Source organism: Numenius arquata, chromosome 1 (genome assembly GCF_964106895.1).
Source record: "Numenius arquata chromosome 1, bNumArq3.hap1.1, whole genome shotgun sequence".
Taxonomy (NCBI): Eukaryota; Metazoa; Chordata; class Aves; order Charadriiformes; family Scolopacidae; genus Numenius; species Numenius arquata.
In genome coordinates, this window is record NC_133576.1 from 137,594,730 (window position 1) to 137,730,662 (window position 135,933).

Sequence of the window (135,933 nt, forward strand, 5' to 3'; positions counted from 1 at the left end):
CCTGTATTTGTGCCTGGGATTGCCACGTCCCAGGTGCAGGACCCTGCACTTGGCTTGGTTGAACTTCATGAGGTTTGCAAAGGCCCACCTCTCAAGCCTGTCCGGAAGACCAAGACTTAATTAGCTGTTTTGAGAAGTGGTTTGCAGAGCGGACCTAAAAGGAAAATCTCTGTGTTAGTCTTGGATTTATCTACCTGATTTATACACCAGTATCTGGATGTGCTTGAAAAAATTCCCTGGGAGGTAGGCAGAAAATTGGAATTCCTTGTTGAGACTGAGAGGGCTCTCTTCCAATATTTGGAGTGGGGGAAGAACAGGAGATGTATGGTGGGACAGTGAGAAGGGAAAGGGTCAGCGCGGAAAGAGGAGGAGGTTTTGGCAGCAAAACAACACAGTTTGTCAGGCAAAACAGCAGAGTTTTTCATTTGACAGTGCCTGGCCAGACAGGAGACTTGTTCTGTAGCTGGAATCTGCTAGAAACATTCCTCACGTCATACAAAGCAGTAATTTCAGCTGCATTTCTTGCTCGCCCTGAACACCTGCAAATAGCTGGTGTGCTGGTAAAAAAAAAAAAAAACAAACCCAAAAAACCCCAAACAAAACAAAACTGGAAGACTAAGGAGCGGAAACACTTTGGAAGTGGATGACTTCCTATACAGTTTTTGAGGATTTGAGTTGCTTGCTGAGCTGATTTATTTTTTAAAGTAATTTAAGTTTATGCGTTTAAATTTATTTTCCATTACTAAGTGGGCCTAATAACCAGCTGCTGGTTTTGTGGTCTTCTTAGCCATCACTTTTTCTTACAGGATTTGGGGAAGAAAACAAGTCAAAAATATAGCCTCTGGCAACCTGTGATCCGAATTTGTTTAATAAGAGCGTCCTGTTTACTTCTTTTTTATGTTTTGCCACAAATATTCCCTTCCACATTTACTTCTGCATGAGGACTGTCTGCTGAAGGAAGCTTAGCTCACAGAATCACAGAATCACAGAATGATATGGGGTTGGAAGGGACCTCTGGAGATCATCTAGTCCAACCCCCTGTCAAAGCAGGGCCACCCAGAGCAGGTTGCACAGGAACGTGTCCAGGCAGGTTTTGAATGTCTCCAGAGAAGGAGACTCCACCACCTCTCTGGGCAGCCTCTTCCAGGGCTCTGCCACTCTCAAAGTGAAGAAGTTCCTCCTCATCTTTAGATGGAACTTCTTATGTTTAAGTTTGTGCCCGTTTCCTCTTGTCCTGTCACTGGGCACCACTGAAAAAAGACTGGCCCCATCCTCCTGACACCCACCCTTTAAGTATTTATAGGTGTTGATCAGATCCCCCCTCAGCCTTTTCTTCTCCAGCCTAAAAAGACCCAAGTCCCTCAGCCTTTCCTTGTCAGAGAGATGCTCCAGGCCCCTCATCATCTTTGTAGCCCTCTGCTGCACCCTCTCCAGCAGTTCCCTGTCCTTCTTGAACTGGGGAGCCCAGAACTGGTTATGGTGGTGCGTACAAGCCATGGCCTTCCCATTGAGGGTTCGGATAAAAACGTCGGATGGACACCTTGATCTAGGTCTGCATGATACACGTGGCTCAGGTTTGATTTTCACGTATGTGCATTTAACAGAATTTGAATGACTGTATGGCCTGGGCATGTTTTGTCTGTTTGGTTTTTAAATCTGAAATGCATCAGCCAGAGGTTGTGGCCTCCCTTGTGACTATGCAGCGTATACACAGGGGAAGAGCAGAAAGGCTGATTCCTGTCTTTTTCTGTTCACGAAGAGAGACAACACAATGAAAAATGATGATGATTAGTACAATAAGCAGCATTTCCAGCGTGCCAACTGCTTCTGTGTGGCTAAGCGGTATGAAGGCATCATCCTTAGCCTAAATTTTATTATGGTGCGAAGGAGGCTGCGATGTTATTCTTATGGATATTCTTAAGTTCTTCCTGTCAAAGGACAGCATGGAAAAAACATCGTGGTGTTTGAGGGAGTTCCAGCCTGAGGACCAGTAAAGGGTGACACCTGGCAGACTGTCTTCCCCCGTTGCTCTAGATACACCATGATGCCCTGCTCGAGGGCATTCAGTGAAGATGGAGACACTGCAGTTCCTAGAAATCCGCTTCTCTGATCCATTTATACAAGAAAATGTGAGCATCGGCCCACAGAGATTCTCTTTCTCTGACTGTAACTTACGTAATTTTTTTGTTCCAGTGGTGTCCTCTGATAGGAATACCTAAGGATCAAAATATTACATTTTAAGAAATATCCTATTGGAGTTTAGCTCTGTAGGTTCATAAGCACGGTCCTCCATAAGCACCAGGCAAGTGATTTCTTTCTGGCTGGGAAAGTTTCTTGCACTCTGAATTTTCCTTCTGCACATCGGGCTGGATCCTGCCTTGGCAAGCAGTTCAGCTCCTGTGTTGCTCTTAATCCTACCTGGGATCCTCAGAATGGGCATTCCTTTGTCTGCATCCGCTGAGGGCTGTGGTCTGGAAGCTGTGCCTGAGGAAGAGAAGGCTCCGGGGAGACCTTAGAGCCCCTTCCAGTCCCTAAACGGGGCTACAGGAAAGCTGGGGAGGGACTCTTGATTAGGGAGCGGAGCGATAGGACGAGGGGGAAGGGTTTTAAACTGAAAGAGGGGAGATTTAGATGAGATCTCAGGAAGAAACTTTGCTGTAAGGGTGGTGAGACCCTGGCCCAGGTTGCCCAGAGAAGCTGTGGCTGCCCCATCCCTGGAAGGGTTCAAGGCCAGGTTGGATGCGGCTTTGAGTAACCTGGTCTAGTGGGAGATGTCCTTGCCCATGGCAGGGGGGTTGGAACTGGATGATCTTTGAGGTCCCTTCAAACCCAAACCATTCTATGATTCTAGAGCTCCCTTTCCCCTGGGGTGTGTTCTAACCCTTCGGCTCCTTCTTTTAGGCCCAGTAATTCCTAAATTGTTTCTTACAGTGTGACAGAAAACCAGTAGAAGTTTTCTTGTCCTTATTTCCTTGGACATTTTCATGCTTATTTGCAATTCTACTTTTCGTCTTAACTTCAGGCATCGATGGATACACTCCGGTGGGTATTGCTATGGCAGTTTAAGATGCGACTGCTTGTTCTGCCCCTCCGGTGTGGGTTACTGCTTCACAACAGAGCTGTCAGAACGAACCTGTGGTGGGGCTTCTACCTGATGACAAATCCAGGCTTGTAGATGGTTGGTAAAGACTCATCTGGGTTAAGATGCTGGATTTTGGAGAGGACAGGAGAGCCGGAGAGGGGCTCTTTGTCAGGAAACTTAGTGACAGCACAAGGGGTAATGGTTCTAAATTGGAAGAGGGGAGATTTAGATTAGATATTAGGAGGAAATTCTTTACTGTGAGGGTGGTGAAGCACTGGAACAGGTTGCCCAGGGAAGTTGTGGCTGCCCCATCCCTGGAGGGGTTCAAGGCCAGGCTGGATGGGGCTTTGAGCAACCTGGTGTAGTGAGAGGTGTCCCTGCCCATGGCAGGGGGGTTGGAACTTGATGATCTTTAAGGTCCCTTCCAGCTCTAACCATTCTATGGTTCTATGATTCCATGATAATGTAGGCACACATTCCTTCTGCTGCCTTTGCTAGAGGAATGGGAGCTCTAGCCCGAGGTGACAGCTAACAGCTGCAGAGTGGAAACATCTTCAACTGATGCAGCTGTTGCTAAGTGACCGAGCCAAATTTAGGATTTTAATTTAGCAAATTTAACAAATTAATTTAGCATACAGGTGTTAATTAATTACCTTCGCTATAAATATATTTATGTTGCTGTTTTCATCTTCACATCTGTGAGGCCACACCTCAAGTATTGTGTCCAGTTTTGGGCACCTCAATCCAAGAGGGAGATCGAGGTGCTGGAGCGAGTGCAGAGGAGGGCAACGAAGCTGGGGAAGGGCCTGGAAGACAAATCATATGAAGAGCGGTTGAAAGAGCTGGGACTGTTTAGTCTGAGGAAGAGGAGGCTGAGGGGAGACCTCATCACTCTCTACAACTACTTGAAAGGACACTGTAGAGAGGTTGGTGCTGGTCTCTTCGCACAGGTAATTAATGACAGAACGAGAGGGAATGGCTTCAAGCTCCAGCAGGGTAGGTTTAGACTGAACATTAGGAAAGAATTTTTCACAGAAAGAGTGGTCAGACACTGGAACAGGCTGCCCAGGGAGGTGGTTGAGTCACCATCCCTGGATGTGTTTAAGAGCCGTTTAGATGTGGTGTTGGGGGATATGATATAGGGAAGAACTTTGTAGTGTAGGGTAGATGGTTGGACTCGATGATCCCAAGGGTCTCTTCCAACCTGGATGATTCTATGATTCTATGATTCTATGATTTGAGACTACCTGGCAATTAAGGGAGAATATTAATCGGAATGCCTAATATTGTCTGGTTTCACCACTCTTTCCTAGCTGATGCTGTGAGATGATTTATATCTTGCCATCTGATTCCTTGATTGCAGTTTGCAACGAAGAAAACCATATACTACTTGGATTGCCAGCCAGTCCCTGTTAGAAGCAAATGAAATAATTATTTGGAGAACCAATCAGGAAGCATTCAGATCTTCCTTGGTGACGTGCCTGCTTTAGTTGTATGGCTTGCTTCCTTCTGGATCGCAAACGTCAGCATTAAGATTACCTGGGCGTTGTGAAAGCGCTTACTCGGCATTTCATCACCCCAATGAGCCCTGCTGGATTTTGTGATACTGCTCCTCGGCCAACGCCAAACGGATTGAGGCAGAGCAACCCTCACATCCTCGTGCTGAAACCTGGTCGGTCCTGAACCAAGCGTGTTAAAACAAGAGCTTACAGTTGGATGCACTTTGCTTTGGGCATCGGCTGAGAATTCCGAGACCGATACGGATACCTTGCAACTGGATACCCATGAGAATAAAAGAGCTGAACTGAAAGAGATTAAGCAGCTCTTTGTACATTCTCCCCTGTGAAGTGTAAAGAACTGAGAGCCTCATTGTTTTCTAACCACTTAAAAAATTAAAGGGGAAAAACAATTACTTCAGCCCGGTCCTCTTGAATATGGTTTTATTAAATGTGCTCTTCCCAGAAATCTAGGCATATGGGCAAAAAATCAGAAGTCCTCCATACAGGGATTTCACAACAGAGCATTGTCCATCATGTAACTTAAATGTTCCCAACCCCAGTTCCCCGTGAGCAAGCAGCTTTCCCACACTGTTTCAAACACAGTCCGCATACATCAGCAGTTGGCTCACTTTCTGCACTCTTATTTGAAAATTATTTCCCTTACCCCCCTAGGCCCTTTTTATCTTTACAGCCCTTTACATCTTCCAGCCACCATCAACAGAGAATAAGTTTCAGTATCATGTTTTTCTGCAAGGTCTTTGGAGAGAGGCTGCCAATCTGATGCAAATGGCAATATTAGAATCATAGGATGGTTTGGGCTGGAAGGGACCTTAAAGATTAAACAGTTCCAACCCCCTGCTGCGGGCAGGGACACCTCCCACCAGACCAGGTTGCTCAAAGCCCCGTCCAACCTGGCCTTGAACCCCTCCAGGGATGGGGCAGCCACAGCTTCTCTGGGCAACCTGGGCCAGTGTCTCACCACTCTCAAAGTAAAGAATTTCTTCCTAATATCTCATCTAAATCCTCCCTTTTTCAGTTTAAAACCATTACCCCTTGTCCTATGGCTCCACTCCCTCATAAAGAGTCCCTCCCCATCTCTCCCGAAGCCCTTTTAGGTATTGGAAGGCTGCTATAAGGTCTCCCCGGAGCCTTCTCCTCTCCAGGCTGAACACCTCCAACTCTCTCAGCCTGTCTGCACAGGACAGGGGCTCCAGCCCTCTGATGATTTTCATGGCCCTCCACTTTAAATTAATTAAATGTTTCTTCCCTATAGTTCACCTGCCTGCTGAAGATTCCCTATAGTCCACCTGCCTGATGCTCTGTGTGACTGCACTGAGCCAGGTCTGTTCCGCTTGGTTTCTACCTGCTGTAACTGGAAGCAGTTTGAAGGATTGATCTAGTCTGAGAAGGGAACTGGGAGACAGGAACGCCTGGATTCAGGAAGCATAATTGCAGCAGTTTCGCTGCGTGGCCTGAGGCCACTCGTTGAGCTCTTACCTCATTCTCCCCATCTGCAATACCTCTCATAGGATGGTTTGGTGATTAATTTATGCTGATGAAGTTAATTATTTAGTAAGAATTGAATAATTTGATAAGAATCTGTATATATCCCAGAAGATGTGGCCAAGAGAAAAACATAATAGCCAGCCCTAAAACTGTTAATTAACAAACCCAGACAAAATGGTGAGATTGAGGACAGAAACCTCATCAAAGAAATTATTGCCCGTTACATTGCTGCATTTCGTCTGAAGATCCTACATGAAGTCACTCTTCCACGAGTAGTGCAACTTGACGTTCCTCTGATTCCAGAGGCAGCTTGACGGGAACGTAACGTTAGAGGATGGCATGTTCCCGAAACCTCAGTTTAATCCTGGCAGTTTTGGAAGAGGTTCATAGTATGCTGAGGCCGCCAGTGAAAAAGTTCAGGGAGTTGTATGTTGTTACTTTGCAGTTCCTGCAGGTACATACTAGGAAGCAATCGGAAAGGATTATGCGATAAAATGAATTTATGAAGATTTCCTGTGTCCTGCAGAACAATCCCTGACTCATCAGGGCTTTGGAGAGCACGAAGATGTACATCATATCAAAGGAATTCTGCAGGGCCAGCTCTCTTGGCAGGCCTGAAGTGATCTCTATCTCCAGCGTAACTTTGGTTTTAGTGTGACCAACCAGGATAATTAAATCACCAGTGTCACTGTCGTTAGTCAAATTTCCCCTGACCTTTTATAGCTCCCTCTATTGGATTAACTATCAAAACTGCTCTTTACCTGCCAAAATGGGTGCTCCATCTCTCCGGCTTTTTGATGAGTTAATGTTGCTCCACAAATTGGAATTATCTTGCTGTTTTCATGACGCTTTGCGGGCGCTGGGTGAGTACAGGTTATGTTGCTGAAGAACCTTTACTTTGCCCTTTAATAGAATTTAACTTCACTGAGGTTCGTAGCTGCCATTAAATATCTCAAATTCAGTGTAGTTTTTCCAAAACACCTGAAGGCAGCTCTGTAATCTTTGTGTTCTGATCCACCTAGTCCATCTTGGACACAATGCAAATAGGTAGAAGTGAAGAATGATGGGTTTCATATTTTCCCAGCTTGTGAAGCATCTGAAACGCCCAGAGACTCCACGTCTGTCAGTGCTCCGGGCTTTTTTTTTTGGTTGCTGTTCATGTAACCCGGTGAGGCAGAATAGCAGAGAGAAGGGAAAGCAGCAGGGCGAGATTTCTCTCTGCAGTTTATTCTCCGGGGTTTGGTTCAGGCCAGTTTCAAATGGCTCGAGCTACTGAAGTGATTCGAGCGATGACATTTTGGCAGGGCGTGAAACAAAAGCTGGCAGAGGGGGCTGTGACTGAAGGGCTGGTTTTCTTCTCTCGGAAACGTGTAGCAAATCCCTCGCGGGCTTCAGTCAGCGCAGGATCGGGTCCTTCGGAGCCATTCAGTTCGAATAAGCTCAGCAAAACCAGCGAAAGAATCTTAATTTTGTTGTACCATTACACTGTTACAGTCTCTTTTGGGCTCACCCTCCTCTGTTTACAGTGTCCTCCGATGCAGCCAAGACTTTCTGTGTAGAAAAAACGAGCTGCTTTTGTTAGGTTTTGACTAATAAATACCCCTGGATTAGTAGTCCCTGGCTGATGTCTCATTCAGACTGTGTCTTGCATTACCTAGCTTTTTTTTAAACCCTGATACTGGAAGTGGAAGCTCTGCAGAGGCATACTTTTAAAAAAATCAATAAAGAGAGGAGAAGCTAATTGATTTTTAAATTATTTTTATTATTATTTTCTTTATAAGACAGCCCATTAAATTCAGGCAGTCCCTAATGAAAGGTAAGTTTATTGCAGTCTGTTTTACCAGACCTTCAGAGTTGTCTCCCTTTGCTTTGCTTTCTTTTTTATTTCTCCCCACTTATGGGTAAAAGGACATTTTAAAAAAAAAAAAAAAGACATAGTTTGGGATAATTTGGATTAATTTCACTTTCAGAAGTGTTTTTCTGGATTTCTTACTGGTCCAGCAGGAGTTGTTGAGCTCAAGTTACGTGTAAATCCATTTCTACTCTGTTCTTCCATGTGCTCCCAGATTCTCATCATAGGTCTACGGTAAAATAGATGGAATAAAATGTATAGAAAATTATAGGACGAAACAGTGATTCTGAGTGTGTGTTATAAAACCATTGCAACTCTGTCAGCTGAATCCTGGAAGGAAAACCTGTCACAGAGTTGTCTGCTGGAAACACAGTTCTGGGCAGCAAATTGACATTTTGGACCACGTGGTGCTATTCTTTTTTTAACCCTGATTTCTTTGTATCTAGGAGAGAAGAGTAGAGCCACGGTTCTGGGACAGCTCAGAGAACCTCTTCACACCTGAGGCCAGGAGAGTCCCCTAGACAGACCCGAGAAGGCTCTGGCACACAACCGTCACAGGACACGGCCACTGGCTTGTACCGGCAGCGAGAGGCAGGAACCGTAGCTCATCCTGTGATTTCTGCAGGTATTTTTGCCAGTCTGGAGAAAGGCTCTCGTGCGCTTGGGCTGTTTATCTGCCTTTAACCACGCTACTTTCCGCATTTCCTGCTCTGTCAGCAAGTTCTTTCATGCTCCAAAGGCCCAAGTGAATAAGCAGCGTTTATGACCTCCCCCTTTCCCCCCTTCCACCTCTCAACGGTGCCCCTCTCGCCCTCCCTGGGTGCCTGGTTCTTCCTCTGCTGCCGTAAAACACCGCCTGTATTTTACAAAGCAGAGTTGCTGTCACGATTTCCAGTTAAGATGGAGAGCTGATCGCTAAAGGAGTGTCTCAGATATCCTCACCTTTGATTAAATGGGTGGGATCAGGAAGGGAAGGGACTTTTGAAAATGAGGTGGAGGATTAAGTAAGGCTGGGAGGGGATAGAGGAAAGGGGAAATGGGGGGGAAGTAGAACTAGATGTTTGAAGAAAGAGCTGGGGAAGGGCTGGGGCAGGGATGGATAGGGGTTTTTGGGGGGGCTGCAGGCAGAGGGAAGTTCTGCTGCAGGGAAGTGGAGCTACGACTGTAGTTGGGAGATTAAAAGAGGAAAATCTGACTCTAGCTTCATGCCTGCTTTTGGAGCACATCAATGCTGGTTTTCGTATCTGAAAGCAGGCTTTTCTCATCTCCACAGATTCTTGCACAACGTGGGATTAAAATGCGAATGGTCAGATCCTGGTGCAAATTCGCATAGCTCCAGTGGCTGACCCAATGCGTTCAAAGTTTAAGCTCCACCCCCCAAAAAAAAGCTTATGGCATTTCAGAATGTTTTTTACTTAAGATTACCAGCAATTTTTTTTATTTTAATTTAATTTAAGATTACCAGTAATTACTAGTAATTCAGTAACAAAACTCTCCAGATCATTGAGAAAACATACAAAATCGAAGTCCAGCTCCACAGAAACTTACGCTTCAGGGTAAAACTCTCCCCACCTTTTTAAGCTTGAATTAGCAGCACGCCTCAAAACTGGGATATGTCCTTAGATTCCGCTGTCAGCTAATGAATCAAAGGCTGACCTCATCGTTAAGCCATTACCCATCTGTATTTTATGACTTCCAGAGACACAGGAGTCTTCCAGAATCAAATAGTCACTTGTGGCTTCTCTAGTATTCACCCTGACTTGCCGACTGCTCACCAAAGCACCGAGTGCTCGTTGCTGTCTCTCTGCAATTTCCTGGCTAAAGGAGATCTGGAATGTAAAAGTGTATTCATCACCAGAGGTTTTGCCGGATTCCAGGACTTCAGTGAAGCGCTAAGAGATGATTTAAAATTGGAATGGTGCAGTGATTCCTCCGAGTTTTCAATCAACTATAGGGTAACTTAACCAACAAGAAAGTAACCCTTAATGAGAACCTGAATGATTTGGGATTTAAGCATCAAAAAAAAAAAAAAAGTACCAGGTTGTAATTACTGTTATACCTGTACCAGACAGATCCTGACTCTCTATGTGAGCCTGTCGATACGGAAATGAAGGACCAGGTGGCAAGTGGGAACATGTCCATTATGATGCTCTAACCATTTATTCAGAGTGAAATGACTGGATGTAGCCAAATACTGAGAAATGCTAGTGCATAAACTGCATTTTCGATTTCAATTGACAAAACAGCAGAGAGTGCTAAGATCAAACAAGAGGACTCTGCCCTGGTGAGGCCCCATCTGGAGTTCTGTGACCAGTTCTGGGCTCTCCAGTTCAAGAAGAACAGGGAACTGCTGGAGAGGGTACAGGAAAGGGCTACAAAGATGATGAGGGGCCTGGAGCATCTCTCTTAGGAGAAAAGGCTGAGGGACTTGGGTCTTTTTAGTCTGGAGAAGAGAAGGCTGAGGGGGGATCTGATCAACACCTATAAATACTTAAAGGGTGGGTGTCAAGAGGATGGGGCCAGTCTTTTTTCAGTGGTGCCTAGTGACAGGACAAGAGGAAATGGGCACAACCTTGAACATAAGAAGTTCCATCTAAACATGAGGAGGAACTTCTTCACTTTGAGAGTGGCAGAGCCCTGGAAGAGGCTGCCCAGAGAGGTGGTGGAGTTTCCATCTCTGGAGACCTTCAAAGACTGCCTGGACAGGTTCCTGTGTAAGCTGCTCTAGGTGGACCTGCTTTGGCAGGGGGGTTGGACTAGATGATCTCCAGAGGTCCCTTCCAACGCCATATCATTCTGTGATTAGCAAACCTTTCTCCAGGATGGTAGGAAATGCTTGTCCGTGTCAAATACACACCAGGTTTAATATGCTACTTGCACACACTTTGGAACTGAGTCCAGCTTCCTTTGTGATGGATATTACACACCATTTAACATTGGGATATGTAAGATAGGAACCAGGTGCTGCTCTCCAGGTGTTCTGGCCCTTTTGTTATTTTGCTACTTCGCTTTTCTGGCACCAGAACACTCTAAAACGTATGGAGGAAATGGAAGATTGTTGCCGACGTGCTTTTGTGTGTTTGTTCAGAGGAAACATTTACTCTTGTGCATCATAGATTTTGTGATCAGAAACACACTCCTCCCTGCTTTAGTCCATTGTGTTATCTGGACAAAGAAGAATGAAAAGGAGATAGTTCTGATTTGGAAGTGTTTTATGCACATTTTGCAGAGCTGTACAAGCTTCTGTGGTATGTAGGGCAGCGATGAATCATAGTCTGTCTTCTTCATCGCTTCACACACACACTATAACAACATTATTTTGCTGGATTGACTTCTGATTTACTGGGTGAGAAACCTCCAGGCAGTAGTATGTGCTGACCAACTATCACCTTCAGTTTTGCTTGCTGCTGCTTGCTGTTCCTACACCTTCACAATGAGATCTTTGGCTAAGAAACTTTATAATTGTCTATTGTATGACTATAGGACTCCTTTTTTTTTTTTTTCTTTTTCCAACCATTGCCTGACTTGGAGACTTGTAATTAGTTTTCAAGTCATTCGTGAACTCTGGTTTCTTCCTCATAGGCTGAGGCCAATTTGTGTCTAATTGCTAAAGCAGATTAAAGGAGTGGACGGATGATTGCAGGTGACTAAGTTGGTGTGTCATAACAAGTTACTGTCCCTCAGCTGAGATTTAGCATCTGTGATTTCACATGCTTTTGTGTTCCCCCTGCATTCTGTCAGCCGAGATATTTGGGGATTGGATCTGGCTGAGAAGCACCCAGGAAAAATCTTAGGAGGACCAGTTCCTTGGTCCCTTCCGTGACATAGCCAAGGAAATCGCTGTGGCCAGGCCGTGCCCTACGGCTGCTGAGCTGCTGGTTCTGCTCTTCGTCTGAAGGGGAGGAAAATGTGGTTCTTGCCACAGTCACTGTAAAATCGATTGTTCAACAGAGGGTGGGTTTTTGAGGCTGGGGCCTGGTGCCAGGCTTCTTCCCACCAAACAAAAAAGACCCTTCTGAGGTGTAAGAAATCCTCTTTTCCCCCCTTTCCCCTGGAAAGGGACCATCTGACCTTATCCGGAGTACAAGGCAAGATGACTCCTTTCCCTGAAAACCCCCTGAGCACTTTCTCTGCTCTGAGTGCTGAGAATGCAAATAAAATGATCTGCATTTCACTCATTCCCTTCTCAAGTACCAAATTCTGGGTTTGCAGCGGTAGCTCCATATCCCATTCTGACATCGTTCAGGGACATCCCCAAATGCCTCTCCCTCCTTTTGTTTGGGAGCTCCCTCTGAAATACCCAGCAATAGTTTCAGAGAAGAGAGTCTTAAAATTTGGGTAAATTTAGAAAACTGTAAGCATCGTAATCCCAGGATATCCCTTCAGGATGTCACTTTAGGATTCTGTATTATTATCGAGTAGGATAATAACTAAACGTAAGAATACAGTTCTGAATTCCCCCAGTTCAAGGACAGGCAACTGCTGGAGAGGGTACGCAGAGGACCACAAAGATGATGAGGGGCCTGGAGCATCTCTCTTAGGAGAAGAGGCTGAGGGACTTGGGTCTTTTTAGTCTGGGGAAGAGAAGGCTGAGGGGGGATCTGATCAACACCTATAAATACTTAAAGGGTGGGTGTCAAGAGGATGGGGCCAGTCTTTTTTCAGTGGTGCCCAGTGACAGGACAAGAGGAAATGGGCACAACCTTGAACATAGGAAGTTCCATCTAAAGATGAGGAGGAACTTCTTCACTTTGAGGGTGGCAGAGCCCTGGAAGAGGCTGCCCAGAGAGGCGGTGGAGTCTCTGTCTCTGGAGATGTTCAAAACCCACCTGGACAGGTTCCTGTGTAAGCTGCTCTAGGAGGACCTCCTTTGGCAGGAGGGTTGGACTAGGCGATCTCCAGAGGTCCCTTCCAACCCCTTATCATTCTGTGATTCTGTGAATGTTTTGGTGACATCCCTTGGCAGTGAACATACAAAGATTTAATTGAAACAATGCCTGAACTGAGTTAATGTGAGTACAGATAAAGTCTTTTTTTCATCTTGAGATGGCTTCAAAAGCGCCTGTAATGAAAGTCCTGGTTATCTCATGCTGCTTTAAGTACCTTTATACAGATACAACCCCGGCTACAGCAGGGGCTGTTAGAGCAACGCACCGGCTGTACATGGACCAGGCCTGAGGTCAAGCACCGCTATGGCCTTAACGCAGCCATTCTCCCAGTGCTTGAATGAACGGATTTGGTAAAACATCTTGTCAAACAAGGCATGTTCACGAGCATTTTGGACCCCTCTCTTGCTTGGCTTCAAGGTTTATTTTTGAGATGATCCGGGTGCCATCCTGGTTTCTGAAAAGGCTTCTGTGATTTCCAGTGGGGTACGAAAGGAAGTTACTCTTCAGGACTCCGCTCAGGGCTGAAGGTTCAGGGGTTTTTGATGGTTCTGAATCTAATTTTAAATGTATCCAACAGAGGGAAGTAATTCTAAGCGTGCAATTCCACAACAGGTTAAGCTGTTGAAAATCAGCTCGGTTGTAGTGCCGCTCTCCCGACCAGCCCCAGCCTCGCGTTCTCGCTTCCTCCGCTTGTTTATTTTTGTGGGGTTAATTTTCTGCTGGTTTCAGGAACCGATAAACCTTGGTTACCAGGGGGAAGGGCAAGACCGTGGCAGCGCTGCCTTAATCTGCCCTATAGGGGCATGTATGCCCAGGTGGCCAAGGTGGCCAAGAGCATCCTGGCCTGTATCAGCAACAGCGTGGTGAGCAGGACTTGGGGAGGTGATCGTCCCCCTGTACTGGGCACTGGTGAGGCCCCACCTCGAGTGCTGTGTCCAGTTTTGGGCCCCTTACCACAAAAAAGACATTGAGGGGCTGGAGAGGGTCCAGAGAAGGGCAACGGAGCTGGTGAGGGGTCTGGAGAACAAGTCTTATGAGGAGCAGCTGAAGGAACTGGGGGTGTTCAGCCTGGAGAAAAGGAGGCTGAGGGGAGACCTCGCTCTCTACAACTCCCTGAAAGGAGGGTGTAGCCGGGGGGGGGGTCAGTCTCTTCTCCCAAGTCACAGGCGATGGGACAAGAGGAAACGACCTCAAGTTGTGCCAGGGGAGGTTCAGATTGGATATTAGGAAAAAATTTCACACTGCAAGGGTTATCAAGCCTTGGAATGGGCTGCCCAGGGAAGGGGTTGAGGCACCATCCCTGGAGGTGTTCAAAAGATGAGTTGCCATAGAGCTTAGAGACATGGTTTAGTGATGTGTTATTTTGGTTTTTTATCAGGGTTAGGTTGATGGTTGGACCAGATGATCTTAAAGGTCCCTTCCAACCTAGACGATTCTATGCTGTATATTGTATATACAGTATCTATACATTATAACAGTCAGGTCTGGGGTGCTGACCCGTATTATTTGCCTCCCTTTTGCCTTTTATTTACCTGCTTCACTTAACATTTTACTTTCGTGCCTCCAGACAGCACATTCCACGTCCGCAACCTCAACCGTTCCGGAGCGCGGTGCTGCCCTAACTTCCGTGCAAATCAAATCCCTCCTCTTTTAATTTCTCTCCCTCCCGGCGGAGCCCAAACCCCGCGCCGCGAAGCTCCTCTTAAAAGGGGGGTGAGGGGGGTGACAAGTTTCCAGCCAGCTTTGGGGGTGGCAGGGAGAAGCCAAGGGCGTCCCTGTGATACAAGGTGGAGACGCCTCGGCTTGTGCAAGGGCAGGAGCCCTGTTTTATTCTTCTTGCCTTTTTTGGGGCTCCGGCCCGCAGACAACGGTCCATTCTGGCCCGAGGGAGCCCCGCCACGGCACCCCGCGACACAAATAACAGCAGTAAAGTCGCGACAAGCCTTTCGCACGCCGAAGGTGGAACTGCCCGGTGACCCTGGTTGATGCCGGTGATGGCGTGATCACCGACGGCTTTTACGTCCCAGGTCAACGCCGCTCCTTCCCTCCCTCCCTCCTTCCCTCCTTCCCTCCCTCCCTCCCTCTGCCCTCCCGAAGGAGCCGGGTACGGCCCGCAGCTCCCGGCAACCGGGATACGAGCAGCAGCAGGCAACCGGCTGGAACACAACCCACCGATTTCCAGGAGAAACAAGCTCCGGAGCCGCCGCACCGGGAAGGTACCACCTCACCCCCCCCCCCACCCCCCCCCTTAAAACTTTTCACCTCGGCTGAGATGCTGCCCCCCCCCACACCCCCCCACCCCTTCCGCCCCATTCCCGAGGGAAGCTGGAGGGTCCTACCCCTCTCCCCCCGGCTCCTGCCCCGCTGTGCCCGCTTGCCCACCCTAGGCGAGGGGGTGGAGTGGGGGGGGGGGGGGGCGGCGGGGCGGTCTCCCCCCCCGGAGCCAATGGCAGCGACAAGGCGGGGAGGGTGAAGGGAGGCGGTGCCGGGCTGACAATAGGGGCGGCGGGAGGGCGGCCCGGGGAGCGGAGCGGGGCAGGGCGGCCGGAGAGCCGGGCAGCACCTTGCGGCTGGGCGGAAGGTGAGTCCCGCCGGGGAAGGGGAAAGGGAAAGGGATGGGGATTTCTTCCCTTCTTGTTTTGTAGCCGGGAAGTTTGCAAAGGGGTTGAGCGGCCGGGTTTTTTCTTCCCCCCCCCCCCCCCCCCCCCCCCGCCGCTTTTCTTCTAGGAGGGGGGTACCGAGCCTTCCTCCCTCCTCCTGCCTCCCCGGCTCGTTCATTTAACAAAGGGAGTTGTCTTCGTCTCCCCCCAACCCACCCCACCCCACCTCCCTCCCCGTTTTGGGGCCGCATGGTTGGGGTCCCGGGGCAGAGGGAGTCGGGGCTGAGCCCGGAGTTTCTGCCGAGCGCCCCGTCCTGGCTTGGGCTGGCGGGGCGGGTGTTTTGGGCAAACACAAAGAATTTGAGGAGCCTGGAGCCTCGGCTGGGCGATGGGGTGATGCAGCCCCCCGGGCTTTTGTGTGTGGCTGATAGGCAGGGATGGAGAGGTGGGAGCGTGTCTTCTACACCCCCCCCATCTCCCCCCTCCGTCCGGCCCCCTCATCCTCCGCCCTCTGGTGTGTGCATGAAACCGTGGCTTTTTGCTATCAAAAGTACTTAAAAGCAACGCTCAACTTGGGATCGTGGGATAATTCAGCTTGGAAGGGAGCTCAGGAGGTCTCTAGTCCAGCCTCCTCCTGCTCAAAGCGGGGGCTCTTACCTGGGGAGTGGGTAGCGGCGAAGGGACATCGTGAGATGGGTGCCACCTCCGGGTGCTCTTGAATGCTCCCGGGAGCTCGAAGGAGAGGCAGCACCAAGCAGGACGAGCCCGCAGGAGCAGCAGCCCTTCTCTCTTCCACTCAGCATGGAAATGCCCCAATCCACAGCTCTCCCACGCCTGCAATCCCTGTTCTTGCTGCTTTTGTTATCCAGGGGGCTTTAAAATTCATGATTGTTGGGAATAGCTGGCTCCATCCGTGTGTGTGTCGTGGTGCATCTGCTCCTGCTGAGCACTCCTTGATCCTTATTCCGACATTACCTCCAGGAGTTTTTCTTCGGGAGCAAGATTTATAAATAAATGTCAAAACCTGATTCTTTGCTGGGGACCTATTACGGGCTGTAAGGCATGTACTTTATGCAGTGATTAAGTGTGAGATATACATATATATGCATATGTTAGAACAACTGTAAAAGCTGTTCGGTTAGCCAAGCTTTTCAAAGTGAAAGTGGGCATTGTAGCTGGATGAAATGGCTGTGTCGGGCACGGAGGGAAGAGTGTTCTCTTTGCTCGCAATTAATCTTTGCACGGTGACTCATGGGTGCCTTTCACTGAACCACCTCCCCCTTCTCCATACCTGGAGTTTCCTGGTGTTGCACACATTACCTGGCAAAGCAGGGAGCATCTTCCCCCCGTCTCCTGTTCTTCCATCTCTTAGCGTGGGCGTGTTAATCTTGCTCGCAGCTTTTTAGGATAAGGCTGGAAAAACTCCTCCTTGCCGAACAGTGTGTGCGTGTGTGTGTGTGTGTCCCCTGGATGCTGAGAAATTGCTTTTCCCTGGTCGTTTTTAAGTCGGAGAAGTAAAGCTCACCTCTGCACAGAGAACACAAGGTACGGTGGTAATTTGAATAAATCTATTAAACTCTGGATTGCCCTTGTGCCACGGGATAGAATTTGTTCTTAGCTGTACTGTGTAACAAAGCTGGAGTTTAGGGCTGGAGGCTGATAAGCTGGGTGGGTATTGAGAGCCTTTCTGAGTCCGGTGGGGAGGGACCAGCTTCTTCAAATGGGATGATAGAACAACTGTTCTTTGACTTGGCAACGAAAGCCGAAAATAAAGTTAAAGAGGAAAATGCTCTTGTGGCATGACAGCGGGAATGCTTCGACTGGTTTTAGGGAATATTGTGTGCTCTGGATGTTGCTCAGAAAAAAAAAAAAAAAAAAAAAAAAAGAGTAGGGAAATGCACGGAAAATCACGAACCAAATGCCTTACATCTCAGGGATATTGGAAGAAATGTGTGACGAGTCCAGCATAACTTCCACAAGTGAAAATATATTGCTTGTTTATGGTGTTTCTGTCTGCTTTGGATGCACTGGGTGAAAAACTGATGCTACCTCTTTTTGCCCGAGAGGTCGAAGAACTGCTTGGTTACTGCTGATTCTTATGTATCCTTTTCCAGGTGTGTGCGGAGCTTTTCTCTCAGCTCTGATGACAAGTGCATGAATTTCACCTGGTTTGCTAACTATTGTTTTGTTGTTTTTTTTTAAAAAGAATATGAGTTAGCTGCAGTGTGGCTTCTTTCTTTCTTTCTCCCTTTTGTGCACCTGTCTCGCTTCCTCGATGTGGGAAGTTTTGTAATTTCAAAAGCTTGTTGTTTTGCTCTAGTTCCTTTATATTCTTAAGAGTGTACGGAACCACCTAGAGCTGAAATAGACTTTTCTCAGTAGCAAAATACAGAAATGATCCAGAGCTCCACCCTTAAAGTGATCTGGGTTTACAGTTCATCTTGTCAACAGCAGATAACAGAAGGAAATAGACTTTGTAAGTGACCTGAAAAACAACCACTCTTTTGTGAGGAGGTACAAGAAACAGACTGAAGCCAGACAACTAAAACCAAAAGTCATGTTTCCTTAAACCCTACTCAATTGTTAGCCCTTTTACAGGTACAAGAATAGCTCTTGTTGGCTTTTTACCTCTATGGAAAGCCAAAGAATACTGTGTGCCGGAGCTGTATTGTGTGAAAGAGCCTTTTTCTCTGCCTGGCAAGGAGCTCAACTCATTTTCTCCTCCGGATGTCTTGGCCTGTACAAGAATTGGGGAGAACGTAGGCATGTTCTGCTTGATACTGAGGGCTTGCTCTTATGGAGAAAATAATCTGTGTAGTGCGTGACTTTTCTTATGCGCTTGCACAGCTCTCACCTGGGGGAAAACTGCTTTGCGCCCCTGTTCCCAGAGATGGGGATGGCTGGATCCGTTCCCTTTGGTGGCAGCGGAACTGGGACCGTCAGCAGACGCTCGCTCATGCGCCACATAAGTCACTGTGATCAGTTCTTCCCTTCTGAGCGTGAGGCATGTGATGCTTTGTAGGAATGAACAGCTTAAAAATGTCTGACGGTGCTTATGCTAACCAGGTTTTTACTCAAACTTAAGTCCAAGCCTGAAATTTCTGAACTGGGGCACAGACCGTGTAGATGAGGACGTTATGGCTGTGAGGGGTACCACTCAGTGCTGCCACTGGTGGTGACCACTCCTGGCTTTGTGCAGGGGAGGAAGCTCACCTCTCTCCTCCTCCTCTTCCTCCTCAGGCACATCCTCAGAGCTACAGACGAGTCTTTGGGTCCTCCCACGCTCTGTCTCCTTTTCAGCACGTGGCTGTGGGGTCCGTGTCACAGTTTCAGGGCCCTTCATGGGTTTCGCTTGATGAAAACATAGATGCTCAGAGCCAAAAACAGATGCTCAGAGCCAAAAACACAGACGCTCGGAGCTGAACAAGTCTCCCCAGGCTGCCAGTAGGATCAGTAGGGAGGAAAAGGCCCTTTGAAGATGTGGTACATACCGTCCTAAGGTCGGTGTTGTTAAAATAGGTCAGAGAGTTGCACTCTAAAAACACCGATTTCTCTTTGTAGTCACCCTGGTCTCCTCTGTCTCCTGCTGTTGTACATGGCAGCAGGTGGCCGAGAGGAGTGTCACCTATTCCTCTCGCTGTGGGGCTGCGGGCAGGCAGCATCCCTAACAAATCCACTGGCAAAAGCACTCCGGTGGCACAGCTTTCACGAGTTCCCTTCGTTTTAGCACTTGTTTGATGGGGGAAGGGGAAACAAAACAGCCGTCTGATTCGGTGCATTTCCAGGGGAATTTGAAGAAAAAGTGGAAGCATTCAGTTCTGCTTTATGTACTTCTGTTAAAATGGTCTAGGTTTCTGGAATAGCTGTTCAAACTGGGAAACCGAGTGTTCCGGCTTCCAGCCGTGTAGCTAACGATGGCCTTTCTCTATCTCTTGTGTCTAGTCTGAGATGCGGGTTAAACAATAACTTTCCTTCCCATGATTTCTTTCCTTCTTGCACTCTGACCTTCTATATAGCTAGTTTATTTATTTCACTCTTAAGCTGATAAAACTAACTGAAAGTTACTCTGTTTCCTACTTCCTGTCTAGAATCAGTGAAGTGGTGGCAAGTCAGGCATCCTTTTATCATCTTAGATTTAAAAAAAGGAGGAAAAAAACCAATAAATTAATGGGCTAGAACAAAGATCCTAATTTGGGAAAATCAGGCCGGATCAGAAGACTGCAGAAGTAGTAACCAAATGAAATTTGATGAAATGAATTCCTGAAAAGAAAGAATTTCTCCTACGGTAGCCCTTTGTGATCCCAATTACCACGTGAGAGGCCATGCATGTATGTTGTGTATACCTTGTATATTGTGACTACCTTGAAGCAGATGACGCGTAGCTGCAAACATCTCCCTGATCTAGGTAGGCCTGTAGCTGTGGTTCTACGAGAAAGTCAAGCGGCAAGTACGTGCCGCACACAAGTAGGGTACAAAGCCTTGTTTCATGCCTTTTGTTCTCCTCTTTTTTTCCCATAAAAGTCAGTCCATGCCTGTAATCTGATTGTGGGAGGAAAATCATTACTATTCATATGATTCATAGATAATATTCTGTGATACCGTGTGTGGTTTTGGGGCGGGGGGAGTCATCCAGGTTTACCTTAAGGCATCGTCTCCTGCTCTTAGGAGCTTGATGCGTGTAGTTACGGCCCGTCTGTCCGTGGTGTGCAGCTGATGGCATTTGATGACTTCGGAGAAGGCAGCAGAGAGAAGGAAAATCAAATACAAAAGGTTAGGACACGGTTTGCCAGACTGGCTTTCCAAGGTGTCACAGCACCACTTTGGGACTTGGAGTTACGTCATTAGAGCTTTGAACTATCCATTCTCTTAATGACTGTAAGTGGCACAAAAGTATTTTAGATGGTCCCTCTTACAAGACAGAGCCCATTTCTCAGGGCTTATGTTCTATTCATGAAATAGGAGCCGGAGTAAGAAGTATTTTTAATTGAACTGGTGGCTTGCTTCATGTGGTTTTTCTCCTCATTTACATATAGCAAGCTTAGTGTAATGTGAAGTACCTTATCACTTCTTCAGCATAAAGAATTTCCAATATAGGTTATTTTCTGCACCTACGTATTCCCGAATGCACGTTCTCTGCTGATCTTAGAATATGTGAGTGGCTTGGCCACTTAACCCAAACTCCTCTGTAGAAAGAGTAGAGTAAAACTTGGATTTAATTTCCCCAGCTATCTGTAAGTGAACATGATGCAGTTTCAAGTTCAACCTATGGGCTTTGTGCCAGGATAAATCTATCATTTGCTTTTAGTAGGTATTTCAAGAATGCCTTATTTCAGTCTCCTGCTTCGGAGAAGGCTAGAAGTCACAGCTGAAGGTAGAATTCATGTATCTCCATAGTTCAGACTTGTTTGGGATGAAGGAAAAGCTGATTTCCTTCTGCAGCAGCAGGGAGGAATATTCCACACCCCACCCCACCTTTTCCCATCCTGTCTGTATTGCTGGGGCTGCTGGATTCGTTTTAGCTCAAGGTCCTGTCTTAACCTCCGTTTAAGGTGCAGCGTGTGTTTGAGACCATCATTGAGCTCTGTAACCCCAGCGTGTGTTGAGGTAAAGGGGGGGGCGGGGAAGAGGCCAGGCTCATAAGGTATCCTTTGCTTTTCTAGTTCATTAAACTGCTCACCTGAGTCTAGACTCTGGTGTCCTGTCGCAATAAAAGGTAGATTTAACAATCAGGTAACGGCTGCAAGGACCAGGGAGCACAAAGGACCATAGAACAAAAAAGGAATTAGCAGCAAACGGCCACGTCAGGATTTGAAATGCAATATTGATAAGTTCATTAAAATTTATAAGATACTCAATTATAAAACCCCCATTACATTTTGCAGTTCTTCTGGAAACGGAACAATCCATATGTCCTTATCCTTTCAGGGATACCTCACTCAAGACAAATTTTAATGTCGTTTCCTTTGCAAACTACAGAATGTGTTAATTCTTAGAGGAACTCAACTTTATCTGTGTTTTATTTAGTAAAATACTGATTTTAATAAACTGAAAGATTTAGCCCTAGTATTATGTACTAAGAAGTGTTTTGAGAGCGATCAAAATCAGAGTATAATTGGACTAATGTCACTATAGTTAGGGTCAAAAGCTAAAAGAAATATTCATATACTGGTGAATTTTTAGCAAACTGGACAAATCTGTATCAAAACAAAGCACATATAGAGGGGGGAAACCCTTTGATTCAAGCTCAGGAATTCAAGGAACAAGTTTGTGAAAGGGAATGTTGGTTCAGGAAAAGGAAAAATGTCACGTTTTTCCTAATTCTTCAGCAATGTACATATGGCCTCCGTAATACAGAAGTTTTCAGGCTACAGATCCAATTGCCTTGTGGAATCTTACATGACTTAAAGCTGGATTTCCCACGTGGATCTCTGTACTAAGTACTGTACTTTTAAAAATACTGTCTTTTAATTGAGGATTTGCTTGAGAGGGTTTGAGCCACTTGACTCACGGCGCTTCTTGCTGAAATGAGAAATTGCTTTAGGAATACTCAGTTTCCGTGCAAGAGGGAGGCTGGAGGAAGATAAAAACATAAAAAGAAGATCCTGGAATGACTGTGAAGCGGGTGGTGCTTCTCGTGGATGTGGTCACTGCTAATTCTTTTTTCCGCAGACCTTTGATTGCATTTTCATGGCATGCTTCCCAGGAGAGCCAACTCTCCTGTTTAACCCCAAAATGTTAACCACGAGCTTATGGTTCACATCCCTGTTTGCCCTGGCGTTGTGCTCCTCTTCGGTCCCACTGGGGAATAAAGATGCGAGTTAAATTCTGAGAATCGTCGCTTCTCTGGCATCGCGATCGAAGGTGATAACAGGAAAAGCTTTGGGAGCTGAACCCAAAGGGGTGGCCTAGAAATGAACGGTGCTGGTGCCGCAGAGCCCTTCACCTAAACCACCCGCTTTCTGATAATCAAAGTAATCGGTAAGGTTCTTTGGTAAAATATATGCATGTTGTGGGTGTGTGTTAAGGTGCTTGATGCTTTCTGTTAAGCTCCGAGATTCTGGAGATGCGAAAGCCGTGCAAAAATCTGTGTCATATAAAAGAGACTTCTCCCACTCCTATCTGCAGAGAGAAGTGACAGAATTTGATCCGAGTGTGCCTTGAAGACTTAAATCATGAGATCGAAGCACACAGAGGCTTTGGTCTGAGCCTCCGGTTCCTAATTTTGTGGGGTGAAGTGAAGGTATCTGCTGCATCTTCACAGTAAGTTATTAACATTATAACTTAATTCTCCAACATCACTGAAATCTTTGCTGGGTAGCATTCCAGAAAGCCAGAGGAGTTGTGAGAGGAGGAAGTGGGGAGAGGGAGGGAACTGCAGCACCAGCGACGACAAGTGTTGTATCACAGTTACGTTAATCTAATAAAAAAACCCCTCTCTTTTAATTTCTCGCTCATCGTATTTCTGGCTGTTGCATCAGGCTATGTGCCTTGGTAATAAGGTGTCTGGTAAAAAATTGCAGTCTCTTACATTTATGTGTCTTATAAATTCTTCTCCGACGCAATTTTGACTTCCGTGGGAGCAGAACGATTAAACAAGCTGTACCAAACTCAGAATAACCAGCAGGAGTCTCGTCCACTACCAGGCCAGTGCCAAGAGTCTGAAAGAGAGGGACTAGAACTGCTTTTCCAGGCCTGCTTTAACCCCTGCGGTATGTTCCTAAACCAGATCTTGAAGAGTATGAACAAAATTAAACTGACCCTTCATCTTGATGAAGCTGTAGCCTGCAATCAGGGTCTCTCTCTTGCCGTATCTGGGAGCCCTGATGATCGTAATAAACTTAACTTGCTGTGTGTGTGCGTGAACTAACTTTAATGTTCTTCCTCTTTCTTTGTCTCCGTCTCCATTCCTTACTTGTATCCCTTAAAGCCTTTTTTTTTTTTTTTGGATGGTTTTCCTTTTGCCTTTCTACAGTGACATCGTTCATCTCCTGCCCATCTTTACTTTCCCTGGCCACCCCTAGAATTGATGAGGAACAGAGTCCTCGTACATCCGTGATGCCGGAGATAATGGGAAAGCACAGATGAGCAGCAGGGAGGCAAAATATTTTGTCCTCCATCCCAGTAAGAAACAGCCTCTTCAGGGCTTGGGAGGAGGATGGAGGTTGGATAGGGGAGGAAGGCTTGGACTCTTTCATTGCCCATCTCTATCAAGCAGGCGTTTTTGCTGATGAGATATCTGGAAATATTTAAATGTGCAGATTTCCTTTAGAAAGGCTGAGGGAGGTGAGGGCAGGGCTGGGAATGGCAAAAGCAGGACTTCCTTCAAGAAAAAAAAGTCGAAAACCTCAAGATTTGGCAATCCCAGGCACAAATACAGGTTGGGAGGAGAATGGCTGGAGAGCAGCTCTGAGGAGAAGGACTTGGGAGAGCTCATGGATGAGAAGCTCAACATGAGCCGGCAGCACACGCTGGCAGCCCAGAAAGCCAACCGCGTCCTGGGCTGCATCAAGAGAAGCGTGGCCAGCAGGTCGCAGGGGGTGATTCTACCCCTCTACTCTGCTCTCATGAGACCCCACCTGGAATACTGTGTCCAGCTTTGGAGTCCTCAACACAGGAAGGACGTGGATCTGTTGGAACAGGTCCAGCGGACCAGCCTATGAAGGCTGAGAGAGCTGGGGTTGTTCAGCCTGGAGAAGAGAAGGCTCCGGGGACACCTTATAGCAGCCTTCCGATATCTGAAGGGAGCCTACAGGAGAGCTGGAGAAGGACTCTTTGACAGGGAGTGGAGAGATAGGACAAGGGGGAATGGTTTTAAACTGAAAGAGGGAAGATTTAGATAAGATCTCCGGAAGAAATTCCGGTGGTGAGACAGTGGCCCAGCTGCCCAGAGAAGCTGTGGCTGCCCCATCCCTGGAGGTGTTCAAGGCCAGGTTGGATGAAGCTTTGAGCAACCTGGTCTAGTGGGAGGTGTCCCTGCCCATGGCAGGGGGTTGGAACTCCATGATCTTTAAGGTCCCTTCCAACCCGAACCATTCTATGATTCTGTGATTTCTTCCGGGCTCTTTTAAAAGCCAGAAGGTAGAACACAACCAGTGTATCTTTCTGTGTAGGCTGTCTATAAACAGAGGCAGAAGGTCCCAGGCGGTGTTGGAATTCTAGGTTCAATAAAGGCCCAGCCTTCAGTTAGAAAAGGCGAAACAGTGTCATTTGTTAGAATTCAAAGCCGGTATCTAAATGCCTCAGTGACTTGTCAGCCAGTGACTCACTGCGCTGTCATAGTAGGACTCCGGGCTTTCACATGAGAGTTATACTCGCCAAAACAGCCTCCTGCCGGCTCGTGTTAACCCTCCCTCTCCCAAACTTGTCTTGAATTTACTCACAATGAAGAGGGGACTGGGGGGACAGGGCAGGAGAAGGCGGCGAGGGTAGGTTAAACAGTCAGAAATCTCGTTACCTCTTCCTTGTTGGCTTCCGAGTGCCAGCTTTTTCGTCTGTTCTGTGTCTCCCTGAAACGAGTCCTTGAGTTGCAAAAGGAAAAACATTCAGAAGTGATGAGCAGGCCATATTTGTAAGTATTTAGTCATTTGCTTGGTCCAACCGAAAATGTCTTTTCTTGTGTGCAATGTCTTTTTTTAAAGTTATTGGCTACTTTAAAAAAAATACCAACGTCGAAATGATCTCAGCCTGATTTCCTTTACCTCCTCCAGCTGAGTAGGGGAGCATCACAGAATGATACGGGGTTGGAAGGGACCTCCGGAGCCAAAGCAGGTCCTCCTAGAGCAGGTTGCACAGGGACTTGTCCAGGCGGGTTTTGAATGTCTCCAGAGAAGGAGACTCCACCACCTCTCTGGGCAGCCTGTTCCAGGGCTCTGCCACCCTCACAGTGAAGAAGCTCCTCCTCATGTTTAGATGGAACTTCTTATGTTCAAGTTTGTGCCCATTTCCTCTTGTCCTGTCCGTGGGCACCACTGAAAAAAGACTGGCCCCCTCCTCTTGAACCCACCAGGATCATGTTTTTTTTTTTTTTTTTTTCCTTTGTTTAATTCACATAATCAATTTTATTTTAAGTGCCCTTTTCTTTTTTTAAGAGCCAATCCTTTCTAATACTAGGTACCTCTTGCAAGAGCCCTTCCTGCCTTCTGATCCAAAACTTACTCATCCTGGGACCTAGTCCAGATGCCAGCAGCAGCGCTCGTGTGGGCTTTTTTTGGTTTGTTTCAGAACCGTTTGATGATGTGCTGACACGGGGCAGCATTAAATGTGCAAGTGTGCATTTCGGGAGGTGATTAATGGTCCCGGAGATGAAAAGCATCTCACCTGCCTGAGCAGCAAGTGGCTTTCTGCTCTTAAATTCATACCTACTTCTGTCATCAAGCTTTAAGTTTAGTATTACATCTGTTGTATCTGAAGATGTTCAGTTGCTCTTTTGAGTCCTACCACGTTGTTTTGGCTCAGTATCGAGGAGCGGTGACATCGACAAGGTGACCTCATCCGCCGTGTGGTGGAGTTGTGTTTGGTTTTGGAGACTTGGGGTTCTGTTTCATCTGCGCTCCCTGTAGCTGCGGGTAGATCCTCTGAAATCCAGTAGGATGAGCGTGTGTGTGTGGTCTGTCTTCCTCCTTCCCCGTGAATTCACGCGCTTCCCTCCTGCGGTGGGGCTCTTGTTGGCGTTGTTTTTCTTTTCACTGGGATGGGAATGGGATGAGCCGTAAAAGGCTTCTCTATAAGGCACAACCTACGCTCTTTTCAGCCTGAAGACTCTTTGACCTCTCCGTGAGGGCTCTGATCCTAAATTCCTAATGAACTAACTACAGATTTGGAAGGCAAGAGTCTGTGGTTGCCTTTGCATTCTTCTTGGCTAACAGATGAGAAGCCTGTGTTTGCTTTTTTCCCCCAAAAAACAGCCTTCCCCCCCCCCCCCCCACCTCCGCCTTCCCTCATCACAAAACTATAAAGCGAGGATGTGGCCGTTGGCAGCTGTTTTCCTTTTCATGTGGTCAACTCAAAATTAATATTAAAAGTGTAACTCTGAACTTGCATTTTTCATCACCGAATGCGTGATGAAAGGCGGGGAGGGCTCTCTCTCCACCTGCTGGAAGCCTGCTCCTCGCTAGCGTGGTTATTCCTTTTTGGAGGCTGTGATCCGGGCGGGGGGGTGGTGGTGGTGGTGAAGCTTGATGCGGCTGAGCTCATGGTGGCACGAAGCCATCTGAAGGCAAGGGTGCTTTTCCCGTTCAGCGCTTGGCTCTGAGCTGACCTGGCAGAAAAATTAACAGAGCTGTAAACGGAGCCGTAGGAGCGACTGTAGCTGCCGTGTAGTATTAAAGATCCCGGAGCTGCCTGGAGGTTTCAAACCTGGTTGTAAGGACTGTAAGGCAATATGGCTCGAGCTGGTGGCTTCTCAGGATTTGCTCACAAGTAAGTGCCTTTTTTACTCTTGATGGATCTGTCTGTCACTGTGGTACCCGCTATACACAGCTCTTTATTTTGGTTATTTTTGTTCTTACCTTCCTCCTTCCCCAAGCTCTCTGAACCTCTGGTATCTGCCCTGTCAGCTCCTGCTGGACCTGCTTATGCTCCGTATCTGAAAGTCCTTGGTACAAAATTGCTCTCTACAGATACCTGAAAGGAGGTTGTAGTGAGGGGAGATTTGTTGGTCTCTACTCCCAAGTAACAGGCGATAGGACAAGAGGAAACGACCTCAAGTTTTGCCAGGAGACGTTTAGGATGGATATTAGGAAAAATTTCTTCACTGGAAGGGTTGTCAAGCCTTGGAACAGGCTGCCCGGGGAAGTGGTGGAGTCACCATCCCTGGAGGTGTTTAAAAGCCGGGCAGACGTGGTGCTGAGGGACATGGGTTAGTGGTGATGGTTGGTTGGTTGATGGTTGGACTCAATGATCTGAAAGGTCCCTTCCAACCAAAACGATTCTATGATTCTATTGTATGAAAATGGGTTTTGACTCCTCTCTAACTGGGTCTCTGTCTTTAAATGTGTTTGGGAGAAAGAGCCTGGCAGCAAATCGCAGCTGGATCATGTATTTCTCCCGGCTCATGCGCTGTTCTGGATCCTCCTTTGATCCAATGTGAAAACACAAAGCTTGCAATCCCATGCTGTAGGGACTTCCATGCTTTGCCTGGTGTGTTCATTTGTTAGTGTAGCAGAGCAATTTTGGGATTTTTTTTTGAACGTGCGTAGTGTCTTGCATCTTGTAAGCATTATATATCTTCTGGTAGTCTTGAAAAGGTGATTTGGAGTTGAAAGGATGTTTTCCCCAACCGGTAAAAGCTCTCTTCTGAGGCCAAACTTCTTGCTGGTGTCCAGCTGGAGCTATAGTTTTAATCCAAGACAGAATTAAGTTGCTAATGCTGCTGTCGGTCACTCATTAACGTTATTAAATAATGCTACTCTTTGCTGTGCTCCTTCCACGTTGCAGCGCTTCAGTTCAAAGTGCTCTAGTGCAGGAGTCGTCTCTTGTACAAACGCTTGTGGCTTTTTCACGGAGGTGCTGAGAGTCGTTGTCACCTTCCATCTAAAGGGAAAGGCTCATAGTGAGCGTAAACCACAACTGTTCCGGACAATTAATAGGCTTTTTTCTCTCATGCAGGTGTAAAGGGCAAACACAGAAGCGGCAGGCCTGGGGAGGAACAGGAAAACACATTTCTGGTGTAGCATAATATCACTTTATCTCTGAACACCCTGAAATAGGTACAGAAAGACTCTAGAATTCATAGCTAAGATGAAAACAAGATGAGAAACTTTTACGTTGTCAGGAACTGTGCAGCAGGTATTCGCTTAGATCTGCTGGGCATGAAGGAACAAAAAAATTTGTGTGGGGGGGGTTTTCTTTCTTTTTTTTTTCTTTTTTTTTCCCTGTTTTTCTTTTTTTTTTTTTTTGTAACCTGGGGACATAACTGTCTCAGTAGCCTATGGGTTTCAGTGGGAATTTTCAGGGACTGCCTTAGCAGCCCTCAGAGAGCCTCACCTTGAGAACAAAAGTAGAGGCTTTCATGTGGTTACACGCTAGCAGATGTGGGCAGGCATCAAATCCAGAAATCCCAAATCTGGGAATCCAGAAAACGCGTGGGCGCTTGATTCCCTCGGAAGCTGTTGGGATCTGGCACCGAAGCTGGTCAAGTATTTTTAAAAACTCTTAAATATCTGCCTGAAAATTGGGTCTGATGTTGCTGATCAGTGTGAGGGAGGGGCGGGATTTTTTTATTTATTTTTCTTTTTTTCTGAAGTGATTGCCGCCTTTGATCCCTGTTACTTTCTAGCAAATAAACAGGAGGAAATGGAAGGAAAGCAACAGAAATGACTTTGGGGCAGGAGGGAGTGACGCAAAAGGAAGATAAAAGAGCTATACACTTGGGTAGGTTTATAAAATGAGGAGGAGGGCAGGACTGTTTATGGGCTTCTGAAGGATATAAATGCCAAGGAATGGAGGGTGTGGAAGAAGGAAACTGTTTTGGTCTCTGCTGTGCGAATGCCTGTGCAGGCAGGTACCTTCACACACGGCCTCCTCTGAAGGAGCATTTTCGTTAAACTGGTGAGTGTTTCAGGGACGTGCTGGTGAGGAGCAGAAACACTTTGTGTGGCAGCAAGGAAAGTGCCTGCTTTAGTCCTTCAGTCAGGGTAAAACAGTTAAATCTGCAGTTTTTCGCACCTGGGATTGCCTGGCTTCTATAGAATCATGGAATGGTTTGGGTTGGAAGGGACCTTAAAGATCATCCAGTTCCAACCCCCCTTGCCATGGGCAGGGACACCTCCCACCAGACCAGGTTGCTCCAAGCCCCATCCAGCCTGGCCTTGAACACCTCCAGGGATGGGGCAGCCACAGCTTCTCTGGGCAACCTGTTCCAGTGTCTCACCGCCCTCACAGGAAAAAACTGCTTCCTAATATCTAATCCAAATCTTCCCTCTTTCAGTTTAAAACCTTTCCCCCTCCTCCTATCACTCCATTCCCTGATATGAGTCCCTCCCTATCAATGTCATCACATTGCACAAAAGTTACCTTCCATTTGTCTGAGCAGAAACCCCACTTGGGGGGTTCCTGCCCCAAACTTGCTTTGGTAGCGCTTGGATCTCCACCCTGTGTTAACGCGGAGCTGGCTTCCGTGGCGAGACACAGTTTAATCTGACTCTGTGGCATCTGAAAAGCAGGGTGACGGCCGCACCAGGGCACAGGGAGAGGGGGGACAGCAGGTAGGCGAAACAGTCTGTCTTGGGCCTGCTCTTCTGAGATGTCAGGGCTTGGCTTTTTATATCCATTAGGACATGAATGTTATATACATTAGGATGTAATCCATTAGGATTAGGGTATCTTGGGGAGTGCTTGGTGACAAAGGTGTAAAAAGGTTACTTGGAGTTGATAAAGCCGTAGCAGAGAATATCAAGTCTTAACTGCTGAAGGTGTTGGGGACGTTCCCACACCAAGTGGACTTTTTGTAGCCAATAGATCAGAGAACTAATTTGAGATAATGACAAAACGAAAAATTAGACCAGATCATAGAATCCTAAAATCATAGAATGGTTAGACTTGGAAAGCACCTTAAAGACCATCAAGTTCCAACCCCCCTGCCATGGGCAGGGACACCTCCACTAGAGCAGGTTGCTCAAAGGCCCATCCAGCCTGGTCTTGAACACCTCCAGGGATGGGGCATCCACAACTTCTCTGGGATAGATAAGTTAGATGTTAATAAGAGAAGTTAGATGTTAGTAAGTCACCGGGGCTGGATGGCGTTCAACCAAGAGTCCTGAGGAACTCGAATGTGAAAGTGTAGAACTGCTGGCCAAGCTGTAGAATTTCTCACTCCAGATGGTGCCTGTGCCAGAGGCCTGGGGAGTTGCCAATGTCATTCCCATCTATAAAAAGGGCTCCGGAGGGGATCCTGGGAACAGCCCACCCGAGAGTCACGCTACCAGGAATGGAAAGGTCTGTAATAAGGGTCTCTGAATACACAGATCAATGTTAACTGTTGGGAAACTGTTGGAGCTCTGACATGCTCTGGGCAATCCTGCTTCAGCAGGGGAGTTGGAGTAGATGATCTTTATGGTCCCTTCCAACTCTAAAAATTCAAGTGAAATTCAGTGAAATTCAGTGAAAGAGTCAGTGTGGCTTCTGAAAATGAAAGTCCTGCTGCCCTACCCCATGAAGTTCTGTGGGGTTTCGGTAAGAAAGGGTTAAAGTGGGTGAAGTGTATTTGGATTTTCAGAAAACTTCTGTTGAGTTCTTAAGCTCCTACGAGTTTGGAGAAAAGGTTACTTTATAGTTTGAGAGCCGCGTGAATAAAATAGGAAGTGAAAAAAAACGGGGATGATTTCACTTTTCAGGATGGAGAGGGGAAACATCCCTGCTGTAGCAACCAAAAAAGCCACCATCCTCATCAGTAAAGGGATGAAGCTTATCATTTTGCTTTGGTATAAATGCTTAATGCACCTGCATGTTGTGTGTGATGTGCGTGGTGTGCATGTGTTCTGGTCTCCACATCTCCAGAAGGACACGGTGACATTGAATAAAGGCAGCTAAAAGGGTCAGAGAGATGGGCTGCCTTCCAAGGAGGAGCTAAAATGCCTGGGAGTTTTCCTTTTGGGAAGGAGGGGAGGAAGACGGGTAGGGTTTCAATGATAAAGTCAGCGGGTAAAGCTGAATGCAAAACATCTATGGGCTTCCCGCGCTATTACAACCAGGGAACTTTCGATAAAACAAGATGAGCTTTGATTTTTAAAATAGGTGAAGGAGCATAGTAGTGCCCTAGAGAAGAATTGGTGGCCTCAGAACAGGTGGACTTTGGTGACAGGGTTTGCAGCTCTCACCCGTGCAGGGAGAATCCCACCTCTGTTGCCTTTGGAAGAGAGTCTGTGTGACCCTTCCTTTCCCCAGGGCTCTCTCCTGCAGCTTTTCCTGGGAAGTGATTATCCAGGTGGCTGCCAAGCGTTCGACACTCCCTTGTCTATGTGCTGAGATAATTTTTTTTTTTTTTTAAATTATAAGTGACTTATCCCTCGCAGAACTGATTTTTTTTTTTTTTTTTTTTTTTTAAAATGCTGCCTTCAGCAGGGCGTGCATGTGAACTTTATTTTAATTAAGGGCGAGGAATCTGTTTTACATAACTATATCCCAGATTCTCATGAGAGAGCGAAAACAACCCTGAGGGACTGATGAAGAGGCCAGTGGAATTGGTTGTCTCACCGATGGGAGATTCTGATCTCTCTTAGGCTCTCTCTACCTGTGGGACTTGCTCTGGGCTGGCTGAGAGCCGATGCGAAGGGACTGCCTCCCCATAGCTTTATTTCGGGCCATTAATTTGTGATGCTGGGCTAGATAAAGGGGTGGCGATTGCAGCTCTGCCTGAGGTTGTTGTCCATGTAGTGGGAATAGCCAAATGGGATGTGAATCTGCTTCCAAGCCCTTTCAGCCATGGCTTGATGTCTTTCTTAGATCACTTCTGCCACTGTGCCCAGTGCCAGGGCATTATATTGCAACACTTGGTTCACCCATCTTGAGTACTGTGTCCACCTTTGGAGTCCCCAACATAAGAAGGACATGGACCTGTTGGAGCAGGTCCAGAGGAGGCCATGAAGGTGATCCTTTCCTGGAGCCCTTCTGCTGTGAGGACAGGCTGAGAGAGTTGGGGGTGTTCAGCCTGGAGAAGAGAAGGCTCCATGGAGACCTTAGAGCCCCTTCCAGTCCCTAAAGGGGCTCCAGGAAAGCTGGGGAGGGACTCTTGATCAGGGAGTGGAGGCATAGGACAAGGGGTAATGGTTTTAAATGGAAAGAGAGTAGATTTAGATTAGATATTAGGGAGAAATTCTTTGCTGTGAAGGTGGTGAGACACTGGAACAGATTGCCAGATGCCCCATCCCTGGAGGTGTTGAAGGCCAGGTTGGACGGGGCTTTGAGCAACCTGGTCTAGTGGGAGGTGTCCCTCTTCACTGACTGAATTTCACTGAATTTTTTAGAGTTGGAAGGGACCATAAAGATCATCTAGTCCAACTCCCCTGCCGAAGCAGGATTGCCCAGAGCATGTCAGAGCATGTTACTCAGGACTGCATCCAGGCGGGTCTTGAAAATCTCCAAAGAAGGGGACTCCACAACCTCCCTGGGCAGCCTGTTCCAGGGCTCTGGCACCCTCACTGTAAAGAAGTTTCTTTTCATATTTGAGTGGAACCTCCTATGTTCCAGCTTGTGCCCGTTGCCCCTCGTCCTGTCACTGGCAACCACTGAAAAGAGTCTGGCTCCATCCTCCTTCAACCTACCCTTCAGATACTTATGAGCATTGATAAGGTCTCCCCTCAGCCTTCTCTTCTCCAGACTAAAGAGTCCCAGCTCTCTCAGCCTTTCAGTTCATGGCAGGGGTGTTGGAATTCGATGATCTTTAAGGTCCTTTCCAATCCAAACCATTCTATGATTCTGTCTCCTTGGAACAGGAGCGCCTGTTGCGATCAAATTGTGGTCCCCAGCAGCCAGTTGAGTTGCTTCAGGTTTAATGCTGGCAGCACTGCATCAAGGTGGTTCTCTTGAGTCTTTGAGAACAAAACCAAATTGCTCTGGAAGTCACAAAGGAATCTTTTTGAGGTAGTTGTGTATTTCTTGGTTTTGTTTTTTAAATGCTGTCAACTAAAATTGGATTTCAGTTGTGAAGCCTGAAAGGTTTGGTGAGCAGATGAGTAAAATGTTTCTGTACCATTAAGGAGGGAAAATCCAGGGTGTGCGCGTGGTCATTTGTTTGTTTGTTTTTTCTCTTAAGAAGAAAGAAGTGATAAAAGTGTTAAAACTCGATTGTTGGTGTACTGGCGGCAGGGCATGTAAATAAAAGAGGATCTCTTTCACTGTGCACAAAGAGAAAGATGAAAAACAAACCACAAAACTCTGTAAAGATGCTAATGAATTTTATGAGTCAAACCTGGCGTGTCGTTAGCGTCTGCTGCTGGTTTACAGTGGCTGAAGTGAGCATCCCTTTCAGAAAGTCCCATGGACTGGAGGTAGTTTTATGACCCTGTCATGAAAAATCTCAGGGGTGGTGCTGGAGAAGCTGAAGTGTTGGTAGACTGCACAGTTGTGACCTCGTGGTGTCCTGCTGAACCTGGCAGCGGCTAGCAATTATTTTTACGTAATCCAAAACCCTGGAGAGGTTTGACATGTCAGTTTATTGCATCCAGAGATACAAAGGGCAGTGCCTTTCCAGGCTCAAACACTGGTTCCACTGAGAGAGGTCCATGTTGCTTTTGTTACACCCGTTCTCTGCCCTTAGAGCTGTCCCTAGAGAGTGTCTAGAAATTTGGGTTGTCCTGCCAAAATAAGTAGTCATCATGCGATAGGATGAGGGGTAACGGTTTTAAATTGAAAGAGGGGAGACTGAGATGAGATCTCAGGAGGAAATTCTTTGCTACGAGGGTGGAGAGACACTGGCCCAGGTTGCCAAGAGAAGCTGTGGCTGCCCCATCCCTGGAGGTGTTCAAGGCCAGGTTGGACGGGGCTTTGAGCAACCTGGTCTGGTGGGAGGTGTCCCTGCCCATGGCAGGGGGTTTGGAACTAGATGATCTTTAAGGTGCCTTCCAACCTGAACCATTCTATGATGCTATGATTCTTTAAGCACTTCAGAGCACAGAAACTGTAGAGAAATTCCTCATGATGAAATGGTTTTAGAGAGAGGCCTGAAATGAAGATCTCATCCCTGGTACAGGTGGTTAGAACAAGAACATGGTGAGCTGTGCCAAGAGCAGTGATCCAGAGTAGGGTGAAGTGTTGTGATCACTTGGTAGTTTGAACCAGGAACAAACCCGTGAGGTTCATTCAGGAGGAAAGCAAAAAGACAGTACACCAGTACAGGTTGGGGGCTGACCTGCTAGAGAGCAGCTCTGAGGAAAAAGACCTGGGAGTCCTGGTGGGCAACAGGATGACCGTGAGCCAGCAATGTGCCCTTGTGCCCAAGAAGGCCAAAGGCATCCTGGGGCGCACCAAGAAGAATGCGATCAGCAGGTCGAAGGAGGTCATCTTCCCCCTCTGCTCTGCCCTGGTGAGGCCCCATCTGGAGTTCTGTGACCAGTTCTGGGCTGCCCAGTTCAAGAAGGACAGGCAGCTGCTGGGGAGGGAGCAGCAGAGGGCTACAAAGATGATGAGGGGCCTAGAGCATCTCTCTTAGGAGAAGAGGCTGAGGGACTTGGGTCTTTTTAGTCTGGAGAAGAGAAGACTGAGGGGGGATCTGATCAACACCTATAACTAAGGTGGGTTAGAGGGTGGGTGTCAAGAGGATGGGGCCAGTCTTTTTTCAGTGGTGCCCAGTGACAGGACAAGAGGGAACGGGCACAGACTTGTACATAGGAAGTTCCGTCTAAACATGAGGAGGAACTTCTTTCCTGTGATGGTGGCAGAGCCCTGGAAGAGGCTGCCCAGAGAGGTGGTGGAGTCTCCTTCTCTGGAGACATTCAAACCCGCCTGGACATGTTCCTGTGCAACCTGCTCTAGGTGGACCTGCTTTGGCAGGGGCGGTTGGACTAGATGATCTCCAGAGGTCCCTTCCAACCCCATAGCATTATGTCATTCTGTGATTTGGTAGTTATAAATAAGGTAAAGGTTTGCACTGCCTCTTGAAACCATTGGTAAGGCTCTTCATGCCTGTACGCTTTTAGGCATGTGTCTTCACGGAGTCACAGACGAGTTGAGGTTGAAAGGGACCTCCAGAGGTCATCTGGTCCCAACCCTTGTGTTCCAGCAGGGCCACCCAGAGCTGGTTGCCCATGTCCAGACTGCTTTTGAGTATCTCCAAGGATGGAGACTCCACAACCTCCCTGGGTAACCTGTGCCTTTGGTTACCCTCACATTGAAAAAGTGTTTCCTGATGTTCAGAGGGACCTTCCCTGTGTTTCAGGTTGTGCCCATTGCTTCTGGTCCTGGTACTGGGTGCCACTGAAAAGAGGCTGACTCTGTCAACTCCCTCCCTGTGGGTATTTATATACATTAATGAGATCCCCTGAGTCTTCTCTAGGCTGAATAGTCCCAGCTCTTTCAGCCTTTCATCATAGAAGAGATGCTCCAGTCCCGTAAGCTTCTTTGTGGCCCTTTGCTAGACTCTCTCCAGTATGTCCATGTCTCTCTTGTACTGGGGAGCCCAACACTGGACCCAGCACTCCAGGTGTGGCCTCACCAGTGCTGAGTAGAGGGAAGGATCACCTCCCTTGATCTGTTGCCAATACTTTGTCTAATGCAGCCCAGGATACCATTTGCCTTCTTGGCTGCAAGGACCCATTGCTGGCTCATGTTCAAGTTGATGTCCACCAGAACCCTCAGGTCCTTTTCTGCCAAGCTGCTTTCCAGCTGGGTGGCCACCAGCATATATTGGTGCTTGGGGTTATTCCTGCCCAGGTGCAGGACTTTACACTCCTCCTTGTTGAGCTTCATGAAGTTCCCATAGGTTCCCCTGCAGTTCCCTGGGTCCTCTTTCTTGACAATTAGGAGTGACATTTGCTTTCCTCCAGTCTATGGGTGCTTCTCTCAGTCACTGTGATCAAAAATCATCAAGACTGGCCTCGCTATGGTATCTGCCAGCTCCCCAAGCACTCGTAAGTGCATCCCATCAGGGCCCATGGACTTCTTTTGAGTCCCCATAGGTAGATGTGAACAGAAACTTCTGGAGAAGGACTAAGGCCTTGAGAACTGGGCCTGTTCCTTAGTCCTCCTTTCTTCCCTTCCTCCCTCCATTGCCTCCTGACCTCAGAACTCAGTTACTGCAAGAGGCGCCACACTTGCGTGACAAGGCTGCTGTGGGTTTGGCTTTAAATGTAAAGCCTACATGTAATTTGGCTTTAAAGCCAGGAGACCTCTTTTGCAAAGGTTCTCCTGGTGTGTGGAGCTTCTCCTGGGGTGGTGGTGTCATGCCCATACGCGATGTGGTGGGTGTAGCCTGTGGAATGCATTTTCTGTGTTGCGGCTTAGGATGGGAGTGCCGCAAGGACCAACTGTGGCTTCAGCCCTAACTCACGCTGTTTGCTTTGGAAATTATAGTTTCAATTGCCGCTGATAACCCAGCTGATTGTTATGTTATACATTTAGCAGTCTCTTTTTTTTAGCTCTTTCCTTAATTACTTATGTAAATAATTTTAGAAGACTTAGCATTTATTTTGGAGAAGCTGGCGTATCAAAGGCTGTGAGGCCAGCAGCAGGTGCTGTAAGTAATAACTCTTCTAAATTAAGCAAGGCTTTCCAAGGCAGTAGGTTAAGGTCTGGGTAAGCAGCCTGCGTGCAGATTCTTAGAATCAGCTGGATCCTGACCCAGCAAGTGACTTAAGGCTGGGCGTAGCTTTAGTTGCATGAATTGTCTCACTGAAGCCTTTAATTTTTAGAAGAAAATAGGGTTGCTCTCGAGCTTCTGTTGAAACAGCGCTGTCACGTTGACATGGAGGAGTGGAGTTGGTGGAGTCTCCCATCTCTGGAGACATTTAAAACCTGCCTGGATGCGTTCCTGTACAACCTGCCCTGGGTGACCCTGCTTTGGCAGGTGGGTTGGACTTAGATGATCTCCAGAGGTCCCTTCCAGCCCCTACCATTCTGTGATTCTGTGAAATCTCTTGTCACCTTGCTCCGTGCTTGTCTTCATAGCTCAGCCTGCACTGCCATGGGAGGTGTGTTTGGGGCACGGGCAGGCACGCCAAGCCGCCTGGAGCTCAGGGTACGTACATGAGTGGCTGATGTTTCTACCGAAGTATGTGCTGCTGTGGATTTTCTGTAACTAGTAAAAGAGAAAGCACGGTAGTGCTTGAGAGGTTTCTGCCATTTCCACCTTTGTGTGCGCAAAAATATCTCCTCTAGTATCTCCTGTGGAGTTCTCTTGGGATCTTGTTGTCCTGTGGGATGGATTCTGCTCGAGTGATGCTATCGTTAACCCATCGCCTTTGCATTGGCACCGCTGTGTTCTTGCTGAAGGCCAGGAGTCCACCAGCAGTGGTTTTCCTGAAGGCCTGGAGGTCACCTGCAGAAGTGTGGCCTGTTTTTCAGAAACCGCTCTGAGCCTATGAGGATGATGGGGTCAGTGGTGCTCGTGACTTGATCACTACATGGTTTTCATAGACTCTGCAGAGCTCTGAGGAAATGGGTAAAATCTGTCCTTCTGTCACTGTACAGAGCATGACTTTGGAGCACTTCGTCTCACTGGTGGAGTAGGAAGGTGCAGTTCTTACAAACTCAAGCTCTCTTTAAAATAGATCTTTCTGCATGAGGATCTTGCCAAAAAGTTAGGGGAAAGGGGGAATTTCTACTTAGAGGGAATCCTACACAAAGTGGAAAAGAGCAGAAATAATGCCTTTCTTCCAAGGATTCAAGAAAAGAGAGACCTTCTGAGAACTGGAGTAATAAAATGGATTTTTGGTGCCTCCATGTGACTGTGGACTGGGACTCGTCCCTCCTCTGACTTATAGTTGGTGCCCCCCGCGTCTGTGGATGCTCAGCCCAGTTAGAATCATAGAGTCATAGAATGGTTAGAGTTGGAAGGGACCTTGAAGATCATCCAGTTCCAACCCCCCTGCCGTGGACAGGGACACCTCCCACTAGACCAGGTTGCTCGAAGCCCCATCCAGCCTGGCCTTGAACCCCTCCAGGGCTGGGGCATCCACAACTTCCCTGGGCAACCTGTTATCGAGCTGGTGATTGGAATCATACACCTGCTAAATAGATCTGAAGCCACTTTTCACACTCCTCAGCTTGATTTTTTTTTTGTTTTGTTTTGTTTTTGTTTGCGATGGTCAATCATCTCAGGACGAAAATGCTCTTAGGCTTGAAGCTCAACTTTGGGATACAGCCCTTTCATGTTTAAAATAAAGTAACAATCCAGATGAGAGCCTTCTGATGGCTGAGCTCAATTATTATGAACAGTGTTACAGAATGACATGGTTCCTGTAATTGGTTTAGGGGTCTGTAATCGCTTTAAATCTCTTTTATCTTCTCACTTTCTAGATTAAAACTTTACTGATTGGTCTGCTCTGAAATCCCAAAGAGGCGCAGTTCAGCTGGTGCAGAGCCTGACAAACTCAATATTCTACCAAAACAGATTCTTAAACTCTAAGCAAAAATATTCTTTCAGGTTTTTTGTGTCTTTTTTTTTTTTCCCTAGAGGTGGCTGCTTTGATTTAAACGAACACCTTGAACAAATCAAGCGTGGGGGTTGATGCCCTGGTCACGTCTGTCAATTAGTGGCAGGTTCTAACTAACGCTACGTTCAGGAAGTCTTGTCTGGTGGAGAAGATGCTTTCCTCCAGCTTGAAGAGCGTGATGGAGTTCCCTGTTCTATAATGGAAACAAGACGGATAAGCAACTTGTTTTTCTCGATAGCTCAGCTTTACTCTGAAACCTGAGCTCTCACGTGGCGCGGTGAGCAAAAAGTCCTCTTTAAATGATGTTCCAATTCCGTGGGAATTGGGACCAAAATATCTGTTAAAAGAAACGGTGAAGAGGAAATGGCACTCGCTGCTTAATGCTGGCTCCCTGCTCTCCAGGGATCTTCTGGCAGTGGATGCCTTGGGGGTTTAACAGATGGTCTGAATGCATATTGATGCACTTGGATGGTCCGAGCGCGATGCTGGGAGGTGCCTGCAAGGCTTGGAAACGGAGAGTTGCACTGGGTGAGAGCTGGGCTTTGGAGATGCTAGCAGCGTGCCCAGGTGGCCAAGAAAGCCAACGGCATCCTGGCTTGTATTAGAAATAGCGTGACCAGCAGAAGTAGGGAGGTGGTTGTCCCCCTGTACTCAGCACTGGTGAGACCACACCTGGAGTATTGTGTCCAGTTTTGGGCACCTCAATCCAAGAGAGATACCGAGGTGCTGGAGCGAGTGCAGAGGAGGGCAACGAAGCTGGTGAAGGGCCTGGAAAACAAATCATATGAAGAGCGGTTGAAGGAGCTGGGACTGTTTAGTATGAGGAAGAGGAGGCTGAGGGGAGACCTCATCACTCTCTACAACTGCTTGAAAGGACATTGTAGAGAGGTTGGTGCTGGTCTCTTCTCAGAGGTAATTAGCAATAGAACGAGAGGGAACGGCTTCAAGCTGCAACAGGGTAGGTTTAGACTGAACATTAGGAAAGAATTTTTCACAGAAAGAGTGGTCAGACACTGGAACAGGCTGCCCAGGGAGGTGGTTGAGTCACCATCCCTGGATGTGTTTAAGAGACGTTTAGATGTGGTGTTGGGGGATATGGTGTAGGGGAGAACTTTGTAGAGTAGGGTAGATGGTTGGACTCGATGATCCCAAGGGTCTTTTCCAACCTGAATGATTCTATGATTCTTTGGTGGGAGCATAGATACGTGATGATCTTGCACACGTTTTTTGGGCAGCCTTTTCAAAAAGGGGGCAGGATTTGACCTCTCTTAAATACTGTGGGGCCGGAGCCAGGGAAATCTTGTTTTCCAGATGATTTGGCTCCGCGTGGGCTGCAAGAATCGAAAGCACCAGGTAATGCGTCGGCCAGATACTCAACAAGTGTCTTGCAGGCTGGCTTTCTGAACGGACTCCTGGAAGAGAAAGCAGGGGGTTGAACATCCTCTGCTTCTCTGCATCTTTCTCGCTGAGAACTGCCTTAAATTCAGTCCATCCACACCTTTTTATTTTCCCAGGCTGCATGAAGAATTTGTAATGTTTTCTGTTATCAAAGAAGAAGGAATCCTGTCCCTTACCAAAGATACAAACGCTGCGTGAAGGGACTTGGACACATTAATAACAACAAAATATCACTCCACCGGTCTGTCCTCTGAAATAAAACGTGTCAAGCAAATTGCTGTAACGTTAGACTGAAACTTGGCAATTATGTTTGTGTGGCAATTTGATTCTCTTCTCCTAAAATACCCCTGGAGAATGTCCAACTGTAGCTCTGCTGTGATCCCGGGACTACCCTGAGAGTGCCTTGAACGCTCCCACGGCCGCGCTGAGCAGCAAGCTCTGGAGTTGTTAGAAAGCTTCGAAATCTGGTTTGCTCTCAGCGGGCTTCTCCTTTCGGAAAGAGGAACTGGTACCGTCTACAATTTTAACCCTGGAAGAGGAAGGGGAAATAGAAGGCTTCGGAGACCCAAGTTTTTGTCTGGGCTGTGGAGCCAGCTGGGTGTCTCGTTCAGGCTTGCCCGCCTGCCTTCTCCTCTGGGGCTCTTTCTGAGCTGCCGACAACTGCATTCCCGCTGTGAAAATAAACCCGCTTGCGGTCTGGCCTGTGAACCCTGGTCTCCCGTGACCATCCTCAGTCACAGTTGTCACCGCGAGTCCCTTACTGACCAATATAAATGCACTTTCTCCTCTCTTTGTCCTTTCACAGCCATCGCTTGAAAAGCTTTCCGCCGCTTTTGCCTTAAAACGAAACTTTTGAAGTTAAGGGTCCCTTTTGTTTTAATGACTATAAAGCGTGCATGATAGTTACAGGACAGTTGCTGTGTTAGCTCACATACTGCGGTCTTTCTGGAGGATAAAACCGTTCAGCTTCTCTCACTCAAGCTCCAGGGGCCAGGGATGAGGAATTTCCCAGGTTTTCCTCTAAGCGGTGACAGTGGTATCTGTGTGGCTGCTCTTTATTACGCTGTAAGTAATAGTTTAATGGACTTTCGTGCAATAAATTGCTATTTCGTGTTTAGTGTGTGGTTTTCAATAGTATGTCAGAGAATTACTTATGCCTTTTAATTTGCAGCATTCAAGAAGGCAATATTTTAAAAATGTGACTGTGATATCAAGGGTTTGTGAAGTGGAGGGCAGAGAGGTTTTTGCTTGCTCCAAAGATTTCCTGTCTAGAGAATGTAAGTCATAAATATGACAAGTATGGAATATATTTTTTTTTGTTGTTCTTGTTGCCTTTTTTTGTTTGTCTTTCTTTGATTCAGGCTTCTCTCCTTCTCCTGCATTTGGATCATCTTAAAAAATGCCTAGTTTGAGGGCAAAATGCAAGCACGCCAACTAATCTGTGCGAAGTCGTCATTTGCTAAGTGCTGCTTTTAAACTGGAACCTGTCTCGTCTCGTCAGGTCCGCGTGTGCTTAGTTTGACTCTTGCTCCAAAATGAGTCACGTTTCAATCCCTGAAAGACCCGCTGTCCCTTGGCTTTTAAACTTCTTTTTTGTTTTCTTTGGGCTTTTTTTCTCTTGGTTGTTGTCAGGGAGCTGCTATGACTAAATCCTTACACATTGTGTGGCGGGTTCTGCATTGATTATTTACAGGGATGTGGTCTGATTTGTGCCGTAGGCGTCGATCCTGTCACGTGCAAGGCCCTGTTGCCTCCAGGGATCCAAATAAAGGATCTGTTTAAGAAGGAGACGCCGCAGACCCCATGCTGTTGTCAGTGAAATTAGGTGATTAGATGCTGCGAGGGCTGGAGCCCCTCTGCTGTGAGGACAGGCTGAGAGAGTTGGAGATGTTCAGCCTGGAGAAGAGAAGGTTCCGGGGAGACCTTATAGTTGCCTTCCAATCCCTAAAGGGGCTCCAGGAGAGATGGGGAGAGACTCTTTATGAGGGAGTGTAGCCATAGGACAAGGGGTAATGGTTTTAAACTGGAAGAGGGTAGATTTGGATTAGATAATAGGAAGAAATTCTTTGCTGTGAAGGTGGTGAGACATTGGCCCAGGTTGCCCAGAGAAGCTGTGGCTGCCCCATCCCTGGAGGTGTTCAAGACCAGGTTGGATGGGGCTTTGAGCAACCTGGTCTCTTGGGAGGTGTGGGAGGTCTAGTGGGCAGGGGGATTGGAACTCAATGATCTTTAAGGTCCCTTCCAACCCAAACCATTCTATGGTTCGAGGATAAATCAGTGACTTCAGTTTGGGCAGGATCCAGGCCCCTGATTCAGAGCAGCGATACTGTACGAAGCCCTTGGCTCCTGGAATACGTGAACTGGCTGGTACTTGGCTCACTACAGGATAAAGGTCAGATTGGGTTGAACAGGGCTGAGAGCCATGTTTCCCTCAGGGGAACATTCAACGTGGGCATGTAGTTAACTAAGCAAATACTGACCAGATAAAAGTGTGGAACGGGGATGGGAAAGACCATCAACTAACAGCAAACTGGTTTCCTGAGCATCCACACTGTTAGATCTGGGCACAAAGGCACCGTGTGGGCAGCAATTGGCTCTCGGACCTCAATGATTCCTGACTGTAAACCCATCCACCTTGTCCCAGGTCACGCTGGGGGTGGCAGCAGCTATTCTAGGGCTGTTCTGGAGGTATCTGTGGGAGAAGGTGACAATTTGGGAGGTGGTGCTGGAAAGAGGTGCTAGAAAAGCATCTGCCTGTTGTTGGTGTTACTTATCTAATCACTAATACCAGCAGGGAACCAAACGTGGGGGATTATCGCCCAAGTTCAGCCATGTCCTGGATGCAACTGCTTTGTGTATTTTTTTTTTTTTTTACTTTTCAAAATCTGCTTTGTTTGGCATTGAGTAGCTTTTGGAGACGTGTTTTTAGCCACTGTGCTTTGAAAATCAGGATGCTGAAACCCCCTGTTAATGTGGAATTGCGAGAATATGTGCATACGCGGACACCTATTTGTTGAATTCCATTGTTAAAAAAAAAAATAACACCCTCGGAAACCTCATCTCGGATGTTGTCGCAGGCATGTCCTTCACATTTTGCCAATTTTCAGAAGCTGTCAGGTAGGACCGTGTGGGAAGTGTTACAGGGCATTATGGGATAAATCCTAATTCGGGCCAAACTCCCACTGTTTTCCGTGGGTGGCTTGCTGGCATTAAGGCCAAGTCCCCCTTAGCTATCACAGATGACCTTTCTGTCTTTTTAAAGTCAGGGAGACTGGGAATTCACGCCTGGATCTTGTATTCCAGATCAAAGAGCAGGATTGCGGCCCTTAAAATTTATAGGTGCGATTTGTGAACAAGAAGTTGGTTAAATAAAACCATTTCCAGTAGCTGTTCTTCAGATTCTCAGTGATGTTGGTGAAGTGCCAGAGATCTGGAAACAGAAATTAGCTGGTGATTTAGAGCAGTTCAGAAAGAAGACTCTCATTCTTTAGGGGAAGCGCCGATGTTCTGAAAACTCTACTTTTCATATATGGGGAAAATATAACCACTTTTATTTTACAATGAAAACTTAAAATTCTTTCAAAGTATCAGCACAAATTTATTGAAACATTTTTCAGATAATTGATTTTTATATTTTTTTAGGAAAATGTTTCTATGAAATGTCTGCAGCGTTTTCCAGAATATTGCTTTCCAGTAAGAGATACTGAAATGCATATATCTTAGACGTTAATAGTTTGGAAGTAGGCACCTGAAGGGTCCAAATAGTTGAGATTTTCTGTTGTTCTGGCCTCTTCTGTCAGTGCGAGAAAGAGGAAAATGTTGTGTTTGTGTTGGCAACGCTCAAAAAACCAAAACAATATCCCAACAGTAAAGAAAGAAGGTGGCCCCAAGCCCTTTAAAACACGTTGCTGTGCAAATCTTGTCTGGCAGGAAGCCTTCCTAGCCCAAGTAAGAACTTCTTTCCTTCATCTCGGTGGAGCATCTTCATTAAAGACCACCTGAACCCATCTTGGTGTCAGCCTTGAGTGTTGAGCAAGGGCAGCCTAAGAACAGAGCCTCAGCTGCAGCAGAGCACGAAGACCACGCTGTAGTTTCTTCCTTCCCCGCTTCCCTTTCCGTGGTCTCTTACCTATTCATGCTTTGAGCTAGGGGAGGGCTCTTCCATCCCATCATCTGGGCTCCAAAGGGGGAGGAAGGGTTTTCCCATCCCTCCATGCCCCCGCTTTACCCTCTGCCATTGAGTTTCCAATCAGAATTGCATACGGTTCTCTTCTTTCTTTTTTTTTTTTTCATCTTTTTTTAAACTGAGAATGTGTTTCTTGTGGAAACTGAAGTTGCAGAAGCACCTGGAAGGGATTTTTCTCATGCTGTTGTGCTTTGTAGCTTCCTGAATGGCCTTTCCTTTAGAGAGGTGATTGAGTGACTGGAGAAGGGCAGAGCAATCAAGATGTACTTGCACTTCCCTCTCCCTCCCGCCCCCCCTTCTTGTGCCTCTAAGATCACAAATGATCACTTCTACCACAAGAAGGACATTGAGGTGCTGGAGCAGGTCCAGAGAAGGGCAACGAAGCTGGTGAGGGGTCTGGAGCACAAGTCTTGTGAGGAGAGGCTGAGGGAGCTGGGGGTGTTCAGTCTGGGGAAGAGGAGACTGAGGGGAGACCTTATCGCTCTCTACAACTACCTGAAAGGAGGGTGTAGAGAGGCAGGGGTCGGTCTCTTCTCCCAAGTTACAGATGATAGGACAAGGGGCAATGGCTTCAAGTTACGCCAGGGGAGGTTCAGGTTAGATATTAGGAAATATTTCTTTACTGAAAGGGTTGTCAGACATTGGAATGGGCTGCCCAGGAAAGTGGTTGAGGCACCATCCCTGGAGGTATTCAAGAGAGGAGTTGACATGGTGCTCAGGGATATGGATTAGTGTTGGGTGGTGTTTTGTGTGTGTTTTTTTGTTTGTTTTTTTTGTTGGGTTTGGTGGTTGGTGGGGTTTTTTTTGGTTTTTTTTTTTTGTGTTTTTTTTGTTTTTTTTTTTTTTTTTTGTTTTGTTTTTTCTTTTGTTTTTTTTTTTTTTTTGTTTAATCGGTTGGACTAGATGATCTTAAAAGGTCCCTTCCAACCTAGGTGATTCTGAGGTCTGTGCGAGAACGGGGATGAGAACTTGCAGCTCCCAGGTACCAGGACTATACTCCACACGTTAAAACTCAAAATGAGGGTGTTGTACTACTGATCCCAACTCTTCCATTGATTTTTCTGCTAAAGGTTGTCACTTACCGCCTCTTTTAATTTGTCTCCATCACTAAACTGGGGCCTTGGGTGCCATCAGCTAAAAATCCACTTGATTCACGGAATCACGGAGTTTTTCAGAGTTGGAAGGGACCTCTAGAGATCATCTAGTCCAACTCCCCTGCCAAAGCAGGATTGCCCAGAGCACATTACTCAGGACTGCATCCAGGCAGGTCTTGAAAATCTCCAGAGAAGGGGACTCCACGACCTCCCTGGGCAGCCTGTTCCAGGGCTCTGGCACCCTCACCAGAAAGAAGTTTCTCCTCATATTTGAATGGAACTTCCTATGTTCCAGCTTGTGCCCGTTGCCCCTCATCCTATCGCTGGGAACCACTGAAAAGAGTCCAGCTCCATCCTCCTCCAACCTCCTTCAACCCTTTAGATACTTGTAAACATAGATAAGGTCTCCCCTCAGCCTTCTCTTCTCCAGGCTAAAGAGCCCCAGCTCTCTCAGCCTTTCCTCATAAGGGAGATGCTCCAATCCCTCAATCATCTTAGTTGCCCTACGCTGGACTCTCTCCAGCAGTTCCCTGTCTCTCTTGAACTGGGGAGCCCAGAACTGGACGCAGTATTCCAGTTGTGGCCTCACCAGTGCAGAGTAGAGGGGGAGAATGACCTCCCTCGGATTCAGATAAGTAATTAGAAGGATGTTGGGGATCTCTCTCCCTCAGAGACTCCCCATCACTCTTTGTGGCTTGTAATTGCAGGATTGGTGAGGTTGGCAGGAACCTCTGGGGACAGTCCAGTCCAACCCCCTTCTTAAAGTAGGAACGGTTTGCTCAGGGGCATGTCCAGGGGGCTTTTGAGCTCCCCCAAGGATGGAAGCTCCACGATTTTTTCTGGGCAACCTGTTCTGTTGCCCAGAAAAAAGCTTTTGGTTTTGGTTTCTTGTTTTGTTTTGGGGTTCCCCACACACACTTCTTTCTTACACTTAAATGGAATTTCCTGTATTTCAGTTTGTGCCCTTTGCCTCTTGTCCTGTCCTGGGTACGGAGTCACAGAATGATATGGGGTCGGAAGGGACCTCTGGAGATCATCTAGTCCAACCCCCCTGCCAAAGCAGGGCCACCCAGAGCAGGTTGCACAGGAACGTGTCCAGGCGGGTTTTGAATGTCTCCAGAGAAGGAGACTCCACCACCTCTCTGGGCAGCCTCTTCCAGGGCTCTGCCACCCTCAAAGTGAAGAAGTTCCTCCCCATGTTTAGGTGGAACTTCCTATGTTCAAGTTTGTGCCCGTTACCTCTTGTCCTGTCACTGGGCACCACTGAGAAGACTGGCCCCATCCTCTTGACACCCACCCTTTAAGTATTTATAAGCATTGATCAGATCCCCCCTCAGTCTTCTCTTCTCCAGACTAAAAAGACCCAAGTCCCTCAGCCTTTCCTTGTAAGAGAGATACCACCGAGAAGAGCCTGGTTCCGTCTTGTTTACACCCCCATCAGGTGTTTATGCACATTGATAAGATCCCCCTGAACTTTTTCCTTCTGCAGACTGAGAGTCCCAGCGCTCTTAGCCTCTCCTCATCTTGTCAGATGCTCAAATGTGGACCTTTGCTGGACTCACTCCAGTATGTCCATGCTTCTCATGTACTGGGGAGGCGAGCGCTTGACCCAACGCTCCAGATGTGTCCCACCAGGGCTGAGCAGAGGGGAAGGATCCCCTCCCTTGACCCGCTGGCAGTGTCCTTCCTAGTGCAGCCCAGATGCTGTTGACCTTCTTTGCAGCAAAGATGCTTTGGAGGCTCATGGTCAACTTGGATGTTTACCAGGCTGCCCAGGTCTTTCTCTGCTTTTATGTCTCCTTTATGAAGAATCCAGAGCCCTGGGTGAAGCGTTTAATGAGTCAAATCTCTCAACAATTCTTGAAAGGACATTGCTGTTCACTGGGGAAAATCAGACAGAGATGAGGTAACTCCCCTACCGCTAAAAGGACATTAAATACTGCGCCTTGTAGTGAAGGACTTCGGCATTGTTATTTTAAGACTTTAATTCCTTGAATCTCTGGTACTTCCTGCAAGACCAGCTCATGCCCGGTGCTAACACCATGGCAACCTGCTGTGTCACTCTATAATGGTGCTTGTTGCTCAAAAGCTGGACAAGGAGCGCTTTCTAGGGTAGGAAATCCATGGCGTCGATGGAAAAATGCAGTAGAATGAGAGAAAAAAATCCTATGGTAATTTAATAGTATGGAAAAGTGATTTTTATTCCCCCCCCCCCCCAAACTGTGCCCCAGAGGAAATAGGGGCATCAACTGACATTTTCTCAGTGCTTTATCTATATCCCCCTCCCCCAAAACCTCTACCCTAGGCACAGCCTGAACCTCTGGGTGAACAGATGGTGTTGAGAGGGGGAGGGAGGGGAACGATTTGCATCTAAATAACTGAGATAAAAAAAGGGTCGTGTCCCACAGACCAGCCCCACTCACCTGCTGTTTAAATCCCCCTGAGAAACAGGCACACGCGGGTAGTTTTTTAATGTCTGCGCCTGCTGTAGTTACTCTCTGAAACGTTCTGCCCTAGAAAAGCTGCAGACCTGCTCATCTGGCTACATGGATAGTGTTCCAGCCCCAAAATGATGAACCCTTAAGGATTTGGATCTTTGAATGCGGTTGACAGCGGTGTCGCTCTTGTTCAGCCCTCCCCTCGCGGTGACTGCTGCTGTTGGCTGTCGTAATTAGCGTTGTCCGAGCACTAATGGTGCAGAAAAAGTTCAAAGCAAATACTACCTCTTCTGTCAGCCTCGTACTTGGGTGGCTGCATGAGTGAATCTTCACAAGTGCTCCTGCCATACGCTCCTGTGGCTTCATCACAGAATCACAGAATGATACGGGGTTGGAAGGGACCTCTGGAGATCATCTAGTCCAACCCCACTGCCAAAGCAGATCCACCCAAAGCAGGTTGCACAGGAACATGTCCATCCTTCTCTGAATGTCTCCAGAGAAGGAGACTCCACCACCTCTCTGGGCAGCCTGTTCCTGCCACCCTCAAAGTGAAGAAGTTCCTCCTCTTGTTTAGATGGAACTTCTTATATTCAAGTTTGTGCCCATTTCCTCTTGTCCTGTCACTGGGCACCACTGAAAAAAGACTGGCCCCATCCTCTTGACACCCTTCCTTTAAGTATTTATAGGCATTGTCAAAATATTCCATGCTGGTTTTGCCCCAGTGACCCCCAAACTGCAGCGCAGGGGTGACCCTGATCCTGCAGGACAGTGACACAGTTCCATGTTGGATGGATGGTGATGGTTAATCCCCCCCCCATACGTGCAAAAGCGACATTGCTCTGGTTTTCTGACTGCCTACTGTAAAAAAAAAAATTGACAGGTGAAACGAAGACCTTGCCGCCTCTGCTTGCAAGAGCTGCTTTGTAAGGATTTTCCCCTTGAGCGTGAAGGTCTAAAAGTTGTTCTGATTGTTGTTCTTTTGGGGGTGGGGAGGGGAAAAGAAACACTCACCCACCACTTCTGCATATTCATGGAGACTGCTGTGGGTCTTCCCCCCTGTCCTAGCAGCAGGGAGTGATCTTCTGTCACTTCGGGCAGATATTCTGAGGATTTTAAGGCTTGGAGAGCCTCTAAAAAGGAAAATCTTCCCACTTCATCATCATGGCATTCACTGAAAACCATCCTGCCTGATTTCTCACTGGTATTTGAGGGCTGCAGGCAGTGGAGGAGGCAGGAGCTGAAGTTTAGTCTAACTACTAAATACCAGGATAAATCACAGAATGATACGGGGTTGCAAGGGACCTGTAGAGATCATCTAGTCCAACCCCGTGTCAGAGCAGGTCCACCCAGAGCAGGTTTCACGGGAACGTGTCCAGGTGGGGAACGAAACCTGTTTCCACCCGCCAGTTGCTTGGACTTCTACACTCAAATGCTAAAAATAAATACCATGAAGATAGTCCAAGTGGTTCAGAAACTTTATTAGTTTTGTCTGTTGGCATCTTTTCCACCTCCCAATGAGCTATTTGGAGTTTGGCAGACTTGAGGGCTCGGCAGGATGAGGAGCGGTGAAGGAGACAGCTGGGGACCCACCACTGTCTTCTGTGTGTCGACCTGGTAGAATAAAACTTCTGCAGAGGAGGATTTCTATTTCTGGAATTGGAAGACCTTGAATCTCCTTTTTTCAGCACAAGCCTGAAGGGAAATTGTGCGGTCACCGTTTCTGAGGTGCCTGGTCCTCCCTCCTTCCCTCCCACAAGTGTCTTGGAGGAGGAAATGGGCTCAAGAAGTGTCTTCATTTTCTTTTCTCCTTTAATTCCTAAGTGTATTTCCATACAGTGAGTGGCAGTGGCTGAAGGACCTGTGTGCATGAGATCAACGTGAATTCGGGCAACAACCCTGTTTATGTGCCTCTGGGGGGCTGGTTTATTTATTTTTTTAAATTAATACGGATTCCGGTTAGTAGAAACAAGATCTGTTATGTGTATACTTACAGAAGTAACTTGGCAATGCGTAATACCAAATTATATGAATTGTTATGTGAATATATTGTGTTTTATAGCTTTTTATAGTTTGGGGTTTGGTGAGGTTTTTTTTAGTGTTTTATATCACTTAATCATAGAATCGTAGAATGGTTAGAGTTGGAAGGGACCTTAAAGATCTTGCCTTACCTTAAACACCTTAAAGTGTGCCCAGGTGGCCAAGAAAGCCAACGGCATCCTGGCTTGTATTAGAAATAGCGTGACCAGCAGAAGTAGGGAGGTGGTTGTGCCCCTGTACTCGGCACTGGTGAGGCCACACCTGGAGTATTGTGTCCAGTTTTGGGCACCTCAATCCAAGAGAGATATGGAGGTGCTGGAGCGAGTGCAGAGGAGGGCAACGAAGCTGGTGAAGGGCCTGGAAAACAAATCATATGAAGAGCGGTTGAAGGAGCTGGGACTGTTTAGTGTGAGGAAGAGAAGGCTGAGGGGAGACCTCATCACTCTTTACAACTACTTGAAAGGACACTGTAGAGAGGTTGGTGCTGGTCTTTTCTCAGAGGTAATTAGCAATAGAACGAGAGGGAATGGCTTCAAGCTGCAACAGGGCAGGTTTAGACTGGACATTAGGAAAGAATTTTTCACAGAAAGAGTGGTCAGACACTGGAACAGGCTGCCCAGGGAGGTGGTTGAGTCACCATCCCTGGATGTGTTTAAGAGCCGTTTAGATGTGGTGATGGGGGATATGATATAGGGGAGAACTTTGTAGAGTAGGGTAGATGGTTGGACTCGATGATCCCAAGGGTCTCTTCCAACCTGGATGATTCTATGATTCTATGATCATCGAGTTCCAACCCCCCTGCCATGGGCAGGGACACCTCCCACTAGAGCAGGTTGCTCAAAGCCCCATCCAGCCTGGCCTTAAACACTTCCAGGGATGGGGCAGCCACAACTTCCCTGGGCAACCTGTTCCAGTGCTTCACCACTCTCACAGCAAAGAATTTCCTCCTAATATGTAATCTAAATCTCCCCTCTTCCAATTTAAAACCATTACCCCTTGTCCTGTCACTAAGTTTCCTGACAAAGAGTCCCTCTCCGGCTCTCCTGTAGGCTCCCTTCAGATATTGGAAGGATAATAATGTTTTATAAATAGTCATATGATGCACTCTCATTGGGAGTTAAAAAAACAGGGGAGTTACTTCGGGGGGTGCAAGATATACATAGGGGCGCAGATGTACACACGTGTGTACGTATATGTGTGTATATACGTGTTTATACATGCACGCGCTCCACCCTGCTACATGCTCTACCTCTCCCTGCTCCTGCCATTGTGTGTCGTCGTCCCCCCCCCCAGTTCGGTGACACGTGCAGGTAAGTGGCTCTGTGCTGGCTTGTGCTGCTTCCATCTCCTCTCCATGAAATTCATGCTATGCAGGAGGGCCCCGCGCAGCGTGTGAGAGCAAATCCAGAAATGAAAGATGACTTTTGAAATACTACTTTTCTCTTTTTTTTTGGTTTTTTTTTTTTTTAAATTAAAATAGAATCATGTGCGCCATGCAGCTGTAGAAGAGGCACATGTTACTTTTTGACAAAGGAGGCAAAGGGTGGAAAGACAAGGAAATAAAAAAGGTGCCTTTTGAAGCTATGTTTGCAGGTAGTGGGCTGAAAAATTCGAAACCTCTATTTATTGGCCTGAGATATATGCTCCTTTTATTTTATTGGCTTTCATTTCTTATTCTAAATGGCTTAGCAAGTGACTGACTGACACTGGAACGTTTATTTCTCGGTCTTCCTGGGCTCTCCAGTCGGGAAAAGAACTTGTACAGAACAGACCATTCCGGTAGTTTACAGTGGTTTTTTTTTCAATCATTTTCTGGGTATGGAATGAAAAGATTTTTTAAAAGTGTGCTGGATTGAAACCACGCTTCAAGCAATCCTGGGGATAATAGGATTATTTGTCTGATTTTTTTAATTAAAATAGAATTCTAACTAGATTGTTTTGAGCATACGTTCAGCTCTGGTTTGGTGTTACTGGTCTAATTGCCTCCTAAATTAGAGATACCAATATTCTAATTCACCCTGTCCCTCTGAGGACACTGGCATTAAGAGAGAGATGGAAATGATATGTAAATGATATACAGGCAGGCAAGAAAGACAGCAAATGGTATTTTAAAGATATTAGCCAAAACTTAGGTCTTTTATTTACCTGCGATATCTTGACAGAGAGAATGATGAATTGGTGTCTTTCTGTATTTATTTGTTTCTCTGTCCTGACAGGTCTTTCAGACACTTAGAAATGTAGCCTGAGAAAAACGCCGATAATCTCCAGCCTTTGAGGAAGGAGCAGTTAATGAATCTCCAAGGAAATATCCCCAGTACAGATGCTCCGAGGGGGGAGAGAAGGTTAGGAGCCAGCGGAGGAGAGGCTGGAAACACTAAATCATCTCAGATCCAAGATAGAACCCGTCTGCTGATAACATAAAATATTAAAAAGCCAGACTTGTGGGCTGATTTGCTCAGGGCTGTTTTTCGAGAGCCCGTTTCAAAAAGTCGTGATTTGGGATTTGACCGCTTCTATTCGAGATATCTCAGTTCAGCGTTGTCAGGATGAAAGCATTAGGGTTTTCCTTAATTTTATTAAGGATTGAAACCCTCAGGGAAAGTTTCACCTATGGGGATGTAAATTCAAGGATGTAAATTAGAATTTTAAAGAATATATATTAGGCTCAAATCCAGCTTCTATTTTTAAAGCTAGAAGGGACCTAGCACAATGGCAGGCCACAAATTTTGGTGTCTGTTTTATAATATTTTAATAGAGCAACAGAGACTGATAGAACTTTGAGGCTTTAGTTAAAGTAGAATATTTAAGCTCCACAGATAAAACTAGATATACACTGAAGGGTGTTCACAGAAAAACAACAGTTATTTCCAGCCTGAAGTGACTTTTCTTAAAAATAAAAGCAGCCAAATGTTAAAAATCTTGGGAGGCTGTGAATCGGCACCTGCAAATACCAGCGGTACGGGAATAAACAGGAAGGGAGGAAAACTCAGATCAAAGGAAACAACTGGAAACAGAGTGGAAGGAGCAACCTCAAACTTGCAAAGTTTGAGGTTTTTATTATGTGGTGTTTATTTAAGCCATCGGGTCTCCTGTGTATTTCATTTCACCACATCCCTCTGAATCATAGAATGGTTAGAGTTGGAAAGGACCTTAAAGATCATCTAGTTCCAACCCCCCTGCCATGGGTAGGGACACCTCTCACTAGAGCAGGTTGCTCAAAGCCCCATCCAGATCATTGAGTTCCAACCCCCGTGCCATGGGCAGGGACACCTCCCACCAGACCAGGTTGCTCCAAGCCCTGTCCAGCCTGGCCTTGAACCCCTCCAGGGATGGGGCAGCCACAGCTTCTCTGGGCAACCTGGGACAGTGTCTCACCCCCCTCACAGCATAAATCTCTCCTCTTTCAGTGTAAAACTATTCCCCCATGTCCTATGGCTCCACTCCCTGATCAAGAGTCCCTCCCCAGCTTTCTGGGAGCCTTTCAGATACTGGAAGGCTGCTATAAGGTCTCCCCAGAGCCTTCTCTTCTCCAGGCTGAACAACCCCAACTCTCTCAGCTTGTCCTCACAGCAGGGGGGCTCCAGGCATCGACTTACAGGGACAGGAGGGGATACTCTACTAAACAAACTGCCCTGACTCACATGGCTTCCCGGAACATTCGTCCTTGGTTGTTGTCTTCATTTTGGAAATCTGGTGAGGTTTGGCTAACTCTTAGAGAAGGGACAACACTGTCTATAGAGCTTCTTGGCTGCTTGCAAGTGACCATAAAATGATATTTAGCATTTTAAGTACAGAAGGGAGATGTGACCAACTTGACAAAGTGGTCTTGAAATGAATAAAACATGCATCTTGGTCGTCCATCCATCAGTGAAATCCAAATCCTGCTGACTTTGCAGTTCATATTATTGCTAATTCTATTATGTAGATGTTCATCCACGGGGAATTGGATTGGAAGGAACGAGTAGCTGCAGATGCTGACGGGGCTGTGTGGAGGAGCTCAACCAGCCTCTGCTGGGTTGGGTTTTGTGGGTGCAGCCGATGTTGCTGCTTCATCAGACAGGCTGAGAGTTGGGGTTGTTCAGCCTGGAGAAGAGAAGGCTCCGGGGAGACCTTAGAGCCCCTTCCAGTCCCTAAAGGGGCTCCAGGAGAGATGGGGAGAGACTCTTTATGAGGGAGTGGAGCAGTAGGACAAGGGGTAATGGTTTTAAACTGGAAGAGGGGAGATTTGGATTAGATATTAGGAAGAAATTGTTCACTGTGAGGGTGGTGAGGCACTGGAACAGGTTGCCCAGAGAAGCTGTGGCTGCCCCATCCCTGGAGGTGTTCAAGGCCAGGCTGGATGAGGCTTTGAGCAACCTGCTCTAGTGGGAGGTGTCCCTGCCCATGGCAGGGGGTTGGAACTCGATGATCTTTAAGGTCCCTTCCAACCCAAACCATTCCATGATTCATGAGAAAGAATGAGGTCTAAATAAGTAGCAGTGAAGATCCATGTGTTCTACGTAAAGCTGTGTGAGTAATTGTAGCAAGAAAGCAGGAAAAGAAGATCCACGCCCCAGAAAGACTTGCACAAAGATGTTGAGGAAAACCTTTCTTACTATTTCTGGTCCTGTTATTAACTCCTACTCCTAATTACACAGTGCCTGCTACTGTAATAAGTGATGTTCTTATATTTCCTTTTATTCAATGGAGTAAAAATAGTTCATTTGGCTGATGGGCTTTATTTAAATGAGCACTAATGCAGAGTTGTCTCGTAATATATTGCAGAAAGAGCAGATCCTTTGTACCAGCCCTTCAGAGCTTTCTTTTCTCTGCTGACATACAGTAAGTATGATGGGGATCCGAGTAAATGATGTGATGAAAGGCCTGATGGTACCTTCTAAAAACAAACTGCTTGCTCGTTAAATTAAATGATGATGGTTCTTAATGGACTCGTGAATGCTCCACAGTCCATTTGGTACAAGTAAGGAAGTCTGGGAAGGCGAGACCTTGCTGCAGTATCCTCACTGTGCTTACTTCTGTATGGACCCTTTTTATAAACTGGGTACAACTGGGCATTTTGCCTGATGGGCTGTGATTATAAACACAGAGCTGATGCTCTACCAACAAAGGAGACTCTACTGTGAAAGCTCGATTAGGTGGAAACCCAAAGCTACCTCAGGCTTTTTCATCCTGCCTTTGAAATGAACTGCTTTTAGAGCATTACATATATCAGAATTCATATGATGTTCTGTAGAATGTTGGGTTGGAAGGGACCTTAAAGATCATCGAGTTCCAACCCCCTGCCATGGGCAGGGACACCTCCCACCAGACCAGGTTGCTCAAAGCCCTGTCCAACCTGGCCTTGAACACCTCCAGGGATGGGGCAGCCACAGCTTTTCTGGGCAACCTGGGCCAGTGTCTCACCACCCTCACAGGGAAGAAATCATTCCTAATATCTCATCTAAATCTCCCCTCTTTGAGAAGGAATAATCATTGCAAACTTGAAGCAGACTTAGCTCTTTGAGTTCTGGGTGCTTGATCCTGCTCTCCTTACCTCTCAATTCAGCTGGTCTACAAAAAGCTTGTGTTTGATGCAGTGCTCATTTCATCTTGGGAGAGTTATTCATTCTTCCTCTTTCCCCAGCTTTGAAGAAGAAGAACTTTAACGGAGCAATGTGAAACTGGTGCAGTCTTTACAATTTCCTTTAATTGAAAACTGCTGCCAGTATGAAAATCCTGGCTGGCAATTAAGGGGATGTGACAGCTTTGCCAGTTGTTACATAAATACCAGGGAGCCACAGGGCTTCCTACTGTCATTAGCTGCTGGGAACACAATGGGGCTACACACAGAAGCCAGCGCTACTCTGATGATAAATGTTTGCATTTCCAATTAGCGCTCAACCGTTGTGGCGTTTCCCCCTCGGTCTTAATTGAGGCTCTTGGATGGCTTCATCCACTAACGATGCTCGCGTTGTCGTCTTGTTCTTTCGTTTCCCAGCCGGAGAGGAGTTGGATGAGTTTTGTTCCTGAGAACATCGGTTTCCTCTTTTCGGGTCTCTGTCTTGGTGTCTCCTCAGGAAAAAAAAAAAAAAAGAAATCACCTTTTACAGGTTAATGCAAACTTTCTGCTATTTACACGCTGTGGCTTTTCGCTGACCACTGCACAAGAGCGTCCTCTGTGCCTGTGGGACGTTATTGATTTGACATGACGATGTTAGAATTTTCTGACCTATTTATGACGCCCCCTCCCTCCCTGCCTTGCTAAATGGCAAATGCCAAATCTCTGCATTTAACAAGGCGCGTTTTTTGCAAGTACCCGTGTGGATTTCACACGTGAATAGGTTGTACTGGGAATTATTCCACGTCAGGGGTTAGCGGGGGCTTAATTCTTGAGCCCTGCGCTCCACGTTCAGTCTTCTGGATTGGAAACTTTTGAAGGGAAAAATGATTGATGATTCGGCTCCTTTCAGTTGCGGTTGCTGCTGATGTGCAGTTTGGATTTAAAGCCAAGAGTAGCGAGGACGTGTTTAAGTGTGTGCGTTTATATATTTTATTTATGCCGCATCTAGTCATTTCCTCTGGAACACAGATTTCCTCCAGGAAACCTGCTTATAGGAACTTCAGGTATGCTTTAACATGAGGCCTTTATTTTTCCCCCCCCTGCTTCTCAAGCTCCAGCTCCCATCACACTTTGACTCACGTGGTTGAATCCCCAACCTTCCTGCGAGCAAAGGTGGAACCGGGGCCCAGGCTGCTCCGTAGGCGCTGGAGCGGGGAGCCCATCCCCACATCTGCAGCTGCCAACTCGCTTGTTCAGGCATGTCACTGGGGGAGAGGAGACAGCCCGCCTGGGGATGAGGAAATAAGGAGGATGATTTGTGGGCTGAGAAGTTTTTTAAAAATTATACTCTTTGTTCCTTTCCTCTCCCCGTTCCTTTCCTCTCCCCGTTCCTTTCCTCTCCCCGTTCCTTTCCTCTCCCCGTTCCTTTCCTCTCCCCGTTCCTTTCCTCTCCCCGTTCCTTTCCTCTCCCCGTTCCTTTCCTCTCCCCTTCCCTTTCCTCTCCCCTTCCCTTTCCTCTCCCCTTCCCTTTCCTCTCCCCTTCCCTTTCCTCTCCCCTTCCCTTTCCTCTCCCCTTCCCTTTCCTCTCCCCTTCCCTTTCCTCTCCCCTTCCCTTTCCTCTCCCCTTCCCTTTCCTCTCCCCTTCCCTTTCCTCTCCCCTTCCCTTTCCTCTCCCCTTCCCTTTCCTCTCCCCTTCCCTTTCCTCTCCCCTTCCCTTTCCTCTCCCCTTCCCTTTCCTCTCCCCTTCCCTTTCCTCTCCCCTTCCCTTTCCTCTCCCCTTCCCTTTCCTCTCCCCTTCCCTTTCCTCTCCCCTTCCCTTTCCTCTCCCCTTCCCTTTCCTCTCCCCTTCCCTTTCCTCTCCCCTTCCCTTTCCTCTCCCCTTCCCTTTCCTCTCCCCTTCCCTTTCCTCTCCCCTTCCCTTTCCTCTCCCCTTCCCTTTCCTCTCCCCTTCCCTTTCCTCTCCCCTTCCCTTTCCTCTCCCCTTCCCTTTCCTCTCCCCTTCCCTTCCCGCAGTTTATTTCCCTTGGGCAGTTCAAAAGCGCTGTTAGAATGTGGTAAGTGCTCGGTCGGAACGAGCAGGCGGCTGCCCAGGGATGGGAACTGCTGGAGCTGGTCTCTGCAGCTCCCAAAGCCTGAGCTGCCCGACTGGAGCATGGGTTCATCGTGTGCCCCAGGTACTTGGGCATCGCTGGCATTGACTGCGGAATGATTATTGTTTGACACCGCTGGTTATTCGGGGAACAACCAAAGCTAAGTTGAAACATGGCAATTTCAGATAGTGTTACCTCTGCAGTGTAGGATTCAAGCCTAATCTGGTGGAACGGGCTTGACCTTGGGAGTTGGACTAGATGATCTCCAGAGGTTCCTTCCAACCCCATATCATTCTGTGATTCTGTGACCTGCCTCACCGTTGCCGAAACCCTCGGTGTGTCTGGGTTGCTGTCACAGGCTCACGCGTGGGACCGCACCGAGGCGAGAGCTGGCCCTTGATTATTTAAAACAAAACTGAAAGGAGCTTCCTTCACTTGAGTGAAAGGAGAACTCTGCTCTGTTGCTAGGGATCGAGCGGTTATAATTAGCCTGCTCTTCTTCAGAGGCGTTTCTGTGCGGTACCATGGGGTTAGCACGTATATATCTGCCCAGGAAGAGATTTTCATAGAATCATAGTATTGTCTAGGTTGGAAGGGACCTTTAAGATCATCTAGTCAAACCATCAACCTAACTCTGATAAAAAAAAAAAAAAAAAACCAAACCAAAAGCAGACCATGCAAAAGAACCCCCCACGTTACTAAACTATGTGTCTAAGCACTATGTCAACCCATCTTTTGAAAACCTCCAGGGATGGTGCCTCAACCAGCCCATTCCAATGCTTAATAACTCTTTCAGTGTAAAAATTTTTCCTGATTTTGCAAAATATTCCTAGAATTTTGCAGCTTTCCTGCCCAGAAGCAGTGCCCGCTGTGTTGGTGTCCATGCCCTCCTGCAACATACGGGCCAAGGAATCCCACTTCCAAGAAATCCCACTTCTTGCATTTGCCCAAACAGCTGGGGTTAAATTAAAAGCTTTTTTTAAAAAGGACCCTCCAGTCTTTTGGCTTTTAAAATTCCAAGCCGTGGAGTCCTCCAGCGTTCCTGTTGAGTTGTGACTGGTCACTCATCCTTTACGGCTAACGCTATGGAAGTAACGCTGGCAGGGAAGCAAGGCTGTGACCAGTAGTTGGCCATCTGCCACAAGAGTGGGTCTCCTTCCCCCTCCCCACGACCCCCCCCCCCGGCTCTGGCTGTAGCGGTGGATGCGCTGGCTTCTAAACGTGTTCTTATTTTTAGTGATTATTATCGTTTTCATTGAATTTAGCCACTTCATCTGTGTCTCTAGGTGTTGGCAGCACCTGCAGGGGCCTAACAGGTAAATTCTAAAGATAGATGAGCCAACGCCGCTGTTTTGGAATTCTTTATTTATTAGAACTTTATGAAAACTTTGTATTTTGTTTTTTTTTTTTTATTACTTGACGTGTGCCTAAGCCTCAAACACAGCCCCACGTTGAGGGAAAGACACCCCATGTTGAGGGAAAAGCACCCCACGCGTGTTCCACCTGAATAAGAGAGGAGAGGTGTCCTTTTCCTGGGGCTTTGTTTAATTCACGTATAAATGTTGGGTCGGGGCTGATGCACTGACGGCCCTTGACTGCTTGGTTTTTTTTTTGTTGAATTAGCACACTTGCACAGCACTCGGATGTGCAGTAACTGGCTGGGGAGATGGCAAGATGCTGCAGTTTCTGGGTTGGTTTTGGTTTTTGTTTTTTTTTTTTTTTTTTTAAATCACCTCTAAATGCGATGATCAGCCTGTCCTCCCTCAAGCTGTGTGTATTGCTGCTGCCCTTTTCTGTGACAGCACGTGTCCTAGATCCCATCCGGCGTCGGGTGGAGGAAAAGGACACCTCTTTTTATTGTATTATTTTATTTATTGTACAAAAATTATTTTATTTATTGTACAAAAAATACAAAAATGAACGAGTATCTTTTCATCCTGGGTCAAAACCCAGCTGGTAAACTCTGCCGTTAATTTTCTGCTGGGATTTGGATGAAAGCGTGGAATAGGGGGAGAAAATCTGCTGCTTGCGAGGGGACACCCCCTGTTCCTTCCCACCGGGGCAGCTCGAAGAAGAAGGAGGAGATTTTTAACTGTGGATGTGCACGAGCAATCTCTAGCCAGGGGGTGGAAGGGTGCAGGGCTAAAACGCTTGTTCTCATCAGGATCAACTCCATTAAAGGTCACGACTCCTTCTTTGTGGGCAAGACAGCCTTTCCTCACCCTGGCAACAGCAGAAAAATAGCATCTTGCAAAAAAAAAAAAAAAAAAAAAAAGTGAGATTTCCTTCTGGTTGTATGCGGAGAGGGGAAAAACAGTTGCTGAGCATCTGCCTCCCCCCTCTTTTGTTTAATATAGTTTATTCATCTGTAAGTTGTAGCGAGTAACTTACAGCTACTGTCTTGCCAGACTGCATGAATTATAGATGGCTCTTTTATGAGTTTTTGTGTCGACTCCAGCAATTAGTATGCGTTGGACACACTTATCTTTACGGCATCTACTGTAGCGTAGGTTTCAGCTCCTCTGACTTTTTAATTGCTTTCTGGTTTAGCAATCAGTCATCTGCCCATCTCGCTAAGGAATGCAAAGAAAACACAACCAGCTTGAGAGAGAAACTTACAGTTCAGGTTTGAAATTATGGGGCTTACCAGGAGGAAAAATGACATAAATAGAGGATTTTTGTTCTCTCTCTCTCTTTTTTTTTTTTTTTTTTTTTTTCTTTCATGTGTGTTACACAGAATAGTGCCAGAAGGCTCTGCATATGTCGGGGTCCCACTCTGTTAGATGAACGGCTTGTAAGCCTGTAGCTGCCTGTATTCGAGGGAGGTGATACTACCCCTCTGCTCTGCTCTCGTGAGACCCCACCTGGAGTGCTGTGTCCACCTCTGGAGTCCTCAGCGCAGGAAGGACATGGACCTGTTGGATCGGGTTCAGCAGAGAGCCATGAAGATGATCAGAGGGATGGAGCACCTCTGCTGTGAGGACAGGCTGAGAGAGTTGGGGGGGTTCAGCCTGGAGAAGAGAAGGCTCCGGGGAGACCTTATAATGGCCTTCCAATACTTGAAGTGGCTCCAGGAGAGATGGGGAGGAACTCTTTATGAGGGAGTGGAGCCATAGGACAAGGGGTAACGGTTTTAAACTGAAAGAGGGGAGATTTAGATTAGATATTAGGAAGAAATTCTTTGCTGTAAGGGTGGTGAGACAATGGTCCAGGTTGCCCAGAGAAGCTGTGGCTGCCCCATCCCTGGAGGTGTTCAAGGCCAGGTTGGATGGGGCTTTGAGCAACCTGGTCTGGTGGGAGGTGTCCCTGCCCATGGCAGGGGTTTGAAACTGGTTGATCTTTAGGGTCCCTTCCAGCTCTAACCAATCTATGATTACAGCGAAGCTACAGCCATAAACATCACAATTTTGAGCCGTATCTACTTAATGTGGCTCAGAGGAGGGTCTGGGTGCTCTCAACCCTTGGAGGCTGCTGTTGGCACCTGCGGGTGCCATCTCCTGTTCAGCACCTCCGCTCGCTCTCTCTTGAGCTGCCAAGTGGTTTCCTGAGCCTCTCGTCCCCTTGTGTGTGGTCGTCTGTCGCTCCTTCCTGTCTGCAGAAGTGTTCTGTGGGTGTGAAGGGAGTTTTGTCAGGTCTGTGGTTCAACTCTGTTGAGGTTGGGATAATCTAATTTAGCTAACGACTTTCAAAAGTTGATGGGGAGGTGCAGGGAGCACTCGAAGGTCTCTGTAACTTGACCTACAGCAGCCGTAGGTTGCAGTGTGTAATAAAACTTTTATTTTCAAAAGTACTGGGGGCTGAAACAACCCGAACTTTCAGTGCTCCCAAACGGCTGCAGAAACACTAGTCCTGCATTATGGCTGTGCCTTCCTAGTGGTGTCTGTGGGGTTTGGTTTGAGGGCTGGTATTTTAATATATATATATATATATATATAGTAGTTGAGAAGAATTGCGTCTGCAGCTTAAAATGTATTCCCTCCTCTGACTGCAGTTGAAAAGTTCACGTGCTGTTTCATTGCTTCCACTGCTCACTTAGTCATCCCCTGGAAACGCAAGACGAATTTCTCGAAGCGCGGTCCTGCTGGGACGAAGAAGGAAGCGGCTCCGTCCGGTGACGGCTCCGCGTTCCTCTTAGGATGGACCCGCCCTCATTGGTGCCGTAGCGCTGATGTTACGTTGGCTGGTGAAGGATTGCCGGGGGTGAGGGTGGGGGTGGTTTAAAGCCTTGCTCACGTGGGAATCGGCAGGAGATTATTTTAGGAAGAAGAGAATTTGCAGAGTCAGCTGGGCCGCGGCGAGGGAGACGGCCGCCTCTGTCACCACTCGATGGCTCCGTGCTCTGGGGGCTCAGCTGGGCTGTAAAGCCCTGGGGAGGTGGGTGTAATTCGGTCAGGAGGGGGTTTCAGCCACGTGCTTTGAAGCCAACACGAGTTTCAAGTGTAACGGGGTCGAGTTTGGGGATGGACTGTGTCTCTCTATCGCAGGGAGAGGACTCACGTAAGCAGGTTTTTGGTTTTCCCTTTAAATACGTAGTGGGAAAAGGCTTTTGGGAGCCCTCTGGGATAGAGCTGCTCTTACGGGGGATAACTTCTGTTCAACCGGTCTCTCGGTTTTGTGGGTTGAAAGGTTTCTCTCACCCCCCATCTCCAAACAGACTAAACAGCTCTTGTAACTCCAAATGGAAGACTTTGAGGAGGAGGGTCTGGGGGTTCGAGCGACGGAGAAGAAAGGAGGGGGTGTATTGTAGGCTTTGCCCACATGGAAGTTATTAAATAGGTGTAGAACAATATTGCTGGTTAAACTACGTAACTTCTCAGCAGTTATTTGCTCATTCAGGGAATAATATAAGATAAACAAGAGCTTGTACTGCCGGTGCTTCTAGCCCTGCGATAAAACAGCAGTTCGCTTGTGCTCCATCCTTTCCAACTGAGGGATTTTGAAAAACCCTCTTATATTGAAGGAAGAGTGAGCAGATGTCCTTGGGGCTTTGTATTGGGGGAACGGAGAGTGAGGATGCTTGACATCCAGAGGTTTTTCTTATGTTTTCATGATCTTTTTTGATGTTGGTTTTTGATTTTTTTTTTTTTTTCTTATGTTCTTTTTTCTTTTCCCAGCACTGGGCCAGCCTCTGCCTATAGTCTGGGAAGGGGTGGTGGTGGTGGTGGTGTTTCTTCCTCTTCTCACTTCTTTTTCTCCAGCCTGGAGCCATGTGCTGCTCTTTTCTCTTCCTTGTACCGCTCTTCGGTCTGATACTGCGTCCGGTCCCCAATACAGAGAACTTTACCCCGTCCTCTGCTCAGCCCCGTGCCTCTGACAGCTTCCTCATGGTTAAATAGGCAAAGAAATAAGAACATAAATGCAAATAATGCGGCTCTTACGTGGCACTTCGGCTTATGTCGTTTCAAATGCTTTAATTGTGCCAGTTCAGTCCCAACACCACTGACAACTCCCTGAAAGGAGGGTGTAGAGAGGCAGGGGTCGGTCTCTGCTCCCAAGTCACAGGCGATGGGACAAGAGGAAACGACCTCAAGTTGTGCCAGGGGAGGTTCAGGTTGGATATTAGGAAAAATTTTTACACTGCAAGGGTTATTAAGCCTTGGAATGGGCTGCCCAGGGAAGTGGTTGAGGCACCATCCCTGGAGGTGTTCAAAAGACGGGTTGACATAGTGCTCAGAGACACAGTTTAGTGATGGGTTTTTATCAGAGTTAGGTTGATGGTTGGACTAGATGATCTTAAAGGTCCCTTCCAACCTAGACCAATCCAACCTATGATTCCATGACGCTGCGATGGGCAAAGCCCATCAGTGCGGCCTCAGCATCTTCATGTTGCACAAGACTTGTGCACAGCAGCGGCTGCCAGATTTACCAGTTGGGTTTGAGTTTAGACTTTTTGCCACTGCTTAGACTGGGAGAGTCATGGTTTCCACTGCTTCGTGGCTGGCACTCCAGCTGTCACGTAGTTCTGCTTCGTTTTGTACTGGAGGATGGCAGAAGGCTGAAGGGTGAGTGATGGGGGATGCACAGGGCACGTGCCAGAACACGCTCAGACAAATGCACAGCTGATTTCCCCTGGCTTCTCCCAAACTGTCCCACCATTAAAATCAGTATAGAATCACAGACCTTTGGAGATCATCTAGTCCAACTCTGCTGCCAGAGCAGGGTTACCCAGAGCAGGCTGGACAGGAACATGTTCAGGTGGGTTTTGAACGTCTCCAGAGAAGGAGACTCCACCACCTCTCTGGGCAGCCCCTTCCAGGGCTCTTCCACCCTCAAAGTGAAGAAGTTCCTCCCCATGTTTAGGTGGAACTTCCTATGTTCAAGTGTGTGCCCGTTACCTCTTGTCCTGTCACTGGGCACCACTGAGAAGACTGGCCCCATCCTCTTTACACCCACCCTTTAGATATTGATAAGCATCGGTGAGGTCCCCTCTCAGTTGTCTCCAGGCTAAACAGACCAGGTCTCTCAGCCTTTCCTCATCAGAGAGGTGCTCCAGTCCCTTGATCTTCTTTGTAGCCTCCACTGGACTCTCCAGCAGTTCCCTGTCCTTCTTGAGCTGGGGTAATGCCAGACTGTCATTTAAAAGTCCATCTCAAAGTTGTGTTGGGGGGAAGCGGGGCTGGAGTGAAGCCTCTTACGAAGCTCCCTGTGTGTGAAGGCTTGTCCAAAGCCCTATGGGACAATACTGCCAGCTCTCCCGATTAAGAGCAAGTGTGAGGAAGCTGGGAACCAAATAAGGGGAGGAGAAGGTGGAGCTGAAGACCAGTGACAGGTAGGGAACCACTTCTTCCAGCAAAGTCTAATCTCTTGTAGCTGAGTGCCTTCTTCAGCCAGCATTTGCCTTACTTAACTCCCTGCAGCTGTGAGAGCAGCGTGTCCTGGGTCCAAATCTTTCCAGTTAACACTGAGCATCAGTAGCTTGGCCAAAGAAGACTTTGTGGTGGTGGTGTGTGGTGTGTGGTGGTAGGTGGTGTGTGGTGGTAGGACCGTCGTGTGGTTGTGGGATCTGTTTGGAGTGTGACCCGGTGTGGTTCCTCTGGAAAAGCAGCTCCCTGGAAGCCAGCAGCGATCTCGACTTCTCACTTGCGAAGAACAAACCGCTTTTGACTTTCGGCCACCCAATAATTCTCCCTGAGCCAGACATCTCCCCTTACTGCTTGTGAAATTCGTCAAGTTGTTGAACTGCTTTTTCCACCCAAACAGAAACCGTTCCTGCTTTGGCCTTTGTTCTGCAGTTAACTCCCAACTTTCTTTTAAGAACATAATGCAGACGGAATTCCAGTTTCCAGAAGGATCTGGCTGCAGCCAGGCTGTGTCTGGAGTAACGCTGATCTCATTTGGGTGGAACAAGCTGGTTGTTGCAGAATAATCTATTACCCTGTTCCAAAGCTTCCGTCTTTAAATCCGCACAGCGGGGATTATTTACTTAGGGATTTACGTGTGTGTTGGGGGATCTAGTTTTCTTTGAGCCTTCCAGCAGAACAAAATGCAGTCGAATTTTTCCGGCGGTTGGAATTGCTCCTGAAGTGTGCCGCTACCACAGAAAGGCCGGGGACAGCTTAGGACCAAGCGAGGACACTGCGTCTGAGGTGACGTGGGTCCAGCTCTGGGGCTTTCTGGCCACCTTGGCCTCTGAACCAGTTCAGCAGCTTTTTAGTGGTTGCATCCAAACTCTTTTGAGTGCCAACTTATAGAATCATAGAATGGTTAGAGTTGGAAGGGACCTTAAGGATCATCGAGTTCCAACCCCCCTGCCATGGGCAGGGACACCTCCCACTAGAGCAGGTTGCTCAAAGCCCCATCCAGCCTGGCCTTGAACACCTCCAGGGATGGGGCATCCACAACTTCCCTGGGCAACCTGTTTCAGTGCCTCACCACCCTCACAGTAAAGAATTTCTTCCTAATATCTCATCTAAATCTCCCCTCTTCCAATTTAAAACCATTACCCCTTGTCCTGTCACTACATCTCCTGACAAAGAGTCCCTCTCCGGCTCTCCTGGAGGCTCCCTTCAGATATTGGAAGGCTGCTATGAGGTCTTCCCAGAGCCTTCTCTTCTCCAGGCTGAACAACCCCAGCTCTCTCAGCCTGTCTTCATAGGGGAGGTGCTCCATCCCTCTGATCATCTTCGTGGCCCTCTGCTGGACCCGTTCCAACAGGTCCATGTCCTTCTTGTGTTGAGGACTCCAGAGCTGGACACAGTATTCCAGGAGGGGTCTCACGAGTGCAGAGTAGAGGGGTAACTTCAGCCTTTCTGCATCGTGCTGTGCTGGAGACTGATACCAACATTTAGAGGTAGTTTTTAGTGGAACTAGCATGGAACTGAGAGGTCTTTCAAGCTTAGCAGCTTGTTGGGTCCTCTCTGGTATCGGGTCCTCTCTGATATCTTTGCTATCTTGTATTTACTGTTCTTCCTCCCCACCCTACAATTCTGCTCCATGGTTTGCTTGAGAATTGGCTGTATCCTGAAACAGGCTTTTCTTGATGATCAATAACACAAACTCTTGCACGTAGTCTTGTTAACACAAAAAATGTGGAGCTTGAGTAGAATTTGTCACGCTGATGCTTGGGCTGTGTTGAGATGAGGTTACGGGCTAGTCTGCAAATAGCCACGTGTGGTTTATTGGACAGTGTGTGTGATTCTAGTTTATTAACATATAAATAAATAAGGCTGCTTCTTTCTTTTTTCCTGTTCCTAGTAACGGCCTCCCCAACTGAAGATGTCTAACAATGGGGTTGAAACAGAAGACAAACCGCCTGCTCCTCCCATGAGGAATACCAGCACCATGATTGGATCGGGCAACAAAGACGCTGGGACTTTAAACCATGGCTCAAAACCTTTGCCTCCCAACCCAGAAGAAAAGAAAAGAAAAGGATTTTACCGAGCTATTTTACCAGGAGATAAAAGTACAGTATTTTGTCTTTTCTTATAAACCTCCTGTCTGAATGTTGCTCTGAATGACCTCAGTTAAGCACCTGATGCTTAGTAATGACTTAGGTTTTAGAAAATGTTGTGTGTTTGTTTCCTGCACAACTGTCTTGGTCATTTTGAGGGAGCGGGGGGAGGTCTTCTTGCTATAAACAGCAAATAATTTGAATTAAGCGTGACTAACAGGCCGTCTCCTGCCAGGCCTGGCATATGTTTGCTGATGATACAAAACCGGGAGGGATGGCTGACACACCAGAGGGCTGTGCCACCATCCAGTGAGACCTGGACAGGCTGGAGAGTTGGGCAGAGAGGAACCTGATGAAATTCAACAAGGGCAAGTGTAGGGTGCTGCACCTGGGGAGGAATAACCCCCTGCACCAGGACAGGTTGGGGGCTGACCTGCTGGAGAGCAGCTCTGAGGAAAAAGACCTGGGAGTCCTGGTGGACAAGAGGATGACCATGAGCCAGCAATGTGCCCTTGTGGCCAAGAAGGCCAATGGCATCCTGGGGTGCATCAGGAAGAGTGTGACCAGCAGGTCGAGGGAGGTCATCCTCCCCCTCTACTCTGCCCTGGTGAGGCCCCATCTGGAGTACTGTGTCCAGTTCTGGGCTCCCCAGTTCAAGAAGAACAGGGAACTGCTAGAGAGGGTACAGAAAAGGGCTACAAAGATGATGAGGGGCCTGGAGCATCTCTCTGATGAGGAGAGGCTGAGGGACTTGGGTCTTTTTAGTCTGGAGAAGAGAAGACTGAGGGGGGATCTGATCAATGCTAATAAATACTTAAAGGGTGGGTGTCAAGAGGATGGGGCCAGTCTTTTTTCAGTGGTGCCCAGTGACAGGACAAGAGGGAACGGGCACAAATTTGAACACAGGAACTTCCACCTAAACATGAGGAGGAACTTCTTTCCTTTGAGGGTGGCAGAGCCCTGGAAGAGGCTGCCCAGAGAGGTGGTGGAGTCTCCTTCTCTGGAGACATTCAAAACCCAGCTGGATATATTCCTGTGCAACCTGCTCTGGGTGGCCCTGCTTTGGCAGGGGGGTTGGACTAGACGATCTCCAGAGGTCTCTTCCAACCCCATGTGATTCTGTGATATGTTGCTGCGTGGCCGCTCACTGTGTTCTAGTGTTTGGGTCAGGCATTGTCTACTTGCTGCTGAGAATAATCCGTTACTGCAAATTCTTGCACATTTCTTGTGAACTTGAAGGAATTTTCTCCTGTTATAGGGACTGTGACAGATGGAAATGGAGATAGGAACTGTGAACTGTACATGAAATTCTAATTTCTAAGATCAGGATATTTTAAAAAACCTCTCTCTCTCTCATATGAATCTTTTAAAGTGATGTAGGAAAAAAAATATTCCCATCCCCTAATATGTGCCGGTTTCTTTTTATATCTGACCTATTTTTTTGGAGTTCTTCTTTCTAATACATCAGCTTTTTGTAGAGTTTGCGTTCCAAAGGGTATCTGAACACTGGGTAGTTTAAGTAAATCCTAGGTTTCTTCAGCTTCCTGGGCTTCAGGAGGGAGGCTGTCTCCTTAATTGTTGTTAGCAAAAAGACTAATTTGAGTGATACTTCTACTAATTTAAATAGGTTCATTTTCTACCAAAATATTCCAGCATTCGTTATTATTATTATCTGGTACTATTTGGCAACTTTGGTTTGTTTTACAAACATGGATTTTTGATTACACAATCCGGAACCTCATGAACTCAGTGTTAAAAGTTTACCGGATCTCGGTTAGACCTTGCCATTGTGAGCGTTAATCCTAAAGAGCTGCAGGATTTTTGTGTCCGCTTAAAAGAACACACGAGGGAAAAGAAAGGAGGGAGTGGAGCTTTTACATGAGCTTTTACATCTCAAGGCTCAACAGCTGCAGAGAACAAAGAAATCACCTGGAATTTGTGAGAGAGTAAAAGAAATACAACCTGAAAGGCCAGTTTGAAGTAGGTTTTAAAGGAGAGCTGCAAAAGTGAGCGGTTTGGGTGAAATCAGCAGACGGGCTGCCACCCGTTTGGAGATGCCTGCGTTTGCTGAAGATTGGCCAACGTGGCAGATGCTTCAAGACATGAGAGATTTTTGTTTAGCCAAGCCCAGCAGAGCCTTCTGTTGCAATACACCTGCCCGAACGAGAACGGTTGCTTCTGTCCTTTAATTTCTGTTGAGCAAAAAATACCCTTAACACTGTCACCTTCACTTCAGATTGGTTGATTTTCATCTTATCAAAACTTCTAATCTCATGACAACAACTGAATTCCCAGTGTCTCCTGTTGCTTAAAGGTTCATGAAATTTCCCAGGTGTCAAGACACCTCTCTCTGGTTTGTGCCTGAAAGAATTTGGGTGTTATTTCTTGGTTTGGACTGAAAGGGGAGTTGGTTTCTGTCCAGTTAGAGGAATGTAATTCGGGGCAAATCCATGGCCTTTGGATCTTTACCCAGGGAAGCCAGCGACCTGTGTTCAACCTCTGCTGGGGTTGCAAACAGCCTGTGAGGATCTGAAATGCTCAGCGGTTAATTTTGCTAGTAAATATGGATGTGGGCTTTTATGCTGTAGCCTGAGAGCTGCTGAAGTTGGTGCTGTCAATCCCTTCGGAGCCGTGGTAGCTCTTTGCTCTGGGTAGGGAACAGTACCGGAGTAGGCGATTTACGAAGGATGGGTGGGAAAGATGCTGAAGAGGTTGTACTTTATGAAAAGGTGCAGCTGAAACACATGGAGTCCTGCTGTGGAGAAGGTGACAGACCTTTTGAGAACTTGTGGGGCCAGATCAGAAGGGAGGCCAACAAGGGGAGGACATCTTAGAATCATGGAATGGTTAGAGTTGGAAGGGACCTTTAAGATCATCAAGTTCCAACCCCCCTGCCATGGGCAGGGACACCTCCCACTAGACCAGGTTGTTCAAAGCCCCGTCCAGCCTGGCCTTGAAAGATCAGCCATGCCTGATCTTGATGGCATCTTTTGCAGGTTGCTGGGTGAAGAAGGGCAGTTTTAGCTGAAGGCACTTTGGAAAGTGTCTTTTCCATTGCATTACCTCTGTGCATGAAGAAAGCCATAACAGACACACGGGGCTTAAATCCTGGGCCTCGTACATGTTTGCACACTTCTGTTGAGCTGTGTCCCCTTGCCAGGCTGCTTTGGAGGTGTCATGCAAAATTTAGGATGCAATTTATACTCCTGATTTCTTCTGTCCCAGCCTAAACCCCAAAACTGGTTGGCTTACTACTGCCATCATACAGATGCAGATCATACAGATCATACAGATGCAGAGCTTGCGTGACTTGCTGCTTTCAACAGGAGTTGTGAACATCTGAAGTTTTTTGGCCTCGGGCTCCTCAATGTCTTAGTTGAGGGTATGAATTTGGCTTGAACGTGGCACATTTAGCGCCTCTGAGCTTTGCTGAGCTCAGCTGCAGCTTCGCAGAGACAGAGGTTTACCCACAGGGTGACATTTTGCAGTGCCTGGGAGCCCTTTGTGTGGCGACAGAGAGAGCATTTCACTTACCCTTACCAGTAGAGAAGACTTTCCTCATCTCATTGTGCTTCAGGATGGGCTCATGGCCTGATGTCATGGTGGGACCTCGTGTTCCTAATTGCAGCTCAAATTGCCAGAGCATCATAAGGAAACTTTATGGGTGGCTCTTGTGACGTTGTCAAACTCAGGAGTTTTTGAATGAGAAGGTGGTAAACTGTTTGTGGGAATAAATCCCTTGGTGGTAGGTAGGCCTTCTTAAACAGATACATGATTTATCTTTTATTTTTTTATTTAAGATTCCTTGAGGCTTTTTGACTCCATCGCAAGGATAATATAATCTCTGTAGAGGGGGATTAAGTGTTTAGCAAAGGGAGTGCCCATCTGTAATTCTTTTTGTCTTATGCTTCCTGCTATGACATAAATATCTGCTACAAAACCCAATTATGTTATTAATGGTTTAATATATTTAGCCTTTTAGATCTGTCAGATTTTTGGATCAAAAGCTTCTGAAGTTCATTGTCCTCAGACTGCCGGAAGAAAACCTCTAAATTCATGTGCCAGCTTCATGGGGTTGTTCAGCCTGGAGAAGAGAAGGCTCCGGGGAGACCTCATAGCAGCCTTCCAATATCTGAAGGGAGCCTCCAGGAGAGCCGGAGAGGGACTCTTTGTCAGGAGATGTAGTGACAGGACAAGGGGTAATGGTTTTAAATTGGAAGAGGGGAGATTTAGATTAGATATTAGGAGGAAATTCTTTCCTGTGGGGGTAGTGAGGCACTGGAACAGGCTGCCCAGGGAAGTTGTGGCTGCCCCATCCCTGGAAGTGTTTAAGGCCAGGCTGGACGGGGCTTTGAGCAACCTGGTCTAGTGGGAGGTGTCCCTGCCCATGGCAGGGGGTTGGAACTCGATGGTCTTTAAGGTTCCTTCCAACTCTAACCATTCTATGATTCATGTGCCTTCACATGATGATGAATCCAGTCTGGGTGCTATAAAACCCCGAGTGTGGCAGGAAGGCAGATTAAAAAAGAGTGTACAGAGCAATTATGGGTTCACCTGCTGTAATGTTATCACCAAGACAAAGTGATTTTAGCATGAGTTTGTGATGGTTGTCCCAAAGAGCTGTTGAGAGTCAGGGAAAGTGCAAAGGGTTGAGATGCTGTAGGATATGGTTGCAGGGAACTAAGATAATTGGGGGAATATTAATTGCTTTGGGTATAGGAGAACAAAATAACCCGTAAAGGCAGAAAAATCTCTTCCTGTTTCTATATTGCTGTGTAGCCCTACTGAAACTCTTTACCTGTGTCAAACATGAACAGAGATGGAGTGTTGATGTGACAGAGGCCATGATGTTATTTAATCAATCCTTCCAGAACTGTCTTTCCTGCTGTGTGTAGCTGAGGCTCGTTTGGGACATCATCTCCTGCTTGGATAAATCAGCAGTTAACTTGGTTTGCTGGTTGAATGGATACTGGAACAGCTGGTTGCAGAGAAGTTTGTTGGGATTTGGGTGTGTGGTAGGGGCTCTCTGAATTTAGAAACAAAAAAGCCCCACTTAAGTGTATTTAGTTCTGGATAGCAACTTAATCATAGAATCATGCAATGGTTAGAGTTGGAAGGGACCTTAAAGATTAACCAATTCCAACCCTCTGCCATGGGCAGGGACACCTCCCACCAGACCAGGTTGCTCAAAGCCCCATCCAACCTGGCCTTGAACACCTCCAGGGATGGGGCAGCCACAGCTTCTCTGGGCAAGCTGGGTCAGGGTCTCACCACCCTCCCAGTAAACAAACTTCTTCCTAATATCTAGACCAAATTTCCCTTCTTTCAGTTTAAAAGCATTACCCCTCGTCCTATCACCGCACTTCCTCATAAAGAGTCCCTGCCCATCTTTCCTGTAACCTCTTTAGGGACTGGAAAGCTGCTATAAGGTCTCCCTGGAGCCTTCTCTTCTCCAGGCTGAACAACCCAAACTCTCTCAGCCTGTCCTCGCAGCAGAGGGGCTCCAGCCCTCTGATCATCTCCATGGCCTCCTCTGGACCTGCTCCAACAGGTCCATGTCCTTCCTGTGCTGAGGACTCCAGAGGTGGATGCAGTACTCCAGGTGGGGTCTCCCCAGAGCAGAGTAGGGGGGTAAATATGGCCTTAGGCACATTCAAATAATGTCCTTAGGCTTTTTTTAAGGGTAGGTTCAAATCTACTGTGGCAGTCGTCCTGAACCATGTTGTGGGTTTGCATTCCTGGCCTAGTGGGGCTAATACAGGTTGCCCTCTTCTTCCTCACCTGAGTGACGGGCTTCTAGGCTGGTTTGGAGGAATGGCCTGATCTTGTAGACAGGATACGGTGCCTCTGATGCCTCTCTCTGCCTCTCTTTTCCTCTTGCCTTCCATCCACCCCTAACGCGTGCAGCTTTTTCTGCGGACCTGCTGGATGCAGCTGCTTGTTCATCCTTTGGCAAGGCCCCGGTGCTGCAGATGCTCACCATCTGCTCACCAGCAGCTGCTTCTGTCTCCTCCCAGCTCCCCCCTCCTGCCATGGCTCCTCCGGCATTGCTGCTTTCTCTCCTCCTTCCCCTTGGCAACTCTGTCGCTCTTCAGCGATTCAGCTTCCCCCGTCCCCTTTGTTCGAAAGAGGGATCGAAAACAATCTGTTCCAGCTTCGTGTCCCAAATGGAGCATCTGATGGTTTTTTTTTTTCCTCTAAAATTAATCTGTGCAACAATAACTCTGTAATGACACAGAGAAAGGTGCCAGAGCTGGCAATGAAGGAACCAGGATTCGGTCCTTTGGGACAAACCTTGACCATCTCAACACAACTAACCGCCAGCAGCGTCTTAAATAATTGCAGTGTCCAGCTTTAGCATCGCAGGTTTCTGAAATACCTGGGCTTTGGCATTCATAGAATCATAGAATGGTTAGAGTTGGAAGGGACCTTAAGGATCATCGAGTTCCAAACCCCCTGCCATGGGCAGGGACACCTCCCACCAGACCAGGTTGCTCAAAGCCCCATCCAGCCTGGCCTTGAACCCCTCCAGGGATGGGGCATCCACAGCTTCCCTGGGCAACCTGTTCCAGTGCTTCACCACCCTCACAGGAAAGAATTTCTTCCTAATATCTAATCTGAATCTCCCCTCTTCCAATTTAAGACCATTACGCCTTGTCCTGTCACTACATCTCCTGACAAAGAGTCCCTCGCCGGCTCTCCTGTAGGCTCCCTTCAGATATTGGGAGGCTGCTATGAGGTCTCCCCGGAGCCTTCATTCGTGCTGCCAAAAATGCGCTGGGGAATGTCAGCCACGAAACAAATCCTGTTCGGCTTTAGATAGAAAAGGTGGCAGCTGGGAAACACAAGTGGCTTCGTCACCTTCTCCTGGCTCTGTTTGTTTTATAACTGCAAGCAGCAGCAAAGACGAGTAGAACGTGATTAAACTGATCTCAATTTCTTGAATACAGTAAATATTAAAAAGAAGGCGGAGCCCTTAATTTGTCATGAATATGGGTGAACTTAATCCAAGGCATAATGATAATCCTGTTTGAAGACTTGACTTGAAAATTTGCGGAGTGCATCTGCTTGGATTTATTTCCTTTCCTGTTTCTTCACGACTTCTGCTCCTCACCTGCCAGACTCTGCCCTCTTGCTCCCTGTCTTCAAAGCTTGTTATTAAAACCACGTTTAGTTCATTTTGTGAGCAGAAGGATCTAAATGTTTTTGCTCATAGAAGGTTTTGTAGCAGAAGCACGTGTTATTTGGCTTTCTTCGTAAACTCTGCTTTGAGAATGTAGGGTGAAGGAAGCAGTTTATAAGCGGTATTTGCAGTTAATTTTGTCCCTGTCTTAATATGAGAGGCGAGGGTATGTTTAACAGCGCATAATACATTTTTTTTTTTTTTTTTTTAAGTTCCTTAAGACAACAAATAAAAAAAATGTGTTCAGAATTGCATGGCTCCCACTTAACTGCCACTGAAGTGCTTTTGACTCTGACCTCTGTAAGTTTGAGTGAATATTTCAGGTAAATAGCTCTTGTGCTATTGTGTCGAGCCCTACCAGTTGATACTTGACATACCCAAACTATCAGTTCCCTTGTCTTGCTCTTGTCCTGTGTTACAAGACTTTGATTTTTTTTTTTTTGTTGTTGTCCTCTCGCTGGGGTTGCTCTTAAGTGAGGGAACAAAGTTTTTAAATTTGCTGTTTGTCTGCCCCGGGTCGAAATCCTATAATGAGCAAAAGAGGGGCTGTGGTTGGGTAAGTAAATTGGAAGCTATTGGGGAGATTTGAATTCTTGATGGACTTACGGATTAATTTTTGTTGTTGTTTTCTCTTCCAGCCAATAAAAAGAAAGAGAAGGAGCGGCCGGAGATCTCCCTCCCTTCAGACTTCGAACACACGATTCATGTGGGGTTCGATGCAGTCACGGGAGAATTCACAGTAAGTGAATATGGAGGAAAAGAGAAGTGTGTGGTTTGGCTTATTGCTGGGAGGAGCCAGGACCCATTAATCTTTCATATAGTAATGCTGGAAAGGCTATTACCATCATCTAGTTTGATCTCTTCTGAAACACATCTGCAGAGGTTACCCACTAATTCCTGCTGAGAGACTCTTTGTCAAACTTGGCACGTCCCAGCGGCCCCAGCTGCCGGCAAATCTTTCCTGTTTTTTGGCTATTGTGGACAGCAAAACATGGTATATCTACCCTTCCTTCCCCTCCCCTCCTCTTCTAGAGCTGGGTGAGGTCTCCAGCATAGTCTGCGTCTGCCAAATGGGGCTCTGAGAGTTCCCCTTCAGGAGACGCACAACTGTGCATAACTATTTATGACAGAATGTGTATGTGCTGCCCTAAGGCGAGATGTCAGATGCTTTTATGGAGTTTTTTTTATTGACATGCAAAATACTGTGAAGACAGAGTTGTATTTCATCATGTTATTCTTCTTAATTTGATTATGAGTTACTATTTAATAGCAGCAGAAGGCGTTCGTGTTTTTACCTGTCTTTAATATGCTTCTCTTCAGGGACTTTGCTCTCCTAACCTGAATCATGTGTACAGTTGTGTTTTGCATGTCAGCCTCTAGACTTGCCCAGGTTAACCTAGACGTACCCGAGGGGCATTACCTACGTGGCATATCCAGCCATTCTTTTGAACAGGGAGGGTAACTTCATTGATAAAGGATCCCAGTCCCTTGCCACTTCATCTGTAAAAACTGTTCCTGGCGGTGAAGAGGCCAGGTGAGGCCTGGTGAGAGGCACAGGTCAGGTTGTACTTCAGGTGTCTTTATTTTCCGGCTGAAATGATGTCCCCGTAATTAATAAAAATGAAATTCGGAGCTTCATATGTGAGGGTAACATCTCTGCTTTCCCAGCTCCAGTTACAAGAGTCACCAAACCACTATTATCAAAGAACTCAGAGTGCTACAAGAAGACCCAAGTGAAAGTTGCGTGTTCATTGCACTAGGTGCTATATACAGTGTATGTTACTTCTATGGTCTTTCTTGGATATATGTAAATATCATAGAATCATAGAATGGTTTGGGTTGGAAGAGACCTTAAAGATCATCTAGTTCCAACCCTGCTGCCATGGGCAGGGACACCTCCCACCAGACCAGGTTGCTCAAAGCCCCATCCAGCCTGGCCTTGAACTCCTCCAGGGATGGGGCAGCCACAACTTCTCTGGGCAACCTGTTCCAGTGTCTCACCACCCTCACAGGAAATAATTTCTTCCTAATATCTAATCTAAATCTCCCCTCTTTCAGTTTAAAACCGTTACCCCCTGTCCTATGGCTCCCCTCCCTGATCAAGAGTCCCTCCCCATCTCTCCTGTAGCCCCCTTTAGGGCCTGGAAGGGGCTCTAAAGTCTCCCCAGAGCCTTCTCTTCTCCAGGCTGAACACCCCCAACTCTCTCAGCCTGTCTTCATAGAAGAGGGGCTCCAGCCCTCACATCATCTTCGTGGCCTCTTCTGGTCCTGTTCCAACAGCTCTATGTCCTTCCTGTGCTGAGGACTCCAGAGGTGGACACAGTACTCCTGGTGGGTTCTCCCCAGAGCAGAGTAGAGGGGCAGAATCACCTCCCTGGACCTGCTGGCCACAATTCTTTCGATGCAGCCCAGGATGTGGTTGGCTTTCTGGGCTGCCAGCACACATTGACGGCTCATGTTGAGCTTCTCGTCCACCAGCACCCCCAAGTCCTTCTCCTCAGGGCTCCTCTGTTCTCTGCTCAGCCTGTATTGGTGCTTGGGATTGCCACCACCCAGGTGCAGGACCCTGCACGTAGAAATATGTGTATACCTCTGCATAAAGATGTTGTTTTTTTTTTTTTTTCACTCAAGGCTCTTCTTGAACTGCAGAGTTTGGGTCTGCTCCTTTCTGTCTTATGAGTTTTGGTGTTCAGAGCGTGTGGAGGTCACCCATAGCCCTGTGAGTGGAGTGCTATTTGCATGGCCATGACTTGTAACACAGACAGTGGCTAGTGTCGATCCACCACCTCTTTTCCTTTCCTCTCTTCTTTCCTCCCAGTTTCCCCCAGAGCAACAAGTAACCCCAGAAACTGTGTGGCAGGACTGTGGCAGCGGTTGTGTGTGCTGTGACCCTCGTTAGGCTGACTGTGAGCTAACGAGGTACATCTCCCCACAGGGAATGCCGGAGCAATGGGCACGTTTACTGCAGACTTCCAACATCACCAAGTCGGAGCAGAAGAAGAACCCCCAGGCAGTGCTGGACGTGTTGGAGTTTTACAACTCCAAGAAGATCTCCAACAGCCAGAAGTACATGAGTTTCACAGGTACACGGTGATCATCTCATACAGCTGCTTTGTCCAACTTTCCATTAGTCATTAAATGTGGGATATCTTTCTTTTAATCAACAAATAGATCTATCTTTTCAAGGAAAACGTGAATGAGATTCTCTGGCTGCTCAAGCACCCCTCTTCCTTTAAAATGCTCTTCTGTTAATCCTGATGCCTAGCAGAGCTGCAAAAGAGGAGGTCAGGCAACTGGCTAAACCCCAAACCACATAGGATTTCTGAAGCTTACAGCATCTGAGAGGCAGATCCCAGAGTGTTGGTGTTGGATTCCCAGGGATGAAAATCCCTGGAGAAAACAGGCAGCTAAATTTGGCACCAGTTTCAGTGTCCATCGTGGGAGTGGATGTTGCTTTGTGCATGCTTGGGGTGAGGGTCTCTCTGCTCCTGTGTGCCGTGATTGAGGAATACAACTCAGCTGCCAGGTGCTTGGTAACTGCTGGCTGGATTCCTCTAAAAATCAAAGCTGCCAAGGTTTTGTGCCTCTTTGTATGGATTACCTGCCCACTGGAGGACTTCTGCAACCACCACTGCTTTTTCTCTTTCAACTCTAACTCCTTCTCTTTCTAAATATTAATCATAGAATCACGGAAGGGTTCGGGTTGGAAGGAACCTTTAAAGGTCATCTAGTTCCAACCTCCCCTGAAATGATCAGGGACATCTTCAGCTAGACCTGGTTGCTCAGGGCCCTGTCTAACCTGGCCTGGAATGTTTCCAGGGATGGGGTATCTACCACCTCTCTGGGCAACCTGGGCCGGTGTCTCACCACCCTCACTGTAAAAAAATTGCTTCTTTATATCTAATCTAAATCTTCCCTCTTCTACTTTAAAGCCATTGCCCCTTGTCTTATTGCAACAGGCCACGCTTAAAAAGTTTATCCCCAGCTTTCCTCTAGCTCCTTTAGGGACTGGAAGGGGCTCTAAGGTCTCCTCGGAGCCTTCTTTTTTCCAGGCTGAACTCCCCCAACTCTCTCAGCCTGTCCTTGCAGCAGAGGGGCTCCAGCCTTCCCAGCATCTCCGTGGCTTCCTCTGGCCCTTCTTCAACAGGTCCATGCCTCTCCTGTACTGAGGGCTCCTGCTTTGTTTTTTTTTTCTTTTTTAAGAGGATAGAACCATGTCACCAGAGCATTTATTAATTGGGAAGGCTTCAGGTAGGGATAAAAGTACAAATCTTCCCCATATGTGCCTGGATAGTCAAGCAAGAAGCCCACCATTTGACTTGTGGGATCCTCTGTTGCTGGAAGTTTAGGTGGCTGAGACTGAACATCTTGCAGGTCTTAGCCTGGCTGCAGTACCTGTGCTGGTGATTTAGCCCATTTAATATTGAAAATAGTTTGTGTATATGGGTGGAGGACAGTATTCCTTCAGGTGTTGCACTGGGAAATTCCACCCTCGTGCAGCAGGAATTTGGGGGCCCCCGCATTTATCTGCAGGATTCCCGTATCTGCTGGGTGTCAGCTTGTTCCGAGGAGCTGAAGGTAATGCCTAGGTTTGGAAGCAACCTTTTTTTCCTGCCCCTTCCGAAGGGGCCGTGTCCCTTTCTCCACTCCGCGCTGCTGCTGTGTTCACAACTCATTTATAACGGCGTTTAATATCTGTCTCTTTCAGATAAATCAACAGAGGATTATAACTCATCAAATACATTGGTAAGCCTTATATTCACATTCTGTCTTGAGTCTGGGGGTTTAAAAACTTGCATAAAGTCGTTAACAACATGTAAACTTTTAGTTTGTTTAGTGTTTATCTAAACTATATATATTTGTATAATGAGTACATGTTTATAAAAACAGGCATGCTCCTTTCACTTTTTTTTCAACCTGGGGAGAATCAAGTAGACAGAAGAAGCTTTTATTAGTGAATAGAAATCAGTGAATTAATGAGTAGAAACAGTTCTGGTTTTATAGAATTCAATCTGTTCCTATACCTAGAATTTGATAACGGCTCTGCTACAGGTTTTATATATCTCTGTAAACATCTGTAATATAACAAAGTTTAATTACTAACCTGCAAGGTCTGATTGACCAAAACTTATGTTGTTTGATTAGTGTTGATTAACCAAACTGATGTCCATCAGAAAAGGAAAGAAAAGGATTTCCTCCTCTCTGCTTGACCTTTACTCTGTCCTTACCAGGCCAGGCACCACTCCTGTTTGCTTTGTTAGGAGACGCGGTGTGTTTCTCTACGTACATGTGAGATAGAAGAAACAAAACTTTAAATTTAAGGTGATTCATAAAACCTCGCAATTCCCTCACCTCTTGTTTTCTCACTGCCGTGCCATTATCTAGATTTGGCTGCTTCGGCTCCCTTCTGAAGGCAGTGTGTTCAGATCTGACCATTTAGGACTCTGTGAAAGGAAAAGGAGAACGCTTTTGCCACTGTTCATTATTACAAGTCGTTGTAGGTCAGTCCTCAGGAGCTTAGAATATCTGAGCTGTTGGATTTTAAAGTTAATCCTGGAAAAAAAGCAGTAGTTACCAGTCTACTGAGATAGCCTGATGTTTTTGGAAGATGCTGAGTAACCTTGAATTTTGGGGATATTCAGGAAATTCCCAGTGGTTTTTTTTGATGCTTTCAACAGGCTAAGCTTTTGTGTTACGTCACGGGCACTTTAGCAATTATATATCAGGATGCTGGTGGCTTCAAATATTTTAGATTCAGTGAAATACTACATTATCTCACCCCCTCTTTCAGAGGGAACTTGACTTTAACGCTGTTTCCCCCACCACTCTTAGGCAATTGATGATAAATAACCTGGAAGCAGGAACACAAGCAGAACTGGTCTAGCGGGTTGAGGAGCTCGCCAAGTCTATTTTGAAATGTTTATAGTGTAGAGGAAGCCATGAACTTCAAATCCAGTTTTGAATTTAAAAGGTTAAAGGTGGCTTTGAGTTCTAATCACAGTATTGCAAAAAATCCCAGATAATTTTTTTAACCGCTTATAAAACTTTTTTAAAAAATAATCATTGCTCCTGTTTTTCATAAAATTTTCCTTTAGAAAGCAATTTTCAAATGAATTTGAAAAGATCTCACCACTTCTCACTACTTCTAAAATCTCTCATTACTTAGTTCTTAGTCACAATACCAAAGCTGGTGTTAATTTGACCTCCCAACTTTTAGAGAAAACATTAAGATTTTGATGCAAATTAAAACGTTTAAAGACTGAAACCTCCAATCTGCATGATCACGGTTTAAAGCAAAGAGCCAAAAAGAGAGGCAACGTAAATAAGGACAGAGATGTCCAAACCCAGACTTCGTCCCCAGGGTTGCTGGGTCCACCATGCGGATCTTGGGAAGGCAGTGGGAGAGCCCAGGTGGATCTCAAGTCCTTGGGAAGAGGATTGTCATCACACAGAGAGGTGACAAGCTCTATCTGGACAGCTGCATCAAGGGGTGCTGGGTTGTCCTTCTCATTTCTCATGAAAGCTCAGGATCTTTAGGGTTTGAATTTGTCAGATACTGTAACTTCCTGTGCTGATTATTATTTTTCATAGAATCATAGAACAGTTTGGGTTGGAAGGGACCTTAAAGATCATCTGTCCCATGGGCAGGGACACCTCCCACTGTCTAGGTGGTTGCTCCAAGCCCCATCCAGCCTGGCCTTGAACACCTCCAGGGATGGGGCAGCCACAGCTTCTCTGGGCAACCTGGGCCAGCGTCTCAGCTCCCTCACAAGAAGGAATTTCTTCCCGAGATCTCATCTAAATCTCCCTCTTTCAGTTTAAAACCCTTCCCCTTGTCTTATCGCTGAAGTCCCTGATAAAGAGTCGCTCCCCATCTCTCCTGTAGCCCCTTTAGGGACTGGAAGGGGCTCTGAGGTCTCCCTGGAGCCTTGTCTTCTCCAGGCTGAACACCCCCAACTCTCTCAGCCTGTCCTCACAGCAGAGGGGCTCCAGCCCTCAGGGCATCTCTGTGGCCTCCTCTAGTCCTGTTCCAACAGCTCCATGTCTCTCCTGTGATGAGGACTCCAGAGCTGGAGGCAGCACTTGGAGGGGGGTCTCCCCAGAATGGAGCAGAGGGGCAGAATCCCCCCCCTCGCCCTGCTGGCCACGTTGCTGGGGATGCAGCCCAGGATGTGGGGGGCTTCCTGGGCTGCGCTTGCTTCAATGCAGTCTCCGTTAGGACCTTAATCCAATGTTTGATATTTTGTTTGTAAGAAGCAATTGGGTTTTTATTTTTGCCATTTATGAAACCACACGCAGAATGTGAAGGCCGTCTCTGAGACTCCTGCAGTGCCCTCGGTGTCTGAAGATGAAGATGATGAAGATGATGCAGCTCCACCCCCTGTGATAGCTCCGCGCCCTGAACACACAAAATCCGTGAGCAGAAATACTTCCTTCAATCCCTGCCGCTGCCGGCACAGTCGGGTCTTGGGTGGCTCCTCATCCGTGGTGCTGAGCCCTTCTTGGGAGCAGGAGGGAGGAGGTGGGAGCCATTCCTGCTGGCAGAGCACCTTCCCATTGTCACCTGGGGGGATGACAAGAGAGTCCTTGCTTAGTGATGTTGGCTTGTTAACAAAGGAAATACATCCCTGACAACAGCAAGAACAATAACAAGATGAATAGAAGTGTTTAAGGCTTCATCAGATTTGTGTTATTAATATGTGTTTTTTTTTTTTCTCAACAAAATTAGATATACACCCGCTCTGTGATAGATCCCCTTCCTCCTCCTACCAGAGACGTGGCGACCTCTCCTATTTCTTCTCCCTCGGAAAACAGCACAGCGGTGCCTGACATGCTGGTCAGGAATGCGGAGAAACAAAAGAAAAAGCCAAAAATGTCAGATGAAGAGATCTTGGAAAAATTAAGTATGTCCTTTTCTTTTTTTATTTTTTTTTTTAATTTAAATTCCAGATCCTGCTGTGTTGATTTCTCAAAATCTTAATAAGCTGAAATGTTTTGACATTCCCATTTTGAGATCCCTTACTGAAGGCATTGCATTATGACTGTGTGCCAAAATTGGGGGCAGATGGAAGGCGGGGAGCATAAATGTAAGCTGAGCACCTGTGATGCCAACTGAAGACCCTGGGGAGCTACAGAACCTCAGGCTCTGCAAAATAAGCCCTGAATAAGTAACATCTACTTAACTGTGAGGTCTGAGATTGTTCCACATCTTGATAGTCTGTAGCTCCGGAGCACGGGTGGTGATATTGAGATGTTAGATATAAGGTGAGCAGAGCTTCCTACTGTGAAAATTAACGTATTCCCCACTTCACCTTCTACAATGCCATGATGTAAAGTGACTTGGTTAAGTGCCCGACATTGTGGGGGCACCCAAATTAGTAGTTATTTCTGAGAAACTTGTCTCTCTCTTGTGTCCTTGTGTCTTTAACTCTCCCTGCCTTCAGTTCATGGGTCTTCTAAAGTGCTACTCTGTTGCTTGGTATTTTTGGGTTAAGCTGTGGCAAATCCAACAGCTGAACCAGCTCCTCTGTGCAACTCATTGCTATCATAGAATGGTTTGGGTTGGAAGGCACCTTAAAGACCATCAAGTTCCACCCCCCCTGCCATGGGCAGGGACACCTCCCACTAGACCAGGTTGCTCAAAGCCCCATCCAGCCTGGCCTTGAACACCGCCAGGGATGGGGCAGCCACAGCTTCTCTGGGCAACCCGTTCCAGTGTCTCACCGCCTTCACAGGAAAGAATTTCTTCCTGAGGTCTCACCTAAATCTCCCCTCTTTCAGTTTTAAAACCGTTCCCCCTTGTCCTATGGCTCCCCTCCCTGATCAAGAGTCCCTCCCCAGCTTTCCTGCAGCCCGTTTAGGGACTGGAAGGGGATCGAAGGTCTTCCCGGAGCCTTCTGTTCTCTGGGCTGAAACCCCCCAACTCTCTCAGCCTGTCCTCACAGCAGAGGGGCTCCAGCCCTCGGGGCATCTCTGTGGCCTCCTCTGGCCCCGCTCCAACAGGTCCATGTCCTTCCTGTGCTCACAACTCCAGAGGTGGACGCAGTGCTCCAGGTGGGATCTCCCCAGAGCAGAGCAGAGGGGTAGGATCCCGAGATCCAAGAGGTGATCGTCCCCCTGTACTGGGCACTGGTGAGACCCCACCTCGAGTACTGTGTCCAGTTTTGGGCCCCCTACCACAGGAAAGACATTGAGGTGCTGGAGCAGGTCCAGAGAAGGGCAACGAAGCTGGTGAGGGGTCTGGAGCACAAGTCTTACGAGGAGAGGCTGAGGGAGCTGGGGTTGTTCAGTCTGGGGAAGAGGAGACTGAGGGGAGACCTTATCGCTCTCTACAAGTACCTGAAAGGAGGCTGTAGAGAGGCGGGGGTCGGTCTCTTCTCCCAAGTTATAGATGATAGGACAAGGGGTAATGGCCTCAAGTTACGCCAGGGGAAGTTCAGGTTAGATATTAGGAAATATTTCTTTACTGAAAGGGTTATCACGCATTGGAATGGGCTGCCCAGGGAGGTGGTTGAGGCACCATCCCTGGAGGTATTCAAGAGAGGAGTTGACATGGTGCTTGGGGATATGGATTAGTGTTGGGTGGTGTGGTGGTGTGTGTGTGGGGGTTGTGTGTGGTGTGTTGTGTGTGTGTGGCTTTTTTTTTTTTTTTCTTTTTTTTTTTTTTTTTTCATTGGTTGGACTAGATGATCTTAAAGGGTCCCTTCCAATCTAGGTGATTCTGTGATTCTGTGATCACCTCCCTCACCCTGCTGGCCACGCTTCTTCTGAAGCTTCTTTTGTCCTGTCACTGCCTTGGGGAAACCTTTGCCTGTCTTGCTGTCTGAACTTCTAGCCCATGTTAGTCTTTGAGGAAAAGTTTATGAACATTTGTTTGGAAATGCTTGTCCTCAGGGCAGGCAAAGCTGCTTCCCTAATTGTACAGTGGGATTTATATCGTCGGATTTCTCTTCCCGCCCTCCTCTCCAAACATGGACCCTATTCCCTTCCTTTACCTCTGTCTGCCCTAAACCCTGTAGGTTTGGCCGCTCTCCAGAGCCATCTGAAAATAGCCTGCTCTTACTCTGCTGGCCACTGGATTCCTTGGCCTAACGACCATGAAGAGTTTCTTTGCCAATATACATCTGTTTAGGCTCAGCCCTAGACGCCTGTGAAAGCAGCACCGTATGTTGGCAGCTCGAGTGACTTGCAAACGCCAGCTCAGATGCAGCTCTGCATCCCTCGATCCGATGAACCACCCTGGTGCTGCTGGAGAGGAGACTGGCTCCCAGCTGAGCTCTGGGAATTGTCGGCTCCGATTTCTTCAGCCTACAAAGGGTGCGATTCCTGCCCTGCCATAGGGGCGTTATGAATATTAGTTAATGTTCGCAGGGCGCGTAGCGTTTCAGTGATGCTCCTTTTGTCAGCTTCTCCAGTTTATCCCTTGGCAACCCTCCATGCAAGCTGCAGGACTCCAGCCCTTGCGCTGAGAGCTCCCTCCCCTCGTACAGAAAATATCTACCTTGAGCCTGAGCGGCCCGTCACCGCCCCGTCTTGCAGAACACCAAGCAAAGTGCTTTCCCCTCCGAGGGATGCAGTAATACACGTTCTTCTGGCTGAGCAGCCACGTTAGGGGAGAATGAGCTGAGATTGCCTCGGGTTGCTCTCCAAAACCAGAGAAAGGCTGGAGTCGCATGGTAACTGCTCCTAAACCTTGCCCTGACTCTTGGGTTCCTGGAAGAGCAGCTGAGCAGTCGTAGAATAGAATCACAGAATCGTTCAGATTGGAAGGGACCTTAAAGATCATAGAGTTCCAACCCCCCGTGCCACGGGCAGGGACACAATGCCCAGGCCAGGGCAGGTTTGACTCTGAAGGGTCTCTCAACCTTCCCTCCTGAGTCTTGCAACCCAGTCGTTGGGTCAGTAATGGCTATGGTCGTGCCAGTGCGGAAACATCATACTTTTGTTTTCCCAGAAGTTGTTGTGATGTAGGGAAATCTTTGGCTCAATTTGCAACAGACTGTTGGCTCTAAGGTGATGTGGCTGCCCCATCCCTGGAGATGTTCAAGACCAGGCTGGATGGGGCTTTGAGCAACCTGGTCTAGTGGGAGGTGTCCCTGCCCACGGCAGGGGGGTTGGAACTCGATGGTCTTTAAGGTCCTTACCAACCCAAACCATTCTATGATTCTGTGAATGAGGCCCGGGCCTCCAAATTCAGAGGACATTGCAGTGCAGGGGCATCTTATTTCATCCAGTATGGTGAAGCTGGGGGTGACTTTGAGTTGCAGGTTTCCAGCAAATAATTGTATTTACACGTGTGAGGGCCGTGTATCCCCATCCTGTGCCTGTCAGCGTGCAGTCACCGGCTGCTAGTGAAGATCGAATGCGCTTAATGTCTCTGTTCCACCATTTCTGAAGGGAAATACCTGCGAGAGGGGAATGTCACAGCTGGTATGTGCATAAATATGTGAGGACTTTCTTGGTGTTCCTGTGCCTCTGGATTTCTGACAAGTGGTTCATGAGGCTCAGCAGAACCTGCTCTGGCCATGGGGCTGCTCTTAAAGTAAAGCTGTATGAATAAGTACTTATAAATACTTATTATAGCTGTATGAAAAAGTACTTATAAAATTCTCCTTTCTTTCTTTCTTTTTTTTTCTAGGAAGTATTGTGAGTGTGGGCGATCCAAAAAAGAAGTACACGTGTTTTGAGAAGATTGGACAAGGGTTAGTACATGCTCCTTCTCTGTCCTGTCCCTTTCCTTATGCTGAGAAGGAAGCACTGAAACCAGGCTAAGTTACTTTGCTGGAAAAGCTGTTGGTGATGCTTCGGAGAGTTTATTTTGTTTGATTGTTATTTTGTTTTCTTTTTCTTTTGTATTTTTTTTGGGGGGGGGAGGGGGTTGGTTGTTTTGGTGGGTTAACCCCTGCTCTTATCCCCTTCCTGGCAAAGTCTTGAGTCACAGGGACTGGGTTTTTTTGTGTGAATGTGTTTTAATGTAAGAAAATATGACATTAGATGATCAGGTTGCTAAATACAGCTGCAAGCAGGGAAGGAACTGCTTATTTCCAGCATGCAAGACAGTCTTAAACTTACAGATTTGCTTTCTGAATTAACTCTCTTCAAAAAGGGGGTTGTGCCCCTCTTAGCAGGATAGGGGAGAAATAGGGGTTGGGGGGGGAGGTCATAGTGAGGCAAATCAGTGCAGTTCACTGGGAGATCTGCCTTCAGCTCTGTGTGCTGAGGCTCAGACTCCCGTTTCCCTCACTCCAAATGCCACGTTTGTTTACTTTGGCTGATCCTATCTGCTCTGTCATCGTGTTGGGCAGTCTGCGAGCCAGGGCAGTGCAGTCACACCAGTTTAAATGGGATCAACTCACGGTCCTACAAGCTGTGCTTAAGTTGCTGGTTTCGCAGTGAGGGTTTGGATGACCACAGTGTCCCTTATTAGGAACTGTGTTCCCCACAAACTCTCTGGCTTCTGCTCCAACAGCAGTCTTGGCTCAGAAATATTTCAGATTATATTTACCACTGGAATTATTGCATGAAAAGGAATGGGACTGAGAGCACTTCCAAGAGACAAGTAGGAAGGGGCATGTGTTTAGCTCTCAGTCTTGCTACGAGGCACCAATAAGTGGGTTTTTTTTTCCTTTTCTCTCTTTTGTGTAGAGCCTCAGGTACGGTTTACACGGCAATAGATGTAGCTACAGCACAGGAGGTAAGTGCTACCAGAATTCCACAGCAGTGGATTTTGGATTGTGTGCTAAAAGTTCAAGTTGATGCTGCAAAATAAAGACGATTTTTCAAGGGTCGAAGACCTCTTATTTTTAATGTTTCCTTACTAATGAGGCATGGTCTGAGCAGAGAAGTGGTAAAAAATGATTTCCAAAGTTTTGATTCCTCAATCATTTCATATTTGTGAAGAATCTTTCTGTGGCCACAAAGGTTAGGAGCAAACGTTGAGACTGGATAGTTCCTCAGTAGAAGTTTCTCTCTTCATTCCCAAGATTCCCCCCAGTCCCCATTTAAACTCTTTTATGTGCCCTCTGCTCCTTTACTACCTTCTACCTTCCTACACTTGACTTGCAGAGGAATAGTTCATTTCCCACCCTTTGCCCACTTGCTTTCTGCCGTGAAGTTAAGAGACAAGGAATGTCTGTCTTATTTTTTTCCCCATCCTGAATATTGAAAAGTGCCCTGCGTGTTTCATACATAATAAACTAGTAGTGATGGATACGCAGCATCTCCGGAAACAGTTATTGCTAGGTGGAGGATTTTTAAAGAGGAAAGTGTATGCATTATTCCAAATATATTTATGGAAGTCTGCAGCAATGCCTGTCTGCTTTACGTTTGTACAACGTCAGGGTTATCCACCAGCAGATTTCGTATCTGCGCTTTTGAATGAAATTCCTTCACGTCCTTTCCCAACTCCTGAAGAATTAATACGGTTTAATTGCAGCCTCTGGGGAAGGGGTGCTGCATTTATTTTGAAGCAACAGGAAATTTTACAGGAGGAGGAACTCCTTCGATGATTTTCTGCTTTCTTTCTGGACCCCTTCAGGGATGCCCATGTGGGCATTTGAACCCTTATATTAAAACAGACTTAAATCATTCCCATTATGCTAGTGTGATCAGGCCCTGGATTTTTAAATTTGCATTTGGGATTGCTGTAACCTCAGCATGTTGTTGACCTGTTCCTTACTGCGAAGCACGCTGCTGCCGATCCTCAAGGTGAAGGGCCATGCATTTTGGAAGCACTGGAAGGAAACTGCTTGATTTTGCGCTATATGGGAGCCTTGGGCAGCTCCCAGGATTAAGAATACTGAAGATTTTCACTGATGACAACTATTTAGTATAACCACAGAATCACAGAATGATACGGGGTTGGAAGGGACCTCTGGAGAACATCTAGTCCAACCCCCCTGCCAAAGCAGGGCCACCCAGAGCAGGTTGCACAGGAACATGTCCAGGCGGGTTTTGAATGTCTCCAGAGAAGGAGACTCCACCACCTCTCTGGGCAGCCTCTTCCAGGGCTCTGCCACCCTCAAAGGAAAGAAGTTCCTCCTCATGTTTAGGTGGAAGTTCCTGTGTTCAAATTTGTGCCCATTGCTTCTTGTCCTGTCCCTGGGCACCACTGAAAAACACCTGGCCCCATCCTCTTGACACCCACCCTTTAAGTATTTATAAGCGTTGATCAGATCCCCCCTCAGTCTTCTCTTCTCCAGACTAAAAAGACCCAATTCCCTCAGCCTTTTCTCCTAAGAGAGATGCTCCAGGCCCCTCATCATCTTTGTAGCCCTTTTCTGTACCCTCTCCAGCAGTTGCCTGTCCTTCTTGTACTGGGGAGCCCAGAACTGGACACAGTACTCGAGATGGGGCCTCACCAGGGCAGAGTAGAGGGGGAGGATGACCTCCCTCGACCTGCTGGTCACACTCTTCCTGATGCACCCCAGGATGCCATTGACCTTCTTGGCCACAAGGGCACATTGCTGGCTCATGGTCATCCTGTTGTCCACCAGGACTCCCAGGTCTTTTTTCTCAGAGCTGCCCTCCAGCAGGTCAGCCCCCAACCTGTCCTGGTGCAGGGGGTTATTCCTCCCCAGGTGCAGCACCCTACACTTGTCCTTGGCCCTTGTTGAATTTCATATAAACGGCAGCTGTTTATTTTGTATCCTAATGCACGGGACAGTCTTAGATAAGGAAAATGCCCCCGTATGCACTTGGACCATGGGTCTGCCTCTGAACAGGAGTGAAGAAGTACAGGATCCTCTCTGAAGCTCCCTCAGTCTTGGTCTGAGATTTCTTTATCTGCCTCAAATGCCTTCCCCCTCTTCTTCCTCTTTCATTCTGTGGTCCTGCACAAAGAGCAGCATGGGGGTTTTGTTTCAGTCTCCTTTAAGTACTATTTGGCAGCCCCTGTGAATACTGGGAAAAACCAGCATGGTGTCTGTCTGTTCCTGCCTTCTCATGTGTTGGGATTTTTCTATAGTCTCCCCTCCTATAGCATCAGAATGCTAATTGTAGCCATCTATATTGGCTCTCCGTGGCTTGTTTCTTTTAATCTGTGCTTTTGTGAGCTGGAGTTGCTGGCTCCCCTCCATTCGCCTCGGCCTCTTTCCCTGCAAGTGGCAGTTTTGTGAAGGCATAATTACATTTCACTCCCCTTTGCCTAAATATTGTACCAGATACAGTTGGGTTGTAACGTCTGTGGAAGCGTTTCTGCCTCCCGCTGTGCTGAGTGGTCTTACTGATCTGAAGGCTTGTCTGAGGGCCAGGTGCTCTCATGAAATACTGGTTGAAACGTAAGAGTTGAAACGTGTTGTACCCTCCCGTTTTCTGCATATATCCATGCAGAGCAGGCATCCTAGAGCAGGCAGAAACCTCCTACCCGGAGGGCTACCACTGACAAATCCGTCCCTGTTGCCCTTCAGATAAAGCTGAATCCAGTTCACTTATTTTGGGCCTTTTGTCTAAATACTGGCGCTTCTTTCCCCCAGGTCTTGCTGTGACAGAAAGAAATAGAATCATCACCTCGAAGTACTAAGTTTAGGCTACGTTATTTACCTCCTCCATGCATGGCTGCCCTCCTGTAGATTTCTAGCAGCAGAAATTTGCACGAGAGCTGAAAAAAACCACCAAAAAACTTCCAATCAAAAATAAAATTAGTAAGAATCCTTTAAAAAGTAAAAAAAAAATAAATTGACATATCAGTCCATAGTAGTAAGTGGATCTCTTGCTTGTTACCAAGAAGCTGTAGATGGAGATGGCTGTCCAACTGTGACATAAAGGTCCAGTATGAAAATAGAATCATAGAATGCTTCGGGTTGGAAAGGACCTTAAAGATCGTCGAGTTCCAACCCCCTGCCATGGGCAGGGACACCTCCCACTAGACCAGGTTGCTCAAAGCCCCGTCCAACCTGGCCTTAAACACCTCCAGGGATGGGGCATCCACAGCTTCTCTGGGCAAGCTGGGCCAGTGCTTCACCACCCTCACAGGAAAGAATTTCCTCCTAATATCTAATCCAAATCTCCCCTCTTTCAGTTTAAAACCATTACTCCTCATGATATCGCTCTACTCCCTGATCAAGAGTCTCTCCCCATCTTTCCTGTAGGCCCCCTTTAGGGACTGGAGGGGGACTGTAAGGTCTCCCCAGAGCCTGCTCTCCTCCAGGCTGAACACCCCCAACTCTCTCAGCCTGTCCTCACAGCAGAGGGGCTCCAGACCTCGGATCATCTTCGTGGCCCTCCGCTGGACTTGTTCCAACAGGTCCACGTCCTTCCTGTGCTGAAATAGCAATTCCTCTTGTCCTTTTTGGCATTAAGTATCCTCCAGCAAGTCTGGAAATGGACTTGGCTGCAGGAACTCTCAGAGTTTCTACATGGCTGAGCAACCCTTGATAATAAAGTGTTTTCCTGCTTCGTGTGAACATGGGACTAAAATAATCGACGCTGGTACTGCCAGGGTGCTCAGGGACTCCTGTAATAATGCTTTATTTGGTCTTTCTTCACTGCAGGTTGCAATCAAACAGATGAATTTGCAGCAGCAGCCCAAAAAAGAACTGATTATTAATGAAATCCTTGTGATGAGGGAAAACAAGAACCCCAACATTGTCAACTACTTGGACAGGTATGTCATGATTTGAAAAGTTCACTAAGGGACTCAGGAAAGCTTTTGCTTGTCACTGTCTTAAGTGATCCTGATGCAGCTTAAAGCAGGTGTAGGACAACCTTGCACTGTTTAATGCATGTGGCAATGGTGGGGTGGGGTGGCTTGTTGGTCTCTCTCCATGTCCTAGGAGAAACATGTGTCTGAATGGCTATTAGTAGGATATCTCCATTGTCTTTAGAGATGCTGGCAGCAAAGGCAGCAGCAGTTTGCTTTCAGGACTCCGTTTTTCAGCTCTCTCCTTTGCCAAATTTGACACAGCAAGCCATTTCCTTCCTGCTACTAGTGAAGAAATAGAACTAATTTGAACTGTGTTATTTTTATTTTCTTTCGTCTTCTTTCCTCTCCCACTGAGCAATGCTGACATTCTGCTTGCAGAGGAGCAAACTCCTTCCAAGGTTAGACAGTAATCTTGTCCCTGTGTCTGTCCAGTGAGGTTTTCTGCGCGGTAGCGTAAGAATGAAAAAGGTGAATGACATAGAATCATAGAATCATTTCGGTTGGAAGGGATCTTTAAAATCATCGAGTCCAACCATCAACCTAACGCTGACAAAAACCACCACTAAACCATGTTCCTCAGCACCACGTCTGCCCGGCTTTTAAATACCTCCAGGGATGGTGACTCCACCACTGCCCTGGGCAGCCTGTTCCAAGGCTTGACAACCCTTTCAGAGAAGAAGTTTTTCCTAATATCCATCCTAAACCTCCTTTGGCACAATTTGAGGCCATTTTCTCTTGTCCTATCTCCTGTTCCTTGGGAGAAGAGACTGACCCCCCTGGCTACATCCTCCTTTCAGGGAGTTGTAGAGAGCGAGAAGGTCTCCCCTCAGCCTCCTTTTCTCCAGGCTGAACACCCCCAGCTCCCTCAGCCGCTCCTCATAAGAGGTGTGCTCCAGACCCCTCACTTAGGTGTGACCTAGAATCTCCTTTGGAAATCTGAGAGACTATTTGCACGCTTGTTTGCTCTGCCTGTATGTCAAAATCTTATCAGCTGTTTCTTGAACAGATTTCTTTAGCGGGCTTTTAATATCTTAGCCAAAAAAAGCACTTCGTGTATACTGCAGCATCAGTTGCGATGCTGAATTTATATCATGCTGTGTAAAGAGCTGTGAAGAGCTACTTTGTTGAAGGGACAGAAAGTTTGCTCCTGGAATTCTGTGGAAGGGGTGTGGGCACAGGGAAGTGATGCTGGGCAGACACCCTCTTCTTCCAAAGAGCAGAAGGCTATTACCTGTTTAAAATGAAACAAGCGGTAACCAAGAGTTAAGAATTGCATCTGGGCTGAAACTGTTTTTTTTCTCCTAGCTGATTAGAGGCTTTGTTTTGGCAAAACTGTTTGAGAAGCACATTCTTCCCATTGAAGGGAGCGTCTCTGAGTACATGCTCTCACCTTGTCTACCCAGTACATCCCAGCTGCAGGGTGGCTGCACGTCCTGCTGTCTTGTCCAAACTTCCAGCAACAAAAGCTGCTGCTTTTGTCCTCCACTTCCTCTCACTACTCTTTTTCAGAGGGATTAGCTTTTCTTTGAGTGCCGCAAATGGACAGGGCGGCAGCGAGGATGAACATGGGGGGTTCTTGTGCCTATTGTGCCACTTTCAGCTTTGCAATTGCAGGACCCTGTTGCTGGGGAGCCGTGTCCCTCCTGCCTGGCCTGATGGGCCCGTTTGCTTCCTGAGCGCTGAACAGAGCTGATATTTGAACGCCTCTTGCTGGCGTCAGCCGACTGCTGTCGCAGAAGGAAGTATGAGGACGGATGTGTGTGCCTCTGTGGGACCCAATTTATTTTTTGTGATTCTGTTTTGACAGCGTCTCCCCTCCCGAGTTCCTAATGGGAGCTGGAAGGTTGTCATTGGTATAAACCAATGCTTCTCTTTGCCTCAGCTCCTGCCCTTTATGCAAGGGTTTCCTGTGCTTTATTCTCTCTTACCTGCATGACCTACTTAGAATCACAGAATTACAGAATGGTTTGGGTTGGAAGGGACCTTAAAGATCATCGAGTTCCAACCCCCTGCCATGGGCAGGGACACCTCCCACTAGACCAAGTTGCTCAAAGCCCCATCCAGCCTGGCCTTGAACCCCTCCAGGGATGGGGCAGCCACATCTTCTCTGGGCAACCTGTTCAGTGTCTCACCACCCTCACAGCAAAGAATTTACTTGCTTCTGGTTAAGAGGTCTGGCTGGTTTACTCTCCCCCCGCCAAAACAAACATCACTCTGCAAATAGTGTATTGATGCCTCAGACAGCTTTTCTGCTCCAACCTAAGTGACCGGTGTTGTACAAAAGTGTGCTGTGACACTTAATATAATGACATGGCCTAATTCAGCTGTATTTAGGAGCTGAATTTAGAAACATCCAGCTCTGAAGACAGTGATGCTACTTTTTGAGTGCAGACAAGCGGCCACTTGTGCTGAGTTACCTTCTGGAGGTGCCAGTTTCTTTCTACTGCATGAAAGAACAGGTTGGCCCAGGTTGCCCAGAGAAGATGTGGCTGCCCCATCCCTGGAGGTGTTCAAGACCAGGCTGGATGGGGCTTTGAGCAACCTGGTCTAGTGGGAGGTGTCCCTGCCCATGGCAGGTGGGTTGGAACTCGATGATCTTTAAGGTCCCTTCCAACCTGGACCATTCTGTGGTTCTGAAGAAGACCTCAGAGCCCTGCTTGTAAACTCAGGCATCTAACACAGGCAGCAGATGCCCAGTATTAGGCAAAAATCTCCCACCCTTTGGTTTCTTTCTTTCTGAAGAACTCTCCTTAACCATAATATGACCCACAAATCCTCACTTTAAGCGGTAGCCACTGTTGCCCTCACCACAATCCCAAGCTCGACTAGGGCTGGAAGGTCAATGAATAAATCTGAAGATGCCTGACAGTCATGCTACAAGAAATCACTGATTTCTTTCTGGGCTAACATCATGTTTGCCTGTTACTGGTGCAGAAATCCCTAAAGAATTATTTTGCTCTTCTGAGCAAACCCAAATTTTATAGAGTTTATCAATTAAATAGGACTATGATTGGTGTGTGTTTGTGATAGGAAGGGCTTGGTGGACACCTTCCTAAGGTACCTAAGTGGAAGCTGAGGGCCACTTTAAAGGAGCAGACATTACCTGCTCTGGCAGAAGGATGAAGAGAAAGCTGTAGGCCACCTCTTTCTTCCTCAAAGACTTTCATCAGCTGGGTTTTACTGCTAGCCTTGTTTTGGAAGGTGACTGTGGGTGACAAGGTGTGACACCATGCTATGCCTGATGTCACATGGAGAGCAGCACGTAGGTGTATGGACTTCCTGGTGGTGTCTCTGGAACTGGTGAGAGAGTGGTTTTGAGTCATGCCTACAAGAAGGCAGCTCAGTGACTAGAAGTGGCCTCTGCTGCAGGAAGAGAGTGAAAAAATCCCAAAGACAGCACAACAGTCTTCTGAAGTGACATTCGCTGGTGGGGAGCCACCATTAATTCCTCCTCCCTATGTGTTATATCAGATCAATCAGTTATTGAGGTGCCTGGGTCTGGGCACATGCCTTTGGCTGCTCGTGGCACAGCTTCGGTTCACAGTGTGGTTCTTGGCTTGCTCCATCCTTTTTTGGCTGCGGAGAGATACCAGCTTGCTCCCAGCGTGTGCAACCTGAGAGTGTCACGCAGGAGCAGTGGAGCCCATTCTGTCCCCATCCTCGCTGTCAAGTGGATTTGGGCTGCAGAGGGTGGTCCTGGTAATGAAGGGAAGCATTGTGATGTCCAGGGTGGCACTGATTTTTTTAGGGGCAGGAAGGAAAGGTGTGGATGGAGTGGCTTTCAGAGTCTGTTAGAAGGTGGATGACCCACAGAGCTGGCAGGAGTACTTCTGAACACAGTTCTCCTGCTCTTCTGTCACCCCAAGGGGCTGCTGTGCAGGTGATACTGCTTTTGGTGGCATCTGTGATGCTGGGGAAAAAACTGCCAGTGTGTCAGCTTCTCTTCCGTAGTGGAGTTGGAGACCTGTCTGCTCTGGGAGTGTAGCCATATGTCCCTGGGCTCTGTAACCCGAGAGAAGCTCCAGACTCTGACTCTCTGAAGAATTTCAGCGTCACCAAACCAAGATACCATCTTTTTCTCTGATATCAAAAGCTCTCCATAACTGTAATGCTTCTGTCACACAGCTCAGACTACAGTTCTTGATTTGGGGGAGTTTTTTCACGAGCTCAGGTGTTGGCAGTGTGTCATTTTGGGGTCAAAGTGTGCCTTCTGCCCACTCCTGTGATGTCTCACTCATCTCAGTCTGCTTCCACAGAATCACAGAATGGTCCCTTCCAACCCTTTCCAAGGGACCTTCTCTTTGAAGGGACCAACTTCCTATGCCAAGTTGGGCTTAACTTCTTTCTCCTTCACTGTTACTTTCTAGCTAATTGTTCCCTAGAACCTTTTTCCTTTGGCTCTTAGCAAATTCACTCTTCAGCAGGATCAGTGTTTCAGAGCAAAGGAAGCATCTGCTTGATGAACTCTAATGCCCACAGAAGCATTTAATTAGATTCTCTGCCTTCCCTCTTGACTCATCTGTCCGCTTCCTTTAAAAATGGGAGGATAGGCTGAGAAGGTGGGTTTTCAAGCCGATGATTCCTTCCATCAGGAATGTGTCATCCTGATGTATCTGTCATGGAAGATTGTGTTGATGTTTTTCCAGATGGGCCCAAAAAGGCAGAAGTGGTTGGTGGTTTGGGTTTGTTGTTTGTTTTTTTTAAAAATGAGTTAATGCTGAAGTCTTTTTCTCAGGTCTTCTGCTTTTAGACATGAGCACATGACTTCCCAGCAGAGAAGAATATCCCAAATGGCTCAGAACTTGCCCTCATCTCATCTGTCTCCTCCCCATCTTCCTATGGGCCTTTTTGGATGAGACTTGCCCCTTTTGGGCTTTCCTTTTTTTTTTTTATTTTAAGTCTTTAGAGTTGCTTTTACATCCAGCAAGATGTTCTCATTTGCCCTTACGAATGGCTCTGAATTTTTCAGCCAAAATCCCAAACTAATTTGGTTGCATAAAAAAGATCGAGGTGATTTTCAAATGCAGGATTCCTTAAAGAAAAGTGTTCTTTCTCAGTTGTTTGAGGGCAGCCATCCATCATGTCACCCAGGATTGTCCCTGGGCCTAGACAAACTAAGCAGTTGCTTAGGGCAGCAGGATGACAGTGGTGATGAAGCCACCTCTTCTCATGCAAGAGGCCTCAAAAGCCATGCCATGTGCCAAATGTCTGGGCTACACTTCAGATATTGGACCTCCTTCTTGACCAGTAGCTCTTCCCCTTCTCTCCCAGCAGCAGCAGGAGTGGTAAGGTTGGAGTCTCCATCTTAGCCTGGGCTCTTTCCATGGCAGGAAAAATTCAGCCTTGCTTTTATGGCCAGGAAACTTAGAATCATAGAATCATCTGGGCCGGAAGGGACCTTCAAACGTCATCTAGTCCGACCCCCCCTGCAGTCAGCAGGGACAACCCCAACTAGACCAGGTTGCCCAGGGCCTCGTCGAGCCTCACCTTGAATGTCTCCAGGGAAAGGACCTCAACCACCTCCCTTGGCAACCTGTTCCAGTGCTCCTCCACCCTCATGGTAAAGAACTTATTCCTAATGTCTAATCTAAATCTGCTTTTTTCCAGTTTAAAGCCATTACCCCTTGTTCTGTCACTGCCGGCCTTTGTAAACAGACTGTCTCCAGCCTTCCTGTAGGCCTCCCTCAGGTACTGGAAGGCCGCTATGAGGTCTCCCTGGAACCTCCTCTTCTCCAGGCTGAACAACCCCAGCTCCCTCAGTCTGTCCTCGTAGCAGAGGTGCTCCAACCCCCTGATCGTTTTGGTGGCCTTCCTCTGGACCCTCTCTATCAGGTCCACGTCCTTTCTATATTGAGGGCTCCAGACCTGCACACAGTGCTCCAGGTGAGGTCTCACCAGAGTAGAGTGAAGTGGCAGAATCACTTCTCTGGATCTGCTGGCAACACTTCTCTTGGTGCAGCCCAGGATGTGATTGGCCTTCTGGGCTGCAAGTGCACATTGCCTGCTCATGTCCAGCTTCTCCTCCATCAACACCCCCAAGTCCCTTTCCTCAGGGCTGCTTTCTAATACCTCATCCCCCAGTCTGTAGTTATACCGAGGATTGTTCCGGCCCAGGTGCAGAACCCTATATTTGCTCTTGTTGAACCTCATGAGGTTCACCTGGGCCCACCTCTCCAGCCTGTCCAGGTCCCTCTGGATGACATCCCGTCCCTCTGGTGTATCGACAAGACCACACAGCTTGGTGTCATCTGCAAACTTGCTGATTGTGGACTCCATCCCTCTGTCTATATCATTGATAAAAATGTTGAACAGTACCGGTCCCAGCACAGACCCTTGAGGGACACCGCTTGTCACTGCTCTCCATCTGGACTTAAAGCCATTAAGTACTACCCTCTGGATGCGACCATCCAGCCAATTCTTTATCCACTGAACCGTCCACCCAGTGGACGTCCACTTGTAGCCTGCTTTCCCATTACCTCGACTTTCTGCACTCACTGTTCTCTCTGCTCATTCAGGTTGTGATCCCAGAAAGTTCCACGTGTACCTGGTGCCCCAGTGCTGTTAAAAACGCTGCTCAAGCCTCACGGTTTCTCTGCACCTTCTAAGACAGATTTAAAACCAAGTGCATTCTGGCCAGGTGAACAGTGACATGCTCATAATTCCTGATTTTAAAATCTGGTTTTGGCTCTTCAGTTACCTTGTAGGAGAAGAGCTCTGGGTGGTCATGGAGTACTTGGCAGGAGGCTCCCTAACAGACGTTGTGACAGAGACCTGCATGGACGAGGGACAAATCGCAGCTGTGTGCCGAGAGGTAAAGCAGCGCTGGCACTCGCAGGGAGCTGTGATTGGGACAGGGTCATGGGCTCCACCAGAAGAGTTGTCTCCAGCTTCTGTAACACAACAGTCGCTCTTTCAGAGGCTGGATTTCCTCTGGGAGGTTACAACATACAATCCGAATGCCAGCCTAATATACTTCACCCTAGAGGGGGGACTGGAATGCAAAATGGGGTTGGAATCCCCCTGGTTATGCCCGTTCTCCAGGTCTTTTGGAACTAACTTGTCCTCTAGGACCTGCAGATCCCCGTGGGTTATCCCTCTGTAGCCCTGCACATACTGAATATGTGAAAGACTCTAAGACACTAAGCCCTTGCTACTCAAAATGCGCATTGTTAGAGCCCATTAGTTGGCTAATTGTGGCTGGTGAATGATTTCATGCACAGTAAGAATATCTCAATTATTTTCTTTATTTTTTTCCAGTGTCTCCAAGCTCTGGAATTCCTCCATTCAAATCAAGTTATTCACAGAGACATCAAGAGTGACAACATCCTGCTGGGAATGGATGGCTCTGTCAAACTAAGTATGTGGGGAACAGCGCTGGGGATGACTTGAATTATCAACCCAGGCCTGTTAATCTGCTCTGGGCCAGGCCTGGTGGGGAGACTGGTGTTTGAGATTCTTGATGCTGTGGCTTGAAGAGGCTATAGAAATGCTCCTGTAGGTATTTTTGTGGCATTAGTTTTAATGGAGATTCACAAGCGTGAATCCTTGTGAAGTGATACCAGACTCCAAGTGAGGTGTGGGGTTTGTTTAGCTTGGGGCCATCTGTTTTTGTGGACTAAAATAACAGTATTTTAATGTTACTCCAGTCTACAAAGGTGTGTTTGAAGGTGTAGGGCCAGAAATCTTTATTTGTGAGCTGTCTTTTCCATCTGGAAAATACTGCAGGTACTTGGGGGGCAGGAGGAGTGGAGGGAGAATTGAAAACGGTGTAAACTAGAAAACATTTAATCTTACACCAACCCAGACTGGACTCGAAACGTTGCTTCCTCCTTGCGTTATCACCAGTAATGAAGACCTTGAGACTGTCCTGCCCCTCGGGTGCTGAGGTAGCTGTTGTGCTTGTCGTTACCCGTGCAGAGATAAGTCTGGAAGCCAGCGAATAATTATCTTCCACCTATAGCTTTAACAAAATTGTGCTCCCTTTCTCTTCTTCTCAGTTCCCTTGGCTGGCACCCAACAGGCATAAATAAGTCTATTTTTGTCAGCAGTGATAGCAGATATGACTCAAAATTCACACAGTGCAGATATGCTGAGTAAGAAGGTGGTTTTTTTTTTTTTTTTTTGCACATAATTGCTTTTTAGACTAAAGCTGTACTTTGGTACAGTCAGGTCTCTGGAGTGTTGGTGATGAATAGCTCATCGGGGCCAAAGTGCTCTGTTCTTCTGGAATAACTTTTTTGAGCACAACATGCAGGTACCGGGCTGGAGTTTAAAGTTGGAAAAGTCCCCGTGGATATGATGCAGTGACCTTCTGGACTTGAGCTGCTTATTGGCTCTGCTGGAAATCTGCTCTGTTTATGAACCATATGTACCTTTCCTGGTTGTTAGCTTTGACGAAAACTCAGCTAGGGCTCAGTTTGATTTTCATCATTCTGCCTAAAATTAAACCCGTGGTTCCGCAGGGGGTTAGGATGGGCAGTGCGTCTTGCTGTGTTGATTCTGCTGAACTCACAAGAACTGGATTAGGGGGTTTTTTTGGTAAGTCAAATACAAATAAGACCTAGGGCCCAGCAATCTTTATGTGAAGGCTCTCCATCTTTCTGTCTGTTCGAAGACAATAATCAGTATGGATTTAGATACTTTAAATTTATTCTGAACACTGTTTGCTCTGTAAAGCAAATCCTGTTTGAGGGATGATATATCCGCTGGGCAAGTAACATCTCTGGGACTGAAAATACCACCAGACGATACAGTGTGTGGGTTGGGGGGTGTTTCTTGATCAGACTGTGCATTAATTTCTATTTTCACATACCCAGGGGCAGTCTTTAGACCATATATTACATAGGGTATTACAGCTGTGCGATGCTGCGAACAGAGTCAACTGTCTCAACACCCCTATACGGTTATTTACTGATCCCCATCCTTCACATCAGTGAGTCAGCAGCTCTGTAATCCTCATGGCCTCAGTGAGGCAGATCTAGAAATTTACTTCTCAACACTGTCTTCTAGATTAGCCACAAACCCTCCCCTCCTTTCACAGGTGCAACCAGATGTTGGGGCAGGGTAACTTGTACTACAGCTCTGGCATCAGTAAGCATTGATTTTGGAGAAACTTGCTGATTTCTTTCTGTTTCTTCCCCTCCCTCTTTAATTTTCCAGCTGACTTCGGCTTCTGCGCCCAGATCACTCCTGAGCAGAGCAAACGCAGTACCATGGTGGGGACCCCGTACTGGATGGCACCTGAAGTGGTGACGCGCAAAGCCTATGGGCCCAAAGTGGATATCTGGTCGCTGGGGATCATGGCCATCGAGATGATCGAAGGAGAGCCTCCCTACCTCAACGAGAACCCTCTGAGAGTAAGTAACCATCTTTTGCCCTCAGGTCTTAGAATCATAGAATGGTTTGGGTTGGAAGGGAGCTTAAAGATCATCCAATTCCAATGCCCCTGCCATGGCCAGGGACACCTCCCACTAGACCAGGTTGCTCAAAGCCCCATCCAGCCTGGCCTTGAACACTTCCAGGGATGGGGCATCCACAGCTTCTCTGGGCAACCTCTTCCAGTGTCTCACCACTCTCAGAGTGAAAAATTTCTTCCCGATATCTCATCTAAATCTCGTGTCTTTCAGTTTAAAACCATTACCCCTCATCCTGTTGCTCCACTCCCTGAACAAGAGTCCCTCCCTATCTTTCCTGAAGCCCCTTAGAGCCCCTTCCAGTACCTTAAGGTCTCCCTGGAGCCTTCTCTTCTCCAGGCTGAACACCCCCAACTCTCTCAGCCTGTCCTCACAGCAGAGGGGCTCCAGCCCCAGGATCTTCATGGCCTCCTCTGGACTCGTTCCAACAGGTCCATGTCCTTCCTGTGCTGAGGACTCCAAAGCTGGAGGCAGTATTCCAGGTGGGGTCTCATGAGAGCAGAGGGGCAGAATCCCTTCCCTAGACGTGCTGGCCACCTGCCTCAACCTGCTGGCCATCTTCCTCATCCTGCCGGCCAGAATCACCTGCTGACCTGCAGGCTCAGTCTTCACTGTGACTGTTGGTGAAACTGGGCTCTAAAGGAGGCAGGTGAATCCTCCACTGTGGTTTCACCACCTGCAGCCTCATAGCTCCATAGATGTCACAGTGAGAAGATTGAGATAGTTTTAGTTAAAAGCCATAGTTTGCTCTAGGTAGCAGAGGTGTGAGTTCTTCCTGTTGCAGACCCTCTGGTCACCTCTGATGAGTTACATCATGCACTGTCATGATGTCCCACTTTCCAGAGATGCTGATAGAGGTGGAAAGAGTACCTGGTGGCACCAAAGCAGCTGACTTCTTGAATCCTTGTGCCTTGTGAGTAGGGAAGAGTTCTCCTTAGGTTCAAAAATATGGCACACTGCTAATTCTATAAATAAAGCTTTTTCCTACTGGCAGGTTGTTCCGCCTTGCATGCTCCAAATTAAGCTACAAGCTTAATAAGTCTTTAGACAGGGCTCCTGATGTCCCTCCCTTCTTTAGTTTTTAATGAAAGGGGAGATGCTGTCACGTTGTAACTGCACTTAGTATAAGCCAGGTTTATGGCTTCTCCTTCAGCCGCACAGGATGAGGGGATCTAGAAAAATTCTGTTTATTCTTCTGTCTCCATCTCTTGCACTGGAAGTGATTTTTGGGAGAGAAGAGCAGCAGCAAAGAAGAGGGGAAGGAAAGAAAGTGGGTGTTGAGTTAAAAGACGGTCATTAAGCAACAGTACTTTGGCCTCATTTAACTCAACTTGTGCCAATTCCCAGGCTGTCAGACTGCTCCCATGGGATGTGCTGAGTGACGTGCTGAAAGGACCTGCATATTAACGGGTCTCTGACATATTTCCGTTTCCTTTGAAAATCCATCCTGGAAGTTTCTTGCATGAAATCCTGAAATGGATGGATTCTGACCCCCTGGATTCTCAGAGGGGTGTGCGTGTAAATGCTTCATCCCCGAGCAGAAGCAGAACTGCTTGTTTCTGCAGGAGGTTAAAAGCTGCTTGAGGGTCTCCTGGACATCACTGTAAGGAGCCAACTACATCTTTATCGTACTGACTTTTCAGGCCTTGTGAGCTCAGGCAAAGTACCCACAGAACAAAATCTCCCATTTATTCAGGGGTACCTCCCCATGAGGATATAGTTATTGCAGAGTAGAGTCATGCCAGTTAACTTCCCTATGTAAACACAGTCTGGAATGTTGTTTTTGTCCTCCTAATCCCTTGAGAGGGCTGCAGGATCCAAACCCAGATTAGGAGGGTAAAACAATAAAGGATTGGATCCCCTCCACATAAAAATAGGGCTGGCAGCCTTTCTGTTGGCTGAAACTTAAGCATTGATTAGTCACCCTGATAAGGTGGGGTTTTTTTCCTCCCCATTGAACTGGGGGGAGGGAGAGAAGAAATGGGTGTCTCTGTAAATCCAGAGATGGAATCTAACCTTCATAATTTCCTGTTTCTTTGGTGCTTGTTTTTACTTCAGGCCCTGTATCTCATTGCTACTAACGGGACTCCAGAACTGCAGAATCCGGAAAAGCTTTCATCCATATTCCGAGACTTCTTAAATCGCTGTCTGGAAATGGACGTGGAAAAGAGAGGTTCTGCGAAAGAGCTGCTACAGGTAGGTGATGGGGAAGAGGAATGGAACGGGGTGATGGGGAATCAACTTAAGCAGATGTCATCTACCTTGACTTCAGCAAGGCTTTTGACACTGTCTCCCATAACATCCTCATTGGGAAACTAAGGAAGTGTGGGCTGGATGAGGGGACAGTGAGGTGGATTGAGAACTGGCTGTGTGACAGGACCCAAAGGGTAATGATTAATGGAACAGGTTCAAGCTGGAGGCCTGTAACCAGTGGTGTCCCCCAGGGGTCAATACTTGGTCCAGTCCTGTTCAACATATTCATCAGCGACCTGGACGAGGGGACTATCCTCAGCAAGTTTGCTGATGATACCAAACTGGGAGGGGTGGCTGACACCCCGGAGGGCCGTGCTGCCATCCAGAGAGACCTGGACAGGCTGGAGAGCTGGGCAAGGAAGAACCTCATGAGGTTCAACAGGGAAAAGTGTAGGGTCCTGCACCTGGGGAAGAAGAATGTTATGCACCAGTACACGTTAGGTGTGGACCTGCTGGAGTCAAGTTCTGAAGAGAAAGATCTGGGGGTCCTGGTAGACAGCAAAATGACAATGAGCAAGCAGTGTGCTCTTGTGGCCAGGAAGGCCAACGGAATCCTGGGCTGCATAGGGAAGAGTGTGGCCAGTAGGTCGAGGGAAGTCATTCTCCCTCTCTACTCTGCACTGGTGAGGCCACAACTGGAATACTGCGTCCAGTTCTGGGCTCCCCAGTTCAAGAGGGATAGGGAACTACTGGAGAGAGTCCAGCGAAGGGCAACGAGGATGATTAGGGGATTGGAGCATCTCCCTTATGAAGAAAGGCTGAGAGAGCTGGGACTCTTTAGCCTGGAGAAGAGAAGGCTGAGGGGAGACCTTATCAATGCTTATAAGTATCTGAAGGGTGGGTTGAAGGAGGAGGGAGCCAGACTCTTTTCAGTGGTTGCCAGTGAGAGGACAAGGGGCAACGGGCACAAGCTGGAACATGGGAGGTTCCACTCAAATATGAGAAAAAACTTCTTCACAGTGAGGGTGCCAGAGCCCTGGAACAGGCTGCCCAGGGAGGTTGTGGGGTCCCCTTCTTTGGAGATTTTCAAGACCCTCCTGGATGCAGTCCTGAGTAACATGCTCTGACATGCTCTGGGCAATCCTGCTTTGGCAGGGGAGTTGGACTAGATGATCTTTATGGTCCCTTCCAACTCTAAAAATTCAGTGAAATTCAGTAATCGTGCAATGCCCAGTGAGGCCAGGGTCATGGAAAGATCTTGTTTGGGGTCTTAAATACTGCACCAGCTGAAGGCACAAGCACAGCTAAGGTAACCTGCCAGAAAAAAAAAAAAAACACGAACAACCCCCAAAACCTGAATCTATAATTAAATGTTAACAGACTACACCCTATTTATGCTGTCCTTGCTACTAGCAGCAGCTGTGCAGCGTGTTCTGTAACCAGCCTTATGTGCGCTGGCAGCCCAGAAAGCCCCCCGCATCCCGAAGCTGCATCAAAAGAAGTGTGGCCAGCAGAGAGAGCGGGGTGGAGATTCTGCCCCTCTGCTCTGCTCTGGTGGGACCCCACCTGGAGCACAGTGTCCAGCTTTGGAGTCCTCAGCACAGGACCTGTTGGAGCAGGGCCAGAGGAGACCACGGAGATACTGGGAGGGCTGGAGCCCCTCTGTTGTGAGGACAGGCTGAGGGAGTTGGGGTTGTTCAGCCTGGAGAAGAGAAAGTTCCAGGGAGACCTTAGAGCCCCTTCCAGTCCCTAAAGGGGGCCTACAGGAGAGATGGGGAGGGACTCTTTATGAGGGAGTGGAGTGATAGAACGAGGGGTAACAGTTTTAAACTGAAAGAAGGGAGATTTAGATGAGATAATAGGAAGAAATATTTTCCTGTGAGGGTGATGAGGCACTGGAACAGGTTGCCCAGAGAAGCTGTGGCTGCCCCATCCCTGGAGGTGTTCAAGGCCAGGTTGGACGGAGCTTTGAGCAACCTGGTCTAGTGGGAGGTGTCCCTGCCCATGGCAGGGGGGTTGGAACTGGATGATCTTTAAGGTCCCTTCCAGCTCTAACCATTCTATGATTCTGTGATTCTAATTGCTGTGCCCCAGGCCTGCCAAATGCTGAGCCCCTTAATTCCCACAGCTTCTTCACACAGCTGGCCCTGATACCTGGATGTGTTGTCATGGTCTGACCATGCTCGTTCCCATTTGGACAGCAGGAGGGATTCTAGCTATTGAATGTTCTGGTTGTTTCCCTTCTGGTGGAGGGGTCACAAAGCTCTTTGGAATATGCATGACTTGTGTTAACTGGAGCAGTTTGGTGTTACAACACTTTGCCAGATAATATACCTTACCAGATGTGATGGAACAAAGCTTGTGAGATATCTTAATCATAGAATGGTCTGGGTTGGAAGGAACCTTTAAAGATCCAACCCCCCCTGCCATGGGCAGGGACACCTCCCACTAGGCCAGGTTGCTCAAAGCCCCATCCAACCTGACCTTGGCCACTTCTAATGATGGGGCATCCACAACTTCTCTGGGCAACCTGTACCAGTGTCCATCACCTTATCAACAGTTACTGAAAACCTGGTGTCTTAGTCTGAACTCGGGGTGAAAAGGGAGGGTGAAGCTGCCAGGCTTTTTACTGACATGGATGAGAGGGGTGGTTTGTGTGTTCCTTCTGTCAAATTTACCATAGGGGTGGAAAATGTAGATCTTTGTAAAATAAATCTGTGATCGGGGGCACTCAGATCTCAACTGTGAGACAGTTCCCATTTTTGTTTTCCCTTCTTTCTACTAGTTTGTGTAGTGGATGCAGTTTTGGATGTGTTGCTGCTGTATCAATCTGTAATGAAGCATTAATCACTGGCAGAATAGCAGTAGTTGAAAGATCACTTTTTCTCCTGGACTTCCCAGCCCCAAAATACCAGAAAGCAGTAATGTTCTGTTCCTTGGAGCAGGAGAACATATTGACTGTAACATTTCTGCCTGTTTTTAACTACCCTTTAGCCTCTGATTCTTTTTTTTTCCTTCCATCTCTGAAGCACATTGCCTTGGGTGATTGATCCCTTCTGATGCTCAGAAGTCCTGTGGGATATGGTTGCTTTTTGTTTTCAGAACAGCTTGTGAACTTGCCCTACGTGCCCTTGCTCTCATCTGAGAGCTGTTTAATAATCAATATTGTTTTACTTAACAGAACACCTTGTGCAGGAGACTGAATGGTTCTGTGTTGCTGCCCTCCTAAATTCCAGCTGCTTTGCAAATTTCTAGTACCCGTAGAAGGCCAAGGCAATGCTTCCACCAAACCTGTGATAATAGGGAAGAGAGAAATGCGAGGTGATTCCTGAAGGAAGCCCTGTGCCCTGTGTTAGAACCGCACAGGTTGTTTTTTCTACACCTTCCTTCCATACAGAATTCCAGTATAGATTTCACAAGACTTCATAATTCGCCGGGGGAATTTGCTGAGTTTTGTGCGGTCTTGAACATGTACAAACATTGGGGAATGTACATGTGTTGGGTGCAAATCTATTCATCGCTTCAGGCGAGCCCCAAAAGTTTGTGGTGGTAACAGCCCTTTCAGTTTCACCCCTTCAGAGATTAGAGTAGGTTGTTAGAATTCGCGTGGGTCTGGGTGCCAGTATTTTGAGTAGCCGGTAGATTTCTGGGGCATGTTCTGAAAAATTTAACCCTTTTTTCTTTTTTTTCTTCTTCCTAGCACCAGTTCCTGAAAATTGCCAAGCCTCTGTCTAGTCTCACTCCTCTGATTCTTGCAGCGAAAGAGGCGGCCAAGAACAACCATTAAAGCGGTGGAGTCGGCACAGTCGTCGCGTCAAAACTTTTAGGTGTTCGTTTCAGAGACTAAAATTATTCAGGATTACCTGCCCCTCTCCCCTTCTACTCCTGCTTCACAGGGGTGTTCTTAAAACTTTGATCTGCCCCGAAGGGTGGCAGAAGTTTTGCTCACTGAATGTGGAAGGGCACCCAACAGGGCCACTCCTGCTCTTACGTAGGGAACCGTCTTCCCATCCTCGTGATGGGGGCGAGAGGGGAAGAGTCTCTTCCGTGGTTGAGAAAGTCTTTCTGAGAACGTCTTAACCTGACCTACACGTAGCGAAGCCATTTGGTTTTCCTATTTCTTACTGTTGTTTATTTAAAAAAAAAAAAACCAAAACAAAAAAAACGAAACGTGGAGCCTTAGACCGTGTTTATCTTAATAAATTAAATCTTTTGCTGGCCGGACTCTTCCTGCTTCTGGCAAGCTGCTGTTACACCGCTGAGGCTGCTCTGTGCTTTGGGTGACTCGAGGAGGCAGCAGGAACGTCAACAGCTGTAACAACTGAGAGGGGAAGGAGGGTGTGAACACGCACATCTCCTGGAACGCTGCTGGATTCTTCGAGGGAGCGTGGAGAAGGCCTCTGCGTGCTTCCCGCAGCCGCTGGAGAACTTAATTCACGGATGATCTTTTTGCCAAATTGTGCGAACTGGGGACGCCTCTCCCCTTTTAGTCTCAACTCCACTAGTTAAATCTCAAACATTACAGATGTTCTAGAAGGTAAATTTCCTGGAAAAAATTGACGAGAGAGCTCTTTTAGGGTTATTTTATCAGCGCTATGAGGCTTCTTAGAGACCCTTGCCCTGTATGATAAAGCAAACAGAGCAATTACTGTTATAAAGATAAGATTTGCCTGCAAAATGATGTTGATGTTGTTTCTTAGAGCAAATCCAGTGGAAAACAAACTGATCGCGGATGCTGCTTTCTTGGAGACGTGGGGACATTAATTTTTTTTTTTTTTTGAAATTATAGTGGTTTCTTTATGCTACTGATTCCTTTGGTTGCTAATAGTCTGAAAACAACAGGAAACCTGGAACTACTAGAGGGATTGGTTGTAAACACTGGGCTTATGTTCAACTGTATACTGATTTTTTTTTTTTTTTAATAAAATGAACTGCTGCGTTTCTTAACTTGGGGCTGAGGAAGGATTGGAGAATTCACTGTCACCAGACAAATCTGTCGGATGAGATTATTGTCGGTATTGTCACCAAGTGCTTGAAAGTGTTGGGTGAAGTAGTACAACCTTGTCTCTTACCTCTTCCTCTGTAGCCCTTTGGGATAGCAAGTGGCTCTCAAGGGAGTATATACATAGAGAAAATCGATAAAAGATCTGTATTATAACTGGGGGAGCTGCTTTCTCTGTTCTGCTTTGGTCATTTTTGGGGTGAGTTTAAAACAGTTCTGGAGTAACCGCTCATCTCCCATCAAAGCCCTGGTGTTGCACAGAAACTCATTCCTGCTTCTTGCTGGGACCTGCTGCTGGCTCAGCCCTTTCCTCCCTGCGCCTGGGTTTTAATTCAAATCTATTTTTCCTATTTGCTTTGCTCCACAATTCGTAACAGCTCTTACACTAGTTTTACCGGGTGTAGATAGAGTTTGTGAGGTCTGTGGGGTTTGTGAGGTTTGCTTCTGTGGTGCCTTCTCCCATCCTTTGTGCTCCAGAACGGTCACCGTTTGACACAAGGCTGAGGTCCATTGCCAAAATCTGCAGTCTCTCTCCCTTTTTGTGTATATATTTCATCTCCCTGTAATATTAAGAGTTTCCCCTCGCAAAGCTTGTGTCTAAGAATGAATTCCTTGGGCAAAACCATAAAGCCACCAGGCTGGAGAGAGAGATATGATCTGTTGATGAGCTCCTCAGCTTGGAGCTTAGGTGGAGGTTGTGAAATGGAAGGCCACTACCCTTGAATAATTCCCTTTGATAAGGACTTTGTTTATATTTCTTCTGGAAGACTTGAGATGGCATATGCGGGAAGAAAGGAATTAGGGGCTAGATCTCACTTGATCTAAAATCTCATATGGCTCTGGTTTTAGAGATTTGGCAATTGACTTTTTTTGACAGCACAGGATTAAATCCGATCCACAAATGTCTTTAATGTCTCCGACTTCTCTTTAACTCCCTTCCCCGCTCCTTCCTCTGCGTCCCATTGAGATGTGAACCTTTGTGCAGATGGGGCATATCTGTGAGCATGCACGTGAACTTATTTTTTCTGCAGCAGGATTCCTGCTTATTTTCCCCAAAGAAGGTAAAAAAGAGTTATTTGTATGTGTTTACGTCGCCTTTCAGGATTCAGTGTTGCATAATGGGAAGAAATTGAGCTTTGGAGTCCTCAACACAGGAAGGACATGGACCGTTTGGAACAGGACCAGAGGAGGGCCACGAAGATGATCAGAGGGCTGGAGCCCCTATCCTATGAAGACAGGCTGAGAGAGTTGGGGTTGTTCAGCCTGGAGAAGAGAAGGCTCCAGGGAGACCTTATAACGGCCTTCCAGTACCTGAAGGGGGCCTGCAGGAGAGATGGGGAGGGACTTATGATCAGGGAGCGTAGTGATAGGACAAGAGGTAACGGTTTTAAATTGAAAAGGGGGAAAATTTAGATTAGATGCTAGAAAGAAATTCTTTGCTGTGAAGGTAGTGAGACACTGGAACAGGTTGCCCAGAGAAATTGTGGGTGCCCCATCCCTGGAGGTGTTCAAGGCCAAGTTGGATGGGGCTTTGAGCAACCTGGTCTAGTGGGAGGTGTCCCTGCCCATGGCAGGGGGTTGGAACTCGATGATCTTTAAGGTCCCTTCTAACTCTCACCATTCTATGATTCTGTGATCCCTCTTTTTTATGGTAGTGATGTGCGTCCGTCTCATTGAGTTCCACTTTGAATTGATCCTGCTCAGTTTCTGGTGGCTGCTTGAGAGGGGCTTTGCCTGTCATTCTCCACTGGGAAGTTGCAAGGCTGGGACCATAGATGTGTGTCTTGTCCCACCTGTGAGGGGTGGGAAGAGGAGGTGACGGCTACAGTGTGCCCGGACCTCAAGTTAACAGGCACGTCGTATTTTTATGTTCTCAGAAAATCTTAAGAAATTTTGTAACTACCTTCATCTTAGGAAAATGGGATTTTTTTTTGTTGTTGTTCTGAGATACATCTTTTCCACTCTCTTTTCGTGCATCGCCCGGCATCAGCACGTGTTGGCTTTCGTGTAGCCATTTACACCACCTTCCTGTCTAAAGAGAGCTCTTAAATAGCGACTCTGCTTTAAAAAATAGTCTCTGGGGCTTATTTTTCTCAGAACGTCTTGACTCTGCTGTGATTTGAAAGCGGCTCCAACTAGAGAACTTGTCTGGTGGCTTTCTTTTTCTTTTACATACTCTATGAACATATTCGCCTGAGTTGAAACCATTTTTAATCAGGGCCCTTAATTATTTATTTTCCTGTTAATATTAAAGCCTCTCTTCTCTATTAGAATATAAAATATTCAATTGTTTGAGTATCCTTTGAGAAAATTGGCTTCGTTTTTGAGGGATCTCGAGCAGTCATATATCAGAAATGATATAACACGGTACAGCTATGAAGGGCTTGAAAGAGGGGAGATTTAGATTAGATATTAGGAGGAAATTCTTTACTGTGAGGATGGTGAAGCACTGGAACAGGTTGCCCAGGGAAGCTGTGGCTGCCCCATCCCTGGAAGTGTTTAAGGCCAGGCTGGATGGGGCTTTGAGCAACCTGGTCTGGTGGGAGGTGTCCCTGCCCATGGCAGAGGGGCTGGAACTCCATGATGGACTCGTGCAAATCGCGTGAAGTTCAACCAGGCCAAGTGCAGGGTCCTGCACCTGGGATGTGCAGGACAATCCCAGGCACAAATACTGGTTGGGCGGAGAATGGCTGGAGAGCAGCCCTGAGGAGAAGGACTTGGGGGTGTTGGTGGATGAGAAGCTCAACATGAACCGGCAGTGTGCACTGGCAGCCCAGAAAGCCAACCGCATCCTGGGCTGCATCAAGAGAAGCGTGGCCAGCAGGTCGTGGGAGGTGATTCTACCCCTCTACTCTGTGCTCGTGAGACCCCACCTGGAGTACTGTGTCCAGCTTTGGAGTCCTCAACACAGGAAGGACATGGACCTGTTGGAACGGGTCCAGTGGAGGGCCGCGAACATGGATGGAGCCCCTCCCCTATGAAGACAGGCTGAGAGAGCTGGGGTTGTTCAGCCTGGAGAAGAGAAGGCTCCGGGGAGACCTCATAGCAGCCTTCCAATATCTGAAGGGAGCCTCCAGGAGAGCCGGCGAGGGACTCTTTGTCAGGAGATGTAGTGACAGGACAAGGGGTAATGGTTTTAAATTGGAAGAGGGGAGATTTAGATGAGATATTAGGAGGAAATTCTTTGCTGTGGGGGTGGTGAGGCACTGGAAGAGGTTGCCCAGGGAAGTTGTGGCTGCCCCATCCCTGGAAGTGTTTAAGGCCAGCCTGGATGGGGCTTTGAGCAACCTGGTCTAGTGGGAGGTGTCCCTGCCCATGGCAGGGGGTTGGAACTGGATGATCTTTAAGGTCCCTTCCAACTCTCACCATTCTATGATTCTATGGTGGAGGGAGAGCCTCAAACTCGTCTTCTTTTCCAAAACACAGAAGATTGTCTTATTTAAGAAGCAATTAGTAGCTTTGACAAGACGCTTGCTGTATTTCAAGAAGGGGCATTGATTTGTATTACTTTAGCTCTAGGTTTTCTTTAAACAAACCATTGATTTGGAGTTCATCGGGGCCAAGGGGCTTTGAAGAAGGCAGGGTGGGCTGCTCAGAGTATGGAACCAGGGCAGGGATGGAGAACTTGCTGGTTTGGTCGCAGCAGCAACAGCAGACCTTCGGCCATCCCGGAAGTGTCTTAACTGAATGGATGATTTTCTAAAGGACATAAATCTGGCTGGTGAGTTGTTACGGCCTCTTCTCTAGATGGGCTTTATGCCCCTACCAAACTGCGTTCCCCTTTTAAACAACAGGGGTATACGGTTTCCTCCAGCAAGGAGGCTCCTGGAGAAAGATGGTTTCCATGGAGACACTTACTTGACTTAAACAATCTGGTTAGAGCTTGAGAAGGGGCTTGGTGGGGGTGGGTGGGTGGTGGTGGTGGTAAACACCGCATCGACACAAACCCTGCTATTTTGCAAAGCAGCTGGGGTTGCCGCAGTGTTTTGTTTCCAACTTGATGCCCCTCTTCAGGGACCTGGTTTTGAAAAAGTGCTGAAAAATGTTGCCTGGTCAGAAATGTGAGGCGTGTGAGAGGCTGTCGCTTCGCCGCCGAGATCTCTGTTAGTATCTGAATCCATCTGTCTCTCAAAATGCGGCGGGTTGGTGTAAGTAGGGCACATTTGCAGCAAAATACCATGCAAGAGGGGACTCCAACGCCTGTGAGTAGGTACTTGCTTCCTTAGAACTTAACCATCCCTGGCTGGCAGTAAAATTGGTCCAGACTAAAGTCCAAGAATAATATTTGTTGGACCTTCATTCCTAATTAAGAGCTTGCATAAGGCATTTGTAGAGTGGGTGACAACGTCTTCAGTGTTAAAAGTGAAGTTTAATTCTCCGTTCGTCTTCCCACCATAAAATAACGAGACTTTTTAATGGCTTCTGATTTCAACAGCCATGGAGGTTGAAATGGATGGAGAGGCTGTAGATGTGTTGTGGGGCTGTAAGCGTAAGCTGGATCAAGCGTATGGATAATTAATGCTCTGGGATCTCATCACTTGTTGCTAATGACAGCTCACGATGTCAAAGATGGGAACTTGGAGAAGCGGCTGCCAACTTTGACAGGGAATAACCAGCAGTAACAAAATAGATGGGAGCGGGACAGGAACTTGCTGCCAAAATGAACACCTGCGGAGAGACGGTGGGAAGAGCTACAGAAGAAGGTGGAGTTGGTCCAAGGAGTGCCTGGGGTGGGATGAAGCAAAGGTTAAAACCTCAGCTGAGGTTTGATAATGCTCTGAGAAATGCAACTGATGAGGAAATTCAAGAAGTGCCATCTCAAGGCAGGGACGTCTCTGAAGGAGGAGAGCAGGAAGGGAGAGGGGCTGGAAACAACATCTGGAGGAGCAATATGGCTTTGTGTTCCAGCCCGCGCTGAGGGAGCTGGAGCTAACCCGGGATGTTCGCCAAAATGACAAAATTCAGCTGAAAAGGCAAAGTGGGAGCTCGAATGGAGGAGACGGCCTTGATGTGCCAAGGAACTGAAGAGCGAGGCTGGATTTCACGGGTGTGTGAAGCAGCAGAGGCAAATTTAACACGGGCTTCTGTGGGTGACGAGCGGCTCCTTCCCTCTTGCCTTACAGCATCGGTGCGGTGGCTTTGTAAAGAAGACTTTGTCACTCGGCACCTACAGTTTTCTGACCACAGCTTTCACCTATGGGTCTTTGTGTCGTGTCCCACCTGGAAATACAGGGGCTGTTGCTGTTTTAAAATCACCACCCAGATAACGTGTTTCTCTTCATCCTGCCTTGGCATAACTCTCCGTGTTTCTTTCCTGTGTGGGGTCAGCTCATGGAATCACGGAATCACAGAATTGTCAGAGTTGGAAGGGACCTCTAGAGATCATCCAGTCCGACTCCCCTGCCAAAGCAGGATTGCCCAGAGCACATTACTCAGGACTACATCCAGGTGGGTCTTGAAAATCTCCAGAGAAGGGACTCCACGACCTCCCTGGGCAGCCTGTTCCAGGGCTCTGGCACCCTCACCGGAAAGAAGTTTCTCCTCATATTTGAATGGAACTTCCTATGTTCCAGCTTGTGCCCATTGCCCCTCGTCCTATTGCTGGGAACCACTGAAAAGAGTCCAGCTCCATCCTCCTTCAACCCACCCTTTAGATACTTATAAGCATTGATAAGGTCTCCCCTCAGCCTTCTCTTCTCCAGGCTAAAGAGCCCCAGCTCTCTCAGCCTTTCCTCATCAGGGAGATGCTCCAATCCCTCAATCATCTTTGTTGCCCTACGTTGGACTCTCTCCAGCAGTTCCCTGTCTCTCTTGAACTGGGGAGCCCAGAACTGGACGCAGTATTCCAGTTGTGGCCTCACCAGTGCAGAGTAGAGGGGGATAATGACCTCCCTCGACCTACTGGCCCCACTCTTCCCTATGCAGCCCAGGATCCCATTGGCCCTCTTGGCAGCAAGGGCACATTGCTGGCTCATGGAAAGTTTGCTGTCTACCAGGACCCCCAGATCTTTCTCTTCAGAACTTGACTCCAGCAGGTCCACACCTAACCTGTATTGGTGCCTGGGGTTCTTCCTCCCCAGGCGCAGGACCCTACATTTGCCCTTGTTGAACCTCATTAGGTTCTTCTCTGCCCGGCTCTCCAGCTTATTCAGGTCATGCTGGATGGCAGCACAGCCCTCTGGAGTGTCGGCCAGCCCTCCCAGTTTGGTATCATCAGTGAACTTGTTGAGGATACGCTCTGTCCCCTCGTCCAGCTCAGCCATTTTAAAAACAAAACTCAAATCTTAAATAAAACCCGAGTTGAATGACCTGGTTCTCCTTTGCTGGCTGTTTCCGCAACCCTTGTGGTGAGGGTAGAACTGAGTGGGGGTGCTTAAAGGAGGAGTTGTGTTTCTCTGACCTATTTTAGCTTAGTCAGATCTTACATGATCAAGCTAAAAGCTGTTGCAGCAAGTGTGATTTTTGCCACTTATTTTAACTTGTTTTTACATAGATAATGCTCTGAGAAACAGTCTGGAAGCAGGATCTAGACCACGGCTTGAGGAGGAAGAAGAGGCAGCAGCTGATGAGGGAGATTGTTGTCTCCTGGATGCTTGTTTTCTCCCCAGGTAGAGCTTGGTGTCCGAGGCTCCTCATACAGAGGAGGAAATCAGGTGAGGGTTTGGGATAGGTACCTATAACCACCTTTCCCAGCATCAGTTTTTCTTGTGGGGTCGGTAGGATGAGGCTGATGACAAGAGCAAGAGTTTCTCATCCTACCTACTTGTTTGCTCAAGTGCCCCATTGCAGCAGGGAGCAGGACCATCGTGATTTGGGGAGGACGCATGTTGCCACCACAACCCTCCTTCTGCGGTTCATCTCCTGCTTGTAAAACATCTGACTTGGATGTTTTACTCTGAAGTCCGAGCAACCCAGCCCAGGGCTGAGAGGACTTTCTGAGCTCAGCCTCTGAAGAAGGTGGGGGTGAGCAGCAGTGGGAAGCTCTGCCAAGCTCTCGCGAGCCAGCTGGGTGCTGAGCCAGATTTCAGAGAGGGTGCCAGAAGACAAGAGAACACCTTGCAATGGGACTTAACCTGTATTTGAGTTGGTTATGTTGGGCAGAGAATGGATGGAGAGCAGACCGGAGGAGAAGGACTTGGGGGTGTTGGTGGATGAGAAGCTCGACATGAGCTGGCAACACGCACTGGCAGCCCAGAAAGCCAACTGCATCCTGAGCTGCATCCCCAGCAGCGTGGCCGGCAGGGCGAGGGGGGGGATTCTGCCCCTCTTCTCCGCTCTGGGGAGACCCCCCCCCCCAGTGCTGCCTCCAGCTCTGGGGCCTCAGCACAGGAGAGACATGGACCTGTTGGAACGGGGCCAGAGGAGGCCATGGAGATGCTGTGAGGGCTGGAGCCCCTCTGCTGTGAGGACAGGCTGAGAGAGTTGGGGTTGTTTAGCCTGGAGAAGAGAAGGCTCTGGGGAGACCTTAGAGACCCTTCCAGTCCCTTTAAAGGGGCTCCAGGAGAGATAGGGAGGGACTCTTGATCAGCGAGTAGAGCGATACGATGAGGGGTAACAGTTTTAAACTGAAAGAGGGGAGATTTAGATTAGATATTAGGAAGAAATTCTTTGCTGTCAGGGTGGTAAGGCACTGGCCCAGGTTTTCCAGAGGAGCTGCAGGTGCCCCATCCTTGGAAGTGTTCAAGGTCAGGCTGGATGGGGCTTTGAGCAACCTGCTCTAGTGGGAGGTGTCCCTGCCCATGGCAGGGGGTTGGAACTAGATGATCTTTAAGGTCCCTTCCAACCCAAACCATTCTATGATTCTATGAATTGATGTTACTTCATAAAATCCCTTCTGCCCAGAACAGATGCTCTAGCTGAAGACTACTTTCCAACAGCTTTTTCAGGAAAGACCACTTTCTCTGTGTTTTTTGTGAAGGTGAGGGGCCCCATGACTTGAGGAAGAAGAACACAGCAGCCCAACTGGTTGGGTTTGTGGGTGATTCTCTTTGCCATGATGTGGTAGCATCCCATGCTGGATGTGTTGTAACAACCTGGTCTGGTGGGAGGTGTCCCTGCCCATGGCAAGGGGGTTGGAACTAGATAATCTTTAAGGTCCCTTCCAACCCAAACCATTCTATGATTCTATGTCCTTGTCCCATCACAAAAAGGAAATCTAACTGGGTGGCTACCACCTCCTCCTCCTCTGAAGCTTCACAAAGCAGGGTGCCAGGCAAACTTATGATCCTGGTAACATACCCCGAAAAGTGCCCCTAAAGTGCTGCTGAGTTGGTGTTTGGTGGCTATGCCTCCTGCCGCATGGAGGATGCACAGTCCATCTCTAACTACTGTTTTCCATGATTTCTGGACGGACTTTCTGTCTTGAAGTCTACTTTCCTTGAGATGAACTTGGTTGAATTGCTCAGCAGTTGCTGTGGGTGGGAGATGTTGGACAAGGAATGATTTCAAGGCTTTAAGAAATGGTTGATGTTGATTTCAGTGAAGTGTAACTCATTTGAAGGCTCTTCAGAGCCATACTGTGGTTTCCTCAGAGGTGAAACAAATTTAAATAATTACTGAGTTGGGTTTTTTTTAACAGCTGAATCAGTTTTGGAGAGTCAGATAAATAATTCTGAAGACTTCAGCCTTTAACCAAACATGTCCATGAAACTGATCTCAACACATGTCCAATTGGGAACATCTAATGAAGTTGGATCAGGCGTGGGTTACCCTTTCACACCCTGGTGCCAGTCTGTTGTGGGTCCAAACCAGCAGTATATGATGTTTGACAGCACTCTTATCAAGCATGTGTGCAGTAGGTTTGTGGTTGCACCTTCTACACAGAGAAAAGGAAGGACCCACTCAGCTGCGTGTGGGAAGGTGGACACAGGGCAAAGGAGATGAGCTTCTGCAGCAGTCCTGGTCAAGATGTTCTGGCTGTAAAACACATCCCAGCCCCGGTTTTCTGGGGGGTTTTCCCAACACCTAATTTTCTTCCATCTGCACAGGAGGGAAAGCCCCCCTGTGATGATCTCAGAGGGGTCTCCTGAGGCTAAAAGTGCAATTATTGCTGTTTCTGTGGCACCTCCCCCAAATCTTTAAAGTTTTACTTCTTCATTCCTAAATTTAGTGCCTTGTCCTCTTAGCTCCTGTGTAACCCTGGGGTGAGGTTTACGGGGAGGGGAGATGCCTTGTGTTAGACCAGCTGATCTATGGCGGGAGAAGAGGGAAGGAGAGATGGGGAGAAGCTTTGGGGAACACACATCTTCAGGTCTGAGCCAGAGTGAAGTGTCAGCTAAATCCTAGTGGGAACAGTTATTGTGTGTGTAACTGCGGGATGTTAGTTTATTTGGGAACAAAAGAGGGGAATTAGCAGTGGAAGCAGCAATAATCTGGTAGGTTCAATGGAGATGTTCCTTATCACACGCTGCAGGGAAAACTGCAGCACCCCGTGCAGATGGTGCTTTTACTGGATCCCTCGTTGCTAGCAGCACCCAGAAGACATCCAAGTTTTGGTTCCCAAGCTCATCTTTTAGGAGGACTTGATGCTTGAACACGGTGGGGCAGGGAGCTCGCTGGGCTTTCTTGGCAGGTCCTTGCCCATTGCTGGGGCTGTAATGCCCTCTCCTGGCAGCTGCACTGGGGAGTCGTTTCCTTTCACTATGCTCAATTTCCATAAGCAACATAAAAAAAGAGGCTTTTTATATTTCTTTTGGTAGATGCATGCTGAGGACAGCTAGCAGGCACCAGCAGGGATAAGGAGATGGTTGCGACATGGGATCTGGTGCCCTGGTATGTCCATTTCCCTGCGATCACCCCATCTCCAGCTTTTCTTCTCTCTCATTTTTAAGTTATTAATTACAATGAGGCATTGTGACAGCCCCCTAAGGGAACCGTGTCCCTCCCAGGCCAACGGTGACCTGTGAGCCACCAAGGACAGGCTCGCTGCTCCCACCACAGCACAGCTCCCCCGCACTGGGTTCTGTGTGTACATCGATGGGTGGGTGTCCACAGACACCCCCGTGCTTCCCCTGGAACGAACAGGCGATAGGACAAGAGGAAATGGCCTCAATTTGTGCTAGGGGAGGTTTAGGATGGATATTAGGAAAATTTTTTACACTGAAAGCATTATTAATCACTGGAAGAGGCTGCCCAGGGCAGTGGTGGAGTCACCATCCCTGGAGGTATTTTAAAGCCAGGCAGATGTGATGCTGAGCGACATGGTTTAGTGGCGGGTTTTGTCAGTGTTAGGTTAATTGTTGGACTTGATAATCTTAATGGGCCAACCAAAATGATTCTATGAGTCTATGATGCTTCCAAGTGGGAAGCATCCAGTGCTTTTTTCCTATTCCCCATGTTTCCCAAACATACCAGGCTCTAATCCCACCTGTCACCCAAAGTCTTTGTGTTTTGCAGGCACTCCAGAGCACCCTGGGCTTCGGGAACGGCTCAACCCAGGGACACTATAAATTGTCCCATTTTCTGTGCCACCAGGAAGAATCTGGTCCCAACCCAGGGAGGACCAGCACAAGGTCAGTCGAGCAGAGACGTAGTGGTGTCCCCACACTGGGCATCATCCATCTCTGCTTTCCCTTTGCACCGGGGAGGGTGGGCTGGGTATAACCAGGTGGGTGCCAAAGCTTTAGGCAATGCCACCTCCTGTGTTGGCATTCTGGGGAAGGGACATCTCATCACTGGTGGCTCCCTCTGACCAGCCTGGCTCTGCTCACTTGGGCCACCCACCCCTGTGAAGGGTGAGAATTGGCTGGTGAGGTCTCTGGGCTCATCCTGATGACAAGAACTACCACCCAAGAGCTTCCATGGTGACAAAACATCATGGCCTGGGCTGGGAGAGATGGGGTGCAGCACGGGTTTAAGAGCCTGAGTGGTGGGAAACATCTTTGCTGACCCAAAAGAGAGCATCAAATCAGACCCCCCACAAAACTCATTGGGGCTCAGGAGCATCACACGCTGCATGGTTCTCCATAGGGCAACCAGTGTGGTTTATAACACTGGGAAAGGGGGGAATCTCACTGTGACATCCCTGCTGAGAAGCAGCAGGGTGTCCCCACCACCTGGGGACACCAGGGAAGGGGCTAACATGGTCCTCCAAATTCACCCTCTGAAGAGGAGTGTGAGGCAGGAGGAGGCAGCACAAAGCAGCTGCCCTGGCACTCACGAAACAAAACCCCTTCATGTTTCACTCAACATCCAGCACGGTCCCCTCGCACCCTTTGCCACCTTACATTGCTTGGGTGCAGAAACATTTGGCCAAGGGATGTTTTACTGGACCCTCTTCTTCCTCACCGGTCCTTCCACCTTCATTTCCCCTCTGAGACTCCCGTGGCCCTTCAGGGTAACTCAAGTTTCATATTCCCGGGTGCATTGCAACGCCATGATTTCTGCCAGAAAAGAACAAAACAACGCTGTTGCATAAAAGAGAGCCATAAAGTATGGAAGAAGAAGAGTGAGGACCACCTCTCCCCCTCTTTTCACAGCAGTCCAGCCCAGCTGGTCCACGGCACCAGCAACAGCCAGTCTTGCCATGGGAGAGCGGACAGCAGAGTTGCTGCAGCAATGTCTGCGAGAGTTTGTCACTGCTGGTTGCTTTGAAGGGTGATGTGAAGCTCCCATGGTTGCCCTCCATCCACACAACATGGCTTGTATTTGTGCTGGGGGGGCTGGTTCCCCATGATGAATCTGTTTGCTCCCCCCTCGCTGCCCGCCGGAGGGATGCAGCTCACTTGGAAATGATGCTCAGAGCTCGTCTCTGAGCCCCAGGACTGAGCAGTAGCTGTCTGGCAATTTTTTCTTGATTTTTTTTGAGTTTAAATTCTAACTCTTGGGCTAAGTATTGCACCTGGTGAGTCGCACACTCCAGAAGAAACCGCTGGGTCTTTGGCCCGTCTCGATGTGTTTTGGACCATTATTCACAGCCACTGCCATCACTTGGGAAGGGATGGCAGCATTTCCCAGGAGTAAGTGGGCTTAAAAATAACTCTGATCAATCCAAGCAGCCTGAGAAATGGTGGTGAAGGAGATATTGTGGGATGTAGGAGCGGGGTCAGGCTCTGGCTTCCCTGGATGCTTCTCAGCGCCACGCAAAAGCTGCTGGTCCCCATTTGCGCGGTGCCTCTGCTTTGCCCTGTGTTTTCCTGCACCGTTGCTTTGGGGAGCTGATGGTCTCCCTGGTTTTTGATGTTTCAGAGCCATGTGTCCAAGGGTTCAGGCTGGGAGATGGTGAGAGAGACTCCACTGCAGCCTCGTCCCCTGGGGCTCAGCATGAAGCTGGCTGTCAGCATCTTTATACTTGGACATGCTGCATGTTGCAGGTCTGGTGGCATCTCTGCTCTCTTATGATGGGCCTTGGAAGCACCCAAAGACCCTTGGAGCCACCTGAGGTCCCTTTCTCCCTCCAGCCCTTCCTCTGTGCCTCCATCAACTGATGCTTCTGCTTTTCGGTGGGATATTGCTCCCTGCAAGAGGCAGACACTGCTTGCCCGTGGCCACGGGGTCTGTGCCAGCACTCTGCCGTCCCACAGGAGAGAGAGGGATGAGGTTTGGGTAAGTTCAGGTCACGTCCTCCTCCTTACCCCCACTTCCCTTATCATTTCTGGGAATGCCAATGCCATAAATGGTGCTGTTTCTGTAATTAATCTCGTGGGGATGTCGTTACCTGCATGAGTCACCTGCTCTCAAGGCTCTGCAGCAGCACATTCTGCAGTTGTGCAGTGGGGAGGACACATCCCATCCCCTTCATGCTGCCAAGGCAGGGCACTGCAAGAGGACAAATGTCCCAAATGGGCTAGGACCAGTGGTGGGAGGAATGACATTTTGTATTTCCCAATTAAATACTCCTCATCGTGGCCAGCAGCTCGGCAGGGGAACAGTCCCTGCTCCTTGTTTGTGCCATTTTCCCCTTGTTTTTATCTTCTCTCGACACAAATAGAGGCAAAACTCGCAGGGGTTCAAGGCCGACCTGCCCCGCTGATATCCTCGGGGTGAGTTTCTATGGCACCAGTCCCTTGCAGGCATTTTCTTTACGGGCTCACAAACTCCAAGGCCGGGCTGGCCGATGGCAGGGCTCCAGCAGGTCCTCGCTTGCCTTCCTTGCCTGCTGCCGGCGGGGAGCGGACGCCGGCTGGGACACCGGGCGAGGATTTTGTGGTTGAGATAAGCTGGTGAACTCTGAGCTGAAGATACCGAAGCCACAGCAGCCTCTGCCCGGTCAGCAAGTCCTTTGCCAGCGCTTGCAGAGCAAACCGTGGCACTGAAGGCTTTGTGTCTCTTTTACCCAGAAGAAAACCAAAACATGGCATTATTTTAGGGCAGAGAACAGGGATATTCGGGGTTTTCTTTGCTTGTTAGGAGGTGGGGCTAGGGTTGTGTTTTAAATGACCTTTTTTTATTTTTCAGGGCTCTTACCTCCACTGCAGGGAGTTTTTTTGTGCTGACAATGTTGCTCAACCCTGTTCCCTTATCACCCACATCCCCCTTGGAGTCCATCCAACCCATGAGGGCGCTGCAGCTGGAAGAAAGGCAGCCCAGGGAAGGATGATGGTGAAGCCCCTTGAGAAGGTATTTTAGAGAGCACTGACCTTCTTAATCTTACCCTTTCCTGCCCTATTTTGCAGGTTTCCAGGAATCAGACCGTAAAGCAAGTAATATTTCTGGAGGCTCACACGCAACCCCGTACCTCCTTTCTCCAGCCAGCTAAGCATTAGCTGGAAGATGCTCAGTGATAAAACCAGCTGCTTCTACCTTCACACATTGCCGTTCCCTCATTTATTTAATATTCCAATTCCAAAGGGAGACGATGGTATTTTAGGACCTAGTGCTAAGTGAGGAGTAGCAATACTGCCTTTAAAGTGGTGCTTTTATATCCCTTCTGCTCGTCATTAGGTTTCAGAGTGAACCAGGCTGTCATCTCTGTAGCTCGTCTTCTAATTAAAAGTTTCTCCTTTTAACGTGAGCTGCCCAAAAGCTGCTGGGCCATTGTTGCTGCCCTGTTTTCCCCCTCCCTGTTTGCCAGGACAGTTTGCCAGTTTTGCTTTTGAGGGACCCTCTGATGTGTCTTTTCAGCCAACAAGAAAAATCCCAATGGAAGAGATGACAGAGATGACAAGACTGTACCAGTGGTGTTTCAGAGAGCCCTCTGGTGCTGGAGGAGATGTTTCTTTAGATTCTTGTGCAGCAAAGTGCTTTTTCAGAGACGAAGGATCTCCAGGAGGTTGTGCAGCTTCCTAGCCCGAGAAACTTTGCAGATGCCTCTCCGATAGTCCAGGGCATGTCAGAGGTTACAAAATTCAGCCATACAAACTGCTTTTGTTGTGCTGACCTGCCCCCCTCTCCCCCTCCAAAGGAAGTTATGTCTCTAATAGGATTTAGATATTAAAGCCCAAAAACCATTGCAAAAAAAAAAAAAAGAACAAAGTAAAATAAGCAGTTTTTGCGTCTGGGGTTGCAGAGAAATCTGGTGCAGTGGATTCCTGCCTGGGGCTTCCAGCTGTGGGAAACATTTTCACGGAGGAGGTTTGGGAGTTTTAGTTCTGAGGGTTGGCAATGACACGTGTTGCCCATGTTGCACATGTTGGGATGTTTCCTCGGACCCCATCCTTTGGACACCTAACCCTGCCAAAGCAGGATTTGAATATGAGCCTCTCCTGTTCCAGGTGGGTGAGGAATGAATCAAACCCAGGTTCACCTGCAAGTTGCTGGCGTCTCCCAGCGCCACGCGGTGAGCAGCTGCCCGCGTCCCATGATGAGACTTTAATTTTTCCAGCCTTGGGAACTGAATTTATTAAGCCCTGTGTGGCCCCTCCTACCGTGGGAGGGAACGTCTCCAGCAGCCTCTCTAATACTGGGTGTCACACAGCGGTGCCACCATTCAGGTCCTGGAGTGTCACAAGCGAAGGACACAGCAACCCAAGTTGCGGCAGAAAGGAAAAATAACCCCTCCATGTGTGTGCCGGCGAGGTGAGTTACCTCCTCTCTCCTAACTCTTAAAGATGCTCCTGCCTCGTGAAATTCACCTCTGCCTGCTTTTTCCTGCCTGCTCTAAAAGTTAGTACTGGGAGGAGGGGAGGGGGTGGTCTTTGACTTTTCCTTTTTTTTTTTCTTCGGACTTTTGAGTGTGTTGGTTGGGATGTGACAGCGGGTGGTTGAGCTGGCTCCTGCCTGGATTGCAGTGAGAAACAAAGCCCAAAGAGCCAAAGAATGGGGGAGAACCAGTAACAAAAGGGGAGTGAAGGGGCTGATTTGTGAGCTGGAGTGTGTGTGGGGTTTTCTAATGGCTGGTTGGGAAGGAGAAGGTGCTCAGAAGTCCAGCTTCACTCTTGGGGTCCGGCTGTGACCTGTTGAGGGGAGAAACGGGAGCTGGGGTGGGACATGAGCGGTGGGCGGCTGGTGGGGTCGCTGGAACTGGGGCGGCGGTGGGAGGGAAACGGCAGCCGAGCATTTGCAATTCTTGGGATGAAGGGGCTGTTTCCATAGTAAAAGGGAGAAAGGAGCCTCTCTCTTTCTTCCCCTGAGCTCGCCTAGCGTGTGAACGGGGAGGTCGACTCGGGAACAAATAACCCGTGAAAGGGTAACATCTGGGAACAGCTGTAAATAATCAGGACTTGGTTGGAAAAGCTGGAAGCCACCCTCTGGTCCAACGTTTGCCCTGTCGCTGCACATTGCCCCGGGAATTTTGATGGGCAACTCTTTGGAGAGCAGCTGAAGTCAGGAAATCCTGAAAACAGGATTTGGCCCTGGCTTTAGTCTGCTGTTGTTGTCTGAATACTGCCATGTTATTTGTGGGCATAACCACAATTAGCAGAGAAATGGGGAAATTTTCACTTCTAGGAAAAAGTGAATTTTAATTCAGGGTCAGGTGCTTGGCTGATATGGACCTGGGGACCAGCACCTGGACAAACTTTGGGTTGGATAATGCAAAATTTGATTAGCTGGAGTCCAGCCCGTGGTGTACATCACCTCCTCCTCACTTCCACGCTATCTTTGGGAATCCCGATCTCACAGTACAGCGTCTCTCAGGACTTATCCTCCGGCACATGACACCAGGTGGAGGGCAAGAGAGAACAGAAATAATTTCCTACAGCTGCTCAAAGCTTTTAAGCTGCATTTAACAACAACAAAAAAAAAAAAAAAGAGAAAAGCATAATGTACCACGGGACCAGCTGGATTTTAATTAAAAAAAAATGTTCTGAATGTGAAGGGAGCCAAAGCTGTTGCTTCCTTTCCAACTTTGCTATTGAAATGTTTAAAAGGTGTGTGAGATTTCCAGGGAAATTGGATATTGTTGCAGAGAAACCCAAAGCTGTGTTTCACAACCAGTCCTGTGACTTTCCTATGCCATGACGTCGGCCCGAGAAGGTAACTGACTGGTGTCTTTTGTGCTTTATGCATCAGGGGAGGTTTAGACTGGATATTAGGAAAAATTTTTACACAGAAAGGGTTATTAAGCATTGGAACAGGCTGCCCAGGGAAGTGGTGGAGTCACCATCCCTGAAGGTGTTTAAAAGCCAGGCAGACGTGGTGCTGAGGGACATGGGTTAGTGGTGGTTTTTTGTCAGTGTTAGGTGGATGGTTGGACTCGATGACCTGAAAGGTCCCTTCCAACCTCGACAATTCTATGATTCTATGATTTCTGGTAATGAAAATGCAGTTATTTAAATTCAGTAGTGGTATCTTTTTGTGAGACTACCTGCAGCTTACAAAGTGCCTCGGTGCAAGTTGTTACCGTACAGTCATACTTAGTGTGATAAAATATCAGCCAAAATAGAAGGGAAAGCATTTTCTTTTAAAGTTTGTTGCCCTTTGACAATATGCACTTAATTTCCTTGCTGTGTGAGAGCCCAGAAGCTCTCGCTCAGGCTTTGGGTGCAGATAGCTTCAGAAGGCACCACCCACCAGCTGAGACACATGTGCTCCTGCCTCCTTGCAGCGTGGAGCAGATCCTGCCCTGTGGCAAAGTCCTAGCTCGGTGGCTTTGTGTGGGGGACAGGCTTGATGCTGGAAGGAGCTCTGTGATGGTTGCTCCTTGCAGACTACAACTCTGTGCATGCTTCGGTCCAAATCTGACTCTAGGTCTTGGGATGTTTTGAAGGAATCATAGAATACCAAGTTGGAAGGGACATCAAGGATCATCTGGTCCAGCCTTTCTTGGCAAAAGCACAGTCTAGACAAAATGGCCCAACCCCCTGTCCAGTTGAACCTTAAAAGTGTCCAATGTTGGGGAAAAAAGGAAAAATAAGGAGGTCTGTACCTCATCTTGGGGTGACCACCTATGGTTTGGCTGGTAGGACCGCCCCAGAGACCTCTGTGGTATGCGGTAAATGAGTGTCTTGGGATACTTTTTAGAAAAGCAGATAGCATAAGAAGGTGGGATGACGCTTCAGGCTCCAGATCTTACTGGAAGAAAAGAAAGGGGAGTTGATGTGGGTAGAGCAGGTTGGAGACATGACCTGTGATGCAGCCTGGACCATGTCTCCATGGCAGGCTGAGCCCTGAGGGCAGCATGTGCTTGGCTCCACATTGCAACCTCTGCTCCAGCTCCTGACACATTGTGTGAGAGAGCTGAGTAGCCTGCTTGCAGGTGCTTATCTCCTCAGCATCTCGTCCTCATCCTGTTCTTCCTGTGCTGGACCCTGCTCTCCCAGCGATGTTCAAGGAGGAACCACAGCTGACTGCTTTCTGGTGGCTGAAGGGTTGGCATTTGATAAGATATCAGTAAACAGAAGGTGGCATTAGCTCGCGTTCCCCGTGACTCTCCCCACCAGCAGGACATAGGCATCTGCTGCGTTTCAACCCTTTCTTGTTCTCTTCAGGAAAAAAGAGGGAAGAAGAAAGAGGGCTGAGCAGACTGAACATGCCCATGCCCTGGTTTCATACTGGTCTCATTCTCCTGTCATTGTTTGCTTTGCAAGTCTTTGTTGTGTCCCCAGGGAAGAGGCAGTGTTAAGCATGTTGAGGACCTGCTTTCAGGGTCAGGATGGACTCTCCATCCTCCTGGTCCAGCTCCTTTCTGGTGGTGGGGCAGTTGTAGTCTATGTGAGTGCACATGACACCGTAGCAAGACAGAGATGAGGAACCCTGTCCTTGGAATTGTCCTCTGCAGGTCTGGTGTCAAGGGAAGGCTCTTGGGGCCATCACAGGACACCAGCTCTTTTCTTTAGTCAGTGCTTGTATGGAAAGGTGACAAGGGCAAGAAGTTGACCGTGACGGTGGTGCACTAGAATAGCAGCAGACAGGGAGACAGGGCAGGGCTGGGTGGGGGAATGTGTACATGCTTGAATGAGGTTGTGGCTGCTGCCCACGGGGGCAGTTTTGACGTCAACTCCACTGTTGGGTGCAAGAAGAAGGAAGAACATATCTGCAAGCAGAGCACAGCACGGGAGCAGCTCAAAACACCACCGTATGCCTGAACAGACAGAAGCTCAGGCTGGATCCTCATTGCTTGTGTAGAAATGCTTTGGAGTCAGTTTTTTCCTTGCTCTCCTGCCCCGGTTTATCTCTTCTCCAATGCGACTGTTAGCAATTCCTGGTTTCTCCAGCCTCCGTCTGCTCTCATTAGGCTGGAAGCCCCTGGAAGGTTTTGATCCCCAAGACACTTGTACAGCACTGAGACTCCGTGACAATAAGAGGTCCGGTCCTCTGCTCCTGCGGCCCCGGCTGCTGCCACATGGTTCAGCCCGGTCCTTTCGGCAGCTGCTCTCACTGAACTTATTTTGGAAGGTCTCCAGAGTTGGAGAAATAAAAGACACATTAGAGAAGGGGGGAGGGGGGAAATTGGTAAGAGCAACTGCTTTTTAGAAGACTACTTATTTCTTAAGGTGTACTTGCTACTGATTAACCTATTCTCCGTGATTGCTTTAGTTGTTTCATGCCTTAGAGAGGTCAGAAAGGTGCTGTGGGGTCACGGTGGCCCTCTCCTAAGTGCTCTCTTTCCCTGCAAAGCTTTTAAGAATTTCAGTTGCACAAAACCCAATTATTGCAAGAAATGCAGGTGAATGACACCAATCCTTTTACCTTCTCTATCCTCCAGATTATCCAGATCCCACCTTAGTACTTTATCTCTACAACCTCCTCCTTCCCTCCCTGTTGCCAGCTGGCGACCTGTTACCAAGCTGAGCCTGTCCCGTATTCCTCTGTAATTCATGGTGAATGCTGTTTTTGGGGGTGATTTTCTGGCCCTTCTGTGAGAATGAGGCACTATAGGGTTGGGAGCTACTGCCCTCAATAAGTCTGTTGGTGTCTTCCATGTGGTCCTCCTCATGGGACCACCTGTGGTCCTCATGACTGCTTCATGTAACCCTGCATAGAGAATTTCTGTGGCTGCCCTTTGTATGGCAGTGGGGATAGACCCACAGCCAAGGGGGTGACAACCCACTGGCATTGAGATGCGCTTGGGCTCTCCATGCTGCTGGCTGGGTGACGAGTGACCCTGTCCACCTCTTGTCCCTGTGGAGAAGAGGGGTGAGATGCATGTGGCAGGAACCACTTTTTGGAAAGAGGTGCTTAGTGGGCTGGAAGGAAGTAAAACACAATCTACAGGTGAGAAGGGCTTTAACAAAGATCCAGAAAACATTGTCATCTGGAAATGCCACCAGGGCTCATGTCAGGAGAGCCTGTATGGGATATCAGAGTCTTGCCTGCTGGCTCCTGGCACTGAGCTGGTGCTTGTTTGTTGCTGCCAGCTGTAACTGCAGAGCCCTTGTCTCTTGACCTGGGCATGGACATCCAGGGCTGGCACCCAGCACCAGAGGAGATAAACCGAGCAGGGCAAAACTGAGCAGGGCAAGGTCCATCATGTTCTTGGTGGCACCTGGCTCTCCCTAATCCTGGGAAACACTTTCCTCATCCCATTAGCTGACAATCTGCCTGGTATGAGGTTTTCTATTGGGCATCTTCCAGGCAGATATAGAATTTTGTGCCCATACCAAGGCAGCTTGTGAAGGCTAGGATGGAGAAATTCCTTGGAGCTGGAAGGGTCACAGGGCTGAGCTGGGCTCACTGGGTTTGAGTGATGAGCTCCCCTTTGTCTTGGGCTGGGTTTGTGCCTTGGAACTCTGGACATATGTGGGACAAGTTCATCTGCCCTTGGATGAGTTGAGTTGTGCCCATTTCACTTCACTGGTTGTACCAGGAGCTCTGGGTGAACACTCAAACATGGAGGAGATGAGTCCAACCGCTCATCCAGGAAGACCAAGGGAGGAACGTAAACACCCACCCCAAGCTCTGCAACTAAATAAATTGTTCCCTTTCTCCAGGCTGCTGGGATGTGAGTTCTGCTGGGTGCTGATCCAGCAGAGCTGACGGCACTGGGTATCCTGGGCCCTGGGGAGCTCCATCAAGGTTCTGCCCATGGCTTGTCTTGCACAGGGTGATGTCCATACAATGAAACCCATTGATCTTCCTGCCTTGCTGAGCAGACTCCAGGGCTCACACCAGCAGACGAGCGAAAATCAAATGAGCTACACAGCCCTCATCTGCTGCTCTTGTTGTGCTGTTGGCACAACCCTAAGTTGGGAAACTGAGGTTCTGGGTGATGGCTCTGCTGTGTGCATAAGTTGGCATTAGGTCAGGGGATCTGAGCATGGATCTTGTGTGTCAGACTATCCTTTTGCTCTGAAGCGCATTCAAAAGTTTTCTGAGGTAGCTTAGGCAGAAATGTGTCAGTTTTAATTAGCTAGAGAGGATTTTCCTCTGGGAACAGCAGAACCACATTCTTATGGTGCAAAAATGGGCCAGCCCTGGTGCATTTGGACGCTGTAGATAACTAAACAGAGAAATCTCTGGCCGGTGGCACGAAAAGCATCCTTTCCTCCCTTTTCCTCCCCTCTTTGCAGGGGCTGTTTTGCTCCAAGGTCTGAACTTTAACACCCACAGCTTGGGGGAGGGCCAGCGCTGGGGGCTTCTCCACGGTGGCCGTCCAGGGCCCCCATCCTTTGTCCGAGCTGAATAGCGCTCCGCAGAGCTGCCGGGCAGAGGTATGCGATCTGCAAACCTCTTTTCTTCCCTCCTCTTGGCTGACGGACAAAGTCTTCCCTTGGAGACGATGCTCGCGGCAGTGTAGCTGCCCTCGGTGGGGCTGTGGGGGCCGGAGAGGGTCCCCCACGCTGCGTCCCAATCTCCTCGTCTCCCCTTAACAGCAGGGCACAAAGAGCTGCTTAGGCATTCACAGGAGCAGAGAGGGACCCAAGCCAGGGCATGCTGAACTGCACAAAGTAGGATTTATCTTCAAAGAAATATTCCCCCCCTCCACTCCCCCTCCCTGTTTCTGAGCTCCTTTTTATTTTTTTTCAAGGGATTTATTCCTCCTCCCCCCGAGGCAGGCTTTCAGCCGTGGAAGCACTTTTTTGCCTCCCCATGGTGGCTTTTCAATGGTGGGAGAGTGACTTCTTAGAAAGCCGCCGGCCACCCAGGGGCAAAGCCCAAGGCTGTGCCCCATGTGCTGCACAAGGCTGAGCTGAGCCCGGCTGCACACATTGAGATGTTGCATGCCCGCAAGCACCGTGAGGAAAAGAACTCTTCCCTTCTCCTGTTGACCACACTGAAGTGTGGGGAGCAGCATTTTACCCCACACTGGTCATGCTGAGTCTCCATTTTCAGGCTTGACCTGGAGGTATGAGCTCACCGATGCTCTTAATTCCCTCTTCGGGTGAGCAAAATGACACCTAGACATGGACATCTCGCTGCTGCCAGCTGGGACCAACATCTGGCTGGGCGGTGGAAAGTCCCCGTGTGTTCATAGCTGGAAGCTCGCTGTTTCTGACCACTTTTGGGGCTAATTTTTGCCTCTGCCCACCTGTACTGCCCAGAGGAGGGTCTCCAGCTTCCCCAAAGGGCTGGCCATCCTTATACAGGGACCTCCAGGACTGAGCTAAGGGGGGCTATAACACGTTTATGGGTTATATATCAGCTATATGAAGGAGCTCCGGGTCAAAACCAGAGGGAAGACACTGCTGATGGGTCTGGCATCAACAGGGCCAAAGCTACTTGTGCGTCATGCTGTGATACTGGGAAAGTGCCTGTAGATCTTGTTCTTGGATCAGAGCTTTCTTACACCAGGAGAGCCATGTGAATACACCCTGGGAAAGCAATTCCTGAAAAACTTATTATCCAAGCCATTTCATATAGGTGAATATCTACTTTGTAAAATCAGATTTCTGATGTGCCAGAGTTTTTCAGGCCCTTCCCTGGCTAAACAGGGCCCTAGCTACATTTTAGTACAGAGGAAAATACAGAAAATAGGCATGAAAGTACAGAAACCTGCTGTGTTTGGGTGAGCATTTGATTCTGGATTTTGGGTTTTCTTTGCTATCCTCAGCCAGAACCTCCTCTCCCCTATTACCATCAATAAATCCAAAAGCAATGATCGAGCAGCTGCAGCTTTAGTCCTGGGGACCATGGAGACCCAGAGCTGGCGTGGCCTCATGGCCACCAAACATGCTGGGCTGTTGGCTGTGGGTGGCCACCTTTGCTTGATCAGTGCAGTGGAATGTTCTAGAAGGACAGTCGGGGCCGTTGGGACTTGGGAGGGACTCTTTATGAGGGAGTGCAGCGATAGGAGGAGGGGTAATGGTTTTAAACTCAAAGAAGGGAGATTTAGATTAGATCTCAGGAAGAAATTCTTTACTCTCAGGGAGCTGAGACGCTGGCCCAGGTTGCCCAGAGAAGCTGCGAATACCCCATCCCTGGAGGTGTTCAAGGCCATGTTGGACAGGGTTTTGGGCAACCTGGTCTAGTGGGAGGTGTCCCTTCCCATGGCAGAGGGGTTGGAACTTGATGATCTTTAAGGTCCCTTCCAACTCTAACCATTCTATGATTCTACGACTTTCTAGAAGGAGGACGTGCAACATTCTACAAGGATGGTTGAGGTGGGCAAGATCTTTCAGAAGAAAAGCAGGGCTGGGAGGACATCTCTAGAAGGTAGGTGAGGCGAACCTCTCTAGAAGGAAGCTCTCAATCAAAAATAGTTTAAATCTAGACCTCACTGAACAGCTGTGCTGGGAATAAACTCCCTTTCCCCCTCAAAGGAGAGCTTCCCTAGCCAAAATCGTTCCCGTCTGTGCCAGGTACACATCTTTTCTCCTTGCAATGAAGGGATGCCGGTGGCACAAAAATCTCTGCAGAACCAAAACCACCCAGCCCTTCCAGGAAGTTTTTGAGTAATAATAATGGACAGGAATATGCTTGAGTCCAGCCAAGGTTGTGGCATTTGTGAAAAGTCTTTCTCCATCCCTTCTTTCCCCCCCGCCCCCCCCTTTTTTTTTAAGCTACTATTCAACAGCTTTATTAAAAACACTCATTTTGCTCCTAGCACGTGAGAGGGAAAATCTATTCTAATGCAGTGAGACCCTTTTACAAACACGAAAATTTCCCCTTTCCTGTTTCCACATGAATCTGAAAGCGTTTCTATAAAATCCATTGTAAATGCTCTGAGGCTTGGCCAATAATTTCCTTGGGCACACATTTGTTAACGTAGCCCGCAAAAGTGCTTTGAAGTTGAAGAAAACCAGCTGTAATTTGTAATGACGATGATTATGATTAAATGAGGTTTCTGCAAGTGGTTGTGGATAATGAGTCATCTCCAGGGACGGGGCACTGGGGACAAACATGCTTCAAGCATAGAGCCTATTGAGAGAGGTAGCTTGAAGGAGCAGAGATACATCAAACATTCTTGGGGAAGGACTGGGGGAGAGGAAAAAGTGATCTGTGCAAAAAATGTGGTTCAACTTTGGAGCTTAATTTCCTATAATGGTCACTCTGGAATAAAGCCAGGGATTAAGGTGCCTTTTTCTACCCTAAATTCTCATGGCCAACGTCTGGTTTTGTTTTAAGGTGAATGGATTCCACCTTGGAGTGAGGCTTGCATCACCACGCAGGGGTATGTGAAGTTTGGGGCTGGCATCAGTGTTACCAAACCCGTATCACTCACCCCCAGCAACAAGGGTTTTTCAAGGGCTTGTCGAACCGACCCTACAAAATCAATGGGTTTCCTCAGAAGATCTTGCCTTAAAGCATTTGCATGAGACCACAGATGAGGGACTGACTGCTGAGCAGGCCAAGCCACCCATTTCCACCACATCTGGGTGTCTGAGCTTTAGACCGTAGCACAGAGTCCTCTGTGATGGGCATAATCCTAATAAATGCAGGATTTTGGCTGTATTGTAGGTTAATTTGGTTGAAATGGCCTTGATTATTTGTGTCTGTTCAAAGTGTGGTGGCGTATTACAAAATACAGGGCATGAACCTTGGTGGCAATCTCCCCGTAGCTTTCAAAACCATAGTCATTGCATGCTGGAGGGGTACTACAACAAATGGAACGGAGAAATATTGTCCCTGCAGTAGCAGGAGCAGTTATTTACTGTTAACCCCTTCTCATTCCACAGTCCTTCGTTATTTCTCGTGTTAAGCCCTATAGTTTCTTTGTGCTAATGGCTGTGACCTTCACCTCAAAGCCAACTGCTGATCAGTTCATGAGACGTACTTTGCACGTGGTTTGTCCCAGGCTGCACATACTCCCTGGGATCTCACACAGAAGTAAGATATAATTAGGGCTTATAAAGTGTTGAAAGTCTTCCTGATAAATTATAATTAACAGGGAAAGGAAAGGATATAGAGTATGTACCCTATTACAGGGAGATTTTGACTAGTTTTATTTTATTGGATCCTTTTTCCTTTCCTGTGTTAAACCTCATTATTTCCCTGAAAAGAAACTGAAGACAGATGATGGTGAAATAACAGGGCTCCTAGGCTGTGATCTGGAGCCTTGGGCGGAAGCACCGGTTTAAGGGATGCTCTTTGCTGAGCTTTCCTGACTGGTGGCGAGGGCTGTGTGCAGCTGGTGGTGATGGTGATCAACCAGCAGCTTGCCAGGAGGTTGCTTCTACTCCTTTGTGTCTGTTGGTGTGATGCTGTGGAAGACTCCCAGGTGGAAGGGCAGGAAACAGTGCCCTGTAGAGTGGTGGGATGGCACCAGAAGTCTCCATGCAAAGGAACTGCAGGTGCTGGAGAGGCTCAGCTCAGGCTGAAGGCATGTCCCTCCCCCAGCATGAGGTTCGCTTTCTCTCCAAATCCCTTGGAAATGGTGGCATGGGCAAAGTGGGCATCACTCCTATCTGCCGTCTTCTTACGCCATCAAGATGCTCAGGGCAAGCCGGCCGTGCTCGGGGGCTGAGAAATGACCACCTCCACAAACCTCACATGGCTGCTGGTACCCATGTAATCTTTTTCCCCAATTCTCTTCTTGCAGGTAACTGGGAAGTGTGTTTGTAATCTCTGAAATGAGCCCTGCACCCACCTGCCCGTGTGTTGTAGGATATTATGTCTGAGAAAGCCGGGTAGATGCAGGAAAAAGGAAAAAGAGAAAGACTGAAAAGGCCCAAGGAAAAAGCTACAGGGCAATGCCAAATTTTCCAGTACCTAAAGGGGGCTACAGGAGAGATGGGGAGGGGCTCTTCATCAGGGAGTGGAGCAATAGGACAAGGGGTAATGCTTATAAACTGGAAGGGGGGAGATTTAGATGAGATCTCATGAAGAAATTATTTACTGTGAGAGTGGTGAGACACTGGAACATGTTGCCCAGAGAAGCTGTGGCTGCCCCATCCCTGGAGGTGTTGAAGGCCAGGCTGGATGGGGCTTTGAGCAACCTGGTCTAGTGGGAGGTGTCCCTGCCCATGGCATGGAACTGGATGATCTTTAGGGTCCCTTCTAACCTGAACCATTCTATGATTCTGTGCGTTGGCAGCCGTACCTGTTTACCCCTCGAAAGATCACAAAATCACAGAATCTTCATGGTTGAAGGGATCTTTGAGATCATCGAGTCCAACCATACACACACAAAAACCCAAAAACCAAATAAAAAAACCCACACCACACCCAACCCAACAATCTCGGGCACTAGAGCATGCCCTGAAGTGCCACGTCTGCATGTTTCTTAAATACCTCCAGGGATGGCGACTCCACCACCTCCCTGGGCAGGTTGTTCCAGTGCCTGACCACCCTCTCAGTAAAGTAATTCTTCCTAATATCTAATCTAAATGTCCCCTGCCGCAACTTCAGACCGTTTCCTCTGGTCCTGTCATTATTCCTTTGGGAGAAGAGGCCAACACCCACCTCTCTACAGGTAGTTGTAGAGGGCAATGAGGTCCCCCCTCAGCCTCCTCTACTCCAAACTAAACATGCCCAGTTCCCTCAGCCTCTCCTCATGTGACTTGTTCTCTAGACCCCTCACCAGCTTGGTGGCTCTCCTCTGGACACGCTCCAGCAGCTCAATGTCCTTCCTGTAGTGAGGGGCCCAGAACTGAACACAGCACTCGAAGTGAGGCTTCACCAGTGCCCAGTACAGAGGCACCATCACTTCCCTGCCCCTGCTGGCCACGCTATTCCCGATACAAGCCAGGATGCCGTTGGCCTTCTTGGCCATCTGGGCACACTGCTGGCTCATATTCAGCCAGTGGTCCACCAACACCCCCATGGAAACCTTAGTTCAGCACCAAAGAAGACAAGAGTACTCTCTCTTTGCTTGTGCACTGGCCTCTCGAGCAAGCTCGGCTTACAGTCCTGGCTGCGTTCAGCCCCTGCAGCTGAACGTGTTTCCTGCTTTTCGCTTCCCTGCTCCTTCCTCCATCACCCCCCCGGGGGCTATTTCTCATGCTTTTCCTCACTCGCTCTCAAGCAGTGGGAAAGGAGCAGCCCTGCTCAGCTGCCTGCGGTTACCGAGGCTCTTATCTGTGGGCCAATAAAGTCTGTTTGCAAGGGACAGACCTGAGATCTCTTGGGTTTACAGAGCTGAAAAACATATGTTACTGCTTTCACGGCTCACTTGCTAAGGAGTCCTAAACTTTGCTCTCCTACTGATGCATATTTTCCTGCTTGCTCTGTGCTCTCATGGCTTTCCCAGTAAATGGATTCAGGTTTGCTGTTTCCCTCCTCCATCCATCCACCTTTGCCTGGTGGAGATGGGCAGGGATTGCAGACGAATTTTAGGAACACTTTTCTTCAAATCTAGATGCGAGCACTACAAGACCTCTTGCTATGTCCTGGAAATCACCGAATTGCTCCAAATCTTGATGCAGAGCTACTGTCTTTTGTCCTCTGCATCTATCCCATGTTGTGGTGGTGTTTGCCCTTGAGGTCATTGCTGGGTCCAGATGCTGGGATATTGTCATCGTTAGGATCAGATGCTTGTGAATTCAAACTCTTCAACATTTGATGGGGTCTGAGGCATGGCAGATTCAGCCAGACCTTGGGAGAGGTGGTGGTGTGGCTTCTGGATGCACCACCACAGCTGTAACAGCAGGCTGGTAATTTGTGAACAAGGATGAAACTGTGGGATGGAGGGCCAGGGATAACCTGAAGGGCAGCTGAGGTGTAAAGAGGGACCCTGCATTAAATTAATCACAATATTTGAGCACATGGAGGTGCATCAGAGAGCAGGAACCTGGGAAAAGGTGTGGAGCTAAAAGGGAAGGAGTCTGGAAGGTCGCAGACAAAGGGAAGAAAGGGGTGCCTGGAGATCTGAGTACGTTTTGAGCCAAGAAGGACCTTTCTGCCTGCTCTTGTGTTTGCCTTTGCTTTCCTCATCCTCACATGGGACTTGTCACCACTAAGAGGGGTTTCTCCTGGACTTCTCCTGGAGTCACCGCTCCAGTGTTTGCTGCTACCAGTGACAGCACAGTGTAAATGCATTGCAGATACTTGCATCTCACAGAGCAGCTGAGGGAGAAGAGTTCTTCTTAGGAGTCATTGTTTTCAGAGTGAAGTAGCCCAAATACTTGGTGAATCGTCTTCCTTATCCCTGTAAACTCTTTCCTTTAGATCTCCACACAAGCATTGCCTTTTGTCTGGTGCCTTACTCATCTCCTGTGCTTTGTTCCTCAGCAGAGACCCAGTGGTCTCCCACATCTACGGGGCAGAGTGGCTCAAAGTCTCCCATTTTCTTTTTTTTTCCTATCTGAGTCCCATGTGCTCAGAGGGAGCAGGAGCAGCCCTGGGTCAGGTCATGACCTGGGGCTTGGGGATTGGCAGGGTGGTTTCTGCTTTGGATGAGAGCTTGCTGATCCCACTAGATGTGATATAAGAGGTATATTGACTTCCTTGCTCTCTAGCCTCTCTCAGTCTCTGGTTCTATGTCTGGATGGGTCTGGCAGGTGACTGAAAGGTCTTTTGTGCATAATCATTTCTCCTTTGAGCAGAGGAGGATCTCAGCCACGGTAGCTGTCATCCCCTAGTGAGAACACGTTCTGGCAAAGGATGGAAGGGAGTGGTGGGTCCTTCTTATAAATGGCTCCAAAGAATTGTTTTCCTGGGCACAGAATTTGCAAACTCAGATGCCGAAGCTTAAATGTTGCTTCCCAAAATTTGGCAAGGTCTGTTGCCACTGAGGACCTTGTTTGAGGCGCCCAGGGTCAGCTTGTTGAATTTCTTGATACTGAAAGGTGTTATTGCTACAGTGGTACTGCTGAACATCTTGGACAATCGGGTCACTGAGGACTGGGGGGATGTGAGACACAAAGGTTTTTGTTCTTCTTTGGCCAGTCTGATGGTTTTGGGAGGACCAGGGGTTGGTGGAGGTGGTTGTGGAAAGGAGGCTGTGTTCCTCTCATCCCCCATCTCCAGCCTCCCCTGCGATGAAGGGTCCCTTCCCCAACAACCACTGGGCTTGGAGAGATCACTTACGTGGGAAGACTAAGGCAAGAGCTCATTAAATTCCTAATTATAGAGATGTTCTTAGGTGCTCTGGTGCATAAATCTGAAAACACCTTTTCCTTCTCATGATGGGTGAGGTCAGGGTGAATTATTTAAGCATTCAGATGACCAAGGCCAGATGATGTGTTTGATACCTGAGAGAAGCTGGATGCTGCCAGTGTTGAGTAGCCTGTGCTATGGGAACACAAGTCTACCCTGGAGAGGCTGTGGGCTGTTCACCACATCTTGTTATGGCCACCATGTGCCAAAACCCATGGGAAATGCAAAGAAAATCCCAAATAGCAGGTGGCTCTGGACTCCATAAAAGCATACTTTGAGGAGGAGAAAACATGAACTATGAGGAAAGACTGGAAAAGCTGGGATTGTTCAGGCTGGAGAAGGCTTAAGGGGAGACATCGAAATGTAAATACGTGAAATATGTAACAGAGGAAAGGTTTAAGCTGTTCGCTGTATTCATCATGAACAGGGCATGAAGTAATATGCTTAAACTATACTACTAGAGTAGACATTGGGAAAAAACATGCCAACTTTTAATAATAAAGGTAGTTACGACTGAATTAGCCTGTCTTGGAAGCTGGTGGGATCTCCATTACTGGCAATTTTTATGAGGGGTAGACTAAC

The 135,933-nt window shown here is 47.8% G+C and overlaps 1 protein-coding gene across 8 annotated transcripts; it reads left to right on the forward strand.

The window, feature by feature from the left end:
• Window positions 1-61,580: 61,580 nt before the first annotated feature.
• Window positions 61,581-106,560, forward strand: PAK1 (p21 (RAC1) activated kinase 1). Of its 8 annotated transcripts, XM_074160374.1 has the most exons (16): window positions 66,010-66,196; window positions 74,006-74,106; window positions 74,582-74,585; window positions 74,925-74,941; window positions 76,303-76,450; window positions 78,076-78,113; window positions 80,667-80,783; window positions 81,097-81,271; window positions 85,006-85,069; window positions 86,013-86,061; window positions 89,858-89,970; window positions 96,703-96,820; window positions 97,267-97,366; window positions 99,169-99,365; window positions 101,481-101,618; window positions 105,316-105,752. In XM_074160374.1, the coding sequence occupies exons 1-16, from the start codon at window positions 66,010-66,012 to the stop codon at window positions 105,400-105,402; spliced, it is 1,653 nt and encodes a 550-aa protein (XP_074016475.1). In that variant the 3' UTR covers window positions 105,403-105,752. The 8 variants fall into 8 exon arrangements, with proteins under 8 accessions (XP_074016484.1, XP_074016475.1, XP_074016467.1 ...); XM_074160383.1 differs by lacking the exons at window positions 74,582-74,585; window positions 74,925-74,941 and adding an exon at window positions 61,581-61,668 and having other exon boundaries at window positions 65,989-66,196; window positions 105,316-106,560; XM_074160366.1 differs by lacking the exon at window positions 74,582-74,585 and having other exon boundaries at window positions 74,006-74,132; window positions 74,917-74,929; window positions 76,279-76,450.
• Window positions 106,561-135,933: the final 29,373 nt, after the last annotated feature.

Excerpts from the sequence above, each read along its gene's own strand:
- PAK1 (XM_074160366.1), top strand. The coding sequence starts at position 66,010 with ATGTCTAACAATGGGGTTGAAACAGAAGACAAACCGCCTGCTCCTCCC. Across the intron at positions 97,367-99,168 it reads GGATGGCTCTGTCAAACTAA|CTGACTTCGGCTTCTGCGCC; the intron begins GTATGTGGGGAA and ends TTAATTTTCCAG. Across the intron at positions 101,619-105,315 it reads CTGCGAAAGAGCTGCTACAG|CACCAGTTCCTGAAAATTGC; the intron begins GTAGGTGATGGG and ends TCTTCTTCCTAG.